This window comes from Saccostrea cucullata, unplaced genomic scaffold (genome assembly GCF_032062105.1).
Source record: "Saccostrea cucullata isolate Sc308-1 unplaced genomic scaffold, CSIRO_AGI_Scuc_v1 ctg11150, whole genome shotgun sequence".
NCBI classification, from domain to species: domain Eukaryota; kingdom Metazoa; phylum Mollusca; class Bivalvia; order Ostreida; family Ostreidae; genus Saccostrea; species Saccostrea cuccullata.
Genome location: NW_026918947.1, coordinates 7,307 through 145,607, shown reverse-complemented (window position 1 = coordinate 145,607; position 138,301 = coordinate 7,307). Strand labels below are relative to the sequence as shown.

Genomic DNA, 138,301 nt, shown 5'->3' with positions numbered 1-138,301 from the left:
GTATCAATTGCAATTAATTGTGTTAACTAATCAAAACGAATTGATCGTATTAGTGAAACACTAGATCATTAAATCTAACGGTAAATTTTAGAGATATGTTTATACATACGCTTAAAAACAAAATTAAATTTTATTTTTTATTCATTTATTTTATAAGATGTATTTTTATCCGAGTAACCGAATATCAGTTTTACTAACCGATACTCGCATCGTTCGACGGTTAACCGGTTAACCGGGTACTCGTTGCCAACACTAATAATAACCCCATTGTAAATTACATATGAAATAAATATAAACTACTAATCGAATAAATATGATTAAAGAATATTTATTTTATTTCTGTTTATCTTAACACATGTGGAATATTCCATGTACGAGTGAATAGTTCTCTAGTGATGACGTATTACGCATCTTATGAACGATAACTCGATATATGAACGATAACTCATGTTCGACTTCTTTTACGCCATAGCATCTAGTCATTACCTTCCCAAAATGGCCGACGTTCTTCAATCGCATTGAGAATTCTGAGATTAAAAAACTTTTTAGCAATATTACATTCGTTTTTTCTCGAAACTAAACATCCGGAAATAAAGTTTTTGTAGTGGTAGAGGTTTTAAAATAAGCGTCCTTAATTGATTTCCGGTTTATTGTTTACATATCGTCTGCTTGGAGATATGGGTAAGCGAGGGAAGGAATTGACACAAGATGTTAAAAACATCATCATTAATTTATATAACAGCGATCATTCCAGTTACAAATATCAGAAATAACAGGCTTGAATAGGAGAACAGTTAGTAATTTTTTAAAGCGTTTTCGTGAGCGGGGGAACACAGAAAACTTACCGCGAAGCGGCAGGCAAAGAAAACTTGATGACAGGGCGAAACGACGACTCGTTCGCATGGTTCGGGGCAATCGTCGGCAAACATTAGAGGATCTCACAAGTAAATTCAACAATTCTGCAGTTGTTAAAATATCCTCTAGGACTGTGAGAAGAAGATTATTTGAAAGTGAATACAAACGACATGTTGTTTCCAAAACGATTACGATCAGAAAAGTGAATCGCTCTCGACGTGTGGGATTTTGTAGACAAAAGTTACATTGGAATGTGCAGAATAATTGGAGTAGAGTGATTTTTAGTGACGAGACAAATATTATAATAGGTGAGGATAAGAAAATCTATGTTTGGAGGAAATCTGATGAACGTTTGATTGGGGAATGTACGGGAATACGTTTGGACAGGGAGAGGCAGGGAGTGATATCCGCGATGTTCTGGGGGTGTATAACATACAATGGTGTGGGCACCCTTACATCTGTTGAAGGAAATATGAACTCTAATGTTTATATTGAAACTCTGAACAATAATCTGTGGCCTGTCGTTGCTAAAAACTTCGGAAATGATGCCTGGATTTTCCAGGAGGATAATGCCCCTTGCCATGTTTCTAGGGTTTGTAATGATTGGAAAACGCAAAACAATATTCCAGTATTACCATGGCCTGCACAGAGCCCAGATATTAATATTATAGAAAATATTTGGAGAGTATTGAAAATTCGGATTAAGAGACGCGTACATGACATTAAAAACAAAGCAGACCTGGAACGCATCGTTCATGAAATCTGGTCCTCTTTACCGCTTCACTATATAAGAAGTTTATATCAAAGTCTACCCAAACGAATTAGTGCAGTTTTGAAAGCCAAGGGACACATCACAAAGTACTAGTCATAAAGGTTAGTTTTATGCTGTTACATATAATTAAATTTAGGTTTTACTTTTTGATATGTACTTAAGTTTACGGAAAACGTCGGCCATTTTGGGAACATACTTATGGCCAACTACTGTATATCTTAAAAAAGATCAGGGGTGGGGGGTTACATGTAACATCCGTCTTTACAGTAACCAATACACACGATCAGATGCATGTCGGAGAGTAAATTTATATATTGATTTACGATGATTATTTGAAAGATTAATTGATCAATTGTATATTGTTTATCGTCCCTCTCGAGAATTTTTCACTCATATGGAGACGCCACCACTTGCCGGTGGAGAGCTGCAAATTTTGTCCTATACTCGGCACTTAGGGCCATTGAGCAGAGAGGGAACTTTTTCGTGCCAGCACCTACTGCGACACATCCGGTCTCATCCGAAGGACCGGTCTCCACGTCCCACAGTTGGATTCAAACCAGCGACGTAAGGATTGGCTCTCGGCCTCGCGGCTGTAGAGAGGACGCTCTAATCACTGCGCCACTCGGGTGACATCATTTGAAAGAAGAGATACTAGTACAACTTTTTCATATTATCTGGATTTTTTATTTTTATATTTACCATTTATAAGTAGTTGAGGCAAATTGCAATTACGAGGGGTGATCAAAAAGTTCGCGAACTAATTAAAAAATTTCCGAAAAAGAAATGATATGGGGTTTCAGTGTTGAAAATGTTTCAAAGTAGTCCTCTCCTATTTTAATGCGCATTTCTGTAAAGCATCAACTGAAAATCCAAGAATTCACTATATTTAATGAACATGAATTTTCAAAATTTAATGTTAACTGATTTGAGATTAGCTTTAAGATAAGGATTTTCCTTTGTTTAAAAATACGGAAATTTTACTTTTACAGCATATAATGTATTTCAAAATAACATATATTAAAAATAACTTTTTTAAATTCGTACTGCTGTCGAATACAATGGCAGTGAGTTTAAAATCCGAGAAGGAAATCCAGGATTTCTCACCAACGAAACTAAAAGCCAGATATTTATAATTTTTTATGAAATAAATTTACTGAAATTTGCGATTTGAAACAGAAATTTTGCGCAATAAATATAAATATAAATATACTTTTATCAGTTTTAAAATTATTTCAGAAGACATGGAAATCAGCATCAGAAATCGATGGATAAGCCGACTTCATGAAGAATCTAATAACAGTAAGCGGTTTATAATAAAATCAGGCCTTCTTTTTCTAGTTTCATGTGTCTTCTCTTTTAGAGTTAATGTTTATTATTAAGCTTTATCCTGAACAAAATGAAAAGAAACCATTTTAAACATGGCCTATATTCTAATAGTTCAAAATCATTTGAATCTATAAACATTTGCGTGTTTGATTGGCTTTAACATTTTCTTCGGTGGAATTAGTTTCGTTTAAATACTTTAAATTAATCTGAAGGTATTATTTCTTGTATTACGTTCTTGATGGTAGGGAAAAAATTCAGAATCAGCATATATTCTAAGTATTTTTGTTTACAGTATTAATATTACTTTTGTAGACAGTAGGAGTTTATATAAAAATGGCTGCCCATATGGTACCTACGTCACTACCGTCTTTCTGCTTGATACCTCGGCTAGCATGGCGGGAGAGGGTCTGGAACAAATGAAAACGGCATTCAAGGATATCATTAACGGTAAACATTACTTCTTGAATGGCAAAAAGCTTCACTAATGCAAAAATTTACAAACAAAATCGTTTTTGTATAGACGGATGATATTTTCGGACATTTTTAATCCTTTCTAGAGTTTTCTAAGCATCCATCAATAACAGAAAATGTGTCTGTGATAACTTTTGGAGATGACGTAAAGATTCTTAAGTACTATTCCAAAGATTACAAATCTATTTCCAGATGTGTAGGTGAGAACAAATCCATAATTCTCAAAATTTTTATATCAAAAGATAATTATAAAGAAAACATTTAATTGCAATTGAAATTCCTTGTTCTGCAGATAGCATAGAATGTGGAGGCGATAGCAAATTAGAAGCAGGATTAACCATGTGTTTGTCAGGTATACAAACAGGTAAAGTGAAATTAGTTCAGCTTGCAATCCGTTATTCATTCTGTAATCAAGAAGTAAATATAAAATGACATTATTTTACAGTTCCTTACTCTAACATCGGATCATTTCACGTGAGAACAAGAATAGTCGTTATCACCGATGGTAAACCGACAGATCTCTGTAACGAAAACGGTCACGAGATTTACCAATCACGTGGTTACGATGAGGTGAGTTTACCCTCAGATTAAAAGAGATGATTTCTTGATAGTTTACCACATGAGTTATTGTAATGAACGAGGCTCATTATATGTCTTAATTTATCTAGACTATACTCCTACTTAAAAAAAAATGTAGCCCTATGTCAAAGTTCATATTCTTGCTTTCGAAATTGAGATAAAAAGGATTCTATTTTCTATTTTATCACCTCTCTGACCTTGTATATTGGATCTCAAAATTAAGAGTTCTTTTCAAATACTGTAAACAACTTTTATTCGCGTGCGAGAAATTTTCGCGAGTTTCGCGAGAACCTTGTCATCGCGAATTTTTCTCGCCGCGAACAGGTCCTTAAAGTCTCTTTTTCTAATAAAACAGTTCCAAAAAAGGCTTGATCGCGAAAATAAATCGTCGCGAACTTCTTTACTCCCGGTAAATTGCGAAATCAAGTCGCCGCGAATAAAAGTTGGTTTACAGTAATAGAGATAAGTGATAAAAAAGTATCATTGCAAAACCTGTGAAACTTAAAAAATGTTGTCCCGAAACAAAAGTTTTTCTTGCACAAAAAATGGAAGATGAACAGACTGAAGGAAAAAAAAAAATTAGAAAAAGCAGGGGATGGGGGTGGAAAGGGGGTGGGCCGTTGGTGAAATTGACAAAAGAGATTGATTGATTGATTGATTTGTTTAACGTCTTTTTCGAGAATTTTTGACTCATATGGAGACGCCACCTTTTGCCATTGAGGGCTACAAACTCTGAACTATACTCAGCACTTACTACCATTGAGCAGTTAGGGATCTTTTACGTGCCTGCATCTTCATGTACTGCGATACGGGACATCAGTTTTACAGTCTAATCTGAAGATCAAAAGAAGTTCCACGTCCCACAGTGAGATTTGAACCTGAGACGTAAGGTTTATCTCCTTACACATAGACTCTAAAGCAGATATTCTAACCACTGCATTACGCGAGGAAGTCATAAAATAAGGTTTACAAACGTTTTTATCAACATGACTTACAATTTTTGCCATTTAGGTTTTTTTCCTTTACTTACAGCTAAAAAATATCTATTTTGCAAGACATTTCAGGAAAGCTGCAGGGGTGTGAAATTCTTGACTTGATAATACTCAGACCAAAGTGAAAAATCACGCTATCATTTTAAGAAACCTGGTCCAAAAAATATTTAACTTTTTTTCTAAGTTTGTTTCAAATTACAGGGCTAATTAAATAAGGTCCTCAGTAACACTGCTTTTCTTTTTTAAAAAATTTTAAACTCCAAAATGTGTTTATAAGGATTTTTTTAAAGGAAGAATTTTTTGCAATTCAAAGTTGATGAATCATAAGAACTTGATTTTTCTTTTTATAATTTTATAAAAGGTTAGCGATGCAGTTATCAATATAGCGAAACAACTGGGAAGAGGTAACCCCATCTTCTGTATTCCAGTTGGAACAGATCCGGACATTGTGAGTATTAAATGAAAATTAATTAGGAAAAATCAGGTATAGGTATTCATGCTTATGCTGTGTTTTGACACAATGCCTATTACACTTTTATGCCAAGAACATATTAATAATTGTTTTCCAAAACTTCTTGTCAATACATTTATTTTATCAAGGTATACTTATAAATCAAAGCATGCATTTACTGTTTCTGTTTAAGCGTTAATTACAAAATATTTGTATTTAGTAAACAATATTAAAATTGTCAAATTAAAAGGTTTTACGTGGGCTGTTCGGAAATTATTGAGATATTGTATATAATGTTCTTTCTAATGAACTTCTTATGGTGAAAATATACTAATACGTTTGACGAACTCTAAGAATTAACAAAAGCAAGAAATATTTCACAGATATTTTATTTCTTCTTTTTAATGGTATATTAAAGTATCAATTAAGGGGGTAACTGACGTAGTCACAAAATCAGGTTTTGAAAATATGTAACAACAACCCCTCATTAATCTACAGTAAGAGCGAAAAAAATTCATTTTTTGCTTATAAGTTTTAATTTTGTTTTGAGTTTATTTTGCGCAAGTTTGCTAGAATTTTGATCGGAAATACGGAATTTAGAGAAGCAAATTACGCTGAAAAGAATGTCAAGGCGGCGCAAGGAGCACATCTAATTTGTGTAGTGCTATGGAGAACTCGTTTCAAGACTTCAATCAACCAATAACAGTGAGAAGAAAACATGTCTAGGGGTTTGCTTTTTTCGTTGGTATATATTTGTTCTAGATTTTTATTTCATTGGTATATATTAGTTCTTACCAACAATTTCAACCAGAGAAACAAACAAAAACTCATCAATGAATTCGGACTAAGCATCGTTGACCCGCGTCGCATTAATCGGTACGGCATGATGCTCAGTCAGAAGTAGCATTACACTGATGTTTATTTTTTAGAAAAGAATTCTTCGAGAAAAAGAAACTGTTTGATTTCTGGAATAGTAAATTTGATAAAAAAGAAAGATTGACATATGCTTGTTTATAATTTCACCAAAACTTTTCTAAATATCCCATAAATTAGAAATTTTGTTACATTACATGTACCTCTAAATAAAATGTTGACGATTTTTTTATGAATTCATCTCTAGCCTTTATGGAGTAGAAGTAAACGCCACAATAATTTCCGAACATAATTACTAAATACAAAGTTTCGTTTTTTCGACATAGTCTTAATATTTGCATTCCTTCTGCTTTCTCCCTTTATGAACCTGCAGTCTTCAATTGCATTTATAGGACTATAGACGCAACTGCTTCTGCTATGAGAGCAACTCCTTTTTCACATTCGCATAGTACAAGCACAACTACACATAATCAAATGACGCGTTCAGAAGTATATATATGAAATGTGCAAAAGGAATAAATATAAGTTTTTAATAATAACCTCAGGAAAAAAGTAAATTCAAATTTATTGAAATTATTGATTTCTATCTTTTAAAAATTTTATTTTGGTCAATGTATTTAATTGTAAAATAAAACTTTTAAAAAATTGATGAAAACTGCAATATTTTAGTTTTTTCTCTTCAAATTTTGTCACATTTTTGCAAAAAACGATAATTTTTCACACTTGGGCGTTTTACATGCAGGAAAAGCAAACTTTCTCTAACCATTTATCTATTTCAAGAACAATTTCAGCTCATAAAAATCGATAAAAAGAACTTTAAAAATGATAGAAAAACATTACATTCTTGAATTATAATCATAATTAAAGCATTCTTGTTAAATTCTTGATTTTTCTCAGAGGGTTTTAATAACGTTGAACGATGACGTCACGGCTGAATCAAAACAAAATAGAATGTGGTGACGGCACAGCTTGTATCCAGATAGCTGTGGTTGAGAGGCAAATCTATATTTGAGAAATATTTGATGATTTATTTGAGAAAAGGTACATTAATCAGGTGTAAGTACTGATTTTATAGCCGTGTGTTTTTAATGGGGACAATGATCCATGTCCTTATGTAAGCCAGAATTTCCTTAGATATTCTTGACATCACAAAGAATGCAAATATAAGTAATAAACAACTTATTTTTTGAACATGGCATTAAATTATTCTGCTGGCATATTTTCTATGATGCGCTAGCACGCATCAAGGAATATGTCAGCAGAGCAATTGCTATTCATAACGCCATGTTCACTGAATAACCTTGTTTATTTCTTAATTGTTTCTCTTGGGTAATTCGTCGGTGTATTTTTCAGTGTTTCTTGGGAACGATGGTTTTGGCATCAGAAGGAGGAAAGATAATCCCTTTCACCGAGGCTGAACAGTTTGGTAAATATGCAGTTAACATGGTAAGCACATACCAATGCTTACAATAAATCCTATACGATCATTAAAACGTGTTAACTTTCGTATCTTTTTTGCCAAGGAGTCGATTCATATTAAAAAAGAATTGTTCAATATATTAATGATTTCTTACAAAGATATCTCTTTTTAAGGACTTGGCATCAAAAGTTTTAAATAGAATTCCGGAAGAAGATCAGTTTTCAAGGGAAACTATTAAATCTGAAATTCGTCGAATCAAAAAAGTTTCTGAAAAAGATTTGGTATGTTATTAAAAAAAAAACACTTCTTAACAATAAAAATGATAAAGATGTTTTATATATCAATATTTTATATATGTATATATTGTAAATATTTAAAATAGAAGATACATTTATTTCTTATAGAAAAATTAAAACTTTTGATAAATTAATAATTAATAAACAAAATAATATCACCATATTAAAAAAGGATGACGTCTGTGAAATAATTGAGAACAGAGATGCCTACAAGTCAGGTGTGGCATTGATAGAAGAAGGGAGATCGAACTTGAAAAGGAATATGAAGAGAGGGATGCGAAAATGCCATGTGTAGGTACACGTGTACGACGAGGTCCCGACTGGAAATGGAAGAACCAAGACGGACACGGAATCGGAACTGTTGTAGGGCACTCAAAGAGAGGTACTGGATTAATTCGTAAAGTATCTGGATATTCATCTTAAGTTTTATCATTTTGTCTGACAAGTTTGATTCCATTTGTAATTGGTCATTTCTTTTACTTATACTTAATTTGACTTCGGGGTTCTCCGTACACCTGATCAATACAAAAAGCTCACGACGGATGTGACCGATCTATAATGGATAAATGGATACCTGTGTGTTATTTTCGTTAATTTCGCAGCTAGGATAAGGCCACCCGTAAAATATCAAATAGTTCAAACTGTAGTAACTTCTCTGAACTACCTACATGTAGATATGACGTCATAATAGAATATGACGTCAAGTCACTGCATACTTGATATGATATGACGGGGAAAGTGTCATAATTTTGACATAGCATGTAGATTTATTTTGGGGCCTTGTTATTTATCTGAATTGTTAGGACTGTTTTTAAGCTCAAATGTGTTGTTTTGATGTTGGATATTTGAAATTTAAACATCTCTATTCCTTTCGCTTGTCCGATATGCACATATTCAAACAAGAGCGAAAAATAATATGTGAAACGCTCCCCTTACACGTCCGTAGACAGAGTTAGAATTTATAAATCGTGTTTATATTGGACTGGCACAAGTGATAAACAAGGACAAATTGAAAATATTCTGTATGAATCTACAAGAGAAGTATGTCGTCTAACTGAAATTTGCTGGGGGATTGTGTGTAGTTTATCCATTTTTGTATGAATCGCGATAAAGAGTGGAAAATACCCCTTCTTATGCTGGTAAGTTGAATTTCTCGTAAAATATTTTCTTAAAGAGTAAAAATCAAACCTGCCCCCAGCAATTTTTATGTACAAGAGATCACTATGAACTGATCTATGTAACAAACTTTGCACAATATTTTTGTTTTTCACTTGTGCCGAAGCGATTTTTGTGCAACATTTAGGAATGTCATAAATCTCCGTCACGTGACCAACACAGTCATGTGACATTACAAAAATGCTTTATTATAATACGTGATCAAATTATTATCTCAAGTTGACTGCAATTTCAAACAAGGATTACATATTTAAATTAAAATCTAGCTCAAAATTAGATGTATATTTTTAAAACAATTTAAAAGCCTTCGGACAGCCTTATCATAACTGCGTTTGTTGTCCATGGCCAAGACAATAGATTATTTCTATAGATTTACTTAATTTAGTTTAACTTTCTTCGATCTTTTTGCATTTCTCTGGTCCTGTTGACACACAGATGATTTACTGGACGATGAGACAGAGAAAATAAAGAGAGGATATATATTTCCTTTCATTCTATATGGACTGTTGATTGATTGTATATTGTTTAACGTCCCTCTCGAGAATTTTTCACTCATATGGAGACGCCCCCACTTGCTGGTGGAGAGCTGCAAATTTTGTCCTATACTCGGCACTCAGGGTCATTGAGCAGGGAGGGATCTTTTACGTGTCAGCACCTACTGCGAAACGGGACCTCGGTTTATATGGTCTCATCCGAAGGACCGGTCTCCATGTCCCACAGTGGGATTCGAACGTATGGATTCGACGTATGGATTAACTCCTTTCTTCGCGACTCTAGAGCAGACGCTCTAACCACTGCGCCACACGGGCGACCATTCTATATGGAATATGATTTAAAAAAAAAAGATCTTTTCAACTATTTAGACATATGAATGGAAGACACTTTAAATTGCAGGGATATCAGTTTGACAGGTATACCTTTGGTCAGAGTAAGACTTAAATTGCAATCAATTCCAGCATCTGCATGCCAAAAAATCCTTAATAATATCTCATCTCCAGAACAACAACGTCATTAAGCTAAGTTGATATTAATGAATATCAATGTAGTGTGCACTTAATTTCAGTAAAGACAAACCCCTTAAAGCTGCGCTTGGATCACAATATGGCTTATTGAGCATGTTTCATATCAAATCGCTAGCCAATCATTTACATGTATTTACTAAATTTGTCTCTACAATTTGTAATATCAATTGATCAATTTTACATTCTTGCAGTTGGTTGGATAAATGTGGAATGGGACACTGGGCTGCATTTGCCCTATAGATATGGAAACAATGGTCTGCAGACGGCATATGATATTGAACCCTGTAATGAACCCAGGATACTAGAAGACCATCCTATCGCCGTTGGTTGTCTTGTTAAAAGAGGTATGATTGGTCTCTATCATTTATGTAGATTTTGCATCTCGTTATTGTTGCGTCCCATGATTTATTTGTCAAAATAACGTATTCTTACATCCCCAAAAACATCTTAACTTGACATTATTCGTTCGAATATTGCACCCAAATGCAAATCAGTTAGTTTTGGTAAAAGCATATTGAACTGGTTTTGAAAAGGTCAGGACTGGAAATGGGATGACCAAGATGGAGGAAAAGGGAACGTTGGAACAGTGTATCGTTTGAAAACACCAACAGAGATTTACGTGAGTAGTACAGTAATGATGATGGTTGATGGTAGTGCTATATCGAATCAATGGTTAGTTTGATCGACTATGTTTCATTTATGCATAGTTTTGAAATATTTAGAGAAATAAGTTTTATACGGCCTTTGACCATCTGGACAATATGATTATAAATAGTTTTATTTATGTTTTGCCCTGAAATTAAAATAATTTGTGATATTCCTACTGGACACGCAAAACAAAACAAAAAATAATAATAAAAAAATAAAATAAATAGATAAAAATTATTTTTAAAAAATGTTCGTAACTCTGATAATTTATTAACAGATTCTGTCAGAAAGTATCTTAAATTGTATCAAATAATAGAATTATTTAATGTTAATTTTTTAAAGCTATTTTTTCATATTAAATTTGATTGACTCATTTTAAACAATATCTTTATGTCACGGTGGCTCATCTGTACGAAAGCCCAGAAGGCTCATTCGAGATTCGAGTTTCAAAATACGAGATTCGAAATTGGAGATTCGAAATTCGAGTTTCGAGATTCAAAATCCAGACTAACCAATCAAAAACGGGTTCAATATTTGATTACATGTACTCCCCTTTATTATGTGTTTACTATCAAGAAATCGTTTAATATAATCATAACAAATGGATTATTTGATTAAATTACAATGCAAGAAAGAGTGTTATATATATTAGAATGAAATATAAATAATTATTGGATTTTTGACCAGCAAGATATACTTCAATTTATATTATAGCTTGTTAAATATTAAATAGATTACTTATATCAAGAGTATATATATTTTTGTATTGTTTACTTTTTTAAAAGGTTGTTGACACAATAATGAGCTCATAAAAATGAGTGACAAGTCTCTAAAGATTAACAATAACCCCACTCCACCTGCCCATTTTTCCAAACACAGTGAAAATGTTACTTTGTAAAACTTGAAAGGCAACATAATATTGATAAACAAAAAGTCGCGCTCGTTTGCTCATAGAGGAAATACATAAAAATTAAGCTTTCAATTACTTATTTTGGTCTAAGGCTTTGATTTCTTGAATTAATTAAAAATTATATATAAAATACAGATTGGCAATATGAAATAAAATAAATGCGGCATTTATCTTATCTGATATCAAATAGTAGACGAGTCTAAATTAGCTGGAGAACTAAAGCGTAATGGTACGTTTTATATTTTAGTCTCTGACAAGAGCGTTATGGTCAAAGAGTAAATTATACTAGTAAAACCTTATAATGCTACAGTTCGATTCAGCAGTTAGTCTCATTGCACAAATGTATCCTTATTAAATGTAATGAAATATATACCCTTAAATTGCTGTGCAGTGTAGATATGATATTTAATATTTCATATCTAAACATTATTAGTTTTCTCCCTCATCAATGAACTAAAAAAAAATTAGTCGACAAAGATATTCCGCAAGTCAACGATAAAACCATATAATATCTTTAATTTAACGTATTTATTGTTTTGTTTAATTAAAAAAAATAAGATTTTGTATTTTTTTCAAAATGTAACCCAAATTTTATTTTTATTTCGTTTTGATAAATAAAATATTTTTTCTTGCGTTGTCATTTTAGCAAATGCCCCATTTGTTATGAATATATTCAACGATTTCGTGATAGTAAAAACATAATAAAGGGGAGTAATCAAATGTTGAACTCGCTTTTGATTGGTTGGTTTGGATATTGAATTTCGAAACTCTAATTTTGAATCTCGCATTTCGAATCTCGTATTTTGAAACTCGAATCTCGAATGAGCCTTCTGGGCTTTCGTACATCTGCTTATGTTTACTTGCCATTCTCTCCAGGTGTTTAAAGTCTTTCTTTAATTTTTTTTTCAGAACCTTAACATGTATACAATTGAAACATAGTCTTTTTAAGCCCTTAGAGCCTAATTAAGTAATGAATTCCACACGTCTTTATTTTCTGTTCATATGCTTTTATTAAAATGTAATATGATTACTGCTTTGGTTTCTTCTTGAATGATCAAAGGGCTTTAATCATACTTAAAAACATTATTATTATTTTAGGTCAGATGGCCAAATGGAAACAAGAGTAATTACAGATATGGATATAAAAACAAATTTGATGTAGAGTTATGGTAAGTTCAATTTATCTTACCGATGGTTTACTTTTAAGCTTGTGAATGAATAGCTATTCAATCAAAGTTTTCCTGGGACATGCAATGGAAATAAAATCCTACATTTTTTTTATAGTGACCCATTTGATCCCAGCATAAAAGAAATGTTAAGAAAACGCTCACTTGACGCCAAAGCAACCGGACCTTATGCCACCAGGGAAAAATCATCAAGTAATTTTTTGTTGTTGTTGTCTTTTAAATTAATGCCTAATAGTAGATTGACACACATACCTGTATATATACACATTGTTTTTTTTTCTTGTTGTTCATGGTAAACTTTTCAACAATCCCTAGGAAGCTTATATAAATGAAGTATGATTTTGGAATAACTCTTTTGAATACAGGGTTAATTACATGTATGTATTATTTGATATAAAAAATTTTATCTCTTATACAAAAAAAAATTTATGGAAACATGAGAGAAACGCAATACAAAAAAGAAATAGTAAAATTAATTATGTTCACATGATTTATTGTAGGGCATGATGAGACGAGAGTTGTCAGTGTGTCTGTGCACTCATATAACGACTCCAGCTCCCAGGGAAATTTTTCACGCATCGTAGAATCAATTCCCATGAGGAGTGAGGGACAATATGAATAACACTTCATTAGTGAATAAGAAAAAGAGGCGGTATTTCAGGAATACGAGTGCCCTTTCTACGTGTAAGAAGTGGGAATGGAAAGGTGAAGACGGGAAGTGGAATGATTTTCCAAAAGAAGCGAATGAGATCATAGACAAAAATTATACAAATGCTTTTGGAACAAGTGTTGTCGTTCGTCTAAATGGTCAATTGTAAGTTTGGGGCTTCATTTTTTTCTAAAATAAAAAATGTTTAAACATTACACAAAAAACCTCTCTTTTTGTGTCAAAATATAAATTGTGTCGTGAATAAATCTTTCGTGATATTGAATTGTCTCTACTAAAGATATAAAAAAAACAAGTAAAACTGGATTGTGATTTCAAATCAGTTTTCATAAATTCTACACTTTTCTTTGTTGGCTACTTTTCTATTGTTTATATTTTCCAAATGCAGAATGATTGAAAACTTAAGATTATAATAAAAATGGCATTATAAGACTTCATAACATTGCATACAATCAAAGGAGTGCATACGTTTTCTTGTTAACATGATTACACTTAGGACTAGGATTAAATGTCAGAGTATCTTTGAGTTTTATTTAAAAATCGAATTTATTTATATTCAAAAGAATTGTAGTATATTGCTTTTTAATTCCATTTTCACCTTTTAGATGCCGAATCCATCTTCAGAAGAAAAGAATGGTGAATACAATAACAAGAGAAGCTACTGATATAAGAGTACGAGAAAATCATGATTATAATTAAAAGTAATACGCTTAGAAACTAACACGGGCTTTACCAATGTCTTTCATAAACTCCTGACAATTTTAAAATTGACAATGTTTTCTAATTTTGTCTACTAACTAGGAATCATCAAATTATGTTATTCTTAGATTGGTTTGTACAGTATTTCTTGTAATTGATTGATTGATTGTGTATTGTTTTATGTTCCAACAGATAATATTCATTGTCACTGATACGTCAACATATGCTGTTAAGGTGAAAGGCTTAATCATTAGAACTTTACTTAAAACATTTCTGTGACGTCATTGAGCCTTTAGCGTTTTTTTCTATCAATGTACCGTACGTCCGATAATAATAATTACCTTTGGTTTTATGAGGTCGGATAGCAATGATAGAAAATCGGATCAATTCTTAAAAAAAGCTTAGGTTTTAAGATTCAGATTGTCCAGAAATAACCCGGTAAAAATGTTAAACAAAAAATGCTATAAAGCCAAACGCAAGGAAATTAAGTTGAGTACACCACAAAATAGCAAATCCATGAAAAGAAAGTTTAAACCTTCCACAACATTAATACTTTCCACTCTTTAAAAGAGTTTTTGATTCAGCACTTTGAATAAACGAATTTAAATCCATTTCTGAAAAAGATTCTGCAATCTCCTTTGATGTTTGTTTCCTGATGGCCACACTTTCAAAACCTGAGAATTTCCATTATCTAAACAAAAATTTCAGCTAGGGTAAAAATCTTTTACCTTTTTTTACTTTCCATTGATGGTTAACATATCACCCATTTATTATGTCAGTATCAATTCAATTTATGCAATCTTAAATAGGGTGTTCCACAAAAAAATCTTTCAACAGAAATTTCCTGCTAAACGAATACTTTGATGAATAAATGAAACAAGATTTACTCACTTTTTTTACCTCTCATTTCAAATTACTTATCAAAAAAGAAAAAAATGTGATCCCTTTCCTATTGTGTTACATAGTACTCCTGTTTTATGTTTTAAATGGCAATGTTATAAGCATATATATCATACTATTCTATATGTAAAATTAATTTTTATATGTTTTTATCAGATGAAAATTATGCATACATTGTATTTAACTTAATAGTCTGGCTCATTGACCAGTAAAGTGGTTTTTGATCATGCAGACGTCTGATAATTCAATGGGTCTTTAGTTTTTGAAGTCTCATCCCAAAGTTGAGATGCTTAGGTCTTAGCATTAACCCAGCCTGGTGAACGGTAATCGAACCCGGGCTAATAGATTCTTTTCTAAGCAAATTTAACCATCTAGTCTAGATTTAGAAAGCAGAGATCAATCCAAATGTATGTTCTTACATATTTTAGCATCCACTCTAAGTGGACAGGCATTTAATTCTATTACTTTGACACGTGATCTGAAGCGGACACTCTAATTGTTCAGACTCTCTATTGCTTTGACACGTGACCTGAAGAAATAATTACAATGCATGATATAAATAACAGTATCAATAATTGTCATTTTATCTCTTCTTCTCTGCGATAATAAATTTTCATTTAATTGTGGCATGAAATAATCTTGGAAAAGGATATTTTGAACGTTTCATTTCTTCTTAAAGTCGGTACTGAACTGAATAGCCAATTTACTATTTCGCTTTCATTGAGTTGATAAAGTTTGATTCTTCTGTATATAACACTTAGTCGCCTTTTACGAATTTTATTTCAAGTTCCTTTCTTGTGGTCAAGTCTGTTTGTACATTCCTTGATAAATTCACTCTATATCTGTAAAAATAATTTTGAAATTGATTTTTTCATGTTCTTATATAAAAGACAAAGAGACAAAGAAATAATCAGAGTTAGCCATTACAGTATTATTATTTCATTGATATTAGAAACTATATGAACTCACAGTTGATTTCTTAATGAGATAACAACAGTTGAACTAGGATTCTTTTTGTAACACTTTAAGATTTTATCATTGATCTTCTTAGGATAATGATTCCAGACACCATTTTGATCTTTCCATAAAAATTGATCACAGTTTAAGGATAAATCTGACATTTCAGTACAATCTGCCTCTAAATCTAACGAAGCCGAATCACTTTCAACAGCATCATTCTTGAAATAGCGCCCCTTTGGTGGCGTCTTTAAAAGAGGACCTGCTTTTGCACTTGTGTCTTCTTCTAGTATCATTTTCTTGTCCACTTTTCCCGTATTAATTTGCTTTATATACATGTATACAAGAATTATTATTATCACAAATTATAATCAAAAATCTTATTCAACATGAAAATAAAAATAAAATTCATAATTTTAAATACTTACCAGATGTTGGTGCGCTGCTATAGATATGTTGCATGTTTTCTGGTAGTTTACATTGAGCTTGTCTCTTTTGCTCTTGTAAAAATCTTTTAACCTCCGATGAAAAAGGATCGCTAAAATTGTTGAAAGATAAGAAATAAGACTTTAAATAAGGAAATATATTTTTGTGAGATGTATGTAATTGTAGAAATTTTGATATTATTTTTAACGTAACAAATTTATTCATTGACTCTTCAGATCGATGATCTAATTTAAGACTAAAGAAATATTTCAGAATATATTTTACATTAATTTTTTGTTAACAATCAATAAATCTTTAACAGAAACAAATTCTAGTGTATTTGTTTACATCCAACTTTCCACTTAATGTATGCTATATATTTATCTACAAATTAATTAACAATAACTAGTCATATGAAGAAATTAATTAAAAAGTTTGGTTTTGTGATCATCAGAATTATGTTCCTTTGCGTTTAATTAGTAAAATATTATGCTTGTTTTATTGTTGAATTATTACCACAAACTCAAGTCAAATTTCCCATCAAAACCATATCTGCAGTCATGTCTATTACCATTTTGCCAATTGATCTTTAAAAAAAAGAACAAAATCACAAAAATGTTATAAATTTTACTTTAAAAAAAATTAATACAAAGATTGAAAACCATAAAAATGTTTATGTAAAAAAAAAAGGAAACGCACATATACGACTCCGTTCGATTTGACTTTATACACCGCACCGAAACTTCCTATTCCACCGTCTAGATTACCAAGTTCCCAATCTGGTCCTAAATTAAATAAATTTGGTAAGTTAAAGGAATTCCAAAGGTGCAAATTTTAAGTCACCAAATTCCATATTCATTTCATAAATCAAAATTGTCACGGATTCCTTTAAAGAATTGTGATACTGAAAGCCTTTTTTGTGCAAGATATCCCATTATTTATATAATCATCAAACCATGCCTCTCTGAGCCAAACAACCAATAGCTATGAGTTCGTTGTGCAATATTCGAGGTTCTTCACAAACAACTACATCATATTTATTTCCCTCGTTATTTGTTGTCCCGTATCTATAGCTGTTTGAAGAGCCTGTATCCCACTGTACAATCAACCATCCAGCTACAATTTCAATATAATATATGTTAATTATTCTAAAAATTATTTTTATTTGCTTAAATACTGTTTTTTAATTTATGTGGTTTTGAATGCTAAATATGAAAAAAAAATGCAAAAATAATAACAATATATTATATTTTGGATCTTTCAAAAATATTTTAATTTGCATTTGTAAAGAGGCTGTGGGATGATTAGCCATTTTCAGACTATTTTGATATCCTTGAAAAGAAGAGCTCCATATAAAGATATATAGAATGATCAAATTTTAAAACTAAAAACTTTTTCTATATGCCAAATATAATTTTGATATATATGTAATTAATTCTATAAACTTATTAAAAAAATTGCTTAATATATTTGTGAATGTAGATAAAAAAAAGATTTGTAATTTTTTGACCTTGAAATATCCATGGTGCATAATCCTAAGCACATTTGTACTATTTTTGTTTTGCTTTGATAACAACTTTTCATATTGGAATCAAACCATGTACCATCTCTGGAATATGCGACTACAGTTCCAGGACTACAATTGTCCTGGTTTTCCCACTTCCAATCTGGACCTCTTTTAACCCTACCACCTAGAGGTATCAGCTGGGAGCTTTTTTCTGGGAAGGTGTCTGGCACATTATCTGAATCGTGACCCCTTATCTGCATACCGTCCATAGATGTAAATAATAATTTCTTCGAACATATATTGCAAATGTCGTCCTGTAGAAAGAATCATTTACTTTAATCTTGAAAATATTCAATTGTCGAAAAAATTTCTCGCACGCGAATAAAAGTTGTACAATTTCTTTGAACATATTTCAAAAATATGTAAAAATAATTATAAATTTCTCAGAGTTTATAATGTTTTCACGAATAAAGTTTTTATTTATAAAATTGACTTGAATAATTCAAATTAGTAAAATATGTAAATAGAAAATTATGTATAAAGTAACTAAGTACCATGTCCTTTTCAGTGAATTCCCTGCCAGGTAGAGCCTGAGTCAGTAAAAGTGAAATCGTTCCTCTGTCAAGTTCATTTAATTCTGTCGTTGAGCATATGATCGACGCTACTCTCTAATTAAAAAAAAATCATGAAAAGAAGAATTTTCAAAAATTTTGATCAGTTCTTTTTTTTAAGCGTACTTTATTCACTTTCACCCAGTAATTCATACAGTGAATTAAGAAGCTGTTCAACACATCGGAAAACATTAAAATCAGATTATCAATAGATGATAGACATTGATTGTAAAAACTGTTTTCCGTTATATTTCTAAAAATAACATGAATATTTTAATTCATCTAATAGAAAAAAGTAAAATAAGCTCTAAAAGGTTACAATTGCTTTGTTTTTCTGTGAAATGAGGATTTATAATTAATAATTTAATAATATTTATTGTCATGACTTTGATCTATATGAATATGATTTCAAATTAAAGATTTCCAACAATGTTTAACCTCATTCCTTATCGTAGCCTGGCTCTTAGCGGCTATTAACAAAATCATAATAAACAGTCATAAAATAAGACCGGTCTTTTCTGGTTCAGTGTTTCTAAAACAAAGTTTTTCGATTTCTAAAACGAGATATGTTATTGACAAACATGTCTTCTATTTATACAAGAATATCAACAATCTTGTTTAATGTAAAATAAAAGCTAATGCTATGATGGATAAAATCATCATATATTAATATAGCATTTGACTTAAGACCGAATGTTTATGACATCTTTTAAACAAATTTAGATCATTAATTATTTTCACACTAGATTGTTTATTAATTAATTATACAGTAAACTTCATTATGATAAGGGGTACACAGAGGAAGTGACTGGTCGTCAGAGGAAGGTTACTTCTCCATGGCATGTGATCCAACCTCTGTTTTCAGAAGTCTGTATTTGCTCTGCCAATGTTTTGCCTTGTTTAATTTATCACTGTTCGTTATCTTCACGCGTCTTTCAATGATCACTCAGTATTTGACAACCTTTTAATTTCGTCGAATTTCCTTTGAAAGACGCGTGATCCTTCATTTGCTGAAATTTTATTTGAAGATCTTTTTTATGAAAGGTTTCAATTTTTTTGAAATTTTTATGGCAACCTGTTTCTAGAAAACAATAAAAACCAAAACAGGCAGACGAACTGATGATTTGATGAATGGACATTGGGAATAATGAACAGAAGGACAATGGCAATTTTGACCAGGTCCTCTCTCTCTCTCAAACAAAACTCTCTCTCTCTAAAAAAGTCAATATCATGTGGATGAAAACTATAAGATGTATTCTTAGTTTCAGTATTCTATAAAAACATTTTCATCATATTAATTTTTATTTTCAACTAATTACATTTCATTCATGTTAAATTTTGATTTATAGTCAAATTTATTTTACCATATTTTCGGAATATTTAGCAAACTGTTTAGCTTCATAGGGATAGATAATCTTTCCTCCTCTTGAAAGGGCAGATATCAATCCTAAGTTTACCTATTGGAGAAAAAAATCCTTCATCGCATCTAGCCTTTTTAGCTAGATTTATCCAACATAGATTTCAAACTATAGCTTTATAAGAAATAAACTCTAAATATTATATCATATACATATAATGTTTTAATATATTATTCAAATCTCCGATCTAAATAGATTTCTTCCTTATAAATAACCCTAAGGCTAGATTTCTCCCGGTAAACATTAAAAAAAAGTGATGTTATATGTTTTATATCCTACGTTAATGACTGTTATTTCATGACTCATGAAATACATGTATATTGTGTATATATATCTTATAAAAACTGAAATTCATTGATTGATTTTCTTTACCAAAGGAACATAAGACTGTTGTACCTCAAGCATTAGAGTTCTTACCATGTCTGGATTTCTGCCGACTGGGATGCAAAAAATTGGATTGACTCTTCCAATGATTTTGGCAATCTGGAGCAAATGATCTTTTACCTTTGTAAAACATTACACAAGTGTTAATATCGCTTCCTAAAAATTGACAATTTCTACTTTAATATTGAAACAAAATAAAGTACAAAAATTAAAAGGGAACACTTCCTTTTGATTGACAGTAAATTTGAATTCGATCACTCTTAGCATAAAAGTTCTTAACAGTACGTTGTTTGCATACCTGATCATGCACATGAAGTGGTAATTTATCATCCCCCATAACGGTAAAATCTGTCGGTTTTCCCGCGGAAATGAGAATTATACGTGGATGAACATGGAACTCTCCCATCATCTTTGAATACCCTTAGAGATTGCATTTTTGAAAAAAAAAGAAATATCCTGTTTGTTAACTAATTAATCTTATGTACTTTTATTCTAAATCTTTTTCACAACATTCAGTTGATTTGTAAAGAGAATACCAAAGCTACCTGCTCCATTTGAAATTGCTCCTAAAGAGAGAAGGAAAGCAGCAGTTAGAGGTGATGGTCCGACATGTTCTACGTCATCTGTTGAAATGATAAATGAATCTTTATAACAAAAACATTTTTAAATATTCTATCATATACATATATATATAAAAAAACATTTACAATTGCATATCTCAATTGTATTATACTAACTTTTCATATTAACAAATTTACGTATCTAATGTTATGTTTTTCTTTGAATTTTGGTCACTTAAAGAGTTGTTATAGCTTTGAAATTAACACCTTGAACTTTAATTTGCAGCCAAAAAAATTAAATGATAAAAAATAAATAATGTATAGAATGAACAAGTATAAGAAATAAATGTTATGATTTATAAACTGTGAATAAAATGAAAAAAAAAAACAAGCACTTCAAGATAATATGTTAAGTGCAAAGGTTGAAACAATTCATTCCTTTCAAATCTGAATAAAATAAATTTCAAGGAATTACAATTTTAAGCAGATTGTACGAGGAAAATGGTCAAATATGTTGCATAAAAAACTCAAACAAAACAAAATAATTAATCATCTTATAAACAAATCGAATATTTAATGGTTGATCAAATTTAAAACTGTAACAGCAATGCCTATAGTGTTTTCATTTTTCAGCTGTTACTTAGTTATTGTCAGTTATTTTTCCTGTATGAGACCATTTGTCACTTTAAACAAAAACTCGGATTTAAAAGGGGTAAGCACAGGAAAAAACTGTATCAGTGTAAATTAATGTGTGAATTTCAAATGAAAGATAATTACCAATACATCGTTTTATTTGATTGTACTGATTAGAATAGTGGTATCTGAATGCTGTTGTCCTTCCGCATATAATTACAGCCACATTTTCATCTATCCCCGGATATTTTGAAAACTCTAAAAAAAAATTAATGTGTTAGAGTGACGTAATAAATATATTATGTTTAAAAAAAAGTGAAAAAAGATAAACAGCAATTCAGATTGTAGAAGACTACTAGTATATATGGAAGATGGATTCGAACCCACGACGTAAGGATCAACTCCTTACTTCGCAACTCTAAAGAAACGCTCTAACTACTGCGTCACGTGGGGTATCACGTTCAATAATAATAACCACAGTCTAGAATAATAGCATGTTAAACCATAGGTCTAGAATAATAGCATGCTATACCATCCACTATTGTACAGAAAGTCTCCTTCATCTGTTTGAAGCCGTCCTCTCCGACATTTGATGATGTGTCCAGTATGAAGATATTACACGGTCCTCTTCCCTGCTGGTATCTTGTTTCTATGACTAAAAATATTGCATTAAAGCTTGAAAACAAAAGACACTAAAATGTATTAAAAATTATAAAAGCATTTACATGTATTATGCCATGTGTTTGATTTTTTCGATACTGCAAAATTATCAATTAAAGTGAACAGAGATTTTCATAGAAAAAATAATTTATCATACATGCAACAGAATAACTTAGCAACTCAGCAACATAAACGCGATGTATAGTGCGAGATACAATCAATGAAAATAATTTTGATGGGTTGATTTATTGATCGACTGTATGTTATTTTACGTCCCATTCGAGATGTTATTACTCATATTGGGGAGGGGAGAGCTTCAAATTTCGACCTTATTCGGTATTCATGGCCTTTGAACAGTGACGGATCTTTGTCGTATCAACATGTCATGGGGCCTCGGTTTTAAAGTTCTCGTTCGAAGGCGAGTGTCACTTCAAAGTGCAGAACGCATTATGAAGAAACAGTTTCTACCTTTTTTTTATCGACTTAGGTCAGTCGTGAAAGAGATTCAATTTAAGGACCTTCCGATCACGGAGCGAGCGCTCTACCGACTGATCTACCGTGACGGTTAATGTTGATAAACCGTGAGATTATTTGATTGTTGGTAAAAGGTAACACCAATTCATTTATTTTTACCACTTCATTATCACTAGGGTCATGTGTTTTTACTTTTACTTAAATATTTACACCTTCGCATGGTATGCATTTTTTCTACAATTGTTTTTATTGTTTGTATGTTTTTTAACGTCCCCTCACATATATGCAGAAGCCACCACTTGCCAGGGAAGAGCTACAAATTTTTTCATATACTCCGGCAGTTATAACCATTGAGCAGTGAGGGATCTTTTTTGCCAGCTTTCGTGACATTAACTGATGTAAGCACATGGCTAAGGAACAGTTTGGATTCAAACCCGTGACATAAGGATCAACTCCTTTCTTCGCGACTCTAGAACGGAGTCGCTATTACATGTACCACTGCGCCACGTGGGTGACAAAATTAATCTTAATTTTTTTATTTTGATAATTACAAATTTAAACGTTTTAATTTATTTGATAGGAATAACTTACTTTTTAATGAATCAAGATGTGCTTGTTGCCTCCAAAATTGCTGGGCATTCTGCAAAGCAAAGTCCTCCATGATGCAAATTATAAAAATGAGCTCGTGGGAGATAATTTATTACTTCATGCCAGCTGTTTTCTTTCCTGTATTTATGCAATATATTCTAAGCATTTCTTCCCTGTCTCATGTTTCCGGTATTTTTCGGAAACAATTTGTAGTGTGTATGTGATGTGTGATTAGTTGGGGGGAGGGGGGGGGGGGTGGTCACCAAAGAATTTCAAATGGAATTTCTTTGGATAGCTTTGAGGATTAAAATAACATAACTTTTACGTAAGGCGACCCTTCACATCAACAGTTTTTTTTCATATTTCCAAGTTAAAAAGGGAAATTGATCGCCTACAAAACATGCATTTAAAAAGTACTTCTATCCTATACTGCGTGCACAATTACACACTTCATTAGAACCTAACAGCAACGGGTAAAATACCTGCTGAGGCAGAATTAAAAAAATAAACTACATTAAATGTTTGCGCTTACGGTTCACCATGATATTTTCCTTTGAATGCTTACTAAATGAAATATATGGAGATAGCGATCAGTATTCAAGCTAAAAAGTCATTTAACCAATACAAATTTATTAGAGCAGAGTAAACACTGATATTTAAAACCTTAAAGGCGGGGCGAGATGTCATAGAAGAGTGGACTTGCCGATCGGTTACACTCACCGTGTGCTCCTTGTCATGATAAAAACTCCAGAAAAATTCGTCGACAATTCAATGTAAAAAATTGCGTATCCAATAGTATGAAAATCGTCCGTCAGCAAATGATAAATTGTATTTGCTGACAAGGTCATTGAATCTACCAAAGAACTTTTGTTGAAAGCTGGTGTTAATTTGATATACACCTTGGTCAACAATATTAATGGTATTCGCCGGATAACAATGCAGGTTATTCTTAAAAAAAGGTAATATTTTCATACAATCTGATTAAAATCAGTTCTTTTGATCCGCATACATAGATCGCTACAAAAGGATCTGAAAAAACCCCATTTAGGGTCATCTCCTGGTGACCTTTGTAATAAAAATATTCATGAAAATTTTGACCAATCAGAGAGGTCATACTTAAGCGACATTCGGAAAAACGAAATTAGAAGTGAAAGCAGCTGCGGAGAGGATCTTATCGTTTCGTACAAAACAAAGAGCTAAAAAACTAAGCAAAAGCAAGTAATTATTGTATTACTGCACAGAAAAGACTGTGGTCCTTCTCTTGACAGGCTACAGAAACTAGGTCATGATTTTTCCATTCGAGTATCATCGGGCCTTTCCCCTCTGTAACTGAATTCCGAGATACTTTCCAATTCTCTAAAGTAAACATTTGATTGGATAATTCAAAGGTCACCAGGAGATGACCCCGAATAGGGTTTCTTCTGATCCTTGTGTAGCGATCTATGTGATCGGATAAAAGGATTTATCTGATTTTAATCAGATTGTATTTTCATATTTTCATTCATAATACAGATGATACATGTAAAATATGTGGCGCTATTGAAGTTAACTGTTTAGTTGAAAAAAAATCGCTCAGACATTATAACTTGCCATGTGCTCGTTTAATGGAACCTTTGGTCTTCTTAGAATTAATTTGCCATAGTTTGTGATCATCAAAACGTAAAAATCATGCAATATTACATATGTAACCTTTGAAATAAAGTTGTATAATTGCATGGTAGACAAAAAAGAGATAATTACCTCATCGTTTCTCTGATTTCTCCTGACTGAAATGCTCTTTATGGAAACTGAGTCTTTTTTTTTTTTTACACATATAACATGTTAAATACAACAATATTATAGTTTAAAGAATTAAAAAAAAAATCCTTTTTTGAGGAAAGAGGGATAAAGAACAATAACTTATATAAGAATTTACATACAATAAAGCTAGGAGAGCAGGGCATTTTACAAATAAACCAGTGAATTTTAATCAAGGGAGTTAGGACGTAACCATGTTCTTTCGACTCTTCACACTTGCCTGGGGCCCTATATTATCGATCAGGTAAACCGAGTTTTAATAAAAAGACTAACATTTGAGGTTTAAATTGTATTTTTTTTGCAGAAATTATAAACTTAGGTATTTCCTTCCGTTGCTATGAAACCGTTTTCCAAAAATGATTAACATTATCACTAAAATACGTTCCCATTCGTCTTATCACGAATTAAAAGTTCTCATGGCAGAATTGAACAACTAACATTGGATGGTTATTTATAAATTTATTTGAAATTCATGAACATTTCACTGTGTTTATTATTTTATTATTAATGATTATGTTCCTTGATCCTAATATCATGATTTTTTAATACCGGTATGTGTAATAAATAACATCAAACAAATAATTGTTTATTATAGATCATTTATACTTTTAGTAAAACTCAAAGCCATAATTATAACGACCCATCATTTATTGAGAACAAATCTGATTGACCAACCGCTTAAAGATTATGATTCGAGACCGACATAAATTCGAATGAGCTTTTTCGTGAATCAATATGAAGGTGAACGAAACATCATTATTTCCTGACGTCACGGCGTCAGGCTGTATAAGGATTGATATTTCCAAGATCCGAAAGTGTGCGATCATATCTAAAGAGCTAGATTTTGTGCAAGCTGATTTGCATTGGAATTCTTTACCTGCATTTTAAAAAGAAACATTTTTCAGAAAACAGAATGATATTACTGATGCAAAATACTGCAGTGTTTACTTCCTTTACTCTTTTTGCATGGAACAGATTATTCCATGTGATTCGCCGTTTCAACATATCCGTGTATCCTGTTTTCTGCATTTCTATACTACTGGATCAGTCCATTTGTATTCTACGAAAGGGGTGAATCGATCTTTTCGCGCCAAATGTCATTAGTAAGCTATATCTTCGAATTCGAGCCTTTTTTTTAATTGTTCTATTGTGTTAATGGGTGTGCTAACTTCCATGAAAACCTCATTCTAATGCCTCAGAAATTATATCTACAAGTTTTATATCATTCTTTAAAACAACATGTATACATCAGTATATGGACATGCAACACTAAAGAAATGATTTTTCTAATTTGTTTTTCGATCCCGCGGTTGGTTCATTCCATAAATGGACTAGTCCGATAATAATAAACAAGCAGTTCAAGTCATATGTCTCTGTTCAGATACACAAAGTAAAAAAGAAAGCAGTAAAAAATCTTGGATTTTACTTTCCACAAAGGTCTAACCCCTGCGAGGTGAAATTCATAATTTCAGGAACTTTTATGAATCGTTCATGAACATTCATGATGTGTTCATGACTGGTTCATGACTGGTTCATAAAGATGGTTCATGAACTTTATTCCCATGAATATATTCATAAAATGTAGTTCATGAACAAATGATGAATATATATGAATATTGGTAATTTTCATTTTAAAGACAGAAAAAATGTAGAGTTCAAGGTATTATGAATGTTCATGAATTTTCATGAAGACTAAAATAATTGACAAAAATGATTGACAGAAAACACTCAATACTCTCATAATACAACTTTTGTATGCAGATGCAATTGTTGAACAAGCCCCTGGTATAATTTATAGTTAATAACATTCTTTCACCATCTGAAAAAATAAATCATGAAATCTCTAAACATTTCGTGTTTTTATTTGATTTTAATTAAACAAACAGTGCATCACCACTGACAGCATTTTTTTTTCAAATTCATTACTTGTGTTTCTTCATAATTTCAATTAAACAGTTATATTCATCATAATATGCTTTAATTAATGTCGTTTTTCATCACACAACTTTGTTCGACCGAATTTTCTCTAACATCAAACTTTAAACAAGTTGTTGGAAAATGAAACATTCTGGAAAATGAACTTTGTGAGCTTCGTAAAAAACGTTTTATATATCTATTAACAACTAAAAAATTATATCACTTGTCTGTACTGTACCGTATTATTCCTGGATCGAAACGCTATTATACATTTCAATTTTGGTGCAGTTAAAATGTCAAAAGTTTCCCTTGTTTCGTGCGTAAATGATAAAGCACAGACTGCATGGTTGTAAAGTATCTATGACATAATCTACATTCGTATTTTGTAGTTTAAATTCTCCTATTTGTCTTCACAGCTCAGAATATTCTGTCTGAAGGCGAGAGATTGTTATTATCATGCCATAATCATGTCATAGGGGGCCGCCATACTTGCTATACGAAACTAAAAGTCAATACATGTATAATTTATGACGTAAAAAATTCGAATTCTTCATTGATAAAACTTATTTTGATATAAAAAAAATTGTATTTTCAGTGAAAAATTATTCAGATAGTGTTTGTAATTTTTTTAAACAGAAATCTTGGAAATTCGAAACTAAGGTATTTCTTAGCTCTACCGTACATTTTTGAATAGGCGCAAACTTGAAAACGCGCGAGACGTTGGAAGTGGGAATTTGTAGAGTGGAAGAATCAGTATTTGTGATCTATTATTTGCATAATCACTGTGCCGTTTTCGTATTGCATAATTTTATTTCGATCGGGTTCAATATTCTGTTTATACTAATTATGGTAGCCATGCGGTTTGCCCACAGGGGCATCTTATCCACTCTGTTCTCTACTTCACATATAAAAATACACAAGGGAAGAATCGAAAGTAGCACACGATTTTTTAAAAAAGTCAAAAAACAACTTACTTGAGAAAGTTACACAAATCTTGAAAGGAACTAGCGCAAATAATGTCCTAGTACTTATCCAGGCTAAAATATTCCAGATATATCCATCGAAAATAGCTTTTATCCAACTAAAACCCCAGCTTTCTGCACAGTGTGAAACTCTACGCCCAAGAAAAGATAACTCACCCGGATGACAATAGGGTAGTACCCGAAGTCTTCCAATGGCACTCATTCCTTTCAGGATTTGTGTAACTTTTCTCAAGTAAGTTGTTTTTTGACTTTTTTAAAAAATCGTGTGCTACTTTCGATTCTTCCCTTGTGTATTTTTATATATGGTAGAGAACAGAGTGGATAAGATCCCCTGTGGTTTCCTTTTTGGCTGTTAATTGATCCTCCCTAAGGAGTAAGTTTTATATTGTTTTATTGAATTTATATCTAACTTGATCATCTGTATTCTAACAGTGTTATGCGTGCATATTTTATCATGTTTAAATTCTGCAACTACAATGTTTTGTAAAACCGCGCATTTCCAGCATGCGATAGGCATAGGCCACTTCAGCTCACATGTTAAAGTTACGCATTTAATTTTGTATGATTGCTTATGATTTTGATATTTTATCAAATTCTTATTATGCTTTTGTAATTTGTAGTTTTTCACCCTCTCACAAGGTGTGTCCAATAAACAGTACAGTTTATGATCTTTGTCAACTTTTTAAGAAAATAACAGAATATGAAGAAGGAAGACTATATATAATTTGCTACTTCATAACTGGTGAGTGACAAAAAATGGAGGCAATCTTGTCAAAATCTAAAAAACTGTCTATTTGTAAAATAACAACTAATTAACATGATTAAAAAATTATGATAAAAATATGTCTCTTTTTTTTAATGCAATTTTTGTCCAACTTTGCTTTGATTTGGATAACCATTAACACATTAATTATAGACTGAGACTCAAAACATTCATAGACTTTGATTGATCTACAAAATGGCTGGTCCAAGAAAATAGGCTTAAATTCCACTCAGAATGTTTTAATTTTGAAAATGTCTCTGATGCAAAATTAAATGAAACTAAATGCAAGAAAATACAAAAAAGTAATGTTTTACAATCATTTACTTTCAGAAAATCTTTCTTTTTGAAGGAAAATGAAGCAGTTCACAAATGTTGATAGCAGAAGACAAGAAACTCTGTTGCACAAAAATCTGAGCTCTTGAAAAAGAAAGAAAAAAGAAATGAAAATTGCATGATATTCAATCAAAGTCCAAATGATGAAATTTATGGAAATTCCACATGGAGAGACAATAAGGATTTTTGAATTACCATCTCTGCTCAAACTGCTTGAAAGCACTGAAAACATGGTGCTGAACAAACTTTTTTCCTAGACTGGAAGTTGTAAACTGTTCAATTTCTGGCAAAAACACAATTTGAAACATGCTTAGGATTAGGATTTCCTTTTGACCAAGTCCTTAAACATTCTGCAAAAGTTGCATTTGAATTTAAATTTTTTGTACTTTTACCATAATAACTGTTTCTCATTTACTATGGTTAATGTGTCAGAATTATCTATTTTAAGTTTTTTAAAAAATTTTGTTGCCATGGTTCAAGAAAACAAACAATTTCTGTGACATCTTTCAAGAATTATAAATCATCTACTGTTACTTTTTTAGCATGACTTCATGCATTTTCATGAATAAAAATGAATAAAAATATTGCATTTTTTGTTTACAAATAAGCAAGAATATTCATGAATGCAATGGTTCATGAATTTTATTCATTCATGAACATTGGCCTAAAAAATTCATCAAATTATTCATGATTAGTTCATGAAGAAATGAACTTATTATTGGAAGTCTTGAAATGATGAATCTTTTATGACTCTTCATGAATTATTCATAAAAAAAATATTCATGAATATTCATCAATTTTCTTTCATGAATAAAAATGCATGATTTGAAAATGTCCAAAAATAAGTTCATAGGATCTTCATGAACATTTCATGAATAAAATATGAAAAATTCAAGGAATTCATGAATTATTCATGATCTCTCGCAGGGGAAGTATTGAATTTACTTATTTCATTCTCAATACAGTATATGATAGTGTCACTTTTTTAAATAAAAAAAAATTTGAACACACATTACTACTGTTTACTTCAGAGGAGAAAATACACTCTTACAAAATGTGCATTTAATTATGTCCATCTTTTAAAATGTTAACAATGCATGATTTGATAACAGATTTTATTATGTACATGTATGTAGTAATAAATAACTTGAAATTTAGTTTTTACATCCAAGGGCAGGTCATTCAATCTAGCTTTAACCCCCCCCCCATGAATAACAACTCTTTATATGCAGTGTAGAGATGATTCTTCAACAAGTTAAATAAAATCAAGATTTCAATTACACAAGGCTCTCAAATTAAATATAAAATTAGGGTATGTTTTAAAGTCACAAAAGTATTATTGCTCAAAAGGTTTATCACTCTGCATGCAGATAAATTGATTGATTTAGTCAGGCAAGCTTTTTAAAAAGCTGTTACTTGTATTATAATATGTTTACATGCGATGCATGAATTCTTTTAGGAATTTTCAAAAACTTGGATGTCCATTGTTTCTCCGGTTGTCAAATTTATCTGTATATTCTTTCCCAACACAACTCTGTAACTACGTAAAAAAATTAATTTGTAAACTCACAAAAATGTAAATTATACAAGCTTGCCTATGAGAAGGCTAGAAGACATTATTTCTCTAAAATTATTATTATAAAGAATATATTTTTAAATGAAATATGTCGGAACACTGACTTGAAACTGTATTTTTTCATTACAACATTGGAATTTGGATTCTCTCTCTCTGCGATATCATAAAGTAATTTTTAAATCATAAATAAAGCTTTGAAATACTTACACGCTGTCATCCATTTCAACAACTACGGTAGAATTCGGATTTCTTTTCCATGATTTCCATATTTTGTCATTTATTTTTTTCGGATATGGATTCCATTTCTCAGTCTTATCTTTCCACATCCACTGGCTTAATGCTATTGGTCCATCTGATTCTAAATCTGTAGAGCATTCATCCTCTACACTGTCATTTTTGAAATATTTTCCTTTAGGGTATTTTAAGGAATTTGAAGAAAGACTTGATAAGTGATTTCTATCCGATTGGCTGCATTCAAATGATGTTGATTTTGAGCCTTCGTATGAACTAGAATCTTCTGACAAGATTGAAATAAAAAACAAATAGGTCGATTACTTTATATTTAAACAGAATATTTGAAATCTATTATTGTATGTTGTTAAAGTAACTTTAAAGATGTTCCTCATTGAAAAAAAAATAGAAAAAAGATTGTTACTGAAATTGTATATTTTTTCTTTCTGTGTTTTTGGCTGCGATGATTTGCTTTCCTCTTGTAAATATTTCTCAGTCTCTTGTGAAAATGGATCACTAAAAATATGTGTCGTCAAGAGTGTGGTAACATTAAAATAATGACCATGAATAACTTTTTTTCCGAAAAAAAATCGAATTATTTTATTTCTTGATAAGTAACATTATATTGTAATGAAAAAATATTCTCTTTTCAAAAATGGATTTCAATTTATTTACCATATCTGTAGATCAAATTTCTCTTTATAACCAAATCTATAATTAGAAACACTTCCATTTGACCACTTGACCTGAAACAGAAGACATAGAAAATCACTTAATATGAAAGTTGGTCTTCTTTTTAAACCAACAAACAAACGTTAGCAAATTTTATTTTAAACGTACATTGACTGTTGCATTACTTCTGACTCTTATAACTGATCCAATGTTTCCTTCTCCGCCATCTTGATTATCCCACTCCCAGTCTGGACCTATTGCAAAGCGTTGAAAAATAAGTATTATATTTGAAAATGACACGAAATAATGACGCAAAGCATGAAAAAATTCAATTATGCATGTAAAACATAAAATTACCTCTTTTAACTAGACAACCTGTTCCAATCGGTTCGTTTTCTTCAAGAACTCTAGGAATATTGCACGGTATGACGTCATACACATTTTTCATGTCATGCCTTGGCCCGTATCTGTAAACATTCTTTCCTCCTACGTCCCATTCTACTCTCAACCAACCCTCTGTAATAAACAAACTAATTTAACCATTTTGTATACAATAGCACATATAATATAAATGCAAGGAGCAAATCAAGCACTCTAACGATACATTTATAAGTATATTTATATAAATGAATAATTAGATCATAAAAAGGAATTTGAATATTGCGTACCTCCTATTTTACATTTTTATTCAACACATGTACACTGCCATTCCTTTGAAACTCAAGCATCTTTTTAATGTCAACTTAAGAGTACTTTTGTGTACAATTAGAATGTTTTTTAAACAAAATACAGTAATTTTGCAAATTACATTGTACCAGTGACAAGGTAAGTAAATTTCCGAGCTCTATTTGTGTAGGAAAAACAGCTGTCAATGATATGACAAAAGCCTGAACTTAAATTTATCGTGGGGAATGGTTGTGCAAATGACATTAAAAAAAAACAAACATACAATATACCACGAAGTGTTTCACTACGACAGTTGATGCGCAACGTGGCTAAATACGCCATATTTGTTTAATGCAATAATATTTACCTCTTGAATATCCTATAACGGTACCAGGACCATGACTATCTTGATTTTTCCACTGCCAATCCGGGCCTCGTTTTACCCTGACTCCTAGATCTGGCATACATGGATCCCTTTTCTCTAAGTCTCCTCCTTCTCTGCCATCACTGTCCTCATCTTCTTCAGACGGTTCTGATGTATATAAGGATTTCTTCGTCCATAGTTCAAATATATCGTCCTGGAGAAAAAAAATAAAATTTTGTGATGAATGACTTAACTTTGACGACAAATTAATTATTCAATTTTTGCTAATTAAAACAGCATTATAAAAAATCAAATTTTGTAATGATACATTTTCTAGCTTTGCTGTTTTTCCCAAACTGATAACACTGTTTTTGTTGAGAAAGAAGACTTCTTGTTGAAAATTCCAAGACAATCTGTACATGCATTAATTAAGTTGGAACATGTTACATGTATGTGAAAAAAATCAATTGTACCTTATCCATTTCGGTGAAATTATTCCCAGGGATTGTCATCGAAATAATTGAAGATAATGCATCCCTATCCGTCACATGATACTGTGACAATGATGATAATAATGCCGCTGTTCTCTGTGTGAAAAATGGATTATATGGTAAAAGAAATCACAAAAAATATTGTTCAAAGTAGTGAAACATATTAACAGATCGAAAATGAAAACTAAATTATATATATAAATGTAAAATCAATCCGATGAAAAGTTTTTTTTTATAAAAGCTTATACATCTATATTTTCTAATTATATAAAACAATCATTTTACCAAACAAAGACGTTATACACATATTTAGGTACGTTACTGTTATAACGAAACTGAAGAGTTTGAAAATCAATGTTAAAAAAGTTTATTTTCAAGATGAACATGTAATGGATATAAATACCACATTCTTTGAATATCTTGAAAATTGCAAGGCTTCATAAGGAAAAACTATCTTTCCTCCTCTGGACTCAGCACACATGAATTCTAACAACAGCTAAAATTAACGAATGTTTGCATTAACGTCTAAAAAAAAGTATCAGAATGGTTAAATTCAGAAGGAAAAAAGAATACTTTTACCATATCTGGATTCTTGCCCAAAGGTATGCAAAAAATTGGATGACGCCTTCCAACTTGACGAGCAAACAGTTGAAGGTTGTTTTTGGCCTAAAATATTAACCGTCTTTCATTAATGCTGAGTATATGTACTACATGATAATTGATGTAACTGAATGTGAATAACTGATTATCAGTCATATCTATTTACGTCCTCAGTTTCCTGAAGATCGGAGTCGTCTGCTTCACTGATTATCTGAAAAGGAGTCGGTCGACCATCAGACATGAGAATAACTCGGGGCCGAATTTGAAACTCTTGCATCCTTGACGTATGACCTAAAAAAGAAAAAAAATTAGCAAATTCATCCCCACTAAAAAACTTTATAGATAAAAAGTATCTCCCGAGAAACATTGTCATAAACTACGTTTCGGCAGACCTATTTCGTGCGATTCATAATTAACCACAAATGCCTAGTTCATAACAGACAATGCTACCACTAGTAGATAATATTTAATTCGTTCTTTTTATATGTGAATGCATTTCTTTCTACTTCTAATAACCGATAAAAGCGAAAGGGAGTCATGTTAAGAAATGATAAAAGCATTACTTGCTCCATTATGAGTTGATTCAAGGCAAAGTATAAATGCCGCCATCAATGGAGATAGCCCGCCATATTCAACATCATCTAATATAGGGCAAATCAAGTGATCTTATTTATTTTTGTAATAAAAAATTACTCAGATAAAAAGAAAACAACAGAAACATGAGCAATAAAACTAAAGCAAATTTTCAAATTATTTATAAAAATACTTTTATTTCTATTTTTATTGACATGTAATTAACAAATGCATTGAAAAAAGAACACAACATCGTATAGATTTACATGTATCTATAAACCAACAGTTACACAAATATGCTTTAAAATGATTGACTGAACTAATTGTTTTACCCAAACATTTAGATACAGCAGAATACTGGTTAGAGAAATAACGTTGGAACCTAGTGTTTTTGCCACATATAATAACAGCAACGTTTTCATCTTCCTCTGGTTGGTTTTCATACCCTAGAAAAGCAAAGCGTCATAGAAATGTTTTGGTAGGTCTGAAACAAAATATGCAAAACATATAATGTGAAATCATCAATCTTAGTGGGAGAAGCAATGTTTGGGGATTTCTTTGGTCGTCTCACCCAGAATATACAGCCCTAAGAAGGTAAATTTAATTAGCAATTAATTCAATGAATCTATCCTATAAAGGTCCCCACGAACAAATAAAACTGCTTGCTCATGAAATTACCTCAGGAATCAAAAGGATTCCACAATTGTACAAGCATTTAACTCTCTCACCTGTTATAATTGTACGAAACGTGTCCTTCATTTCATTGAATCCCTCCTCTCCAAGACTTGATGGCGTGTCGAGTATGAAGATATTGCATGGTCCCTTACCATGTTGGTGTCTCAGTTCACGGTCTTAATCAGAAAAAAAATTAAATTAAAACTTGTCTATTTTAAATTCATATCCCAAATTAAATCTATTTTTTAAAATAAAGGTGTTGCTCGTGTGCACCGATGTTTCTTTAAAGCAAAAAAATATCATTAATTTTGCAAAGATCGTCCAATTAATTTAAATAAAACAATATTTTATGCATATTGACATGTACTCTGATATGTTCACTGCATGTAAATTTCTAGTCAGTCTCAAAGGGAACACTTGTACCTTTCAGCTATGTACATGTATCCTGTATTGTTTCATGTAAGGTGATCCCCCTTAATGATTTGTTTTACGTTTTACTTTATGTCATTCAATTAAATGACATAATTGACGAAACTGCATATCTGTGTTTGGTTATGTTTTACTGCACTATTAGGCTGATATTTCTCATAGAAGGCATAAATCCTTATGTGCTATAGAAGTACATGAAGTGGTTTTAACTCTTCAGTAATTTTGAAATAACTTTTGGAAAAATCTTTCCTGTTATTCGGTCTCTTAATTATACTTAAATAAAATAAAATATAGACATAACCTAAACTAACACAAATACCTCGTAAAGTGCAAAAACTCAATAGAAATAATACAAATCGAGATGAGAGCAAACACGGGTATAGTGATCCCGATTGTAGCTACAGGTTTTACAAATCTTATGAGACAAATAGAAAGTTTAAAAAATAATTTAGAAAATACCCTTGACAACAAATTCTCAAAGACTGGTTTGAATCTCCTTTTGCTTTTTTTCTTAAAAAAAAAGCAAATTATAATTAATTGACTTTAATTTGTCAAGGAATACAAAGTATACATGAGTATATATATACATGTAATATATAATATTACACGATGAAATGTTTGTGTTACAGTTCTATAAATATCTGGTGAGAAATTTAAGAAGATATCATTGTTTTGAAAGCTATACTTTCATTATTAAGTAAATCCTTTAGTAACGAATTTGTTCCAAAACCAAAATATCACAAGGAAGAACTTACTTATTTTAGCATCGATCAGTCCTTGCTCCCTCCAGTATTTTAATGCTCTCTCGAAGCCTAAGTTCATCCTTTCAAGCATAACACAGTCATGTATAGTTTATCTATTGTAAAGAAAATATAAAATGTTATCTTTATTTACTTTTTCAAAACTCTTTTTAGAATACTTTCATACTAAACTACCTCAATGACGTCTCTCCATTAGTATCTGATAGAAAGTCACGTATGTTTCTCTTCCTCTTTTAATTGGTGACTTCCTACAATGTTGCTGGGTTTTTAAACTCTTAAACCTACCAATGGAAAAAGAGATGGCAAACAATGTAATCAACCTTTGTATTAGTTTGCAATAAAATATAAACTGTTGATTTTAAACAAATTCTTTGTACATCAGGTGAAAAAACTCATGAAATATGTATTTGATATTTCACAAACATCTAAAGTCAACTGCGTGGCGCAGTGGTTAGGGCGTCTGCTTTAGCTTCGCGAAGTAAGGCGTTCATCCACAGAATTCCACAGTGGGACGTGGAGACCAGTCCTTCGGATAAGCTTAAGACTCTATAAACCGAGGTCCCGTGTCGCTGCAGGTGTTGGCAGGAAATGCCGGCATATCTGAGTGAAAAATTCTAAACAACTTACAAACAAACAAAGACATTCCCGTGGTCCATAAAGCTCTCAGTAAGTATAAACAAAATTAAAAATAAATAAAAAACAACCCTCAATGGAGTTTTAGAAAAGAACGTGATTTGCTATCGAGGATTTAATGCAATCAACAATTTCCCTGATCTAAAATAAGTCAATAATTATTATCTGGGTCATGATTTATGGTCATATTTGAATCATGAGACATGTTTAAAATTATTTACTAGCAGATGCTCGGAGATTTGCATTCCTATTGTGTTTGAACAGAAAAAATGTAGTCACTCTCTTTTCGACGTATCATATATAAATCAAATTATGCCCCCGGTATTACTGTAATAAAACAGGAAATGAAGTTGTTTATTCATGTTTGATTATTTTGACATTGTGATTTCAAATTTCTTTAATGAAAGTAGATCGAATTAAAGATGGGTGGAAATGATAGACTTGTTAGACCTTCCTTATTTTGATAACTAAAGTTATGTTTAGTTTTAATCCGATTTAAACTATCGTATGAAATATATAATTATGTATATATCAATTTAATTACACATAATTTAAATTTGATCAATTAAATATACACATAACATCCAAGCTTGATTTATCACAAGTCTTTATAATGTACTCAGGACTCCATTATGAGCATGGATTGCCCACTGAGCTGAATCGGCATGCATATGGTTTCATTTGCACCAGTTTTGCATAAAGACCAGATGTATGCTTTATAATGGAGTAAGGTAGTTCACCTCTTTTTTTGTTGTGTTTCTTCGGTTAACTAAGTTAAGAATGCCTTTCTCATCAACTGTTGTTAAATTTCTTGAACATTAAATATAAATGTCAAAATGAGATAATATTCCTTTTAAATCTTTCTGAGAGTGTATAGTTTTATAAAATTATCAATATATGCTTTTACAAAGCTTTCTTTATGCTTTATATAGCTGTATAGGAAATATAGTTTACGATAACCTTGCGGTATTTTGAAGATTGGAATTTGATATTTTAAAAGAAATCCTGCTTGTATGATTGTATGATTGTATATTTCAACATTTGATACCAGAATACATGTTATTATCTTTACACCGTTCGACAAGACTTAATCCACAGAAAATTTAAAAAAAATCATAATGCAAGTCTTTTGTAATTGTTCCGTTTTATTATTATTTATTTTAATGCAATTTTAGTGTTTATTTCTTGACAACCAAATAATGCATGCATAACTTTCAAACGTCATTCTTCACAAGTTTTACTTCCATTTTTTCCCTTGTAATCAAGTTAATCTGCATATTCTTTGCAAAAACCACTCTGTACCTATAAAACAAACGACGAAGAAGATATAAATATGTAAGATCTGAAAATATATTTTAAAGCTGAAAACGATTCGTAAAAAAATGTTTCCGCCATTTTTGTTCGGATTCTCGCTATATCTGCAGACCCCTATATAAAGGACAGGACTTAAACACCTTTCAGTGTAATCAGTCGACATCGGTGTAGACGGAATTATGTTATACAGCTCACGGAAGCGACAATAATAAAGTAATTACTTCGTCTAATCCTGGAAAGTAAGACACCAAAGAAACTTACAAGTAGAGTTATACAGGTCAGTGCAGTATACAAACAAACACAGATACATGTAACTGCAATAAATGTAAACAAAGGTAATGCAAGATAACCAGCACGAACATGGGTCGCCAATCTACACCGATACCAGTGACAATAAAGCAGTTAGGTGATACGAATCTGAAGAGTATACTCTTGTGTGTGTTGATGTATCGTAGATAATGATATCGAAAATGGCGTATACCTATTTACGAGTCGTGTTCAGCTTTAACTGAACGGAAATTTATTATCCAAAACTAATACAGGTAATACAAAGCAAACATTCTATCATAAGGATGAACATAAAAATCATCATTTAATGTGATGACAACGGTTGAGGTTGGGTTTCTCTTAAAATTCTTCATCAATTTTTCATTTATTCTCCTTGAATAATGATTCCATATGCCATTGTTATCCTTCCATAACCAGTGATCACAATAAAGAGATGGGACTGTGACGTCAGAATAATCTAGGTCCAAATCTGATTCATCGTCAGTTTCAACCCTGTCATTTTTGAAATATGTCCCTTTTGAAGTTTTAAGAAACGTTTCCACATTAGTTTCACTTTCAATTTTTAATATCTCTTTCCCTGATCTTTGAGTATCTGCTAAAATAATATATCAAACTGCATAAATGGTACATCATTTGCATTCGATAACTTTTTGGGTAGGAGTAAAGAAGTATAAATAATAACTGAATTTGGTTTCAATATACCTGTTGGAATTTCAGTATAAATATTTTGCATAGTCTCTGGCAGTTTTGAGGAAGCGCATCTTTGTTGATCCTCTAAAAATCTGTTTGCGTCTGCTGAGAAAGGCTCGCTAAAAAATTGTAAAATTATCATATTTTTATTTTAAGGCAAATGTGTCTTAAACACGGATAACATCAAGATATTATAGTCAATCTTGTAATAAACTGCTAAATGTTCGTTTACATTTACATGATTATTAATTTATTTATAATCGACCCTAAATTGGCTATTTAGCTTATCAAATTAGATAGAGGCAATTTACATAATACTCCAAATCTACGTGTAGATACATGTACAAAATCTCTCTATATCGAAAAAATATAAATACGTATACAATTTGGCTCAATAAACTATTTGGAGATTACGAAGAGTATTCAAGCTGAAAAGTCCATTAAACAATACAAAATGGGAACAGAGTAAACACACATTCCAAAACATCAAAGGTGAGATCGGGTACCATGGAGGAGTGAGCAGTGCTTACACCTGCCATGTGCTCCTTGTCTTGATTGAGAAGAAACGGAAACATTAAGTGCGTAAATCATGGCCAAACAATAAGTATGAATAATGTATGTCAGCATTTGATTTAATGATAAACTGTGGTTGCTGACAAGGTCATTGTATCGACCCCGAAAGATACAACTTACGAAATGATCTTACGAAATGATGACTTAAAACAAGACTGTTGGTATTCTTGTTTTTACATCTTGTTTGTCGACAACTTGCTTCTGTTTGTAAATTTTTCATACGTAGAGCATGCTCTTGCGTATCGAATCAATTTAGAAATATAAACCCTGTATTATAATACAATTTTTATATGTATATAAATAATTACTATATAGAAAGGTCAAATTCACCACCAAATCCAAATCGATAGTTATTTTTAGAACCATTCTGCCAACGAACCTATTTTTTGTAATTGAAAAGAATTTTTTTTTAAATTCATATTGACAAAAAAGCGTAATAGTTCTATAGATCTGGAAAACCTAGGTGCCGATGATTAGCAAGATGGATTTACCTCAACAATTCCATTAGGGGATGCCTTATACACCGAACCTACAGTGCAGGGAAATAATTTTGTTACAGCATCAATGCTGATTTTGGTGCTTCCTATGCTTGCTGATTTTGATGCTTCCTTTGCTTGCTGAATTTGATGCTAGTTATCCTTATCCTGATCCTGGTTTGATCTTTATCCTGATGCTGGTTTGAAACAAGGTCAATGCTAGTAATGCTACCGGAAGTAGGATTATCCTGCCGGAAGTGGATAATTCAAAAACAGCATCGCTATTTTAAGCCATTAAAAATAATTTTTGGAGTAATTTTTATTTGTAATTTGTATTAAATGACTTTCCTTTATCTGTTTTCATTTTGGTCAATGCTAGTTTTATCCTTTGCTTGCTGATGCTGATCCAAGTAATGCTGTTTTTTTAAATGCTGATGCTGATACTAGTTCTATCCTGATCCTACTTATGCTGATCCTGATGCTGGTTTATGTAACAAAATTAGTTCCCTGCACTGTATACTTCCTTGACCGCCATCTTGATCACCATATTTCCAGTCCGGACCTACATATATTTTTAGAAGAATTTTATACGTAAATTTGAAAGTCATTTTTTATGTAAATTATGTCTCTATTATTTTCCATCAGAAATATGCTCATTCAGATGATAACTGTATGTGCATATCCTTTTTTATTCATATATGATATATTCTGGTGAGCTTGAGATAAAAGATATATTTGTTTAAACATGTTTAACATTTTAAAACCAGTTAATAAAGCACATACCTCTATATACCAAGCACCCAGTGGCTATAAGCTCATTCTCTAATATCCTAGGTACATCGCATACGATGACGTCATATTTATATTCCTGTTCAATGGATGATCCATATCTACACTTATCCACAGAATCTCCATCCCAGTGGACAATCAACCATCCAACTATTGGTTTCAAGGAGTACAAGAGATACATACATAATTATTATTATAACAGTAACTTGATCCTTCGGGCTGATATGGGGCCATTCGTGCAGATATGAAATATGATATATATCTTAATATGAAATATTCTCTATTTACTAAATACTTAAGAAAATATGTATAATGGGAAAAAAGGCACATATAAAAGAAAAGAAAAGAAATGCAAATATTATTGCTAAACTTGAGTTAATTCAATATTTTGCATGACATAATCATATTAAAAAATGATTTTTGGTAACTTGAGATCGTAACATTTGAAGAAGAAATTCAATCGTAATCATGTACAGTGCTAAATACGTAGTGAGAATTTTTAAATATAAGTTTAAATTTGAAAAAAAACCTTTAGCATACATAATTTAAGAGGACTTTAAGCAGAATATTTTTTATTTTACAAATTATCCAAAGAATTGAAATATTATCAAACTTCTTTGTGGAACTGCCTATACATGTATTGTATTTTTGCGTATGCAAACATATGTACAAAACATCTGCATCACACTATGTTTAAACTGACTATAAATTTAAATATCACTCTAAGGGATGAAGATAAAACCCAGGACACTTTGTGAACTTACCATCTTTAGAATGCTCAATCACAGTCCCAATGATATGTCTCTCCATAGTACCCAAATGACCGCCCGGACTCCTTCTCACTCTACTGCCAAGCGGGGGCATACGAGGGTCCCACTCTATGAGTGAATTCATATCTTTTTTGCTGTTGATAGACTCTTCTTCACTCTGATCCATTGGTTTAAATAGGGACATTTTTGTACAAATTTCAAAAATATCCTCCTATACAAAACGAAGATATCGCAAGAATGTTTTGATAAAACAAATGTTGGATGATTCATCACATATTTGTATGACTTGGAAAAGAAAAGAAGCACAGAATAATTATAATCACAACTTCCTCCATATGGTTCACTAAGGTGAAGTCGGTTGGCCTTCCAGCCGAAATTACAATGAACCGGGGATGCACATAAAATCTTCCCATCACCCTCGTATGTCCTTAAAATCAGTAAATAGATATCAATGGTCTACGAATCTGTTAATACGAAGTAATAATCTGAAAGGTGCAAAATAAACTAGTACTAACCTGCTCTTTTAAGAACACCTCCTAAAGATAGGATAAAGGCCGCGGTAAGGGGACACGGTCCGCCATATTCAACGTCATCTAAAAAGAATTAAGGTTTTCCATTGAATGAAAGTTACCAGGTATATTTGGAGAGAAAAAAGCAAGAGTATTCACTGTTTTCTCAAATTTTTATAATCTTTATTATAGTTTTTCGGGTCTTTTTATATATATAAGGAAAATAAAAAAGAACATTTATAAACTCCTTCCTCGGAAAAATCACATTTGAACAAATGTGCCAAAATATAGGATAAAAAATGTCTCTAAACACTGTGTTTAATGTAAAGTTATGTGTAAATGACACCATTATTTTATTTCTTTGTTTTCCCTTGAAAGCAAAAAGGCCAACTGCCTGGGCTTTGTATTTCTGTTCATACCTATACAATGTTTTATCTGGTCATAATTATTAGAATAGTAGTGTATAAATGTTGTTGCCCTTCCACATATCACCACAGCTACATTTTCATCCATTTCAGAGTATCTGGCATATTCTGAAATATAAATAATTCGGGCACATAATTTGATCTGAGGTTATGTCAGATAAATCTATGAATCTTGTATATTTTTAAAGCATTTTTGTTTTCCTTTCCAAAGAAATGAATATTTGTTTTGGTTTTAGGTAGAAATTTAGAGACAGAAATGTAAAACTACCATCCATGATAGTACAAAATGTATCTTTCATCTGTATAGGGCCATCTTGTCCCATATTTGACGATGTATCTAATATAAAAACATTGCATGGTCCTCTTCCTTGATTATGTCTTCGTTCACTATCTAAAAAATAGTCATAAAGATGCTAATTATGTCAAGTTATGTTAGAAGTTAGATTTATCGATTATAGTTATAAAATGGTACCGAGCTATGTGCAGTGCTGCTGACAAATGTATACGTATTACGTATTAAATTGAGAAAAGTAAAATTTAAAATTAAAAGTGAATAAACATTCAGAAACACGATTATAAGTATTCATATAGCATTGAATTAAAAATGATAAAATTTATTTTTCGTCGCCTCTGACTCGGCCTGTTGAAACCAATGTTCTTTAGCGTTCTGCAAGGCACAATCCAGAGACTCTACATAATCACTAGAACAATCAGAGAAAACATTCTTTTATTTTAATATATTGTGTTCATGCATTATGTTTCAAACTACTAAGTATACAATACTTAGAATTTATAATGCAGCAATATAATTGTATTTTAAAATTCACACTTACAGAAATGACATCCTCTCTGTTTACATAACATTTCTATTTAATTGCAAGAATTATTTCCCTGTCGCTCGTTTGTGTGAATTATCTTCCTGCTTTTTAATATTGCTTCAGAGATTTATTTGGAATATTTATAATTATAAGCCATACAATTAACAGTGTTATACAACTAATGAAAACCTAGCCCAATAACATAAAATTAAAGAATCGGTCTGAGAAGTCACTTCGTTTTGTACATTGTCAAATTGAAAAAATGTGTCTAGAGGATTCATAATGCTTTATTGTTTCTAGCAAAGAATTACCTTTGCTCCCTTTTTGTGCATACGAAATGATGTATTGTTTGTATAAAATGAAATAACGTGTTATATATGCTTGAAAAAAGTCAGCTCGCAGCTGTATTATATGTTTAAAATATGTTTTGGTTATCACTGACCAGGATCAAGGGAAATTCCAAATACAGAAAGTGAAGTAGAATGGAAAACGTACAATTTCAACTACATATTCAGAAAAAAATTATATGAAGTTCAGAAGTATTGATCAGATATGTCCTCTATGAATCATTTCCTCCCCCAAATATTTAGAAAGGTTGAATGCATCTTGGGATCTGGGTTTTTCTATTGGTTATTTCTCTTGATTATATTCAATCATATTTGAACCTTAGTCTTTTTCCGCTAACTGCATTTTCCAAGAAGGTGTAAGTTACATGTATGTACCTAGGTACATGTACGACCTTCATAAATCTTGATACTTTTTCTATTATTTACTTGCTCTTTGGATTTCAAGGAATCAAGACATTCCTTCATTAAGATATCACAAATGAATGATATGAATGTGAAGCCTCCTTTTTCTGATGTATTTTGTTTTCATTACATATGTTGTGCCCGTTTGCAAAATCTTTTGAAAACTATATGTGCCATATTTGAAAGAAATTGTGTAAACTTGTTAATAATTAAGGTTGTTAAATTTGACAATTTATTGTAAAAGTTAAAGTTCTGAAAGTACATGTATTTGTCCTGATTTACCGTAGAGGCGACGTGAATATTTGTTGACTACCAATGGCACCTTCTTCTGTGTACTTTTGGCAAAACCGATATGGCATGTACTCCAGTACTTCAGTACTTCATTTTCAAACTTTAAAGTGCTTAGACCAATCGGTATTATGTAAGCTTATATTTTATATTTTTTTGTTTATGTATTTGTATGTATAACATTTTTGAAAGATTAGGAATATATATATATTTGTTATTGTCTTTTGTTTTTATTTGTAAAGCTTAAGGTAGGACACAATAGATAGGCCAATTTTTTCCTCAAATTCAATTTTTCTGAAACTTTGATATTTTGTTCTAGGATACAAAATCTCTCTTTATACATGAAATTATAGAAATTCAACCACACATTTTTAGCCCATATAGTCTGAATATGGCCTATCAGACCCCTATAAGAAGAGTGTGAAATCATACATTCGACTTGAAAATGAACCTTATTTTAGAATTATTAATTGATCTATTGCAATTTTGTGTAATAAAGATAACCTTTTTTGTTACTTTAAATCAGTAAGTCATATTGGAAAATTTGAGTAAAACATTAAGTAAAAATGTAACATATACATAGCGTCCGAATTGAAAATTCACATGTAAATATCCGACAGATTAAGTTTTCTTAAGAGAAAATGCATAATTCAATTTTTATAAAAAAAAAATTAAGAGAATAATTTAAATGGGTCCTAGAATAAAGTGTATAAAAATAAAGAAAATTGAACAAGTGGTTTCAGATATTTTGGCGATTAAAAAAGATTTCAATGGCAATAAAAAACTAAAACTAAAAAAACTAAAAGGTTCAGCAGATGACTTCACAATATTTGGCCTTTGACCTCTTGATATGACCTTGACCTTTGTAGTACATGTACATCAAGAATGGAAACTCCTTAAACTTGTAACCAAATATCAGCCCTCTACTATTTACTGAACAAAAGTTACACTGAATTTTATAACAGACTCTTGCATATTTGTTTTTTTTAACCTAGATAGCTTAAACACATTCCAAAATGTAAGCTCCCAAGTGATCAATATATTGGATACTCTGATTTTCTCAGAAATCATGACGCAAACATGCCAAAAGATATAATTTTTCTTACTGGGATCATTCATTGATGTCAATATAGTTATATTATTCTTTTTTCTCCTGGCCAGTACTTTTTCAGAGATGAGTTAAAATAGAATCCAAGGGTGTTTTGTCCTACCTTAAGACTCGTTTGTTTTTAAAGATTTTGTTCTTTAACCCATTCAGTATTGAGTCAACTCTTTCGATTTCATAGACTTGTATTAAGCTATTCAAACAGTATGATAATGTAATGCCCTGTCTGTCTTTAATACTTTAAGTTTTCATCATGAAGGTCACTGCAATAAAGTTTTAAAAATCTGCTGCTAGAAAGTTCATTTTCCTTTTCAAAATTTTCCCCTTATTTTTAGTGTTTGCTATTCCTTGTCTTTGTTGTCAATTTCTTGACAAGACGGATGTTATTATTTTATTTTCAGAAAAACCTTTTAAGCAAACAAACATAAGAAAGTGACTTCGTTATTCATTCTTTATTAATTTAATGTCTGTCGTTTCTCTGTTCTCAAGGTTGATTTGAATTCTCTTGGCCATAACCACCCTGAAACTAAAAGGAATATACATACAAATTTTATTATGCATATATTATTGTTTGTTATATAAAAAAAAAACAATTGTCAAGACGACTAAAATGTTGAATGCTAAGTGAATCACATTTAGAATTGAAATTTTTTTCTGAATACTTTCTTTACGTTTACAAATGATGAACTGATCTGAACAGTCTTACTTTGTTCCATTTAAGGAAACAATTACAGTTGACTTTGACTGTCTTTTAAAACATTCATTAATTCTTTGATTTATTTTCCTTGGATACGGAATCCATTTTCCGCTGAATTCTCTCCACATCCATTGGTCAGTTAATACGGCTGTCTCATTTAATCCGTCCACCTCTAAGTCTGACAGAGAATCAGGAACTTTGTCATTTTTAAAATAATGACCTTTGATAGTCTTTAAATGAAATGAAGAAGTTAAGCTGTCCTCAAAGCTTGGTCTGTCACTATTCTTTCCCATTTTTAGAAAACCTGAAAAATTTATTTGTAAAAGATAATTGTGTATTTAAATAATTAAATCAATACTAATTAGGCCTATTATATATTTGATTTTACTTTTTGGTTCGGTTGGATGGTTATCAGAAGCGGCAGTTGTCATTTGTAATTCATGCGGTTGAATTCCATCTGATGAAAAAGAGTCACTATGAAAATATGAAATCAAAATCAGTCAGTCAAAGTTTGGTAAATGAATAAACAATACTTTCTGTACTATGCTTTCTGGACAATTAACTTCAATATGCAAGGAACAAATTACAAAACATGTTTTATGTGTACTTCCACATATCATAAGAGATCCATTTTAAACTTAACATTTTCTGAAAAAAAATTCTTACGAAATATTTAGATCAAACTTCCCGAGGTGACCAAATCTGTAGTCGCCTTTTTCGCCGTTTGGCCATCGCACCTTTTAAAGAACGAAGACAACATTCTGTTTTGTTTTGAACTTTGGTTTCAGAGTAAAGTGGAATTTTTGTCGATATAGAGATAGACTCACATAAACCCTTCCTGATTTTCTGACTCTGTAAACGGATCCAATACTACCCTCACCGCCATCTTGATCTCCCCATTCCCAGTCAGGACCTAGGAAGAAGAACAATTTCATGATACTAAAAAAACCTTACGTAAAGAACAGAAGTGTATCAGTCAACTATGTACAAAACTTCTTTACAAACTTTAGTTATAAGTACAAAATAATTCAAATACTATTAAATGGCCAGCCATACAGCAGTATTGATAAATTTAGATTCTACTATATATATATTTGTTTTTTAATTTTTTTTTTTTTGATTATTGATAAAGGTTCTGTAAGCAGTTAGTTCACAACTACTACCCCAGCTCCAACATGGTTTGATTGATTGATATTGTTTAACGCCGAGTTAACAATATTTCATACATATATTTTTATGTAGCTCCAATATAAGCTCCAATGTGAGAAAAATGATGCGAAAATGCATTTCTTGGCTGTAAAAATTCGTTGATTTCATTCAGGGGTATAGAATAAAATTGCGTTAACTTTAAAAATACCAACTTTATAGAGAATCCCCAAATATCAGTCAAACCGAAACATATGAGAATGTGCAAAATGACATAATGTAACGAAAATTCTGTGAAAGAATTTTGTTTATTCGAATAAAAGGAGTTAGAGATTAAAAATGGACAGGCAATATTAATCATGAAATGACAAGGCCATGATTTGATAATTGATTATACTGACAGGAAAAAAAATGCAAAATATCACTTTATATTAAAGATTCATGTTAATTTCGATTCTGTGAAAAGAGCCGTCCAAACTTCCTTAAAATATTTTAAAAATTACAAAGGAAGGCATACTATTTATGAGAAATCTAAAATTTCAATCTGATCGAAACCTTCAAGTAGAAAAGCCCAAGGCAACAATGTAGTTATAAATGATTATTCAAAAGTCATGAAAATTTTATTATGCCCAGAGAAGTTGCAAATAAGGCATGGCTTTCCTTATAAGCGGTAAGAGTGGGCACTGACAGCGGTAAGAGTGGGAGTTATGGAATCTGGATAGGGACATGCAGTTCACAATCAAACCATTGAGCATCGACATAAAGGTCAATTGCGCAATAACGATGTAGCGGTGGTGCGATGGCGATGATGCTATGGCGCAATAATGCGATCACGATGGTGCGATAGCACTATGGAGCGAAAGTATATATCGCTTCACCGTAATCGCACCATATCAAAATATTCATCGCACTATCGTGTCATCGCTATCGCACCATCGCGTCATCGCCTCATAGAACTATCGCATTATCATCGCATTGTCGCGCCATCGCATCATCGTAATCGCGCTATCGCTCCAACGCCTCATCGCTATCCAACCATAGCTTCATCGTCATCGCATTATCGCATTATCGTACTATCGACCCAAGCCTCGATGGAGCGATGATGCGATAGTGAACACCATACTGAGTTGACTATATGCATGTACCATAATGCATTTTTTCCTATAATTGTTAAAACATCTTGAACAGGAAATATATGACACAGTTTTTGGAAATCGGAAACACTGTAAAGGGTGTACTTTTTGAATTCATATTGCTTTACCTCTGGTGACTAAACATCCGGGTGCAATTAGTTCAGTATCAAGGATCCTAAGTTCAGTGCAGACAATGACATCATATACATTTCTAGCAACATCATAATGATAGTAATTCTTTTCACCTGCATCCCACTCAACCATTAATCGACCTTCAATAAAAAGTCACATACAAGCACATCTTTTAATGAATGTTCATGTAATAAAACACAAAGAGTAATTGTTTTCTGCTTGGCATGCAGATGATTAAAACTCGTTTTGGTTTAAATTTATAAAGGTTTCATAAAGGGATGTGCTTGATTCTTCCCCAACGATAAAATTTATGATTCCTATATATAGCTACCATCCAAAGAATGCCCAATGACTGTGCCAGGACCATTGCTATCTTGGTTCCCCCAGTGCCAATGTGGTCCTCTTTTAACCCTTGTACCCAGACAAGGTAAAAGGGGATTTCTCTCGTGATAAAAAGCATCTTCATTTTCATCTTCTTCAATCTCAGCGACGATCTCCTCTACTGAGACGAAGGCAGACCTTTTCTTGCAAATATCTACGATATCCTCCTGGAAACCATAGATTATTCTGTAATCTTTTAATCATATCTTTTAAATTTGCAATTCTATACAAAGATAAAATTATTCAAGCATTGTTTCTGATTAATTGATTGATTGTATGTTGCTTTACGTCCGATTAGAGATTTTTTCACTCATGCAGAGGCATGCGGTTTCTGCTTTCAAAGTTGTTTTATTTTAAAACAATTCGGCTTGAACACATGATATGAAGAATCTTTTAAACTGTTATATTTTATATCGTCCTGGAAATCAGAGATTATTCTTTATTTTTTTTAATCATACCATTCAAATTTGCAAATCAGTACAAAAGATAAAATTATTGAAGCCATGTTTCGGATTAATTGATTGATTGTATACATGAAGTTTGACGTCCCATTCGAGATTTTTTCACCCATGCAGAGGCATGAAGTTTCTGCTTTCAATTTTTTTTAAAAATACAAATTCGGGTTGAACACATGATATGAAGAATCGTTTAAACTGTTATATTTTATTTGGTTTGGATAAGAATTATTATTGATATTGATTTCAAGACTTCCTCGACAGCACGTCGATTAACCCAAATGGACTAAAATGGAACCCAAATGAACCCAATGGAAACAGAAATGGGCCCAAATGGAATATTACTAATTTAAAATAATAATAATAAAAAAAAAAATGAACTTACAGTTACGAGTGTTGTTTTCAAATAATTATTGATTTCTAATATTGCATTTTGAGACATGAATTATTTTCGATAGTATGCTATAGATATATCAGCAAAATTAAGGGGGAGACATGGCCTCTTGACCCCCCCCCCCCCAACACAACACAACTACTCCGTTCCTACGACCAAGAAAACTATATACTTCAGTTTTGTATTCAATTATGTGCAAAATTTATTACAAATAGAAAAAAAATCGTATTTTTAAAATACAATTTAAGAAAAAAAATAATATCAAAATATCCCCTTTTGTAAAGTTCATTATTTTAATTAATAAGTAGCAACTATAGAATACGATAATATAATATATATCATATTCCATTTGGGTCCATTTGATTTTCCATTTGGGTCCATTTTGGGTTCCAATTGGGCCCATTTGGGTCGTCGGTAATCTTATTTCCAGTTACCTTATCCAGTTCAGATAACATCATGTCTGGTGAAGAGGAAGTCAAGAGAGTGAGTATAGTTTCTCTATCCTCATCTCCATCCTTCAAAGATGTTGATATTAATGCCGCAGTTCTCTGAAAATCGAGTTTCAAATTAAGATAAAAATGTATACACTATTTCATTTACTTCTTATGAACACAGCGTTATCATTGCAATCAATAAACTAGTTAAGACCAGATTTTAAATAGATTTTTGTATAAATGATTCCATAGGAAATATAGACACATCAACCAAAGAAAGAACATAGAATACGTACTTTAAATCCTTTAATTGATGACCAATAGAATGATGTATTTCCTTATTCATTAATGCAGTTAATCAAGCTTACGAGGGATATTTATTTCTGCAATGTCGCGAAAAATTTAATTGAAATTTCATTTTAAAGATAGAAAATTATTACCATATTCTTGGTATATTTTCCGAGTTGTCCAGCCTCATGGGGATAAATGACTTTTCCTCCTTTTGAACAAGCAGATATAAACTCTAAAAAGGACTGTAACAATGCTTCAAATGAATAATCTATGCAAGTCCTTTATTGTTTTAAACCTGATGCTTTTTTTCAAATAAAGTTTTTAGTATGTAAAATTATTTATCTTATATATGCTTCAAATGAATAATGTATGCAAGTCCTTTATCGTTTTAAACCTGATGCTTTTTTCAAGTTTTTAGTATGTAAAATTATCTATCTTATGTTTACTCCTTGGCATCGTTAATATCGGGCATATGACTATAATCTGATTCGTTTATGCTTTAATCTGATAAGATCACCCAATTCTTTGAATTAATATGATGATCCATAAAAGATCAAGTAATACACTTCTTACGAAAAAGGTGAATTTCAACGTCAAATACGTACAGCTACAGATGTAGATGTTCAGTTTGGTTTTAGAACTCTTACTGCAAATGCTATTTAACAATTTTATACAATTTATAAAACACTACTTTTGAAAGCCCTTAAATTAAAATTATTATATCAATTTCACATATTATAGGTAAAATTTTGAATAAATACCAAATCTGGTTTATTTCCAACAGGTATACAAAATATTGGATGAACTCTTCCAACGTCTTTGGTTAGCTGGTGCAAGTTACCTTTCTCCTGTAATACAACGTATTTTTACAAAGTTTAGAATACTCTGAATACTAGGTATTTTAAACAGAACTATTTTACATGTCTTTTACAAATTTTACATTTTACCTCATTTCGCTCGTAGATAAATGAATCATCTTCATCATTCATACATGTAAAATCTGTAGGCCTTCCGTCCGAAAATAAAATGATTCTTGGGCGTACGTGAAAATTACCAATTCTTGCCGTATGACCTGAAAGAAATATTTTCAATGAGTCAAATATATATAATTGATTCAAAAATGCTACTTTCAGAAAAAAACAAGGTCATACTCAAATACTTCTGTAAACCTAGTTTCCGCTGTATAAGTTATAAAATATTTGGAAAAAAATTATACATACAGTATACAAGATAGTATTTTCACATGAGACCCGGTGCTTGTGAAAAAGGGGTTTCATATATCGTATGTCGAAACAATTACCCACCCGAGAGCTTGAAATAAAAGATACAACTTCTCTTTCATATGCAGCACCTTCAACTCCTGTGTAAGGGGTTTATATTTCTCAGTTGATTCCATACGAAAGAACATACTCTGAGCTAGTATAATATCTAAAGTGAAGGTAAATTATTCTTGACAAACAAGTTGATGAAACAGGAATATCAGCAGCCTTATTTAAAGTTATTATTTCGTAAGTTTTAAAGTCAATAAAATGACCCATGTCTGCAAATACAATTTATCTTAGAATAATCGGTGGATGACATTTTTCATACTAATAGTTAAGTCATAATTTACACAGAGAATGTCGACGGATTTTTCCGCTACTAGTATTTCCCGATCATGTCAGGGAGCACACGATGGGTGTGACCGGTCAGCAGAAGCTCACTCCTCCATGGCAACTGAACCCACCTGTGATGTTATAGAGGTCCTTGTTTGCTATGCTCCAATTTGATAATGTTTAATGAACTTTTGAGTTGAATACACATCTTTATTTTCATACAGTGGTAAGTGGATGGATAATTCAATTCATGTTCCTGATTTAAGAAGTAAAATTATGTTGTATTTTTAACTGTTTTATGTTTTTTTCTTAGCAAAACTTTGTAATTTATTGGTTAAATAAATGACCATACCAATTCTTTAACATTTTGTTGTGTTTTCCCGTGTCAAACTCTAGCAGTAATACAGAAATGATTCATGTTCCTGGTTTTTGAAGAAAAGTTAACAAAGTTCATAGTTTTTATGTTTTGATAATAATGTATGAAGTTCTATTTTGGAAACCATTAACGACTATAATCTTCACTGTACTTATGAATTCGGTTTCCTAAAATAGTAAACCCTCAGCACTTTCCAAATTATATTACCGTATATCAGGTTTTTTCCGCGTCATGTTTTTTCCGCGAATCAGAACTAAGTATATTAAATTTACGTGAATCAAATTTTCACTATTTCAAAGTCCCATTGATTATATTAATAACAATTGTTTAAGCCTTTAAGCTTGAGTTACTTCTTACGGGTATGTTCACCTAGCTTCGTCAATTGGTAACCCACCTCTGATATCATGAAGGTCCATGTTTGCTCTTCTCCAATTTGAAATTGTTTAATGAACTTTTGAGTTAAATACAGTACTATTCGTTATCTAAATACTTTTTCCTATTAGCTAAGTGAATAAAAAATTCAATTTATATTTCTGATTTCAGAAGTAAACAAAGTTGGATGTTGATATACGGTATATGAAATTATACTTTTTATAAACATATTCTTAAAATAAGCACAAGGAGAAACATTGTATTGCTATGAAAATGCTTACTATTCTCAGTATTTTCGATACTGTGATTATCGAAAACAAATAAACATCAACAAAATTTACCTGCACCATTTTTCGTGGCCCCAAACGACAAGAAAAATGCAGCGACAAGAGGGGACAATCCTCCAAATTCTAATCCATCTAAGAATGAATATTATTCTAATTTATCAGTCATGTGATAAAAGAAAAGCTACATCAAAATTCCCATGTATCATTAATTCATGTCAGCATGTTCACTTAAAGATTTTGATTATCAACATTTGTTAGAAATATGCTATAGGCAATTGACGGTACATATTTTTATAAAAAGATAACCCCGTAACTCATAAATCCCTCTCGTGTATTATACGGTTTGTTTTTCTTAAGAAAAAAATGGTCAACTGCCTGTGAATGGCTGTTTTCAAAGAAATTATGTAAGAAAAGAAAAAGACTTTTCACAGAGGTAAGAAAATAAAAAAACTTTAAAAAATATGTTTTATCTAAGGGTCTACTAAATACCTAAAGAACGTTTGATATCCATGTATCTATTAGAATAGTAATAATGATATCTTGTGTTTCGTCCACAAGAGATGACAGCCACATTCTCGTCGATATCGAGATGGTTTGCATATTCTAGAACAAAACAAATACACAGATTCAATCCATTTATTAAGGAGTACAGAGAGCCGGGCTCATTTATAGAGAAGACTTTTTTCATAAATCAGACATGCAAATGAAATGAGCGCTCAGAAATATAAAAAAATTAATTTCATACCGTCAAGGATTTGACTAAATATGCTCTTCATTTGACTAAATCCTTCCTCGCCTATGCTAGAAGAGGTATCCAGGATGAAGACATTACATGGCCCCCTTCCTTGCTGATATCGTGAAGCACAATCTTAAATGACAGTACAAAAATAGCTATACATGTAGTCAAATAAAGTTAGATTTTGATTGGACTATTCGTTTTAGATTGCCTAAAAGGTATACCCCATGAAAAAGTCATTAAGGATGTCAACTGTACATGTAATATTGCGTTGAATGTGAAAAACAGTTATAACAGATTATATTTTTAACCAAAAAATGCATAAATGATCTTTATTGTTTAAAGATTAAAAATTACAGGTATTTTGATTGATTGATTAATTGTATGTTGTTTGACGTCAAATGATATTCTTGAGTTTATTTGTGATGCACTAGAAGGGTTAACTGAAATTTCTCCCTTCCGACCTTTAAAGGCAAACTAATGTATATAAGTAAGGGAACTTGTTTTGACTGAAATACTTTCTTTTAATGTTTATCTTATAAATGTATCTATTAAAGCTTATTTATAAACAAATACAAAATTGCATTTCTAACTTTATCTTTTTGCACAGATAGAGCTTATTAATTACAAAACGCATTTGTATTTCATTGGACAAAATGGATATAAAATCATTGAAAACAAATTTAAAAAAAATAATGATATTTATAAACTTACTTTTCTCTGCATCCACACTTGCTTGTGCAAGCCATGCTTCCTGTGCTTTTTTGAATCCAAACTCCATTCAGTTACATAATATGTAAGTCCTTTTTAGAATGTTAGAAAAAATTATCTTATCAATTTGTTTTATACAAGACAACTGCTAATCATAATTAAAATAAAAACCTAACAAATGAAATTTAAAAAAAGAAAATCAAATTTCGATAACATTATTTACCCCTTTTTAATCTGAACTCTTCTTAGACCTAAAATAATTGAGAAAGCATCATTTGACTATTTTTGACAATGTTCTTCCTTATTTTTTATTTCCTCCTATTACATCAATGTTGGATAAATGTGTTCGGTAAAATTGCAGGATATTGCTTATTATATATGTATAATTATACACTTCTCCCATAAAATCAGATTTTCATGAATATATCATTATTTATCATTAAAGGACACTTATAATAAACGGATAAAATTACTTGTTTATGCATATGATCGGCTATACAGATGTTAATTTGCAAAATGAGATGTTACTTTTTATTGACTGTTGAATGCTTAAAATAATGTCTTGTTTGTACTTATTCTAAAATTTGCATTTGCAGTTGCAAAAAAAGCTGTTGTGTAGTTTCATTAATTATGCTGTAAATAACGCCCCTTGTTTGCAAATACTACCACATCAATTTGTATTCCCTAGAAAATGCAGAAACTTGTGAAAAATATTTTCACATACTCAGTACTTATTTTATCGCATAACTGGACACATCAAAATGCTATGATATGCGGAAGTGTTTACACCTGCTCAACAAAGCTTGTTTGGAAATTTTGTCTATGCATAATCAGTGCTTAGTGTCGCTTAATTTAACATGTGGTGATGAAATGGGAATTCACTGAACGAGGACAATCTCATATTTATTTCATCTAATTTTGTTCTTTGTAATTTTGACAATATTTTCTCCATTTAAACTGTTAGATTTCACCAGGACTATGTTTTTGTCATTAATTACCCTTACTCATATTCTTTACAATATTTATCAGTTTTATCAGTGTTCGTTTAAACTTTTCAACCCTTTTATTTCCAAAACAGAGTAAGTATCATATCTGTCAATCTACAGGCAAATATTAAAACCGTTTACAGTGGTTTATCATCACTGCTTAATAACCCTGATACAGCGTTTTGTTTGGTATGTGGTGGCTCTTTGGGAGAAAAATTATCTAGAGAGCATTTCAATAACAGAAAATTAAAAATTATTTAAACACATGTATGTTGAATATATTGATCTTCTTTCAATCTCAAATGTCGTTTTACACTGTCTTTACACTGCAAACACTTTTAGTTTAATATGTTAATCAAGTACAATATTTTTCTTATCCTTTAAGGTAGAACCTACGTCGGAAAAGTCTTTGTCACAAGATTTTCAAACTTTTCAAATTGATAAATTAGTACTTGCTTATCAATCAGTTAAAAGCTTAATATATGTTTCCTTGTTTTAAAATCTAGTACACCCTGTGAAACTTTGTATTGTAATGTTATTTTTAGGCACACAAAAATACCTCTTCAAATATTGTCGTTTATAGACTTATTAACTGAAAAATATTAAGCAATATTTCTCAAGAATAATTTTTCTTTTATTCAATTGACATAAAAAATAAGTCCACATTTAACAAAAAAAATTGGGAAATGAACTTCATCTTTTTAGTAAATTTTCCACCCTACACTTGTAAATATTTTTCAGAAGTCTTTGTCACAATCTTTAATATTTAATTTTAATCTGTAATCTTCAATCTTTAATATGATGAAGAACATGCCCAAATGATTACAAAAAGTGATAAAAATATATACCTTTCGCCTCTAACTAATGAAAGATAGGATATTTACCGATGCTAATATTCTTGACCTTTTTGCACGTACACAAATTTTAAAAAATTATTATTTTTGATTATTAAATGACTGTATTTATTATTTTTTTAATCAAACATCAAATGTCAAATAATTATGAAAAGGAATGCACTCATTTAATTATAGTCTTTACACAAAAAATGTACACACGACAGTTTTGATTTACATACATTTAAATAAAGTACAATATTTTACTTTTCTTATTTTTGCCCTTAAAATGTCATTGCAGTTATTAAAATTATAGTTTTTATCACAAGATAGATTTGTCAACTTAATTAAAGTCAAGATCTAGTAAATGAAAGGTGCCTACAATACGTTTCTTCAATTCCAGAAATATATTGTCATTAAGCATTATAACCAAAAAAAAAATTAATATATAAATTGAATATTATTTCATGATTTTAAATTAATTTTAATTTCATCAGTTTTTTCCTTTCCATTGAAGCTGTAAATTACAAGAGAAAGTGAAACTGAATCTTGTTCGTTATACTTTCCTCTCTAAAAGCACTCTGTATCTGCAAAAAAAGAGAATATTTTTGATTAATTTTCTGTTTAAATCTTTAAAGAAATCATTCAATGAACGCTGGATCAAATTATCCAGAGTCCATTGTTTTTGTAAATATAGTCTTGATAGTGAAGTTCAATTAGATTAATGAATCAAAAAGTCAATACTTTATTATTTGTTCAACTATAAATTTTCATCTTACAAATGTCCTTTAAGTGAGATCACAACTGTGGACTTAGGATTTCTTTTGTAACATTTCATAATTTTATCATTAATTTTCCTGGGATAATGATTCCAGTTTCCATCTTGATCTTTCCATAACCAGTGATCACAATCATCGGACAGTGCTTCGTCATTGGGACAATCTGCATCTATATCTGATTCATCCATCGAGTCATTCTTAAAATATTTGCCTTTTGGTGTTTTAAGTAACAGAACTTCGCAAGCCTTTTCTTAGTCTTCAGTCTTCCTCTGTTTTTCGTACTTACTGAATTCTGAGCTTAAAATTGAAAATGACATTCAAAATCAGAAATCTACAATTTGAGTGATGCCAAAAATGTACATGTAAAATAAGAATCAAATTGTTTTTAGACATATACCTTCAGAGGAAGAATTGCAATAAACGTACTGCAATGTATTCGGAAGTTTAGAGGCAGCACATGTTCTTTGTTCTTGTAAATATCTGCGTACCTCCAGTGAGAAAGGGTCACTTAAAAAGAAATATAAGAGTAATAAAATACATTTCAGCATACCAGAAAGGTTTAATATCTGGTACTTTAAATGGGCTTGGACACAGATTTGAAGTTAATATATATTTTTTTTTCAATATAATATCATGACTAAATGTATCGTTTTTTATGGTGCTAGAGTATTTTTGAAGTCAAAATATTATAAAGGCGTGTTTTGAAACTTTTCTCTGAAAATTATATTATCTATAAGTTTTGGGATATGTTTGATTGTTCAAAATTCTCACATTTGCTGGAAGAAAAATTCATTTTAAATATACTTACATACAGTAAAAATTTTGTTGTGTATGAATGAAATCGAAGGAATTGTATCCAAAGCTATTTATGGTGATGTAAATCTCAGTTTTATAAACAATAAGAATTAAATGGATTGTTACATACATGCTTATACACTGTAGGTGTATATATATATCATATATTTTCAAACATATTTTATAATCCTTGAATGTTTAATAGCCATATTAACCATAAAGTTAATTCAAACTCCCCCTCTGCTCCGTATTTATAGCTGCCTCTACTGCCGTTGGACCAGTTAACCTGTTGCAATAAGATAAAACGCTTTTTTCAGTTGTTTGAAAATGAAGTCGAAATGAAACATATGAAGAGCACGATTTTACAAGCTCAAAAGTCCACTAAACAATACAAAAATCGAAGCAGAGCAAACACGGACCTCTATAACATCAGAGGTTGGACCAGGTGCTGTGGGGGAGTAGGCTTTCCCTGTTGACGGTCACATCCACCGTGTGCTCCTTGTTATGATCGAAAATTAAGGAAACGATGCAAAATTTCAAACTAATAAAAATGTGAATTTCTTACTTGAACAACTCCATTTGGATTTACTTTATACACTGCACCAATTTTTCCGATTCCACCATCTTGATCGTCGGAATACCAGCCTATACAATAACTTATCATAGATAATTATGTTTTTCAAGATATTCTAATAAGACTAATCTTGTCATGAATATAGAAAATTTACGGAGAAAAGAAAGTGTTCTTGGTTATGTTTTTATCAATCCTTGTCAAGTAAACTCAAAGAACAATATACACAATAGATTCATAACATTATCTTACTCTGTACATCAATTATTGCTATTTCAAAATATCGAAATAGACATTTAAAACTACCTACATTTTTGAAAGTATAAGTAGTTAAATTAAAATTCATCCGAAAACTGATCAGGAATTACTTAAAGGTGTGTTTTGTAAAAAAAAAAAAAAATCCATAAATATTATTTGCGACTTAATTTAAAAAAAAAATGTTCTCTTTAATTATCCAAATTGTTATACGGATGTAACAAATTACTGGCCATCGGGAACTGAGTTGGCTTCCGTTGTACAATCAATTGACAATGATATATTTTTTGGCTGACAGAATATTGAATGGCTACAGAGATAATAACACCTCCTATTGTACATGTACTTTGAACACATCCAAAATTTGCAGTTTAAAAATTTATCATTGAGAGAGTTCAAAATATTTTTTTCATGTTAACTACCCTTAATGCTATTTTAACTGTGTACTAACGTTTCCAGTGCATTATATATACACCTAAAAGCAGAACACATGAAGCTGGTAAATAGTTTTCCCGATTTTTGACTTTTTAAATATTCTGCGATGACCCAATATTTGTGAAATTAGTGGATACCCTTCTTCCACGAAAATACTTTCTCTACAAATTAATATGCAATCAGTTCCAAGTACTTTTCCTTTGGTTTGCATTGTAGCAAAATGTAGTGAAATTACATGTACGTCCCAACTAACCAGTAAAATTAAAGCAATCCACAAAAATTGTTCCCAAGGACATTTGATGCATCCACAGTATTTGAATTTCAACCTGTGAATTTTATTGGGTTTCTTTTTTTATGGGGGAGGGGGGATTAGAAAATCTAGAGAAGAACCTATCGATTTATGATTTGCATACTGTCTTGTATAATTAACCATAAATCAAATTAAAGTCATTTACGTACATGCATGATATCTTGAAGCTCGTTTTAAAATTTATATACCTCTTTGTACCAAACATCCGACAGCAATAAGCTCATTATTTAGAATCCGTGGTTCTGTGCAAACAACAACATCATATTTATCCTTCAGAACAGTATTTGTTCCATATCTGTATCCATCTGCGGTGCCTGCATCCCAGCGCACTATCAACCATCCAGCTTTTGTTATAAAAATGCAAGCATTTAATTTCTTCCCCAGTGAAATATTAAACAACATACTTTGATTAACTATGAAATATATTTCTAAGTTATGGAAAATTTAAATAAGCATTCCTGTATATCGATTATAATTATTTAAATCAAAATTTCTCAAAAAGAAATTGCATAATTTATAGACATGAACATATAATGATGATGTTACAACAAATCGTTTCTTTACACGGAGACGAGTTGAATTTTAACCTGCAAGTAAATAAATTATCTTTAAACATGACCAAAAACATGCACAGACCGCAACTCTTTGATTTGCATCAAACTCATACAGGAAGAATATGATTATAATACAATTTACATTAATTTCCAGTTTGATTGATAATTCTGATAAAGCTTGTGTGTGACACTGAAGGTAGTCAACTTTTCATAAGACTTTCAGTGGCGGATTTAAGGGGGGGGCGCACCCGGCGCGCGCCCCCCTAAAATTGTCAAAGTTAGTGTAAATCAAATATGTCTACTTGGTAGAACTCATTTTTATCCTTCAAAATCTCTAGAATCCAGGAGCTTCCGGGGGCTTCGCCCCCTGGGCCCCCACCAGGGCTTTGGTAGACCTCATTTTAACCCTTCAAAATCTCTAGAATCCAGGAGCTTCCGGGGGCTTCGCCCCCTGGGCCCCCACCAGGGCTTTGCCCTGGACCCACTGGGGGCCTCACGGCGGCCCCCAGACCCCTTGGCTTATTTTGGCGCCCCCCCCCCTAACTCCAAATCCTGGATCCGCGCCTGACTTTTTATTTATTCATGAAAAATATATTTTGAAATATACACTTTTCCCTATATATAATCATTAACAAGAGTACTATGGGTCATAACACTAAACAAGTCTCTATGGTCTCGCTTTTTTAAAAATCCTTTCCCTTATTTTCCCGTGTTTGTTAATTTAATCACCTTTAGAATAATTTTAAATAAAACGAATATACAGCTCAACGCACTTTTTATACCCACATGGTTTTTCGCACAAATTAAGGTCACATTGTTATAATGTAAATTGTGTAACGTAACAATAAAATATATTTTAAAAGTGATTTATAACTTAATTTTGATCTTATTCCATTATTTTAAATACAATTCACACATAACAGTCGGTAGGATTTTTATATGTTCTTGGATAATAGATTTGGCACTTCCCAAATGATTTTTTCATGGTTTCTCGTCAAATGCAGCCGTCTCTGTATCCGTTCATTTTAAAACATACTTTTTACCTTGCCTAAATACAGAAACCGTAATCATAAAAGTAAAAGAATTTTATTTTCAATAGTAATAATTGACTTATTTTTCGGCGCTGCATTTCCACAAAACCGAGACAAGTACGGAAAATGTGCAAAGTACTTTGAAAAATACTCATCTAAAAGAAGTCAATTTGAACATTTCAACTAAATAGTATCAAAGAAAACTCGATTAATTAATTTGTAAATACCTATGGTAGAATCATACACATGTTACATCATACAACTTATGATCACATTACCTTTTAAAACATCGAGTTTTAAAACTTGAGATGATGATTTTAGAGAAAATGCACCTTTAACATGAAATATTTGAAAATATAAGGATTATGTCTCGCACTGGGGCTCGATAATTCTAAGTTTTATTGCAAGAAAAATGTGATCTAAATTTGTGCGAAAAACCATATGAGTTCAAAAAGTTCTTTGAGCTGTATAAATTGTTCGATATTATAAATATCAATATGAAAAAGTAGATCCATCTTCTCTAGCCAAAGGTTTATGATACGCTACTCTTCTCGTGAACCCTTGGCATACGGTGTTTAAAAACATTGGGAATTTTTTTCTCAAGTTGTGATTGGAGTTGATCACAATGATCGACCAATCAGCAATTGTTTTTTTTTTTTGGTAAATGACGATATCTGCGTTCGAGACATCTTGACCCTTTAATCTCGGTAATGAAAAACGCAAGTAAACAACAATCCGTAGGATAACATGTCACTCTTTGAATAGCTACATGTATGGTGTCATCCAACATCTTCAAAATATGGGATTAAACATCTATATTGAAGTTTGCACTTTAAATAAGAAAAACACATAATTCAATACTTGCTTCTTATTCATTCTTTAAAAACCCTGATTAATTTTTTTTAAATACGCTTTTTTGTTTCTGGCGATGACGCAATATGTGCGTACCAGGTAGATTCGAGATCACGTGACGAAAACAAATCCCTTTATTTTGACTGCACCGTATGCCAAGGGTTTATGAGGAGAGAATAGCTTATCAGAAACCCTTGGCTATCGAAGATGAAATAGATCTTAAATTTTACCCTGTACTTCTGGAGACAATCATCCAAAGTAATTAGCTAACAAACGGACAGCCCTACAAACTGATGGACTGGAAGACAAAGTACAATCGACACATGATCACAAAAGCTCATTTCATCCTTTGGTTTAAATGGCTAAAAGGTTCAGCTTACCATCTTTTGAAGGCGCTATAACTGTACCAGGGCCATGCCGATCTTGGTTTTTCCACATCCAGTCTGGACCTCTTTTCACCCTACTTCCTAATGGAGGCATATTCGGATCCAGGTTTGGGGCATGCATTTCCATCTCATGATTGTCATTCTCTGCTTGGATCTCATCCATTGATATAAAGACCGATTTTAATGAACAGATATCGAATATATCTTCCTATAACAAATTAATATAAGGCTTTCTTTTGAGAATCTTAAACCTCAAGTTAGTTGTAAGAGTAACATAGGTAAAGAATAAAGAGGTTAGAATGATTCCCACAAATTTTCAAATGAACTGTATAACAAAGTAAAGACAAATATGTAAATTTTGTTAAAACCTTATCCATTTTAGTGAACTCCCTTTCAGGCATAACTTGAGACATCAGATCTTCAATTGCCCTCTTATCTAAGTTATCTAAAGTTGTTGAAAATGTAATTAATGCGGCAGCATTCTGAAATAGATAAGAATGATATTGCACTTAAAATATTTATCCAAGTAGAAACATCTAACTTTGTATTGTTAGTAGTGGCTTTTGCCATCAGATTGCTATTCTTAAAATCATTAAACGAAACAATCACTCAATAATCACATCATACATGTATATAAATATACATATAAATATTGAAGTTCGTTTTACCATATTTTCCGTGAGTTTTGCAAACTGTTTTGCCTGATGTGAAAGAATAATCTTTCCCCCTCTGGAATGAGCAGACATAAATTCTAAATTCGCCTGTCGAAATTCAAATATATATATATTTCAAATTTTGTACTTAAAAGATACACCAACAGTACGACATTTAACTCTGGACATGACATAGTCCAGACATTTTACTACCATTTCTCATTGTGATATAAAATTTTTTTATATCACTTATTGGGATTTCTTAGCAGTATCCCAGGGTCTTATGTTGAGCTCACAAACATGTCAACCTCTAAAGATATGGAGTTCTAAAACTCAGAATCCCATGGGAGAATGGTGGGATTTTCAGTCCCACCAACTGTCCCACCATTCTCCTATGGGAGAAAAAAATGTCAGTTGGGATATTTTCTCCCATTGGGATTTTTTCTCCCACAAATTTGATCAAATGGGATAAATCCCATGCATATTGACAATCAAACAATATCTCCAATACATTGTGAAACATGAAATATATCCGATACATTATGACAATGACAAATTTCTCATCATAATATATAGAAAATGTACCAAATATAACAATGTATATGAGAAAATAATTCATTGTCAATATCCGTTGGATTTTATCCCATTTGAACAAATTCATGGGAGAAAAAATCCTCTTGAAGAAAATATCCCATCTGACATTTTTTCTCCCATGGGAGAAGCGTGGGATAGTTGATGGGATTTTTCCCATGGGATTCTGAGTTTTAGGACTTCATATCTTAAGAAGTGGAAGTGTTTGTGAGTTCAACATACGATCCTGGAATACTGTTAAGAAATCCCACCAAGTGATATAAAAATATTTTAGATATCATAATTAGAAATGGTAGTAAAAAGTCTGGACTATGTCGTGTCCAGAGTTAAATGTCGTACTGTTCACTGCATCTTAATGCTAAAAAAAAGTATCACAAAAACTTCCTGTAGCATACATGTATTTTCCAGATCAATAAATTAAAACAGTCCAGATGTTTTGATTATATTCTTTATTTTAATTACATTCTTATTAAATCAAAAAATCTTCTCTAACTGGAATCATTTCAAATGTTCTATCATGATCATTGATTTGTTTTAAGATTGAAATTAATTGTATGAAAAATTGTACTAAACAATGATACCATGTCTGGATTATGACCAACGGGAATACAATAAATTGGATGAACCCGTCCGATATTTCGTGCCGTCTGATGCAAATGGTCTCTCACCTGGATGTATAATGCCAAATTATCTGTATCTGCATTTAAATAACTTAGCAAAATCATTAGTGATTAAATCATAATCCGCTTAAGTGTACATATTTAATTGGACACCGTGACACACAAGGGAAAAATTGACAAATGTAGAATTTGTGCATGACCTGTGTTAATTTTTGTTCAATTTCAAAAAGTATTAGGTTTCAGAAAATTACAGGTTTCAGAACCTAAAAATTCTATCTTTTTGGAGAAAAACAAAAGTAAAAATAATTTCAGTATGCCCCATAACGAAAATACTTCTTCCTCCCTATTGTACGCGTGCGCAGAAAAGTTGAAAAAGTTTCCATAGTTACCATGGTCTCATGTATCCAGGAATGAATGTAAGTAGACCAAAAATTTCGATACATTTTTTTAAAAAACGTTGTTAGAACATATTTCTCACCTCTGCATGCTCAAGTTGAATGTTGGTTACAAGTTTTAGCTAAAAATAAAAGTGGCGCGACCCTGACATACACGAAAACAACGAAACGATAGATACAACCTTTGTTTCTCCGGCACTTATATTGCGCATTTTTTTCTTGCAGTTTAAATGTCATATCCCAGTTCTATACTCATAATTTTCATAAGTCTTTCTCTGTAAGCTACAGATATTGTAAAAGAAACATGATTTTGACTCATTGTGTTACTTTCAGAAATTAAATAAAATCTGATCTGTTAATTGGGAAATAAGATGAATCCATTGATATTTTAGTCAAATTTATTTTAAAAATGTATAATTAAAATAAAACCTCAGCGGATCTTCGTATAAACCTGTCGCCTGTATCAATCATGGATGTAAAATCCGTAGGTCTACCAGCAGAAATAACAATGAGACGTGGATGTATATGAAAATGTCCCATCATTTTGGAATAACCTAAGCATGTATAATTAAGAATACATTTAAATATACCTTTATTTATACTGTTCTCTACGGAAGCCCAATAGTGCAAACCAAAATATAAATAAAGAAAAACGAAATTATTAAATAAAGAAAAACAAAAATAGTAAATAAAGAAAAACGAAATTATTGAATAAAAAAAACGAAATTGATATATAAAGAAAAACGAAATTATTAAATAAAGAAAAACGAAATGATTTATTTAATAATTTCGTTTTTCTTTATTTGATAGTTTTGTTTTTCTTTATTTGATAATTTTGTTTTTCTTTATTCAATAATTTCGTTTTTTCTTTATATATTAATTTAGTTTTTCTTTATCTAATAATTTCGTTTTTCTTTATTTATTTTTGGTTTGCACTATTGGGCTTCCGTAGTTCTCTTCAACACTAATCAAAAGAAAATAAAGAATTTGCAGTGTCGTTAATATTTCTTTGAAGTATAAAAAACATCTCCTTTATTTTTAATTTGTTTCAGTTAGAAAATCATTTAAATTTTAAAATTTTCAGAATAAAAAGAACCTAATTGTTATCATAAATTATGGAATATAAAACATACCTGCGCCGTTAAGAATAGCGCCTTCTGATAAAATAAAAGCTGCTGTAAGAGGACAGGGACCGCCATATTCAACATCATCTGAAAAAATGTTGATAATATTAAGCCTATAAAATTCATTTTTTTATAGATGATTTGCAAAAATTAACTTTAAACAAAAGCTCATGATTATCTCAACTAACATACCAAGGATCGAAATTATATCGGCTTTACGATAAAATGTCTAAAGACAGAAAAAAAAATCAGTCAAAAGAAGATGGTTGATTATTTTCTTTTATTTCGGGAATAAGTCAAGAAGTCTTATGGTAGTAGTTATGTAATGAATTAAAGGAAATCATGACCAAATGACATATTGTTAAAAAAATATTCTAGATGAATTTATTTGAGATTTACCGATGCAGCACTTCAATCTATTGTATTTATTGGAGTAGTGATGCTTAAATGTCGTTGTTCTACCGCAAATCACCACAGCTACATTTTCATCCATCCTTGATTTCGCATATTCTGAAATATCAATTTATATTTAAAAGAAATTTCTTATGTACATGTAGGCGACACATGTAGCATAACATATTTGATTGAAAGGAAATTGCTTATTTAGACTGGTGAGGTTTTCTAGTTTAAAAATTCCTGTTAATTTGTGAAAAAGGTTTTTGTTGTTCACCCAGATACCTGGCTTTTTTGTCTTAATTGATTAATCAAGAACTTGCTCTGAGAACAATCATTTTAAACTGATGCACGCTATTGACAGAAACGTTGATGATACAGAATTTTCTAGAACTTCATTTACTGTCAGAATTTCGTAAATTCTATGGTTGCTATAATGACATGATTAACAAATATAACATTGCATTAGATCGTATTTTTTAGACGTGTTTGACCTTTGATTTTTATAATATATGTGACTTCATAATGTTTCTTCATTTGTTGAACAATACATTTAGCTCACAACGAGTGTGATCGGTCAGAAGCGGGTGTTAATCCTTAGTACATTGTATCCACATGATACCAACTATTCCGAATATTTCTAAAGGGCTGCGTCTTATACCCTGTTCAAATTTTTTTTTATTGTTTGTAGATTCTTTTACATTGATCACTGTACATTTTTCATTGTCCATGCTTTGTCAAGAATCCACTTTTCATCAATCACCATAGGTGTAACAGGGTGGTTTTGAAGTTCACTCGTGTGATTGTCTCTCATGTTTATAGAACTAAAGTTCTTTTGTTCCAAAACATTGTATAAGGGACTATTGAATAAAAAAAAGAGCGAAATCATATCCTAAGTACCATCCATGATGGTGCAAAATGTCTCCTTCATTTGAATGAACCCTTCTTCTCCCACATTAGAGGACGTGTCTAGTATAAATATATTGCATGCCCCTCTCCCTTGTTGATACCTTCGTTCACGATCTACAACAAATAATTTCAGATAAACAAATGATTTCATTTAACGAATTCATCTTCTTCGTAAAGAAATAGGAAGAAGGATATGTTCATTTGATGTTTTTTAAACTTACTTTTTACCGCATCGATTAATGATTGCTGTCGCCAAAATTGCTGTGCATTCTCCAAGGCAAAATCCATGATGTAAAGGCATACACATTGAAACTCACGAGAAACACTTAAATATGTAATCTAATGACTTCTTCCCTATTCCTATCGTTTCCCATATACATACATTAAAGATGGCTTTCGATTGAGAGTCAACACATATACAAGGACGGATAATATGTTTTTCCGAAAGAACTTTAATATCATTTTTATCCTAATTTCCTGTTCCTCCATATTTTTGGAGGGAGGTTTAATGTCATTTTACTTTACATAATCTTACTAACCTATTTTTTAAAAAATCAATAATGCTATAGTATACTTGGATTTTTTTTTTATTCTCTTCGAGAATTGTCACCCGTCTTAGGACACCACAACTTGCTGTTTGTTAAGGACACCAACAGCCTTTGAGCAGTGGGGATAGTTATCGTGCCGTTGTCCATACAAAAGAAAAACCTAAGTTTAAATAATCTCATTGGGAAGACAGGCTTTCATGTCTAAGATTCGAAAATAGGATATAAGAATCAGCTCTATAGTTTGGGAAATGCGATGGAAACCAAAAACGAAATTGACCAATTCATCAACGAACAGAAAACAATATGTTCTCTTGAAATCGAAAATTTCACCAGATTCATACGTGAATCTTCTTCAAGAAACAACCGGAACGAAAGTAGACGTGGTCGTGGTGGAACCAGGAACTTTCCAAGGGGACGAGGTCGTTACTATCGACCTTACTAACTCTTGTGTGTTTCTTGAACTTTAGTATAATCAGCATCAACAATTGTTTTATTTTGATGCAATTAAACCGTTGATATACTAGTATACAATACTTTGTGGAGTTATCTTTCTTTACTTATGCACTGGTAAGAAATGTCTGTAAACGACGGAACGCCTACAGGGCGTAACACAGTAATAGTTTTGTTTATAAATCGCATTAGATTCAATCAGTCATTCATTCTGTTGTACGCAACATGGCTCGACGTCTTAATAAGCTCGCCAATTTAGCAAAAAGACAAAAAAAGAGCAGGAAATTCTTCCTCTCGGAAAAAGCGCCAAGTATTGGCCAAAATAAGTAAAGCTCAAAGCTACGTACTTAACCTCTCCAATCATTCACTTACAGAGAGTGAAACATTATTATTATCAAAGGGATTAAAATATATCCCGACTTCTAAAACAAAAAACGTCAAAAACAAAGTCATGAAAGATTTTCTAGAATTTGCAAGAAAACTGAAATGCAAATATCATTTTAGCACGGATGAAAATGAACGTTTACATCCCTTTCGAGAAAATACGGGTTATAAACCTAGCTATACATGCCAAGCACTCGAAAACTATATAGATCTTACACAATTAGAGGTGTCATCAATTCAGATCAAATCAGATGTTTCTAACATATCACCTTCCGAACGGAGGGCACTTTATAACCTACGGAACAATAAAGACATCGTTATCAAAAAAGCAGACAAAAGTAACACTGTTGTGATAATGAATAAACAACAATACACTGAAGAGGGTCTGCGCCAATTATCGACACAGTATTATACTGAAATAGAAAAACCTAATTTGTCTATTATCTATAAAATTATAGAGAACAAACTAAATGAAATGTTTCAAAAAAGAAAATTAGACAAACAAACATTCTCATATCTTACAAAAACAAACGAACAGAATGTACGACCAGGGCGACTCTGTGTGTTGCCTAAAGTACATAAAATGAGAGAAAATGACAATAAATTTCCAAAATGTAGACCCATCATATCACAAATAGGGTCATCAACGGAAAGAATAAGTCATTACGTGGATTATTTCCTACTACCTATTGTTCAATCTCAAAAAAACATATATCAAAGATACTAAAGATTTCATCAACAAAATTGAAAGTATCAAACCGCCAAAAAACTGTTTACTCGTTACTTACGATGTAACATCAATGTATACAAATATGACCTTCAATGAACTTTCTACGGCGGTAGAAGAAGCGCTATTGAATTTCGACTGCAACATGCACTTAGACATTCCTTGTCCTGAGACAGCTGACTTGATGTTTTTACTAAAGTGCATTCTAGAAAACACATTATTTGAATTCAATGGCAGATATTACAAACAAACAATCGGGTGTCCAATGGGAAGCCCCAGTAGTCCAGAAATATCGGACATCAGAATGTATCAAATAACTGAAATGTTAGTAAACAACTCGGAATACAAACAGAAAATCTGTTTTCATGGGCGATTCCGTGATGACGGATTCATGATTTATGATGGCTCGGAAAACGAAATCAAACGGTTTTTCGAAACAGCAAATGAATGCCATCCCTTACTGAAATTTACCCATGAATTATCTGTAGAATCAATACCATTTCTGGACACATGTGTATACAAAGGAACCCGATTCCAAGAATATCATATTCTTGATGTGAAGTCATATATAAAACCAACAAATGCATTCCAATATTTGCACCGCCACAGCGCTCACCCCAAATCAGTATTTAAAGGTTTTGTTAAGGGGGAATGTATAAGACATGTTCGCAATACAAGTGAAAAGACACAATTATATAAAGAACTTGCTGAGTTCAGATCACATCTTTTAAAAAGAGAGTACAAGAAAATTGAGATTGACCCAATTATTAATGACTCCTTGGCTTTAAACAGAGTCACAACACTACAAGAAACCAAGAAAACGAAGGAAATACCTAATGTTCTAATTACAAAGTATGATCCAAGAATCAAAGGTCTGAAATCCAAATTATTAAAATACTGGTCATTAATCTTGAAAGATGAAACATGTAAACAAATTTTTCAAACAAAACCAATGATTGCATATGCTAAGCATAAAAGTATTGGTGATTTGCTAACAAATGCTATTTTGCCACAATAAAAATTATGGCAGGATCCCTGATGAAGGTGGGGCCGTGATTTAGATTTTTAATACATCAATACTATATAAAACCACCGAAACACACTGCTGAAAAAACAATTATGTCAATAAGCAATAGCTTATTCAAAACGATGTCAAAATGAAAGAGAAATAAGAAAAATCACAGCACTGTGTCGGGTCCTATAAATTTAGAATTGCGTGGCTGATGGGTGTTGCCTATATGCACTATATTTGCATAACAGCATTATCAAAAGTTATTAAGTACATCAAAAAGGTCGTATATACAAGTAACATCTTAAATACGACAATATATATATATATATATATATATATATATATATATATATATATATATATATATATATATATATATATATATATATATATATATAAAAAACAACATTCGAGGTACAACTTTACTAGATCAAAATTTTCATAATATTAACTACACAGTAAATGAAATCTTTCATAGTGACAAAGTTATCTCTAATAGTTTATTTAAAATTTCAATGTTATCACTATATTAGATTAAAGTGTTAAAGTGTCAAAGTTATCACTATAGTAAAATAAAGTTTTCATAATGTTAAAGTTAACACTTTATTTAACTATGGTATCTTTTTGTAAAGAACCGTATTAAAGGTACGTACAGTAACAAAAACAAAAATTAGATGTATGGATTTGTGACTGATTTTGATTAGAGATGACATATAAATAACAAGCGTTCTGAACGTACTGCATTAGCAATATATGTCCCCAACCGGGTTCCCCTTTTTTTTTAGGATGTCATTTTCTAATATGCAAATGTTATGACCAAGGTAAAACTGCTTGATGTTAACAATTTTGAGGTTTTGTTTGCCTTTAAGCTAAAAAATAATCCACATAAAGACGAAAATTCAACTCATTTTTTTTTTTCGTCTTTTTCTCACTTCGTTTTTACCATGTTGACCTTTGGAATTTAGCGCAGCACGAGTCCGATCTTACAGTATTATGAAAAATTAAAAATGCCATAAATCTGTCAAAAATCAATGAAGTGAAACGACATCCAAACTTGATCTGTAACTGATAGATACACACACATACCAAAATTCAGCTCAATATCTGCAAGTGTTTAGAAAAAAAATGCGGAAAACCAAGTAGGACAGACTGACAGACAGATATGAGGACAGAAGGAGGGAGAGAGACAGAGTAAACCTATAGTCCCCTCCGGATTCACCGGTAGAGGGACTAATAAATTCTTTAAATATAAAAAATCGTAATTTGGTGCTGAGATACGGAACTTTGTTTCACTACATGTACATGTATTTATATAATTCTATTCACAATTTTTTAAACTTTTTGACAAAGTCGTATAAAATTTATCCACTTTCCCTGGAAAACATTATTCAGGTTACTAATTGAAATATAACTATAAGAAATATTAATGGTTTAGGAAAAAAGTTTGTTATTTATCCTCAAATTAGTCCCCTATCTTTTTGGTTAAAAAATTATATGGTAAATCAACCGAGACATCCTTTCACACATTGGTTTGCCGTCTCAAAGAGACTCTGGTGGCTATAACGTCCATTAAATTAAACTTCATCAAAAACTTCTGTTAACAAAATTATTTGTATATTAATACTCTACATTATACATTTATTGACCAAATTCGAGGGCAACATGCGTTTTGTTGGACCCAAGAACTAAATTGCCTGCCTGAGACCGTGAGGTCGAAGGCAGACCGTTTGGTTCGAGGGTCCAAAAACGCATTTTGCCCGAGGACTCCGTCAATAAATGTTTTTTATACCTTTCATTTAATTTTATTTTTTGGCATACATGTCTTTTGTACTGTCTTACGTGATGTAACATCAGGTCCGTCACTGTTAAAATCCAACGAATGAAAATGAGATTAAGCTCCGACGTAAGCGGTCCAACATCTCACCGGTCGGTCCAACATCTCGCTCAGCGGTCCAACATCGATTTTTGTTATGCCCGCTGGGCAAAACATTAGAAATACTAGACTTTTTAAAGTAAAGATTTGTATAGGAACAAATTTTTAAAAGGCAAATCAATTTATCATGATTCAGTTTAATTATCTTTGACACATTTATTCCGTCAGTTCCATTTCCATGACACTTCATTTATCTCCTTCGAATGAACGTTGATCTGTTTGTTTTTTGACATCACCACTCTGAACCTAATTGTAAGGGGTAAACGGAGGAACATAAGGTATTCAACAAAGACACAAAAGTTATTCTTCTGTAAAAATAACAAGATTTTGCCAAGAATGACGAAAAACCTTACGTTTCACCCGCCATTTTTATCAGAACTGTGGATTGTTGATTTCTGTCATAATTCCTATTAATTGCATCGTTAACCTGGTAAGAATATTGGTTCCATTTTCCCGAAGCATCTTTCCACATCCAAATCCGCCTTAAACCATCAAGAGTGCTACTGTATCTTGAATCTTTCCTGAATGCACAGGGTTGTGTCACATGATCAGCTGAGTTTTGAAAATTGGTGATGAAAAATTGTATTGTTCTCGCCAATAAACGTATGAAAGAACAATAGCAGAGGGGAGTGCAATCATTAAGATAAATTATGATGTAGCAAAGAACACTGGTATTCGTTGTTTTAATTAGGACATAATTTTTTATGATCAAAATCACAACTTACTTCTAAAAGATTTGTTTCCATCTGCATAGGGATTGCTGAACAATAAAAAGATATAAGAAAGAAAATACAATGCTTAATCACATGAAAATATTATAAAATGGTTGCCTATTTGCCAAATAGAAACGTACCAAAGTTGTACATCGTACTTTCCTTTATAACCAAACCTGTAGTTACTTCTTACTGAATTGGGCCATCTTACCTAATATGAGAAATATGTAATATGAAAAGTATTTATAAATAATAGGATTCATGTGCATATTTGACGAGAATTATTCCAAACCAAATAATTTGACAAATTCTTTGTAAAATTTTATCGACGATCCTAAATTAGAATGAAAGTCGAATAAATTTTCTTTGTTTGTTTGCTTCCCTTTATTCAAGTAATTTTAACTTGTATAGGGTCGTTAACGATTCCCAGTGGAAACATATGAGTTTCTTGACATAGAGCAATGAGGGATTCTTCTTGTGCAAACAACTACGACGACACGGTCGGGAACTCTGTTTATACAATCGGTCTCATCGGAGGGACTAGTCGTTACGTCCTGTGCAGTTTAACCAATTTGGTAAGGATCTTATATTTGTATTTGCCTCGCGACTCGAAAGCAAAACGCTCAAAGAATAGCTCAAAACCTTTATATTATCTATGTTAAACATATGATCGGCAAGGTAGTTTAGTAAGAACATAAGAATTGTTGACTGCTATTTACATAAATAGTTGAGTTGTTTGTCACTCTATACACCATACCAACGGTCCCAGGCCCCCCATCTTGATTCCCCCATTTCCAGTCGGGCCCTATTTATAAAACAAATATTTTATTATTATCAGCATAACATCATGAATAAAATTCCAGAAACAACAACATTTACAAAATGTGTGGATTACCACGCTGAACAAGACATCCTGGAGCAATTTTTTCGTTGCTGCATAAAATTCTTGGTTCATCGCAAACCTCTACGTCGGAGAATAAGTCACCATATCGATAATTAAATGTCAGGCCATGATCCCAGCAAACGTACAACCAACCAGCTAAATTAGTTTAAAAGTTGTATATTCATAAGGGTTTTTCCTGTAACTGATAAACTATTCGAAGAAAGTAACCGTTTTATCACTCTTCGATATTAATTTGATTCTCTAAGTAAATGTTCACTTTTGCGACAAATTGATTAAGTTAAACTACACAAGTAAACTGGATGTTAAGGTAGGACAAAACACCCGTGGATTCTATTTTAATCCATTTCTTAAAAAGACCGGAGAAAAGAAGAATAATATTACTATATTGACAACAATGAATAATCCCTGTAAGAAAAATAATAAGTTTTGGCATGTTTGCATCATATTTTGTGAAAAAATCAGAGAATCCTATATATTGGTCACTTGGGGGCTTACATTTTGGAATGTTTTTATGCTAACTAAGCGTAATAAACAAGCATGTGACAGTCTGTTATAAAATGCAGTGTAACTTTTGTTCCATACATAGTAGAGGAATGATATTTGGACACATATATTAGGGGTCTCCATTCTTTATGTACTACTAAGGTCAAGGTCATATCAAAAGGTCAAAGGTCAAAAATTGTGACATCATCTACTGAATCTTTTAGTTTTTTTGCCATTGAAATTTTTTTGATCGCAAAAATATCTGAAACCGCCGGTTCAATTTTTTATTATTTTTACACATTTTATTCTAAGACCCATTTGAATCATTCTGTTGATTTTTTGTAAAAATTGAATTATACATTTTCTCTTAAGAAAACTTAAACTGTCGGATATTTACATGTAAATTTTCAATTCCGACGCTAAGTATGTTCTATTTTTACTTAATATTTTACTAAAATTTTCCAGTATCAAGTTGACTTACTAACTTTAAGCAACAAAAAGGTTATCTTTATTAAAAGTATTACACAAATTTGCAATAGATCAATTGATAATTTAAAAATAAGGCTCATTCTCAAGTCTAATGTCTGATTTTACAATCTTCTTACAGGGGTCTGATAGGCCATATTTCGGACTATGTGGGCAAAAAATGTGTGGTTGAATTTCTTTCATATCATACATAAAGAGAGATTTTGTATCCTAGAACAAAATATCAAAGTTTCATGAAAATTGAATTTGAGGAAAAATTTGGCCTATCTATTGTGTCCTACCTTAACCTTAAAAAATTACTTGCGCATTTGATTTTCATGCCCCAATAATTAAAGATTTTAGGTATACACTGTATAGTTTTACCCTGTTTGTCCGGCTATCTGTCTTTTTGTCTGTTTATGTATTTGTGCGTCCGCAAAAACGGAAACCTTGTCTAGAACTTTTGAGTGGGTGGGACATATGGCTTACATATCACAGGTGTATTTCTTGTTACAGGACCTTTCTTTTTAGTACCATTAAATTATACCTATTGACCTTTACCTTGGAGTTTGACCCACATTTACCAAAAAATTATTAAACCATAGTCATAACTTTTGAATAGTTGATGCTAAGGCTTAAATACCTCACATGTGTAGTCAATGCGACAAGACCTTTTATTGCGTTACAAATATTTGACCTTGACTTAGAGTTTAGCCCACTTTTAAAAACCTTAACCTTGGCCATAACCTATGAACAGCAAGGGGCTTCATATTTTACAGGTGGATTCCTTGTGACAAGACCTTCCTTTGGATACAAAAAATTTTGATCTTTTCACCTTTACCGTAGAGTTTGACCTACTTAAGAAAAAATCTTTAACTTTGAAAATAACTTTTGGACTGTTAATAATAGGGCTTTGATATTAAACAGGTGCATTCCGTGTGAAAAGAACTTCCATTGGGTACCAATAATATTGACCTTGGAGTTTAACTTGCATTTGAGAAATTTCAATGCCAATAATTGTAATATGAACGATCTAGTCTCTAAACAAAAACAAGAAATGGTTATTCACTTAAATCTTATCATAGTTGTGTTTGAAGTTGAATTGTCAAAATGAGCTTCTGTTACCTGTATAAACTCAACCAACAAAATCCCAAGCTCAGTCACCAAAAGTTTCCATGGGATTGCCAGAGAGATTTTTATGAGTTAGAGTGTGACAAAGGATGACTTTCAAATGTGTGTTTTACATACATGTCAAACTACATGTATGACTCGTACTAGAACTTAACCCCTATGTTACATGTCAATTGAAATTTTCAAAATAATATTACGATAAAACATACAAATTACCTTTTGGCTCTGTTACCAATTTTCTTACGTTTTATCATAATTACCGTTTAACACTGAATGTCCAGTTACAGTGCCCGGTCCCATTGCGTCTTGGTTCTTCCAAATCCAAGTAGTACCCCTCTTAACTCGGGTTCCCAAGGGAGGCATACTGGGGTCTAGCTCCTGGTAATGTTCCCCTTCATCAACATCGTCATCGGGGGCATTTTCTATTCTGTGTGATGAGAAAGTTCCTCTACGACGATATATTTCTAAGATTTGATCCTGTAATGCTAAGACATTATAATGATCAAAACGAAGAGAATGTATGAATACTGTAGACCGCTTGTTTTCGTGTCAACTTATTTTTTCAAAATGGAAATTTGGTATTTATTACCGAGTCAAATTTTCCCTTATTTGGTACCTATTGTTTATTGTCTTTTTTAATCATACGAAATTCAATGTATTAAAGAATAACTTTATGTAAACAGACAGTCTGGCTAATGAAGCAAAATTAAATTTCTCGCAAAAAAGTTATTTACAGTATAAACGATTACATTCCATTAGTTTAATAAATTGGAGATAATTTCTTTAGGATACTTTTATATAAATCACCAGAGATTTCTTTAAATGCAAGGAATCAAATATGATTTTTCTAAAAATGACAATATTTGCCCTTCTTTTTATTCCATCTTTCCTTACCATGTCGGTATCATCGAAGTTTGTAATTGTCTTTCTTCTAGATAAGATATGCAGAGCCATTTCTTCTGTCATATTTTGTACGTCTGGGCAAATGAGCGTTAGAAATGCCACTTCATTCTAAAATGAAAATATTTCTGTAACAGATTTCACAGTTTATACTAAAGTCAGTTTGAAATTTAAGTCAATAAGTCAATAAAACTTAACAAATTTGCAGACATGTCCAGTAATATCTTTAAGTCTATTTACCACATATGTACTGTAGCGTCCAAAGAGCCGGGCTTCGTGTGGATAAATTACCTTTCCACCAATTGATCTTGCAGACAAAGCTTCTAAAAATGTCTAAACAAAAATTCAAAAAATATGTATCATGTTCTTCTAATTAACATTTTCTTTCAAATATCATGCATCCTTTTCAATAATGAAAAAATATATTAAGCATAGTTTACCATATCTGGCTTTCTGCCAACTGGAATACAAAATATTGGATGGTGATGACCAAGTCTATTTCCAACCTGCAAGGCTTGGCTTTTTGCCTAGAATTTGACACATATTATTGATTTTGTAAAAAAAAAAATCACTATACTTTAGCTGACTAAAGGTACTATTTAACTCCTGAAAAATTTAATGTAAAATTTCATATTTAGTTTTGTAAAGTTGTTATTGAGCCTCACAATTTCTGTTTCAAACAGTTCTGAATCATCTATATCTCCATTCAACCTCATGTCTGTAGGTCGTCCATCAGATATAAGTACAATCCGGGGTCTTAAGTGAAAGGTGTGAATTATCCTGGTGTGACCTTAATTACATGGGAAAGGACTGATTATTCCGTTCCTTTTGTAAAAAAATAATGAAAAATTTAATATACCCAGAACCTCATACATTGACTCATTAAATTGGATACTCACTAGCACCGTCCTGGATGGCGCCCAAAGACAAAAGAAGTCCCGCAGCTAAGGGCGATAAGCCTTCACATTCAACTCCATCTTTAACATGATTTTAATTAAAAATCAATTGATATTATATATGTTGAAAGTTTTCGTTAAATACTAACCTATCAATACTTTTACTTCAAAGGAAAACAAGCGTATACACAAACACAAAATACATATAAGTTGTAAAGGTAATATTGAAGAAAACTGATTGACCAGAGTAAAGGTCAAAATTTAAAGCAGTATATGGTGACGTCTCTATTTGAGTGAAAAATTGTCGTATTAGCACTCGGCACATTGAGGTTAAAGTTGCGGGTCCTTTGGATGAGACCTTCAAAAACGAGGCCCAATGTCAGGACAGGCGCTAGCACAATAGAGATTCCTCACTGCTCATTGGTCTTGAGTGCCGAGTAAAGGTCAAAATTTGAAGCACTTCACCAGCATATGGTGACGTCTCTATTTGAGTGAAAAAAGAACTTTATTCGGTAATAACCAATATTTGCCCCCCAAATCAAACTTTGATGGAGATATATTTAATTAAAATCTTAAACAGGGGAGTATATGCTGACTTCAAAGCACTGAATATTTTCATAAGCAATGACGTCATATGTACGTAATGACGTCACAAACATGACGTAAATTTCAGTTTTTTTATGAATTTTACAGAAAAATGTAAATATTTCGTCGATATTTTGAGTAAAAGTCACGGAGCGCATGTGTGTTCAGGATCACTATTTTGATATAATGTGTAGAATGATAATATCAATGAAATATGTCAATATTGTTCCTGAACAAACTTGCGCTCTATAGATTTTAAAGCTAAAATTGCTGAAATTTTGTCCATTTTGTCCTCTTTCTGAAAAAGGATATAAAATCGGACTAGTTTGTGACGTCATTAAAACAAATATTGTGAATACACTGCTTTGAAACTATAATATTTTCTGTTAATTTATATTTCTCATACAATTTATTGAATTCAGCACATTTCAGGAAGTTTTCATAATTTGACTTTTGTGGGGGCAAATATATGCAATATACCGCATATAGTTCTTTCGTATTGGACGTAAGGCAACATACAATGCATGGAGGACATTTAACGATCGGGATGTCAGAGACGAGGGATATCATTTCTCATGATCATTGCTCACATTACCTCCATAGCTAGTCTTTTTTTCAGATTGATTAAATGTTGTTTAGCAAACATATTCTACTATAACAACTTCCTTTCCACTATGATAAACATGTTTATAACTGATGTATTAAAATTTAACTTAGAAATCACTTTGGAGTTGGAAAAGAGCATTCTTTCTCATAATATTAAACATTTTAGATAAAATGATAGCAGACAAGCATAATCCAAGGATATTTAAAGACGTTTTAAGAATTTTTGAAGTGCATAAAGACATTGAACATTTCAACCAGCATTTTATAGGAAACAAATTTTCAGGAATTTTAAAATATTTTTCATGTTGGTTGTACTTTTGTGGCCTACATTATATATATTTGCTATTGTTAATTAATTATTATTATTGCTATATCTATTTTTAGAGTGTTACAATGAAGATTCACAATATTATATTTAAGAATAATTATGATACACTGCAGATACAGATACAATTTACAATCATTATACATATCTATATGGATTACTTGCCCATGCAATGAATTAGTTCATGATACTGATTGGTGTAATAATTCTGAAACTTTGTCATCTGACCGCAAACAATTACTGCCACGTTTTCATCTATATCTGGATAATGGGAATACTCTGCAAAATAAACGACCAACAATACTTATTTTATTTTCAAACATTACACAAGAAAACAAAATGCAATATAATCTTAACCAGTTAAACATTTCAACGTTAAACTAAATGGGAAAATCTATCCTACCCTCAATGATTGTTTTGAAAACATCTTTAAGTTCCTGGAAACCTTGTCCCCGAATGCTTTCAGACGTATCCAGAATAAAAATAACACAAGGTCCAACTCCGTGCTGGTGCCTTAGCTCTCGATCTTGAATATATATCTATCTTATATGAACATCCTCAATAATTTTTTTTTCATCGCATATTTCAAAATATTATTAACCGCGTATTTCAAGCATATTCTTTTACTACTTCCAAAACAAAACTGCATGTACAAGTCATGCATGAAGCGCAATGGACCGAATTCTTGTTGCCGCCTACATGTTATATGGCGGTTTCGATGGTCTCATTTTCAGGCCAAGTACGGGTATTAACAACGGTTTTTGGAAACGTGTTATTGGTGAAGTAGTAAAAAAATAAAGGGAACACATGATCAGTAAAATTTTGAAATGACAGAATGATAAAATAAAACTCAAGGCACTTACTAATTTGTGAATCTTGTTTAGCTTGCGCAAGCCAATGTTCTTCTTCAATCATGCGTCCAGCACGAAAAGCCATCATCAATACTCTCCAATTTGTAAATAACTATTCTACAGGTATCAGTCTCCGATTATATGGCACTTGTATGTACATGTATATTTTATGTAGTGCATGATGTCCATTGTGTTCCTGGTTGAAAGGAAGTGCTTATGTAAATTGAATATCTGAAGGAAGTATCAACATAGTCACGAACTCTAAAATAGACTTAACTTGAATTATTTGCATGTTGAATGTTTGCTTACCTTTTTAAGGCCGTAACAACAATTGACGTAAGTGAGGCAAGTGCAAAAGATAACGCACGGTAATGTTCCTGACGTATTGCTTAATTATTGACCTATGCAACCTTTCAGTTGATTAGTAAAATGAAATTAAAAAATGTATATTAAAAAAATAAAGGTCTTCTTCCAATATCATGTCAGCCAACCTTTAACTATTGCTTAGTCTAATCGCTGTTTAAATGACACTGGTAATAACGAACAGTATTCAATATCAAAGTCCATAAAACAATACAAAATAGAAGTAGAACAAACACAGGCCTCCAAATCATCAGAAGTGGGATCAGGTACCATGGAAGAGTGAGCATCCCCTGCTGACCGATCACATCCGCCGTTTGCTCCTTGTCAATATCGGGAAATAACGGAAAAATCCGTCGTCAATTCAGTTTATAAATAATGGACTAACAATCTGTATGAAAAATTTCAGTCAGCATTTTACTCAATGATAAGACTAACAATCTGACCTGATTTCTGCCTATGGGGCGTGAAATAATTTCACTGCAGATATGCGACAAGTTTTTTTTTTCTCATGACCTGATTTCAGCATTATCGAATATGTGATATGGGATATATCACCAAACAAAGATCAAAGAAAATCACCGCAGATATGCGACAAATTTATTTGCTGAACTAACGAAATTATGATATTAAACGAGACTGCTGATATTCTTGTTTCATCAACTTTTTTGCCTATAATTTACCTCGTTTTAGAAATTGCTCATACGTAGAGCATGCTCTCGCATATGATGAATCAACTGAGAGATATAAACTCAGTATGCAGGTGATGGAGGTTTATTGCTGCATAAATAAGGGAAGTTGACGGTGGAAAAGTAAAAGTCATCCCGTTTGTGATAGAACTTGGTTGTTAGATAACCATTAATGTCTTTTTCAAGTAAATTATCCAAGTCTGAAACAGTTGTGTCAGACTCTGTGGTTTCTTTTACCTCAAGCTCACCAGGAATGGAAATTACCATTGTTAATTGACAATGCGTCGTCGATATATCTAAATGTCGAGTTGAAGGCCACAACAAGTATTTTCTTCTTTCCTCGCATAAGATTTTGCATTAATTTTGTTTCATATGAAAACAAAAATAGGTCTGCTAATTGGTACCCATGGGAATTCGATAGATTGTTGGAAGACCTGGTCTCCAAAAACCAAATAGATATTGTCAATCAGAAAATCAAGCATCTTTTTGATGTGTATTTCAGAGTACTTGTTTGTGCAATCAGAATGTGTTTAAGCAAATATTTTTGCAAATGACCAATGATCTGGTAAGTAAAGTTTTATTTTCATTGAAAAAGCAGCTATTAATGATATAAAAAGCCTGTCATTTTCTCTGGTCACATGACATGTGCTTGTAACGTAGTGTTGTAGCAACCGCTAACGATAAAACGCCGCGTAATGATAGAGATATCCTTTTGTGGTGAGATACAAGATTTATTCATATGAATAATTGAATCAACAGTTGGCATACATGTACTAAGTCGATGATGCTCAAATGTCGCTTTACTAAAAAAAATATCATTAAGCGGTTGGATTGAGAATGTCATTTTTTAAGATTGTACTTCTTGGTGCTTTCGAGAAATGTGTACGACTTTTCGATGGACTATAGCTACACAATCGTTCATAATCCATTGATACGGTTTATGAATCTATGGTCGAATTTTCATCTTCTGTAATTGTTTTTTTAAAATAGTTTTTTTTTAATAAGATGAAAATAGCACTTTAGAATATAATCGACTACACAGTTAAACTTTGTATACAAATAGATACTTTAACGGAGAGAATGAACACTCCAATTCGGGAATAATTGTATCATTAAAGAGCATCTTTAGTGTATATGGTGAGAGATGTTTATAATTTTTGGCAAAAAATGTGTTGAAATGCAGGAAATTACGACCAACCCTCATCGCTTACAATCTTTAAACAGTGAAGGATCTTTTTCTTAACAGCACCTAATGCAACACAGGACCTCCATTTATATGGTCTCATCGGAAAGACTATCCTCCTCGTCACATCGATTACAACTCACGACATAAGGATCAACTCTGTACGCAATTCTAGAGCAAACACTACAACTACTGCGTCACAATAGAGACAAATGTAAAAAAAAGATTGAAAAGTTTCTGCATACACATGTACCTATTGGTAACTCATAAATAGTGTAGTTGTGTATTTTTTAGTCATAAAAATTATTTATTTGGCAAAGTTTTTTTTTTTTAATACTTAATAATGAAATTTGCCATTGTAGGAAAACAAAGAGGATAATACAGAACTTTTCGGCTTATATTCTATTGTGTTTTGTCACTTCTATTTCAAAATATCTCAGATCTAAAGATCAAACCCATCTCAAAACAACATGTGTTTGTGAAACACTGATGCCCCCTTAATGGCAACATAGCAAAGATTAAACATTTCTTAAAGGCAATTTCAATGTATTGGTACAAAACGTAGGGTATTCTCACTGGAAATACAATTGTGAAATATGAAAGTAGGCATAGATTTAAGTTTTTTCATAAGTACGGAAATCTCCGAGATCAAGGTTACAAGGTCAAGGTAACTGGTATCCAATGAAAGGTCTTGCCACAAAAATACAAATGTCAAGTATGGAAGCCCTAGTCCTAACCATTAAAAAGGCTAAGGTGAAAATTTTTTAAAAATAGGTCAAACTCCAAGTTCAAGGGTTCAAAGGTCTTACAAGCAAATGACTTGTCTCAAGGTTGAAATATGTAAAGTATGAAAGACCAACCCTTACCCTTTAAAAGTTATGTCCAAGTTTTGCTTTTTAAAAGTAGTTCAAAATTCAAGGTCAAGGTAAGAGGTCTCATAAGAATTACATATGTGAAGTTTGGAAGCCCTTTTCCTTACCGTTCAAAGGTTATGGCCAAGGTTAGAGTTATTTCATAATTACAGAAATCTCTAAGGTCATGGTCAAATGGTCAAGGTTGTTGTTATCCAATGAAAGGTCTTTCCACAGAAAATACGTATGTGAATTTTAAATGCCATGTTTTCTATTGTTCAAAAGATATGGTCATAGTAAAAGTTTGGAATTTTTGTGTAAAAGTGGTTCAAACTCTGAGGTCAATGTCAAAAGGAAAATTTGGTGGAACCCAATACTTTCTTGTTACAAGAAATACACTAGTCTGTGAAATATGAAAGTCATAGACCTAATAAATCAAAAATTATTGACAAGGTTAAAGTTTTTGCGGACAAACAAACAGACAGAGAGACAGACGGACAGCTAAACAGACAGACGGACGGACACGTTAAAAACTATATACCCCGAAACTTTGTTTACAGGGGCATAAAAATCTCGAGGGGAACAAACAAAACATCATGTGTATTATTGCATGGTTAATAAATACGTTCACGTAACATTTTTTTTAATATCAAAGACACAATCAAAAAGTTAACACAATTGTTAAAAAGCAGATTTACAAGGCTGATGTTAAAAATTATAAAGGAAAAATGTTGAAATCCATATCCACATAATTTGATACACGCACGCAGCTGTTTTAATTAACCCGAGGCTAACCATCAATAATTTCCTCATTTTACGTAATAGTGATATGAAATACATCATGTTAATGCCTGTCAAGTGCAACAAAAAATATAAAAATGCAAAATATATGCATACATGTAACTACAATCTGCCAAATTTTTCTTTCAATTGTCCTCACACAGAATGATCAAATTACGACATCTTTTCTTTGCTGTGGCGATTTTAGGACTTTTGTGTGTGGTTTGTTTGGACGGGCGAGTTCGTGAAGGTTAATTTCTTTATCATTTGATAAAATTTATAATGAATCCAGTGTCTCTTAATCGCTATTTAGACAATATATGTGCATACAGTTTTTAATAATGCCTTAAAGTTATTCACGACAGTCGTCGATTTACTTAGAAAAAAGAGAACTTTTTTTTACTGGCAAATGTGTGCTTGTTTACAATTTTTCCATGTATTTTGGATATTGTCGAATTATAATTTCGACACAGGATGAATCTCTACCACTCAGGTAACTGAAAGGTAGGTACAAGCTTTTAAAACGCCGAAATATGGCTGAACTTATACCGACTCGGCCTAAAAGAGTACATCTACACTATTATATGATATATATTAATCAATCAAATAAACATAGAAGTAAGCCATCTTTAAATCTCTAATTTATTATTGAATTAAAAATACAGGTTGTTCAACAATAATGTGCGACCCCAGGGAACACTGTAAGTACGGCAGGGTATGGCGAGATAAGTGTCCAACGTGTATATGTAAACGAAAACGTAAGTCTTTTTTAAAATTTCTTTAGAGCGTTTTAATTTTTAGCTTAATAAACCTGTTTAAAAGGAAAGAAAATATATTTCTAAAAAATCAATAAAATATCTAAAAATAAAATTTTCTCAAAAATCCATGTTGAGTGATAAATCATGGTAAATGTTTTTTTTACTTTACATCTGATATCCTCTCACACACATTTCATGATTTATCTTACATTTAAAAAGAATTTATCATGATAACGCATCTTTATTTCTTTTTTTTTTTGACAGTCGCTATTCAGAGGACAATTTCTTCTGTTTATTGATAAAAAATAATAAGATATGATATTTAATGTTCATTGAAATAAATAATTTAATTATTGAATTATTTTATCACAACAACAGAATCCATTGAGAAAATGCATATGAATTACAAATGATACTTCCAAAATTAAATTTTTGGAAATTTGTGAAAATTTCAATTTTAGTATTACTTAAATGAACTCTTACTCAGGAACTAAAATGAAAGGACACTTCTTTGTCTAAACAATTACCAAAAAAAAAACAAAAAACGTTTACATAGAATTTAATTAGCCTGCTGATATATTATGTGGCACATTTGACTCTATACATGGGGCAATGCATGATGCTTATTAATAATGACAATGTATATACATATGTATATAAGTGTTCTTTTATTTCATTTCAGCTGTACGATAACTCAGTGATCTGGGGTACTCGATGCTCTGATACAATGAAGATCGCGTAAAATAAAGATTAATATATTCCTCTTCTTGTTCTTATTAATCCTTACTAAAGCTTTAAGGTCCTTCCACCCTGTATGTTTTTTCCCTATATAATCATGCCGAAACCTAAAAAATAAAAAAAAATCCTCATTATTATGCAACATAACTATGATGAAATATAATGTGGATATAATTTGGATACCGCCACATGATTATGATTAAGATACACCGAAACTTAAATAATGCACGAAGAAGCCTTGATTATTCTTTTGGTGAATTTTTTTTGTGGAATTATATATTAGGAATTGTATTCTAATAATGATTCTATTATGGATTCTTTCTTAAAGAAACCGTTACATTAGAGATTAAAAGGGCTTCTTTAGCATCACTGACGAAAAACAAAATAGACTATTAAAGACATCGTTGATCAAATTTATGTTAAAGCATCCACAGGTAGTGTAGTTCATGTTTATTCAAATCATGACCCCTGGGGGTAGGGTGGAGCCATAATGGACGATAAAAGTTTAGTATAGGAATACATAGGAACAATCGTCAAATGTCTTCTCAAGAAAACCAAAACCATGATTGTTCATAATATGTTAAAGCATCCACAGGTAGTGTAGATTCAAGTTTGTTCAAAATTATGACCCCTGGGTAGGGTAAAGCCACAATGGACGATCAAAGTTTAACATATGAATATATAGGAACAATCTTCAAGAACAGCAAAGTCATGGTTTGTCAATTTTATTTGGAAGCATCCTCAGATAGTTTACATGTATATTCAAGTTTGTTTAAATTGTACCCCCTCCCCCTCACCCCTTCTGCTTTTTAAGAGTAGGTCGGGACCACTCATGCATTCAAGCTTTGTAATACTGAACTTTTTTTGCTTTTTCCTTAGCCACAGTACTCAGGTGAGTGATGTGGCCCGTGGGCCTCTTGTTAATTATGCCCTCCTCTTTTATATCAGCAAAGACACTCTGTCTGTCTGATGTTGCAAATAGTATAATACACATTTCGAACCTATTGGTGATAAGTTGATAAAAATGTTTACATAGTCTTCTATATGAGTCCATGACCATGTAATGAAGTACGAGGGACGTTCAATAAATAATGTCATTAGCTCGATGGCATACAATATAGTAGTCATATGACATAAAACTTGACTTTCTCTCATTATTGAATCTTTAATGAATTGATAACAGTTTGTGTGACCACTTTTCATCGCATTATTTTATCGTGGGAAGCTGGAAAACAAGGGCTATTCGAGACATTGCATTAAAAATGAATGGTCAAGAGTCAGTAAACTAGAGTAAAATTAAACGCTTCATTAAAGCAGCTGTAGAACTTCTTAATATCCCAAAAATTGATAACTGAAATATGTGAAATTTACAGCAACCAATGCCTGTTTTATAGACAGGTGAAAATGTAGATTTCAATAAACAAAAATTATATAATGGGCATCAAAAATGGGTACCGTCCTTGGCAACAATGACTTACAACAACCAATGTAAATATGCAAAATTTCAAGAAATTATCACTGATTATGTTTTATTGACTTTAAGACACATAGGAAAATTGATAAAAATCATTTTGGGGATAGTTCATACTGTTTTAAAGAAACATTTTATGGTAGAAAAGTTTAACACTCAAAGGTCACCCTATATTTTGAAAAATAAGTGAAAACGACAGCTTGTAGGAATATCCAAACAATTATTTTAAAAAATCAAAAATTGTACTTATCTACGTTTGTATGAAATTCTAACAGATAATGAAACTTGAATCCATTTTGCTGTAAGCCCTCAAAACAAATTTAAAATAAGTTGCACGTGACAAAACTGCAAAGGCCTAAGAAGAGCAAAGAATTGCAGGAGCATAAAACAGTTTTATATGCTATTTTATTAAATATTAGCGGTCTTGTTCTTCAAATTCATATTCGGGGAGGAAGTTCAATTTCTGGAGGAGTCTAGAAAACAATTTTTTTGCAAAAAAATTGAAAGGTTTATGAGAGGAAAGAAACAGAATGAGGAATTCACTACATTAAATGTCTTCATGACAGCGCCCAAACCCACAGGCCATGAAGAGTAAAGGAGTTTTGGGGATAAACGGAAAGTTAATGTTTTGTCACACCAACAAAATTTTCCAGATCTTTCAAACTTTGATTTGTTTCATTTCCTAAACTTAGAAAATCATCTATCAGAAAAAAGAAAAACAAGTACAGCAAATCATAGGATCTGCCATATTCCAGTATATGAAGGGTCTTACTCAAAAATGTGTTCAAAAAACAATTAGAAATTGAATGAAAATGTCACGGATATGCGTTTGAATTGAAAGAGAATATTTTAGTTAAATCATTCTGACTAAGTCATAGAAAAGCGTTTATTGTTTCTTTCCGAGCCCCAATGACATTATTTATTGAACGTCCCTCGTACTTCTGGATTTCTAAGGTAAGTATAAGTAACATGTTTTGAAAATGGCCAGGAAAAACACCTTTATTAAGCATATTTTGAAATGATTCCAATAAAAAATTTATATGTTATGAAGTTCGATATTACAACTAGTGACGTTCTATTAAAAAAAACCCAATGTGTTTTCAAAAACATCGTCTAACACAGAACTTTACCAGAAGCTAGAAAGATTTTGAATAACTTAAAATACTTCACTCTATGTGCTATTCAATTATTTGTCTGATTTATTTTTTGCCAGCATCATCAATAACTCACTTGTAAATTAGTACGTAGTTTCAGCTAAGACTTGAAATACATACACATATCAATCATTTAAAAGGTTCTCGGGAAATCCCTAGACAAATAGCTATAAAATGTATTTTTTAAATTATTTAAGGAATGAAGCTTATTTCAACTTATGTTATCCGATATAACATAACTTGGGGCAGTTTACGCTTAATAAACCGCGAAGCGGTTTATAAGAAAGCGTAAACTGCCCCAAGTTTTGTTATATCGGATAACATAAGTTGAAATAAGCTTCATTCCTTATAATTTAATTTCAGTGTAGACAATGAGACAATATTTCCTCCGGAAAAGGGCTTCAAATTGAGCATTATTTTAAAATAACGTCAAGCGGAGTAATACGTTTTTGACGTAACTCATTGTGACGTAGGCAAGTTATGTTATACGAAATGGATAAAACCGTTCAACCAATCAAATGACGTGTTACAACTAAAATTAAATTATTTATAATTTTCGTTTATCCCTACATAGAATGAGTGCCCTCCGGTATTTTATCACAATTATAACAGTTTTAATGATTTTATACGTGGCTTGTGTGGATGGACGTGTATGGATTCTAAGTAAGTAAATTAATGTATGGAGATACAGAACAGTATTCAGTCTCCAAAGTCTATTGAACAGTAGACAATTGGAGCAGAGCGAACACTGACCTCTAAAAATATCAGAGATTGGAGGGGCAATGGAGGAGTGAGCGTCCCCTGCCGACCGGTAACATCCGAAGTGTGTTCATTGTTATCATTGGGATATGACGGAAAAAATTCTTCGACAATATTATGTGTATATAATGAAATAACAGTCGGTATGAAACACGGTATTAACGCAGTATAAAGTCAGCATTAGACTTAATGATAAATTGTATTGGCTGACAAGTCATTGTATCGACCAAAGAAATTACAAAATGATGACTTTAAAGGAGACTTCTGATAATTTTGTTTCATCAGCTTGTTTGTTAATAATGCATCTCGTTTCACAAATTGTACATATGTACATACATGGAAAGCATGCTCTTGAGTGTTGAATAAACCGAGAGATATATATACCCCGTATGGAGGTGATGAAGGTACATGTATACTACGGCAAAAGAAATGGAAGTTGACGATTGAAAATTTAAAGTCATCGCGTTTATCATAACGCTTGGTTGATAGATTACCATTAACGTCTTTTTCAAGTTAGATATCCAAATGTAAAACAAATGTGTCAGACTCTGTGATATCTTTTATCTCAAGCTCATAGGGATACATCGTATCGACATAAGAATGGAAATAACTGTTGTTAATTCTATGTCTATGGTTAAATAGTCCCATCACATTGACATTGTTACACGTACACGGTGGATTGGAAAGGTTCTCAACACCATCGGCATTGTCATTGCATACATAAAGAAAGGCCGTCCCTCGTTTTCCTATCTAAAATTCTGGTTGTCTATGGAGTGGTGTACTCAGTGATGGAAATAAACATATCAAATATGTTGTGGACATTGAATATAGACCGAGGCAAAAACGTCATGTATTGTAATTTTTTCAGAAGAGTTTGGATGGAGGTGTACATATTAATTTAAATATAGAAACATTATTTCGATAGGTGTCCGGGTGCAAATGTATTTTTTTTATTTTTCAAGACAAAAGAATGCATGAATCCTGATTTTGTTTTCTTTGCCTCAGTCCTTCCACGCCAGGAAACATGCACTGTACATAAAAAATTCACATATTTTTGTATTTTCCCAATGTTTGACTATAATTAAAACACGTGCAAAAATAAGAAAGATTTAAATCACGTGCTTAGTTTTTTGGAAAATCTTTACTGACATTTTGAAGTCTTAATTTGTTTAGCAGCATATGATTTTACTAGTATTTAATTTATTTATCACAGAGGAAAGTCCCTTGTGTCCTATGGTTTTTTGCGGTGACACTGGTGAAACTGAAATAGAGCAAAACGGTTGTCCAAGATGCTGCTTAGGTAACGAGAATCGTACTTTTTAAAATAAAATACTCAGTATGAAACAAAAGAAATATTCTTTAAAGAAGAATAATTTATTTATAACTTTTCTTAAATTCAACCATTAAAGTTTTATAATAGGAGCATTGAAACTAGAATTATATGGGTTATAATTAATATAAACATGCAGGTTTCAATTTTATTCCAGGATAAATCAGAAGATCTGACTACTGTCGATGTTACAATGGAATATTGACTTCTCATCAAATAAAGAGTTAAATATTCCTTTCTTCTGTTTCTTTGGATCAATAGAATGCATGTATATCTACAGATTGTATCCTTTTGGCGATAAATGTTTATTTCACAACTAAAAATAATAATTATAGTTTACAAAAGTTAGCAATAGTGACAATTAACTTTTATAAATCAAAGTACATGAAAATAAAGTTTAAAAAATCAATATTGCGTTATAATGATCATTTCATTACAATTAAGGTAGGACAAAACACCCGTGGATTCTATTTTAACCAATTTCTTAAAAAGTACCGGAGAAAAGAAGAATAATAATTTATTACTATACTGACAACAATGAATGATCTCTGTAAGAAAAATAATAAGTTTTGGCATGTTTGCGTCATATTTTGTGAAAAAATCAGAGAATCCTATATATTGGTCACTTATATACTGAAAAGGTCAAGGTCATATCAAGAGGTCAAAGGTCAAAGGTCAAATATTGTGACGTCATCTACTGAATCTTTTAGTTTTTTGCCATTGAAATTTTTTTAATCGCAAAAATATCTGAAACCATCGGTTCAATTTTCTTCATAAAGGTGAGGTTTGATTGGCGAATGATTACATATTTGAATGTGCCGCTTCATGTCTATCAAACTGCCACCTAGTGACGGGAAAAAATATTAAATTTTATTTTATTATTGACTAATCAAAACTTACCTTTATATTCAGTGCGGATAAAGCGGAAGTAAGGCAGCATAGCGAAATTCTTAGCCACTTGGTGGTATAAAAACATCTTTTTCTTCGAAGGAACGGCATTGGAGCGGAACGAAACGGTACATATATTGATAGTAAGTTATATGTGAACGATTTATCGCGTCAAGTCTTCTGAGAAAGGCCCACAATACCCCAAACCCGAATTTGCCTCAAAAAGAGTGTCCTACCCTTCTTTTTTTTATACATGCACATACTATATATTTACATTAACTTCCAGTGCCCGTGGAGCAAATGCTCCTAAAAAAGCAATTCTTTTTAAAATCGTATTGGACAATTACAGAAGTAAAACGGTTTTTTTGGCCACTTTAAGAAGGCGTTGTGTATGAAAATGTTGTACACTTATCATTACAATATATAACACTTGTCATTATGATATATGAGTTTCGAATTTGAAAAAGGTGAAAAGGCCATTGAGTTTTTGCTACTTCTCATTTTTTAGGCAAAAGTTATGAAACCTTTTATGAGTATTTCATAAAATGAAGTTTTTCCACGAGATTTTCCTAGGAGTTTGAAATTTTGAATCAATAACAAGAAGCAATTTTTCAATGAATATCGTTTATTTATAGAAAAGGGTACAGTATGGAGGTTATTGAGACTTTAAAATAATGTTCTTTAGAATATGAAAATTTGGCTTTAACAAGAGTTGAGAAGATGAATATAAAAAATCATTGAATAATATGGCATGACATGAAGGAGGGCCATCCTTTGACGTCAATAATTTTACACAATTCTAAGTTTAATGCAAAAAAGCCGCAAGATAACTAATTTCTGGGTTTTAGTACCGTCTGAGGCCGTCGCCCACTTCAAGTTTTAAGATAAATTATGAAAAGGTTTTAAAAAATCGCCTCTCTCAAAATCCTTGTTGGCGATGCAAGCAAATATGTTTTACTCAAAGAAAATTCCACTGAAAATTGAAAATTCCCCTGCAACTTTTTAAGAAGATACGAGAAAATGCAGTTGATTACGTCACAATTAGTATTTAAGAGGTCATATGAGAAAAACAAATTTTGTATTCCCACTGCATGGACATCCCATGATCCAGAAAGGGTCAATTTCTATTTTGTACATCATTTTTATTTTTTGAAAAATACAGAGCACTACGTTTTCCCTCCGTTTTCTTTGATTCGTCGAAAATTAATACTTTCATTTCTTTAAAAATCATATCAGTACGGATGCACGAAGAGTTTAAAGGATCCGGTTTTGTGTAGTTTGAAAAAAAAATTAGATTAAATAAAGAGGATTAAAAATGCATGTGATGTAAATATTTACATGCAATATTTTCTTAAAGTATTTCCATAGCAAAATACAGTTATTTTTCTTAGAAAATTTAACATTTCTTTCGGCGCAAAACATTTTTAAGTATGATATAAATGAATGGTACTTATGGGACCATGTTTAAATTGTGACGCAAAACATTTTTCATTTATGGTTTGTTTCTGTGTTTTGTTTGGAGTTATATAGCATGGTCCAGTGATTCTCCATTAAAGGCCCTCTGATTAATACAGAAAATTTGAAATACTTTGCCAGTTATTGAATCCACGAATTTGAAACAGAGACCTACTACAATGACATATTTCTAAATCCCTGTAAATCATACGAAATAGATTTGGAATTAATATACACGTTTTTTTTATTTCCCATAGAAAGGGTGGTCGACGGTGATGCACTATAGGAAAAAACGTGCAATAAATATTTGATGTGGAAAGTGTCGTGCGTTTTTATAAATCAAACACGTCTGATAATTGCAAAAGGTTTACAATTCTCAGAAGTAAATAAGAAGACAATGAGTTGTTGCTGTTTAATTATCTTTATCTTCTCTTTGTATCTGTCAAATCTCCTGACGATAGGTATCGATTTGAACTAAATTGATGATATCATCGAATATTTGAACCATTTCAAAGGTACAGAAAGTTCAGTAAAGATTTACATAAAAATAGAAATAAACTTCTTTCCAGTCCACCGATTGTCGTATAGATCTTTCAGGGTTATATTCATCATGGGAAATCGGACAAAACCCAGTTTGGAGAACATCGTATCGGGTACAGCTACTGCGTAGATGAATGTGTACAGAACTATGCACGTGCAGTTGTTTATTTCGTAAACCGAATTTCGTAAACAAAACTAGTGCGTCATCATAATCTTCATTAAATGTACCTGGAGTTACTTCACAAAAAGTTATTCAATCCAATCTTCTTGGTTTTAAATTACAGTTTGGTCAATGTTGTTTGATAAAATGTTAGCAAGATTTGTTTAATTTAAAAAGCTGAAAATTTCGAAACTGTTCATCGCCGTAAGTAATCGTAGCTTCTTTTTAAAAGATTTTCCGCAATTAATCTTTTGACATGGATATAAGCACGCAATCGGATTTTACTGAAAATACAGCTGAACTGGAGAAACCAACTACAAAACGATTTCTATCGAATGGGATCCAAAGCAGCTACGACATACCGGTATACGGTCTCGATAATGGTGACTTTTATTCGATTCATATTCCTGCCATAACTTGCATCTCTCTCAGTTTTATATCAGTTTTAGCCGTCATTGTTGCATCTTTCAAAACAAAAAGCATCAAGACATTTTTTTCATGGACAAAAAGCGAACGATTAGTCGTGTATCTGGCTTTGTGTGATGGACTTCTCAATATCTCGCATGCTTTGGATCATACTCAAATGATTGTGACCAAAAACCATGTTTACCCAAAAGAATTGTGTACTTTTTATGCTTTTATGTTGATTGAGTTTGTAACTGCCCAAAACCTCATGGTTAGCGCTGTTGCATTTAATGTCTTCGTTTTAATTTATTTTTCGAAGGATCTGGATTTTGGTAAGTATGATTGGCACCTTCTTCTGTACACTTTTGGAATTCCTTGCGTTGGAGGAACTTTAGCCGCAATCTTTGACAAGCTGGGACCTAATGGTTATTCGTAAGTTTTTACTTGCAATATTGTTTTAATTGGAGTATCTTTTCTTCAACTTTTAATTTTGAAGCAAATTGTATTAAAAAAACGTAAATCTTAAAGCATTTCATCTTTTAAAAACAAAGTTTTTAACTTGAGTTTGAATCATAACATGAACAATAGCTAATAAAATTACATATATGTACATGTACTTTTAATGCATGCAAGATTATTGTCTTAGTTTTCATTGGCTGAAAGGAGGTTGCGTGATATTTCACCTTTTGTGATATCGACACCAAAGCGCGTCCGCGGAATATGATATCGCACGACACACCATTCGGTTGGACAAAATTATTTACAGAGCGATGTCATAATATAAGAAACATGATTTTACTATTGTGACAGTCGAGTCAATTTAGTTAGGACTATGTGAAATCATTCCCTTCGAGTGATCAAATAAAATTATTATGGACTTCATTGAACGGTCAATATGCGGTAATGAGGACTCATGACAAGTGATAAGGACCTCAGACAAAGAAAATGGAAGCGACAAAGCCTGAGCCTGTGCCTTCGGTCCATACCACTTGCCTTGAGTCTTTATAACCACATATCGACCTACACTGAAGTCCATAATTATATAATATTGTTTACCATAAACACAACTTATTCAAATTTACAATTATGAAAGTTCTTTATTGGTATTTTTTTCTCATTATGGTTATACACATGTAAGTTATCTCTTTACCTGCAATATATTGATATATATACTTTTTCGCTTCAGTCAGATATAAAATCCAACCTACTATTGATATCTACTTTTAATTTACATTACTCACTAGGTGCTATCTAGACAAAGTTAAAGGAGGGGTAACCATTTTCTTCTATACCACCGCCCCGTTATTAGCTGTCCTGATAACAAACATCATCCTCTACGGCCTGACGTGGAAGCGGATCAGAAGCGAGTCACGGCGCCTACAAAACACGCTGGGACAGGAGGTCGCTACCACTCGTTCTGCAATTAAAGCGGGAAAAACTATGTTGCTTTTTGTCACTGCCTTCTTCATTCAATGGTGGCCCCTGTCTCTCTACGGAATATGGCAATTGATTGCTCCAGTTCCTTTGGCTGTGTTCCAGTTTGTGATCACGTTTTCAAACGTTGGAGGGGTTTTGAATGGAATCGTTTATATTATTATCAGGAGACGAAGGACTAAAATGAAGCAAAAGAAAACAATGAAGAAAAAAGAATTTCAAAGCATTGCAACTATTTGTGACGGAGTAAAGGATTCAAGTACTTAAACCTGTGTGGATGTAATTAAAATAATGGATCAGGAAATTTTGAAATTTGCAATCTTTATGTTTTTACTTCGCTACTGTAGCCGTTCTACAATGTTGTACAATTATATTAATCGTGTTCAATTTGCGTGCATCTTATTGAGCAGCGGTAAAATTGACTAAATCAGCTCTTGAATTGTAATTGTTATTTTAGATACATTGTACCATGATTTTTTTTATTCAATCATGGCAATCGACCTTATCTGATTTGTTTGCAAAATATCACAGAATTTATTTCTGAAAAAGTACTACGTTTAAAAGAAACACCAATCTGTTTAAATACAAACGGTAGTCCACGTGTTGAACTGCTTAGTAATTCTGCTATAGAGTAATTGCATTTATCACTTCGTAGCGGGGCCGAATCCCACTGCAGGACATGGATATCGGTTTTTCTGATAAGATCGTTTACGGTATGTAGCGGGTTTCTTGCATGAAAATTCTTGCGAGAAAACAAATCCTAAAATTTTAATAAACTTAATATTCCTTCGAATTACAAGCATATTATCTGTAATTCTCATCAAATTTGCCTACGTGGTTTTAATGCTATATTTACTGAAAACTCGATATTACTTTTCGTTAGTTATTTTTACGCTTTACTTTCAAAATATATTTTTTTAAGATTAACGTTTTTACACCAATTTTAGGGAGGAAGTTTCTTTTTAAAAAGTCGGATGCCTTCTTGAATACGTAGACGAACTAGTTAAGCTTTCAAAATAACAAGAAAAGATAATACAAGAACTATTGAGATTAATATAATAAAAAAATCAACATGCATTCTCGCAATTTGTTTATAAAGGAACGTACGACTAAGAAAGAATTTTACAAGATATTTTCATGCTAGCACTGGGGACTGACTTTTTACACAGTGATAGTTAGGCCATTATTTACTCATTAAATTGTCCAAGGATTTTTTTTTTTCGTTCTGTATACAAACAATTTCTTGCAAAAAATTTTGCTTCGTTTTACATTCGCCAAGTCACAGTTTTGTTTCAGAAATTAACCTGTATATTTCGAATTCGCCCTTTTTAAATTTTCCCAAACGAGGCTGGGGCGAAAAGGGCGTAAATTTCCCTGTATACAATATTTCCCGATCAGAACAAGGAGAATCTGACGGGTGTGACCAGTCCGCAAGATATGCTCACTCTTCCATGGTACCTGATCTCTCCTCTGTTGTTTTGGAGGTCCGTGTTTGGTCATCTCCTATTTAATGATATATAATGGACTTTTGAGCTCGAATTAATAAGGTTCTTTATCTGCAAATATTTCATCTAACTCAGAAGTACATATATACTGCAAGGTAGATGTTTGAACTTATTACAGAAACTATGCCGTATCTGTTACTCTGTTATCTGTCAAATTTATTTTTATCAAACACACCAGCTTTAAATCACGTGCATATAACGTAGTATAAATATAATGATTGAAATACACATACATAAATAAACAGCGTTAAGGAAGGCCATCGGCAAATAACTGTGAAATATCTAAATATTTATTTGTAAACATTAGTAATTTTGTGATATTTCCTTTTATTACTGCATTAAATGAGTACCTTTGAATATTTTATAAAATTCTGCCCGGTCGGGAGGGGATACTCACTCCGTCATGGCACCTGATCCCACCTCTGATATTTTGAAGGTTCAATTCTGCTCCACTTCTATTTTGTGATATTTAAAATGGACTTTAGATTTCGAATACTGTTCGTTATCTCCACACATTTCATCTAACACGGGGTATACTGCAAGGTAGATGATTGAACTTATTACAGAAACTATGCCGTTTGCCACTCAATTATCTGCAAAATTTATTTTTATCTTACACTATCAATAAATCACGTGTATATTACGTAGTATAATTATGATAGTATAAATATTATGATTGGAATACACATACATTTAAATGAATAGCGTTATGGAAGATCATTGGCAAATAACTGTGAAATATATAAATATTTATTTATAAACAATAGTTATTTTGTCACATTTCATTTTGTCCCTGCTTAAAATGAGTACCTCCAATATCTTATCATTTCAGCAGTTTGTATAATTTTATGCGTGGCTTATTTGGACGCACGTACCTTGTACTTTCCAGGTAAGTATCTTAATCTTTAAATATGCAGTTAAGGTATCCGACCCATAAAAGGACATAAAGGGAAAAATATTTCTAACCTTAAATATCCATCCTATATATACTCTGAAACTAATTCAAAGCAGTTTAGAGTAGAAAAGGATTTACAATGAGAAGTTTTCAAAAATATAATTACCTGAGCTGTAATTAACTAATCAAAAATGCATTGAGGCCTATGGAAACAAGCAAATTTTTTAAAATAAAGATTTAAATTATAAAATATCAAAATATGCTATGGTGGAAAGATGTATAATTACATGTATTAAGAATAAAAAAAAAAGATTAAAAAAAATTCGCCAATAGATTTTTTAAAATGAATTTTATTGATTAAAAGCAAAGGGGGGTAATCCTTCAAGAACGGGTCAAGGTAAAAAAAATTAGGACACTTTCCGTTCTTACATACCGAGACTAAAATCTAAAGAGTATGTCTACATATACCGAGTATTCAGCCAGTATATATATCTGTAATGCATTTAGATTCATTGAATCTGAGGCTAATATGGATCGGATACGTACCTTAAAAAAGATTTTTTAAACCAAACCGGTGGCTTGAAATGTTTTATTATTCATATACTTGTAAATATACATGCAAACATACTTCCCTTATAATTTTACTTTAACTGGACAGAAAAAAAAAACTTTACACCGATTTTTAACATACTAGTATTATGATAAACTTATTGCGGGGTGTTGGGTTGTACCTGTAGCCTAACAAACACATCAACTATGAAATAATGTTATATATGTAGCTATAGGTAATATTTAAACAGGACTGCTGATCAAAGTATGGACGGTTCTAAGTCTGAAATAATACCGCATATTTGAGTTCATCTCACAATATGCGCCGTTATCAAAGCTCTATCCTTTTATTATATGTCATCATTCATCTCCTTTTTGTGGAAAAACTAATAAATGTGATAAGCCGGAATTTATTTATCCATCCATACAGTGTCGGTACTTAGGCACTAGGTTTACGGGTTATCTCCCCTTTTCTATCCATCAATGAAAGTGAAAGGTGGGTGATGAAAGTATCCGATTTATGTTTTTGTATTATGAAATATTTTATAATAATTTCCAGTTTTTAAAGTTAAGTTTCAGTCAAAGAAGTAAAACAGATTATCTTATTAACATTGATATTGCTCGATGGCAAGTATTTTATTGGATTGAAACAGATCGATTTGCCACCCGTCCATGCTTTAAACACTGGCACATGGTACAAGATTACAATGTGGTAATGATAACCAACTTCATCAGCAGATTTTGAATGAATAAAAACTTACTTAGTGAAATAATATATAATCAAAATGAGCTAATGTAAAAATAGGTATGAACTTCAACTTTATTCGGTCCATGTTATTCCAAGGTCATTTGCCAATAAACATCCGTACACATGGTGGCCTATATTTAGTTACTTAGATCCCTTAGCCTATCTTTAGGGGATTTAAAAATGGGAATATCCATAATTATAATTCTTACAGTATAAGTATGCTTTTCAAGTTTTGTAACTGGGTATGGTGCATATATCAGTTTATTTAAAATATTGAGTGATTTTTTAAAAAATAAATAAATAGATGTTCAAGGATATGGTTACCCTTAGGCTAGCTGTGCCATACCAGTCTACCTTTTGTCCTAAAAACAGTGAATAAAAAAAAACAGATTGAGAAGTAATAAAAGTTTGACAAATCTTTAGAAATGTTTAATATTTAGCTAGATTCACAAAGGGACAGAACTCTAATTAAAGTATTTAAATTTCAATCAAGGCCATTCAACTTTAACAAGGGTCCAAAGAGAGGCATGAAAGATATGCAATTGCGACAAAGGCAGTAATCAATTGTGAAATAAAATAGTTTGAAGTAAAATACATAACAAGTTTTGGTGCTTTTGAATGTAACATTACAATAATGCATTTTATGATATGAATGAAACATCAAGTAAGATGTGTATTTGTTTATACATATTTACAGTTGTACACATGCTATATGACAAAACTCAAGGTAAGTAAATATGAATGATGACTAAAAAAGTAAATAGATTTTAAGTCAAAAAATTCAGTTGGATGGAAGCATTACAATCAACAATTCAGGCTGTAAAATCTGGGAGGCATACCCGGCATAGGTAACATGCACCAGAGTTGAATTGTACATTGTCTGTCAAATCCACATATTAATAATATATTAGGACCAGCAGCATCCTCACCTATTCGGATATCACTTCTCTTAAGGGGCTTGATAGGGAGGACAACTTCAGATTCAACAAGAACAATAACAATGTGGGCATAGTAATTTAAGACCTCAATGGTTCATTAGTAACAGTTGATATAAATAGGATTCCCCAAATTTTATTTTAATTAACTACATGTAATATCTAGCAAGGCTAGCTACTATTTTGCTGGTTAATATATATCAAAGGGTTCAGATTAAGTAAGATGGGGCGAAGGGCATGTTTTGCATATATTCTGTGTTGTCATTTTGGTCAATGGTGTAGTTAAAATTATACATAAAGGAAATAAAAGAAGGCCATGCTGTTCGTTCCTTGGAAGCCGTCTCCAGTGTACATGAGCATAATCATGAATTTCTCTAACAGCGCCTTTACCTTAATTGAGAAGGTTTGATGATAACACAATATAAACACATACATTTAAAGGGGCTGGGTGGTTGTGGCCATTTTTAGGCTATTTGGATCTCCTTTAGAAGAAGACCTCAATAAAGATATAATTGATCAAATTTTAAAGCTAAAATTTATGAAATTTTTCTTTTGCCAAATGATAGTTGACACCTTAAGATATCATATCCCAAAATTTAAATTATATCTGGTGGTTAATAATTGTTGACCGGCTTGACCCCCTAGCCTCCTTAATGTCTTCTCACCCCTTAACAGCATAAAGGCCTTATATCCTATAAAGTTGTGTTTAGTAAATGAAAAGTTTTGTACCATCTTAAGTTAACATGAAAAATCAGGTAAACTTATTTTACTAATTTATTATATATAGATTATTTCACAAATGTTGATTATTTATGTATACAGAGATTAATTTCAGCATGGGCTTTTGTTTCCTCACAATGTTCTAAAAACATGGGTCTAGTCACTTGTTTAATATTTATACAAGAAGAGAACTTTGGGTATTGAAATACAATTCTACAAATAAAAGACTATAAAAAGAAGTTAAATAATAATAATTTGTAGGCTAATTGAAGCACTGTGAAATAAATAAATTGTCAAGAGTATTAGGAAATTAACATAATTAACATGATAATTTACATTTATTCCTTTGAGTTATCTTTCTCATTGGGGAAAGTGAACCTTAAAATAGGAATTGCAACTCAAATTTCCTGAACTTTTACCAATTTTACTCGTTATTCAATTTGGCATTGGGAATGAGGGACAATTTACAGAGTTCTTCAGGTGCTACAGTCAGTGCATATGCAGGCTCATTTGAACACAGCTCACAGTGCTGGTACTTTCTATGTATTTTCCTAATATGGCATATGCTGTAGTATGAATGGTCATGCAACAATAATAAATAAATCAATAAATAAATAAAATAGAATGGGTTATAATGAGACTTATGAGGTTCAAATTGGGGCTTTTTGTCAGTGTTGGTTTCTGTTGTGTCTCTAAGTTGTTAAGATTTGCTATTTCACACAGATAAAAGTTGCTTTAGTTAAAATTCTATATTCACAGTTTTTAAACTTGCAAAGGGTAAATTGTTTAGGTAACTAGTTTCTTTATCACTAATAAGCACTAAAGGCGAGATTACCTACATGTAACTACCTAACAGCGGGGGGGGGGGGGGGGGGGGGGGGGGTGTTAACACATATTGTTCCACAGGCTAGGTTACAATCCAAACCATTTCCTACAATATTTTCTTTTTAATAGTATTTGCTTACTGTTGGAAATTAAGACACATATGCATATCTCAGGGGGTATTTTCCCATTGAAAATATCAGTTCAAACCCAGGTGCCATTTGCATGTAATATGATAGGTGTTTATCTCTCATCTGAGCAGTTACATGTAGCATAATTATTTTATGTTACTTTACACATTGACCTCATATGGGATTAAGATGCATTATTCGGTGCATATATATGTACATGCAGTTTACATCCATGCATTAGCTAGTGGGTACAAATACAGGTTAGCTAGGGGATACAAATACAAATCCACATGTGTGTAGGAGTTACAAGATTCATAGTATTAAGATTAGATAAAATTCTCCAGCATTTTAGGGTATTCGATATAGGATAAGTTTCCACTGACTAAGCATATTAATTTTTATGCTCTCCATCATATATCCATTTCCTACAGCCTTAAAATATTTTGAAGTCTATTATATAAATAACCTATTCCAAAACATATTTTTGCGGGGGGGGGGGGGGGGGGCTTAAGGTGTGAAAAGATCAAGCATTTTTGATAGAGCATCAGCTGGGAAGGGGTTTAGAATAAAGGATTTAGTCATATGTGCCTTCAATGTCTGCTGCAGTCCAACTACATTTACAAATAAGCAGTAAATACAAAGTCCTCCATTGTGTGTCTTGGTTTGAAAGGTACTTATTATATACAAGATTTAATCAATTTTAAATGATCCTTTGAAGAGTTCGCTTTCAAAATAAGTGGTACATGTATAACATCATTCCCTCAGAACTGGCAAGATACATTACCAAATATCACAAAACATGTTCTGCAGTTTACAAATTGGGCATGTGAACACTTTAAAATTATTGTCAACAATACAGGAATAGCATAATCATGCTGAAAGGGAAAGGGGGGTTAAAGAGTAAAGGTGCTCATTCAACTTGTTTCTAATCTCTGCATGAAAGTATCTTATCGCCTAAAAAATTAATAAATAAGAAATAAAACTCAAATTTATAAACAAATAAATAAAAAGGGGGGAGGGGGAATCTAAATAAAACGTATTTTCTACATAATTTTCTTACATAAGTTCAGGTAGTAGTTCTTTCTTGCCAGCTGGATATTAAGAATGGAATCTGAGACCCAAAGCAATATACTAGTAACTTGGGAAGATATAAATTCAGGAGGGGGGGGGGGGCGTTAGGCCCAATTAATTGGGAGACCAGAATTATTTTAATGCAGGATAGTTCTACAGTGGGTTGGCAATGAGAGAGAGTGATGTTCACGATGGATGGGTTGCTGAGGGTTTTGAGTAGGCTAGGAGTCCATGGTGGGTGGTTAAATTGAAGTTGCCTACCCCCACCAGGTGGCGGTGGGCACCTACGGTGCCCATGTGGCGAAATCGTCACCTTCAATTTAACCATTGAACTGTTGATTTTGTTGACTTTTTGTGGTTGATGTTGATATATGTGATGGTTGATGTTGATATATGTGATGTTGACTTTGAAAATTATATCTTATACAATTTAAAGCTAAAGCAAAATAATATAATTATAAAAGATAATTTGTGTTGAAATGTGTCCGTAGCACGAATGAGGTCAACCCAGCGTGCTACTTTTCCCGTCAGGGAGGGCACAACTTATGTTGATGTTGGGGGTATGCCATTTTGCCGGCTGCCCCACTGTTGTGTAGACCACTGTGGACAATACCTGCCAACTCGAATAAAACATTAAACTTAAATACGTAGCATTTGTTTATTATATACATAGGTCTTTGATAATACCGCATATTTGAGTTCATCTCACAATATGCGCCGTTATCAAAGCTCTATCCTTTTATTATATGTCATCATTCATCTCCTTTTTGTGGAAAAACTAATAAATGTGATAAGCCGGAATTTATTTATCCATCCATACAGTGTCGGTACTTAGGCACTAGGTTTACGGGTTATCTCCCCTTTTCTATCCATCAATGAAAGTGAAAGGTGGGTGATGAAAGTATCCGATTTATGTTTTTGTATTATGAAATACCCTCCCACCTCAACCCTTGAGCTAGGTGTTAAGTATATACCCTTTCTCCTTTTGTTTGTTTAAATAATTTTTCATTGTTTTACATGGTTTGGCTATACCAAATTTATTAGAGTTATGCAAATGTTATTGAGAATCTTTTTCTGCTGTGGGTTTTTGTTTTTGTCTTTTCAGATATAAGAGATTTCGTTGAAGGAGACTAACGATGCTGATCTGAATTGCCTGCTATTTCCGTATTCTGGGACCTTTGGAATGATCTCTGGCCGAATATGACAAGGGTCAACTTGGCAAATTATCCATTCGAGGAGTTCGGGGAAAGACAGTCAACTATACTTCACAGTGGTCGTATTGGCGAAATCGTCACCTTCAATTTAACCATTGAACTGTTGATTTTGTTGACTTTTTGTGGTTGATGTTGATATATGTGATGGTTGATGTTGATATATGTGATGTTGACTTTGAAAATTATATCTTATACAATTTAAAGCTAAAGCAAAATAATATAATTATAAAAGATAATTTGTGTTGAAATGTGTCCGTAGCACGAATGAGGTCAACCCAGCGTGCTACTTTTCCCGTCAGGGAGGGCACAACTTATGTTGATGTTGGGGGTATGCCATTTTGCCGGCTGCCCCACTGTTGTGTAGACCACTGTGGACAATACCTGCCAACTCGAATAAAACATTAAACTTAAATACGTAGCATTTGTTTATTATATACATAGGTCTTTGATAACAATTTATTATTTGACTTAACATAATACTTCAAATGCAAAAGAAAACAACTTTATAAAAAGTCGCCAATTTGTAGCCAATAGTTATATTTTAGGCGACATTTCGGAGTTTAAGGTACCATGGCGAGTGAATAAGACGCTAAAAATATTTATACCATCGTCTTCAACCTTCTTCAAATAATTTATTTTCTCCATCAATGAGTCTACTCTGCCTTGTTTTTTGCAAATATCAAAACTAAATGTTTGTTGTTAATGAGCATTTATTGTAATGCCAAACAAATTAAACAAATATGTACAAAAGTTACATATGACCATATTTGAATATATCCTTTATAAGGATATTAATATACATAAGGAAAAAGTACAAATATGACTAGAAGAATTTGCAAAAAAAGATGGAAGAACAAACACCCAAATTCTTAAAAGCATGTGAAACACACGAAAAATAATAAAGTACTATATCTTAACATTGTTAACATATCAGGGACCTTATTCACAAAGCATCCGTTAGATAACGGGTCCGTTAACTTTACGGAGACTCTAACGGTTGTGACCGTAAAAAACTAACGTGGTATTCACAAAAGTCTCCGTTAACGTTCACTTTACGGGTGCGGTAATAACGGGTCCGTAAAGACAAATTCTATGTATCTGCAACTCTCATTGGTCGAATAAATCGATTGTTTTGTCACAGTGTTGTTTATCTAAATATAATCTTAAAATGTATAATTGACAAGAAAATAAAAAAAAAACAAAAGTTATTTGTTTCTTATTCATTCCTCCTTTTGGAAATAATAACGCCTTTTTGAATAGAAAGGCGTAATAACGCCTTTTAGAAAGGCGTTATAACGCCTATTTCGCGTTATTACGCCTTTTCAAAAGGCGTTATAACGCCTTTTAATTTTTTTTTCTCTTTAGAGTGATCCTAATAGGATTTCGTAGAGATATACTTGTTTTTTACGCGAAATTTCATTAAAGAGACACCGTGACGCACAAAGCGGAAATTTGACAAAGTAAACGTAGAATTTTGGCATGACCCTAGTAAACTTAGTTCAATTCCTAAAAGTACTTAGGTTTATTTTTATGGACAAATAATGTCAGTATGCCCCATAACGAAAATATTTATTTACTTCTTCCTCCCTCTTGTACGCGTGCGTAGAAAAGTTGAATAAGTACCATAGTTACCATGGTCTCAAGTACCCAGGAATGAATGAAGGCTAGGAATAGACCAAAACCTTTGATGCAATCTTTTTTAAAAGTTGTTAAAACATATTTCTCACCTTTGCATGCTCCAGTTTATTGTTGTTTACAAGTTTGAGCTAAAAATAAAAGTGGCGTGACCTTGACATACGCGAAAACAATGAAACGGTAGATACAACCTCTGTTTTCTGGCACTTATATTGCGCGGTCTTTTCTTGCTTTACGGTGCAGTTTAATTGCCATATTTTAACTATATACTCATAATATTGAAAAGTATTTCTCTGTATGCGTGTTTCGAGTAAGGAACGTTTGTACACCACACTGACTCCATATGAAGGCATCGTGCGCCGAGCCAGGGAATTTAACGAGCAAATTTGTAAATTTTTTTCTGACTGTCTTGTCCCTTGTACGTTTAGCGCATGGAAACCCTTGCGACATACATACACGTCCTCGCGTGATGGTGGAGCCTTAATTGGAATAAATGACCGGTCCACACATCCGATTACATTTGGAAATCCAAATTTCTCCATAAAACCTTCTTTAACAGTTTGAAGTTTTCGGCAATCCGTCGGGAATTGAATAATTTGTCCAGCAAAACTTGCCAGTGCATTAGAAACATTCTTTACTGCTCTGGAAACGCTGGGTTGACTGAGTCCTAAAATGTCCCCAATCACTTGCTGGAAAGAACCAGTCGCATAATACCTCACAGCAGCAAAAGTTTGTTCTTCAGGTGTAAGGGCATGAGATCTTTTTGTCTCATGTGACACATCCTTTCTTACAATGTCAATGACATCCATCAAACAGTGTCTTGTCATTCGATAGCGGGAAAGAATTTCCGCGTCGTCATACGCATCCAATGGATTTAGCCTATCTCTAAAGATTCTATTCTTCCGAATTTTGTTTTCTTCTAGAATTGCTTGTAATAACGCCATTAAAGAACAATATGACGTACTTTGTACATGTTTAATGACGTCATAATAACCTTTGAGGAACAAGTTTTTGGCAACAACCGAGTGATTATAATTATAGTTATCTATATCCTTTCCATTTTTTTTTAAACTGAGAAACATTACAAATGCATGTACAGTTGAGTTTTGGTACGTGTATCTGAAATATCTAGAATACCATGGATATATTGAAGCAATTTAGAAGTCCAATTAGTTTATTCCTCAAATCCTGGATATATCGAATCTTCGGTTATATCGAAGTATTTCTCTGGTCCACAGAGTTCGAGATAATGAAATTTGACTGTATTTTTATTCTGTTGCTTCATATAATTGCTAATAGCAATTCAATTCTTATCAACCATCATAGGAATAGTCAATGGATTTATTTTCATCGTTGGACTCATGAATGCAATTTACTAGATTTATTGCTATTATTATTATTCCTTCGACGTTCAAATGAAATGGTGACTTTTCGTCAAATAAAGATGTTATAATCAAAAATTGTTTTTATTTTTTTTTAAATATAATTATATTTTTTTTTTGTCAGGTACTTGTAATCGAAATACACAAATGCAATAAGTTACTTGAAACTAGCTTTATATTAGAGGTTTACACCTTAGAATGATGGAGTATTTAGACTTAATGTACATTCACAACCCTTCCTATGGTTGCATACAATAAACACAAGAACATAGGTAATGGATTGATATGAGATCAATTCAAATTCAAATAAAAACAGATAGATCGATGTGTATTACCAAATTGACAAGGGCCATTAACACCACGAAAACATTCTCTATAAGTTGTGATACGTATTACTAAGCAATTGATAACAAACTTCATTGAAAGTGTTTGGTTCGAATGCATTTAAGACATTCAGGTTGTTGAGATGCCACTGTTTTAATACAATTTTTAAAAACTGGAAAAATTTGCAAAAAGACACAGAACAAATCGGATCATTTTTGCGCTGTCGGATCCTAGTACATATATATACATGTAATTATAAGCTTTGGCTAATTGATGTTTGATTTTGAAACTACAGTAACATTGTGTTTAAATGCAACACAAATCCTTATAAGTAGGGATTATTGCGGTTCAAGGCAAAGATTATTGCATTTAATAGCTAAAATTATTGCGTTTACCTTAACAAAAAATACTATACTAAACTAAAGTGAAAACTTTGACACTATGACAACTTTGATTTAATACAATGAACACTTTGACACTTTGATTTGCTATAGTGAACACTTTGACACTTTGATCTACTACAGTGAACTTTTTGAGACTTTGATTTATTATAGTGATAACTATGAAAATGGATAACTATTATAATAGTGATTACTATGAAAACTTTTCTTGACTATGGTAAAAACTTTGATTTACTATTGTAGTGAACACTTTGAAAACTTTGATTTACTATTAATAATACTGATAACTATGACACAAAAGTAAACACTTAGAAAACTTTGATTTACCATAGTGATAACTTTTACACTCTACACAATTTACTATAATTGTAAACTAATAGTTAACTATAGTAAACTATTGTTAACAATAGTAAACTATAGTTAACTTTTTTTGTAAGAGTAATCACATAAATATAGCGTTTAACCGCAAAATTATTGCGTTTAATCACAAACATTATTCCATTTAAACGCAAAAATATTATTGCGTTTAATCGCGAAAACCATTGCATCTACATGTAATCGCAAAGTTATTGCGTTTAAACACAAAGTGTTTTACGTTAAATTCGACCGCGCATGGCTTTGCGCAGATTTTTAATATCATGCAGTCATTTTTTATACACCTTTCCCAAATATTGTGATTTTCATATAAAATTAACATTATCAGAGAAGCCAAACACTAAGATTTTAGTTTATAAAATTTAATAAAGGAAACAACTTCAACAAATACAAAAATACACGTAATATGAATTTACGAGGGCTGTTCGAAAATTATATAGACATTGTGTATATTTTGCTTTCTAATGAACGTCTTTCTGTGCAAATTTGCATATACGTTTGACATACATTAAGAATTAATAAAAGCGAAAAATATTTTACAAATATTAAATATTTTCTGTACAATGGTATATAAATGCGTCATCAGTAAGGGTACCCGGAGCAGTCTCGAAATCAGATATTGAAAATATGTAACACCAACGTTCTAACTCTTCGAGGACCCATAATAAGAGCGAAAATAATTCTGTTTATGTGTATAATTTTTCAGCTTTAATTCAAATTCATGTCGTGCAACTTTGATAGAATTTTGATCAGAAATACGGAGATCATAAAAAAATTAAGCGCGGTAGAGAAATCTGCTAAGAACGAAAAAAATGGATTTTGACGTCAAGGGCAGAGCAGCGAACATACCTAAAATTTTGTGTAGCGCAATGTAGAACTTTTTTCCAGACACAACGACCTGCTAAAATAATAACTACAAGAAAAAAAAATAATGTGTAAGGGTTTGTTATTTCATTGGTATACATTTTTTTTTTTACAATTAATTCAACCAGAGTAAAATCAAAAGCTCCGGACGACCATCACTTATTACGTACGGTATTAATATCGTTATAGTATCAATATCGTTGACCCTCGTTGCATAAATCGACACTGCATGATTTTAAGTCATCTTTTCCCACAAATAAAAATATTACACTCGGGTAGCAACAGCATACATTTTTAAGGAATAGTTTAAGAAATAAGACTGTTTCATTTTTGTACTGTTATATGTAATAACAAAGAAGGAAAAAGATTAAACGCTTCCCGATCGTTTTACATGCAAAACCATCCCTGGCTGACGTGTCGTTAAAATGACATAGTGATGCTGCTCCGGGTCGATAGACATATGCATGTTTATTATTTCACCAAAACTTTTCTTATTATCATAGGAATTGGAAATTTTGCATAAGTGTTTTATTCGTTCTTTATAAAATGTTGATGAATTTTCCTGATATTATCTCCGTCCTTTATGGAGTAAATGTAATTGTCTCAATAATTTCCGAACAGCCCTCGTACTTGCTCCTTGGCAGAATGGGCCATGGCTGCATTAATTAATAAACTATTAATTGCTGAACCCTGGGATCATATGTTCAACTAATCAACAGCCAGTTGATGACAAAATGTTAAATGATTCATAAGCTGAAAGTTTCTAACTGATAATGTTCACTCAAAAAATGATACCACAGTTCCTATGGCGATACTGTTGCGACTGAAAAACTTCGATTCTAGTATATTATTTCAGCTCAGGAGTCAAAGGTTTAAGACACTAGTCTTTTTTTTAAATTACCAAATAACAGAAACAATTTCCTAATAATTGTAGAAAGTTAATTATTTCAGATGTTCTTCAAATAAGATAACCACAGTGGCTTTGGGATTTCTTTTGTAGCACTTCATGAGTTTGTTATTAATTTTCTTTTGATAATTATTCCAGATTCCAGTTCGATCTTTCCATAACCAGTGATTACAATTCAGCGACATTGTCTCAAAATCAGGACAATCTTTCCTCTACATCTGAATTATTTTCATCATTTATGGAGTCATTCTTTAAATATCACCCTTTCTATGTTTTTATTTAAAAGATCCTATATTGGAATCTTTGTGATCTTGGGTGTTTTTCTCTTATTCATATCCGTTTTGTCTGCTTAGAAATTTAATTGTTATTAATTATATGAAATCACCCACAGAAAAGCAATAAATGCAAATTATTGTTCATTAGTCTGTTACCTTCAGATATAACATCGTCAAGTTCAAGTTCAAGTTCATTTATTCACTCGAAACCATTTAAAATACGAGGATGATAAAAAAATCGCGAACTAATTGAGTAACTTCCATAAAAGAAACAGTATTTGGTTTCAGTGTTGGTCATATAGTCCTCTCTAATTCTAACGCACATCTGTCACCTTTCTGCTCATGTGCGAATCATGTGCTAATAGGAGGGCACGTGACCTCCCCCATAGCCTTCTGTCACAAAACCTGAAGGATTTTTCTGAGTTTTTTTTTAAATTTCTTTCCACGCAAGTTAATTTTTATAAGGAGAATAGTTCATTTGTCAGATATGGTCAAATCTCGGCAACAGCATGGGTGGATAAGAATATCCTTCCCAAAATATGAGCATGGCCACCATTAAAACCCAAATCTTCTGTCTTGAGAGAGATTTATTCAAGGTAGATAGAGAATGGGTGCCTCCACCCCAGATAGCATGACTATGTTGGGCCAACATTTGTTAAAGGTTGTATGGTTGGCGTTGGGGGAACAACGTTGGGCCAACGTTGAACCAATGTTACCAAGTCAACCTTCTCGAACATGACGGAATTCCTATGTTGGCCCAACGTTGGACCAATGTTTATAATACACCCTTAAAGAAAGTGTATTTACAAGTTGGTAGTAGTATGTTGGCCCAACGTTGGCCCATTGTTTATAATACATCCTTAAAGAAAGTGCCTTATCAAGTTGGTAGTATTATGTTGGCCCAACGTTGGCCCATTGTTTGTAATACACCCTTAAAGAACGTGTCCTATCAAGTTGGTAGTAGTATGTTGGCCCAACGTTGGCACAATGTTTGTAATACACCCTTAAAGAACGTGTCCTATCAAGTTGGTAGTAGTATGTTGGCCCAACGTGGGCACAATGTTTGTAATACATCCTTAAAGAAAGTGCCTTATCAAATTGGTAGTAATATGTAGGCCCAACGTTGGCCAGTTGTTTGTAATACACCCTTAAAGAACGTGTCCTATCAAGTTGGTAGTATTATGTTGGCCCATTATTTGTAATACACCCTTAAAGAACGTGTCCTATCAAGTTGGTAGTAGTATGTTGGCCCAACGTTGGCCCATTGTTTGTAATACACCCTTAAAGAAAGTGCCTTATCAAGTTGTTAGTAGTATGTTGGCCCAACGTTGGCCCATTGTTTGTAATACACCCTTAAAGAACGTGTCCTATCAAGTTGGTAGTAGTATGTTGGCCCAACGTTGGCATAATGTTTGTAATACACACAAGTGTTATTTTGTTTAGGTCTTTCAAAGATGGGATATTTATATTGGGCCAACGTTGGCCCAGTTATTATACTTCCGACTAATTGATGGTGTTTATTTTATAATTAGCTGCTGAGCTTTACGTTGGGACAAGGTTGGCACATTCTTAAATAATTAAAAGGACTTTCTATGTCCATGCTTATCATTGGATGACTGCTTTTGTTTTGATACATTGTATGATATTTTCAACATTTTTAACTTTGCACTTAAGTGATCAAGCACCAAAGAGTGTTTTATTCTATTTTTTGAATTGTGTATATGCTTATATTATTTATTTGTAATAACCCAGATAGCGGAACACCGTTGGCCCAATCTTACATTATTGTTCTATTATCTATGTTGGGTTACCTTGATTGGGCCAACAATGGCCCAACATGGAATATTGATAGCTTGTTATGTATAAATAGTGCGCTAATGTTGGGCTAACTGTTGGCATATAAAACTATAATCATGAGAGAAAATATTTGTTTAGGGATTGGCAGCGGCCCTACGTTGGCTCAATATACCATGAATCTGACTGAGGATCATGGGTAGACAACAACCGGGCTACTTGTAATATCCGCGCCATTTTTAATCTGACACGAGCGAGCGTAATGAGACTGATACCTTGCATATCTGCATCCACTTTGTAAGTATTAATAATATTTTTGCCTCGGCACAGCTGAATTAACGTTTAGTTTTTAAACGATATCATGTACAGATCTATGTAAATCAGACACGGGGAAGTGCAGAGGCCAGGTGTTGTTTGGTCAACACTGTACAGATAGCATGCTAACATTGGGCCAACGTTGGGCCATTGTAATCGGTTACATCGGGCCAATGTTGTAAAATGGCATTGACCCACTTTAAGTTTGCTCATCGGCCCAATGTTGGCCCGATATATATGTTGGGCCAACTTTGGCCCAATGTAGAGTGTTATTTCTACAGATATTGGCCCAACGTTGCGCCAACATTGGCCCAATGAATGCGACATTGTTGGCGAAACGTCAACAAGAACATTGGGCCGATGTTGGCAAATGACGTTAGCCCAATGTCATTTTGCTCCTTGGCCCAATGTTGGCCCGATATTTGGACCAACATTAATTGGGCCAATGTGTATAAACATTTAATTGTTACAAATCTGTATATTAACAAATCTGATCGTCTCTACAATCAGAAATAAATCTACAACCAATCCTTCTTGAAAAATCAATCTAGCTAAAATAAATTTAAAATTCTTATAATTTATCAAAATAAAATAAATTATCAGTGATTAAATCTTTTGTTTCTATACAAGAAAAATAAATGAAAGTATAAAAATGTGTTTTGATACAGTTAAAACAATAAATAATTTGCTCCTTATTTAAATTGAAATTTGTGTCTATAGTAGAATACATTTCCGAAGTCTAACTTAATTTACTTATATACACTTAACGTCGAGTACATGATCAAACATTTTGAAAATGATGAACTTGCTGAAGTTAAAACAAAATTTATTCAGTCCTAAAAATAAATTGGGTTCTTTCATTTAAAATTTGTTCATTGTAACGACAAATTTTCAATACATGTATTTTATATGGGGCAACATTGAATCAAAATTGTTGTGATGATGATTATCAAGCGTATAAATATCATGCATAAATGCCTTCATCACGCAAGCTAATCACTTAATCACACCATGAAACAAAAAAGACGGTTGTTCCTTAATTGACAGCTTAAACATATAGTGATATACTTGTAAATTTAATCGTATGTTTACTCTTTACTGAGAAAAGCAACAAATGTATTAAGTACCAAATATTACAATTTTAGTGTTACTGGGGATTCTAAAAAGACATGGAGAACACAATCAAAGAATGGCTAAGGTATGCCAAGGACAGGGATGGGAGAGGAAGAAACGGACAGAGAAGAAAAGAAGGGGCAGGAGGAGACTCGGGAAGAGGAAATGGAGACTTAGGAGAGGGATCAGATGGAAAGTGGCAGTGCCTAACTTTTTTTCTGTAATATAGTGTGACATACCTGTAGTTCTACCCTTTTTTGTGTCTGTTTGTCGGTTATAAACACGATGCAGATGCCAGAAACATTTTTTGTGTAAGTAAACAAAATGACGGGATTCATTTTAGTATTATTTTAAGAACAGGAGGGCTTTGTTTATTTGTTAGACGTGCTTATTGATACCTGTAATTTACTGAACTTGTGCATAATTTACATCAGAGAGGGAGTATACAGTCATGTAACCCTACATGTATCGCTTGAAGTGAGCATCGACTTTTAATTCTTTATTAATGTTTTCTTCATGCACTGAGCAATAAAATTATAGTCTGTTATAACTTAATTTTATATTTTGATTTCTTTTTCCTCGGTTATTTAATTAATGTAGAGCTACTTACAATGCAATACTTGTTGATGGCAATTCTATGAGATATTGAGAATATGTATTAAACTATTAATCTAGCATATATAGCATACAAGATAGTATTAAAGGGCTTTTACCATTAAACTGTACTACAAAACTAGTATAACCTTATTGTATATATTTGTTTGTCAATTTTGAGGACAAATGACCAACCAATGAAGAGCAAATGAGTTGTCATGATGGAGAGCCAATAAGATCCAAACCAACGTTGGCCCAAAAATGATGTTTTCCTAATATTGAAAGAATAAGTGGCCCAACAATGGCTCAATGATATCCGTTCGTTGGTCCAACAATAAGCCAACAAGTTGGTCTGATTAAGGGCCGATGGGCAAATTATCGTTGGCCCAACATTAATTGCTTACAATGGCCCAACTGTACAAAAATGACGTTTACCCAACATTGAAAAATTCATTGGCCCAACAGTGGGCCAATATTAACTGTTACATTGGCCCAACAATAAACCAACAAGTTGGTTTGATTAAGGGCCGATGAGCAAATTACCGTTGGCCCAACATTAGTCGCTTACAATGGCCCAATTGTACAAAAATGACGTTTGCCCAATATTGAAATAATACACTGGCCCAACAGTGGCCCAATATTATCTGTTACATTGGCCCAACAATAAGCCAACAAGTTGGTTTGATTAAGGGCTGATGAGCAAATTACCGATGGCCCAATGTTGAATTCAAACAGTGGCCCAACATAAGGAGCGTTGTTGGCCCAACAAAGGTCCAATAACATCCTGCTATCTGGGTCTGTATCATATCTTATATGTTTAAAATCTAAAGTAAACTACTTATAGGTAATTAATAATTAAATTATTGTTTTTAAGATATTTAACTATTTTTCAAACTGTAAATTGTATATCTTTGATAAAAAAAAGCTTAATTAAAAACACGTGTCTTTTCAAACTTGCCTTCACTGGGCAGCAGAACAAATATCATTTTTAACCATCTGCCTACCTTCACTAAAACGATCAATCCAATCTTTGATTAATTAAATTTATAGGAGGTGTTTTGTCTTGATAAACTGTGTACACTTTTTTATACGCAACTGCAAAGGAATTTCCAAGATATACTATAAATTTTACAGTCGGTCGTTCAACGAGTACTATGGAGACAACCATTTTTTGTCACAAGTGATCTACATAGTGACGTCATTTTCACAATGTGACGTCAGAAACAATTGCAAGGAGCAAAACTTTATTCAGCATATGCTATATATATGAAACTTGTGTATGGCTATATGTATACCAAATCCTTTTCTAATCTAAATTGTGGTTTTGTAGATATATAGTTAGTTCACGAACTTTTTGATCACCCCTTGTATATGGTACATGAGGACTATGAAAAATATGTACAAGATATAAATTCAGGTCAGATGTACAAGCATATTATATACATAATCAGAAAATAAAATCAAAGTACTCAGAAGTACAGAGAGCCGGGCTCATTTACAGAGTAGAATGAATTTCTTACATGAATCATACGTTTATATTCTGATGAAAAAAATTATTCTAAAACTATCAATATAAATGATAAGACACTGACAGTGAGTTTTTCGATCCTAATACCACGGTCCGATTTTGTCAGAATCAGAATTTATCTGGTACTGCAGCTGAATGTAAACAAACAGACCAGTCTGGTTCCCTCTCCTGCTTTACCTCGTATGTGTAGAAAACTACGATAACACTGATTATCAAAAATCCTTACGCTAATGAACTATGTTCTTTGACTTAGAACTGAAGTTTTCAAAGTCATTACTACTAATGTTTTATAAAGATAAACTTCGTTTTATTTTTGTTGCTTTATTAAGCGTTTGTATCATCTCAAAAGCGGTTGAGAAGAAGAACTATATTTTTACTCGTAGCTTTAAAATGACGACTATGGGGTTGACTTCCTGCCTTGAACAGGATGACATAAGCCGGCAATTGCTCTTTGAGCAGTAAGCCCGGCCAATGAGTTATAGAAAGAAAAAAAAACATATGATACAATTGCAATTATGGAACAAATGTGGGGGATCACGGAGGACAGACTATATAATCTATTTTTAATATAAACATACAGAGTTTTTTTTCAATACCTTAGCATCTTGTTTCAGTTGATAAAATCTAAGTATGTTTGGTCCTGTAATGTAGTATTCATTAATATACTTTCTCCTTGTGTTTGACAATGCAGTACATTCAAGTATAAAATGGAATTCGTCGGTAGCATGCTTAGCATTACAAAGTGTATATAATTTTTCATTTAGTGGTATACATGCCCATTTTCCTAGCTCAACTGGAAGACGGTGATTTAAAGTACAAAATTTGACAAGTATTTTTCTAAATTTTAATGGCAAAATACATAAATAATTTTCACACTCAAAATTTGTTATAAGGGGGACCTAAGTCCGAAAAGTCTTTGTGTGAAACTTTCAAATCTTTGACATTTCCTTCCTTGACCCTTGCATTTAATTTTAGACATTGAAAACAATACCTTTATTTGCTTAATTTTACACAGGAGCACGTACAAAAGACAGTGTGAAATTCTAAAAATAGATGATTTTCAGACATTTTCAACCCCCAAAAATGCGCTAAACAAAACCAAAAATATCAATTCACATTCAAAATCAACATCTATTTAAACTATTTGAATTGTATCTTTAAAATGAAGGCAAATTCACTGTAATTCATCTTGCATGAAAACTTATAATGGAGCACTATGTAAGTATCACCTCATTTTTCTTGTCGTATTGTTAACAATTCCGTTGTGCATAATAGATAATATCTTAAAAAGTTTTTGTGTGAAAACGTTGTAATTCATAATTTTTTTAAAGAAATGGTTGTCTCTTTATTCTAATAAAGAAAAAAAGTATACCTTTATGATAAATTAAACGAGAAATATGGTGTTTTCTGTAATTTTCGTACTCTTGTGTTAGAAATATTGACCTTTCTGCACTAAGACAAAGGTAAGTAACACTGACGAACATCTGAATATAAAATCATTTTGCGGAAAAGAAGTATTCTGTTTTGAGTAGTAACAATTTACACTGTCAGATTTAATCTCTTCCTTTATGTTCCAATCATTCTGCCCCCCCCCCCTTTTCCCTTCAACAACCTAATTAGAACTTATGACTTTATAATTGAATCTACATGTACTAATCAATAAGCAAATATAGGTACAAGTACATTTCTTAATTTTTTTTTCTAAGTCTTTTCGAGAAAATACAATTAATGTTAAACATCAATTTAAACATATTTTCTTGATTGAAGCCGCTTTCTTTGCTGAATTTGATCTTAGATGTATCATTTGCTCATATATCAGCGTATTATCGAGGCATTTTTTCACAATTGAAATTGCTATGAATTATCAACCAAAGGAAGAGAATTCTAATATTAATAAACTCCTTAAATCAAATAAAACTGTTTTAATGATGTATAAATTTTCTTTTTGTAAATTGTGTACGTTATTGACTATTGATAATGTTAATCCTATATCGCAGTTGCAAACGTCAACAGGTATTTAAAAACTTCGCTATTGTGACGTCAAATAACCCTGCATTGACGAAGAACGACACAGGTCCCCCATTAAAAGTTTATACACAATACCTTCAGATGAACTATTAATATCAGAGTGCCAAATGTGTATAAATTGATCCTGAATTCTTTGTTTAACAGCAGTAGTAACCCAATCTTGATTAAGATTATTACAAAATGTTTAATTCCACATATGAGACACTCCACATGAATCAAAAATACAATGAACACAGTCAATCCAAGGGTTCTTAGTTATTTCTGATTGTGAATTAGCAATTAAAAATTGATATCATATACAAAAGTTTTCTTTCCTGGGCTATTCATTAATTTACACCAGTATTAGATCTAGGCCATATAATGGGAAGCGTCCTGTTTCACCATAAACCATTTAATTCGGAGTACTATTTTTCAAGTACAAAATATGTTTCAAAAATTTTAATGGACACGTTCAATAATATCTAGGTTTTCAAAACCCCAGATTTCACAACCATAGAGTAACACTGGTATAACAATTGTATCGAACAAATCAAGTTGACATGCTACAGGGAGGTTAAATTGTCTAATTTATCTGAATACACCATACATTGTTTTTAAGTCATTAATTATATCATCATAGGAATGGCGCAAGGAAATTCGAATTTTGGAAGTAACACAACTCTTCTGGTCTTATCAATATATTTGTGGACCCGATAAAAAAGGATCTCTAAAGTTAGAGTAATCGCGTTTATCATAAAGTATAGTTGTCAATTAATTGACATCTATGTCTTTTTTCTGGTAAAATGAGCAGATGTTCCAGAAACTTTGGTATTTTTAATACAAGTCAAAGGTTTTCATGATAGAAATAGGAATAAATATTTTTTTGGAGAATAACGTGTTGAAATTTGTAGGTTAGATAAAAGGTTTTGGAAAAAAAGAACCCTGCTTTTTATGAAAATTTAAAAAGAATTACACATGAATACGAAAACAGTTCAGCTTATGACGGACAAAATTAGTATTTTTAGGAAATTCCAATATACTGTTAGAAGAGTAGAACTCCAAGAACTATATATACATAGGTATTGTTAATTAGAAACTCGAGCATATTTTAAGTAGAAATTTGGAATTAATTATATTTATAAAACGAATCAATTTTTATAAAAGTTTGAAAAAGACCGATATCATACTTTACAAATGCAAATTCCATTTATATAGAGTTAAAACCCTTCTGTTTCTATATTTATTTAATTGAATATTTTTCCGAAAAAATAACAAAACATGTTTTTTGGATGATAAAGGCCACAGCTTTAATAATTGTTTCAATGACAAATGTCAGACAAGCATTTAACAATCATTGGGTGCCACACACCTAAATCGGTAACGGGCGTTATGGCACCTCGCCTTCTAGGGTAATCCATAGCAAGGCGTAACAATATGTATAAATCGACTCCTAGGGTACCCCTTAGCGAGTCAGCTTATGTAATTGCCTCCTAGGGGATTCCTTAGCGAGGCACCTGTTATACCGAACAGGTAAGCCCACTATACCGAGTAGGGCAAAAATAACCACCCGTTATACCGAACAGGTAAGCCCACTATACCGAGTAGGGCAAAAATAACCACCCGTTATACCGAACGGGGTACGAGGTTACTGTTATACCAAACAGATCCCTCACACAAGCTTCTAGTGCACTCCATAGCAAGCTTGTATTGGCTCCTAGGGTAGCCTTAGCGAGCCACCACATGCTCTACAAATCACGTAAAATAGATAATCATACATAACAATAATTAATATAATGATGACAAATGTCTCTGCTTGTCTGACATATCCGTAAAGCTGCGACAGCAACATATCGTCAGTCCTCAGTCCCATTGCCTGTAGATCACAATCTTGCGCAGATTAACATGAAACATCCATAGTTAATTGTAACCTGAAAAATACAAATAAACAGCAGAAACAACAGCATCTCAAATTCTTAACATGTTTAAGGTAGCAATCTATCAACAACTAAGATTTAATTTCTCATTATGTGGGTGTGGTGGGTGGGAAACAATTATCAAAAGTGCAGAAACGCTGGGAAAGCTATCGAGCGAGAGGAGAAAAAGCGCCACGTGCGCCCCTCTTTTATACTCGCGGCAATCGGGGAAAGTGTCAAAAGGCCTACCCCCTTCAAATCAATTAAATGCGTTTAAATAGCGATTGCTTTAAACGACCTTAATTGAATATTCTTCACAAAACATGTTTTTTGGATGATAAAGGCCACAGCTTTAATAATTGTTTCAATGACAAATGTCAGACAAGCATTTAACAATCATTGGGTGCCACACACCTAAATCGGTAACGGGCGTTATGGCACCTCGCCTTCTAGGGTAATCCATAGCAAGGCGTAACAATATGTATAAATCGACTCCTAGGGTACCCCTTAGCGAGTCAGCTGGGATATGTAATTGCCTCCTAGGGGATTCCTTAGCGAGGCTTATACAAAGTGCCGAAAAATAACCACCCGCGGTAAGCCCACTATACCGAGGGGCAAAAATAACCACCCGTTATACCGAACGGGGTTTACTGTTATACCAAACAGATCCCTCACACAAGCTTCTAGTGCACTCCATAGCAAGCTTGTATTGGCTCCTAGGGTAGCCTTAGCGAGACCACATGCTCTACAAATCACGTAAAATAGATAATCATACATAACAATAATTAATATAATGATGACAAATGTCTCTGCTTGTCTGACATATCCGCCACGAGATGTCATACATCTACCCAACAAATAAAATTTAAGATGAGATAAAGCTTCTATAGCTGATTGAAAAGTGTTTGTTATAAGTCAGACATATGACAGCGCGGTGAAGCCCCTCCTTAAATATGATTAATAACTGTTTATACAACGTAAAATCAAATAGTAATATAATAGTTATGCATTAATTGGACTGCTCAACATTCATTAAATCTTGGATTTTTTAATTGAAAAAAATAAATTTAATGAAAAATTTTGTTAATTATGTATTTTAAATGCACAATTTATTTTAAATGCATATAATATGGTAAATACAGTTTTATCATATCTATTCTGATATACTTTAGCAATGCGCTTGATTTCCAGCGTCAATAATTGGATTTTGTCATGTGATACCGCTTTTAAGGCAGGACACGTTGCACCTCCAATTCTAAAAGAATGTGATTTGTAACCTTTTAATTTTCGAAAGGGTTTTTCTCATACTGTGTGCTTATTTATTGCTATGCACGAATAATGAACTCTCAACACGTGGTCTCACTGCAAGAAATTTCTTCAAGTTATTAAATGGGCAAATGTTTCTTTGATGAATAGATGAAAAAATATTGATACCTTTTCCTGTTTGATTGACCAGAAATAGCGCAAGTAACGACATTGACGTACACAATTTTATATCCTTAAAAGTTAAGGGTACATGGGCACAATTCTCCCAGGTATACGCTAATTCCCCTTCCCATAAATAAGCCGTAAAAGGCGAAGGTAAAAACTGATCTAAACAAGAATGTTTCATATTCCGAATAACACACTTGATTTAGAACGCCACAGATTTTAGCGTGGACTCCTCCGAAATAGGTGCTCTTTTGTCTTTTGTTCTATTTAATCTTCGCAACCCTTCTAAAGATTTCCTAACTATGAATAAATCTGCCGTGGTCCATTGTCCGTTTATGTACATAGCTAATACCCGGTGAAACTGTTGAAGCTTCCCTTGCCTGAATGATATGCTATATAAAACAGAATATAGTTTGAAGGGGCATTTTCATTTTTGCCCTTAAAATTCTTTAATTGTTAAAATTGTTTGCTGAATCAAATTTCTTTTGAAAATATTTGGTGTCGGCTGACTTTTCCTTGTGAAATTAATATTTGTAATAATTTAACGCCCAAGACGTGCTGTTTAAATGAAATGTTCAACTGCAAAAAACGATTTTGCGCAACATGATCAAAATTTGATTTTGATGTCATCGAATAATATGTACCAATTGATTATCGGATCTAACAAAACTTTTTTGTTGCCAGCAAAAAATACTGAAACAAGCAAGGAAAAAAATACAATTATATCTTTGTTTCAAAAGCTGAGTAAATCCTAATTATATTAGTCATAAAAAGTTTGAGAACAAAAGAATTTCTTTTGCCTAAAATATCTCCCCTTCATTGTCATTTTGGATTTGTGTACACTGTACCAAGAATGAAACACACTTTCATAAAAACTGAATTTAAATGTCAAACAGAGAATCACCTAGAAATGCTTTACTACGTAATATATAAACACTATCTAAACTTAGCATTTTGATTTTAACCGTAGTTCAATTAAATTGATGACAACTACATAATTATAAAGGCACATATTTTTAAAAAATAGGTTTCACTATTAAAGATATCCTCTTTGTTGGAATTTGCAATTTTTTTTTCTGTATCTCTATCTTTGTATATAAACATATATATCTAAATATTTACATGATATATACTTATAGTGAATTAATTATTTAATAGACTCAACTGACAAATACATTTCAAAAAAATATATATATACGTGTTGCTATGTCTGATTTTTGAAACACATTTTAAACGAATATTTTTTTTTCAAATTTTTAACCTTTGTTTCTTGAAGAGGAACTTGTAATACTTATAATTAGTTTTGTCATCCGCACAGTGATTGGATTCTGCTCTGAGTCGCGCAGTAAGGAGCTGATCCTTACATTATGGGTTTGAATTCCACTGTGGGACTAGGTCTTTCAGATAAAACATCAATGTCCATTATTGCAGTAGTTACTAACACTAAAAATACCCTTCTGTAATTATGTAAAATAGTGCGAGATAAAAAAATATTAAATGCGGTGTAAAACAACATACAATTAGTCACAAAATTAGTTTCACCAATATTTGATCAAGCTTATTTTATAATGTGACCAGAACAAAAATTATACATATCATAAGTAATGGGGGAAATTTCATTAATATATAACATAGTGATTTAAAAGAAAGTTTATCCCAATAGCGATGTGCTGAAATGTATTTGGTTATTCAATTTTAAAAAAGATGACAGTTCAAGCAGGATGTTGTCAACTTTGTGTTGTTCTTAAAATTTTATGGTTTGCTACAATGTACAAAATATTCAATGATTTGTCAAAAAATCATTACATTCAAATCAATTTTATTTTATTTTACTTTTATCATATAATGCGGTAGCTTTCAATCTCTATCTAAATTAGTTTTTAAAAGAAAAACTATCTTATTTAATTGTTTGTTATTTCTCATTTTGTGTAAATATTTACAACTCTGCTTTTGGGCGTAGAGGTTAGCAGGTAAAATTGTAGGAAACACTAAATATATAGTAGATGTAGAGCTATGGAATTCAAAAAATTACTCCCCAATCCCTCCTTTCCTTTTCAACTCTATATACCCAAGCTATAGCTGTCTGTGATCAGCTGTTACAATAATAGTTCATATATATTTTAATCAGAAAATGGGGGGGATATAACCTTCAAATGTCAACACATCAATGGGAATAACTTTTTGTTTTGTTTTTTAACAGGCGAGAAGTGTTGACTTTAATTACTGCGCTTGAAAAGCTTACTCAGTTGTTGATTGTAAATAAAAATTTGCTTGAAAAAGAACTGAATTGTGGTATATTGCTTTTGTCAGCAAAAAAATCTAAATGATGTCACCTGTTAACTTACACAAACTAAAACAAACAAATGTGTTACATGTAAGTATATATATTAATTAATCAATAAGATATAAATAACTTTCTTTATGATCAGAAGTATAACCAAATACTTTTCATCACATCGCTATAGGGATAAACAAGGAAAGCACTTGTTTTAGGGTGGGGACATTACTTATCATATGTATTAATTTTGTTATGAGTCACATTTATAAAACAAACTTGATCAAATATTGGTGAAACTAATTATAGGTATAAATCAAAACAGCTCCCTTTTCACAAAACAAGGGTAAAATAATTTTATTTAAAGTAAATTGTGTGTCATCGTTTAAAATGCACAATGTGTACTTTAAAATGAAAAAAAAAAACAACACAAGTTGTTGAGCTCATTTCAATAAATATCTTACTTTTTAAGGTTTTCAATTCCGGTATTTATATTTATTTTAAGTCTAGTAATTAATCCTGGTCAATTATTAAACTTCAACAGATCCAATGGCTGATATGTATTTAGCAGTCGAGTCTTAACACTCTATTCTGTAGCATGTCCTCTACTTTAACCATACTCGTAGATTATTTCATATACCTCACGCGGCGCCAAGTCAAAAGAAATTCTTGAACCTCTAGCATGCTGGAATACTTTAACCAGAAAAGGAAGATACTGTTCAAGGTGACCTTCAAATTCCAACAAAGGGGCTATTTTGCACTTTAATAGTAAAATTTGAAAAATGTGCCTTTCTCATTAAATTGCTGTCATCAGTTCTGCAGTGCAGTGCTCTTTCTCTGTTTGAATGATATTAAAGCTGTCAACACCTCTTGCTAGGTTTGCCTGTTTTGGGATAGGTGAATAAGGTCAAACAGTCTTGCTAAGTTTAGATAGTGTTTATATAAAGCATTTCTAAGTGATTCTCTGTTTGACATTTAAAGGTTGTTAGTTTTTTATTGCATGGACTTCTTTTGTTTCTTGTTTCATTCTTGGTACAGTGTACACAAATCCAAAACGACAATGTAGGGGAGATATTGTATACAAAAGAAATTGTTTTGTTCTCAAACTTCCTGTATTGTTATAATACAGACTCCACTCCATGACTCCACGACTCCACTCCACTCAGCTTTTTACCCCAAGCCGATATCTTTAGTATAGCCCTTATTGAACCAAATCTCTGGCCATACACCGTAGGTCCATGCACCGCTAAAATAAATTCCCAAACCATTTCCTCGACGCGCCGAGCTATCTGTAAAAAATTCTAAATCTATGTTAGTTACTCAAAACATTTCTTTGAATACCACAAAGCCGTTAAATTTGTCAAAAAATTCCAGCCATCTCTCTCTCTCTCTCTCTCTCTCTCTCTCTCTCTCTCTTTAGATATCCTATAAGAGATTGCATGGTTTTCAAGTTGGTTTTCTTTTCTTCAATATGCCTTCAATTATCGTAAAATCGTTGACGGAGTAGAAAAAAACTTTGGTAGGGTATGAGAGGTAAAGTAAATCTTTTCTTGGGCAAAAATAATTTGACATAGGTCGTGATTAAAATGGGCCAGCCATCCTTCCTTTATCAATTTCTTTTTTGATATTGATCTCTAGCAACATCTGCATGTTTATAAAAAGAGGGCAAATTAGGGGCTTCTGTTTTTTCTATGTACAATAAAACCAAATTGAAAACCATTTATAAGTTCTTTTGTTCCAAATTCGGATAATTTGTAAGAGAATTTTTTTAAGCTGCAGTGTTTATAGAGGAATTTGTTAATTTAAACGTTTTGACCTTTATTGGTTGCAGCGGTGCTGTTTGAGGCTTTTGAGGTACGAAAAGTATCATTTTTTGCATAACTTGATTTTGGGTGCTTTCCTTTACAAAGAGAACCTAAATGCGCATATTTGCAATTGGCTGTAATGCAACGGCCCTGGCTGTAATGCAACGGCCTCTATTGTAACTGAAGCAACACCAGTTTGGTGTACAAGTATTTTACATAAGGAATAAATTTAATAATTTCGGTAATGCTTGACGAACTCTAAACTGCTCGTCGTAATTTCTGTTTCCTCGCTGCATCGCGATTGACAAACATATATTAAACCAATTCAGACTGGGTGCCTTTGAATATATATGTGCATAAATAACAGAAAAACATCAGTCCATCTATCGATTTGTTATCTTGATTCAAAAATTTTGGGCTTAGCCTGTGACTCCCCCTATCATTTTAGACAAAATTACTACCCGCAGTGAACTGCTGCAGTTCAGCGCTTCCCTTTGTTACATGAACACATTTTTTTTGTTTTAAAGCGGTTGGAATAAATGGGCACCTTTATCGTCCCCAGCGCAAACCTCCATGTTTGGCATCGCCCCGAAATTAACTGCCGGTGACAGGGCAGCTTTAGAAAAACTAATTGCCTACCCTTATAGTTAGTAGTGAGCGGCACATGCTCCTCCGCCATTCCCGTGGAGGCATAAATCCTCCCAGGCCTGTAAATCGCAACCCGCTCGATCTCAGGGTCTGCTCTACACACAGTTAATTCAAATGAAAATTTCAATGGATGGCAATTTTTTTTTGCTGAACCGTTCTCGGAGGCTTTATACTTCAAAACAATTATCAAAAGTGCAGAAACGCTGGGAAAGCTATCGAGCGAGAGGAGAAAAAGCGCCACGTGCGCCCCTCTTTTATACTCGCGGCAATCGGGGAAAGTGTCAAAAGGCCTACCCCCTGTGTTTTTCGGAAATCAATTAAATGCGTTTAAATAGCGATTGCTTTAAACGACCTTATTTTCTATGTGATAATCGTATAATTTTAATCGATACAACTTCTTAAAAGAATCTATCCTTACAATTTTATTTCACAGTTTAAAATTTATTATTTAATTTTTATGCCAGAATCAACAATAGTTAAGTGACAAATTTTCTCGTTTCCAACTATCGTTGTTGTCCTGGCAAACCCAACAAACTAGACAGTTGATTGATTGATTGTATATTGTTTAACGTCCCTCTCGAGAACTTTTCACTCATATGGAGACGTCACCGTATGCTGATGAAGGGCTTCAAATTTTGAACTTTACTCGGCACTCGGGGCCATTGAGCAGTGAGGGATCTTTATCGTGCCAACGCCTGCCGCTGACACGGGGCCTCGGTTTTTAAGGTTTTTCCGAAGGACCCGCAACTTTCACTTCAAAGTGCCGAGCGCATGGCGAAGGAACAGTTGCTACCCATTTTTTATCGACTTAGGTCAGTCGTGGCCGAGATACGAACTTACCACCTCCCGATCACGGAGCGAGCACTCTACCGACTGAACTACCGTGAAGGTCAAACTAGACAGTGATTCCTTAAATATGCTGTTTATACAACGTAAAATCAAATAGTAATATAATAGTTATGCATTAATTGGACTGCTCAACATTCATTAAATCTTGGATTTTTTAATTGAAAAAATTAGATTTAATGAAAAATTTTGTTAATTTTGTATTTTAAATGCACAATTTATTTTAAATGCATATATTTACCAAACAGTTAACTCAAATTCTCCTTCGAAACCATATTTGTATCTGTCTGTATTTCCATCTGACCAGATAACCTTTCAGAAATATACTATGTGCTATTTTGGTAATCTGCAAAGTTTGAAATAAACCAAGAGTTAAAAGGAAATCATTGACCAAGCATAAGACATAAGTACATTATGATAGGAGTAAGATTTACTCTATATACTGCACCACTATATCCTCTTCCAGCATTGTCATCACCAAAATCCCAATCTGGACTTCGCAAACATTGCAAGACTTTATTACTTTGAATTTATTATGAATCCCATTTTCCACCCCGTCTCTCCTGCAAAATTAGACCTTTTCACTAACTATAGTAACTGAAAATAACATTAAAATCGGATTTTTTTTTTCAATTTTGTATATCATTTGATTTTTTTCCGAAAATTTTCTCCGAAATTTGATATAATTATAAGTTTATAATTTACATGTAACTATTTGTGATAAGGAAAGCAAACTTGACGAAATTCACACATGTACAATGTATATCATGGAGAGTGAAACTTGTTCATTAATCAAATTAAAACTGTGCTTCAGTGATGATTTTTATAATTTTCATAAAACTAATTGTACATGAATTTTTTTCTCATCATTCATTAAATTATTTTGATCCTTTATTTTTCAATTTAAAAACAAACATTTCTTCAACTTACTTGATTTAATCAAGATTTGCAGTTAATTTCAATTTTAATATTAATCAAACACTGTTAAAAATGGACAGAGATTTAGTTCTGAGCATTGTGTCTGATATTTCAGTCTTAATTTTCAAAATATTTCTTTTTCTATTAAAATTTAATAAAAATGAATAAAGAGTATTTAGATCAAATAAGAAAATAAGATTTCTACATGCTTCATTGTTATAGACTTGTTTAATTAAGTAGACCTGGGAATGCGACAGTGAAATTTTTTTAAATTACATTTTAACCGATTAATTGGCTATTCTGTGTCCGACTGCCATACCCAGTTTACCCTTTTCTACTCTTTAGCTTTCCATTTTAAATATTGCTGGATAAACTTTATTCAAAATTATGATTATTTTTAGAAGTATATATACATCAAAGAAAATAATTATGTAATATTTTTTTCAAAATCATTTTAACAGATATATTTCAAAAAAACTACGTATACATGCATGTACCAGGGATGGGGTAATCGTAATCAGTAATCGTAATCAGCTGTAATCGATTACAGTTTGTCAAGTAATCATAAGTAATCAGTAATCACCCATTCTTCTGATTACAAGTAATCGTAATTTAATCAATTACACTAAAAAAAGTCTTGTAATCATGGTTACTTTTTGATTACTTTATGATTACAATTATTAGAACAAAGTTCATAAATTCATGATTTTTTATGGTATTTAGTGATTTTTTTTCAGTGTACATTTTTTTTATAAGCCAAAATCATTATAAAATTATAAGGTATATTTAGTTAGGTATCTTCTTCTAATGCTTTCAGAAATGCTTCTAACCAGGTCCATTGTCCAGGCAATGAGTAAATTTTATCATTTCTTAGTTAGATTAAGTAGTCATTTCAAAATACTTTAGCAGCTTAGGAATTCACCATTTTTGACTAGATATATGTATATACCAAAAGAAAATTACAACAGGATCATTTTAAATTTTTTTTTTTTTTTTGGTTTCAATTAATTAACATGTGTGTAATGCAACATTTTGTTTTCCTGATAAATCTTTATAAACTTGTAATAACATTTTGTTTTCCTGATAAATCTTTATAAACTTGTAATTTTTTTATATATCAAATGTTCCTTTATTGAGATGTGTATTCTAAAAATCACTTTGTTTGATTTACAGTGTACATAAAAAGATTATGTGAATTAATTAGTGATAAAACACAGGTATATATAAGTTAGGTCAGCTTGGGTAATAACAATTATTGAACTATCCATGCTTGTCCAGTCAGTGTGTTAATTCTAGTAAAACATCTAATAATTGGCAGCTAAAATGAGAAGTTCATTACTAATCAAGAAGGTCAATTACTTGTGTAACCGTTCCTGTATTGAATCCTTTTATCCCTAACTATAATTATGTCCATTTTGATTTTTAAATAATAATACATGTAATAAATTCTTTTTTTTTCTATTTCTCTCAACAATAACACATGATATCTACTTGTATTAAAAGTAAAAATCAGTTCATAAAGGATAAATCTAATGCATCTATATAAAGACAGGTACCACCAAACTTTGTCTGAAATCTATCTTAAAAATGGGTCTATGACAGGTGACCGAAAGACAGCTCACCGAACAACAACTCGCTGACACTTTTTTCACCGACACTATAAAACTCGCTGATACGACAAGTCACCGAAAGGTCATCGACAGACACGTCATCGACCGAACATATAAAACATCGAAAGTTAACAAATAATTAGAAAAAATTGTGTATGTGAATAAACGCTTTTATTCGTTTTAAAATCTTTTTTTCATTACATCAAAAACTTCACCTAATATTGCCGACCTATGACCTTGCTCGGATTCACGAGAAACAATCTGTATGTGCTAGACCAACAATGATGGATATACAAAAAAAGACAAAGAAAAACATGTTTTTTATGCATCTTTGATTATGTTTATTATATCGGAATACTTAACACGACATCTAACAATTATTATGAAAACATTGTCCGTGAATTTCTACTCAACGATACTATTGTCGGTGAATTGTCCATTCGGCGATTTTCACTTTTGTCGGTGACCTGTCTAATTCGAAAAAATTGTGTATAAAAACCGCTATAAAAATATTAATGATATTAAAAGAAAGAAGAATAAAAAAACATGCCGCTGTCCATGAACATGAAGGAAAAGTAATCAGATGTAATTGATTACTTTAAAAAATGTCTGTAATCAGCTTGTAATCGATTACTTTTCAAATCAAAAGTAATTGTAATTTAATCGATTACAAAGTAATCGACCCCATCCCTGGCATGTATATCACATTTACAAGATATGCATAATTACTGATAACAACAATTTGACTTTGAAACAAAATGATTGAATTTACTCATGAAAATACACTGTCTTACAAAAAAAAATTCAGTCCATTTAATAAACAAATTAGTATACGCTACTTCAAAGGGATTTCTAAGATATACCATAGATTTTACAGTCGTTTGTTGAACAAGTACGACTGCATGAGAAAACCATTTTTCGTCACAAGTGACCTACACAGTGATGTCATTTCACATTGTGACGTCACAAACAAGAAACAAAACTTTATTCAGCATATGCAATTTATAGAACTTGTGCTATGCGTATACCATTTTTTTTTAAACTTAATTGTGGTTAAGTAGATATAGAGATAGTTCGAGAACTTTTTGATCACCCCTCGTAGGTTGTGACTAAGGGTGATGATAATTATATATCTGAAAGGACTTAAGATATTCGGAATGGAGGGATATAAGGTTACTGAAATAAACTCACTTATCCGAAACCAGGCTCGTATAAGTGGTGTTGTACATGTATATAAAGGCCTAACAATCAGTATAAAAATCGTCAGTAAGTATTTAAACAATCAGCTTACTTTTTAGTGAATGCAGGTTCCAAAAGGGCCATGCTGATCCTGGATTTTCCACGTATACAGTGTGGACCTCTTTTGACTCTCCACCCTGTTCTTTGATCTCCCCCACCGATATCAAAAGTGATTTATTAGAACAGACGTCCATTATATCGTTCTTAAATGATTGATTTACAAGGTTTATTTCTTTTTCTACCTTCCGTGATCGGGAGGTCGTGAGTTCGTATCTCGGCCGCGACTGACCTAGTCGTTAAAATGGGCAGCAACTGTTCCTTCGCCATGCGCTCGGCACTTTGAAGTTGAAGTTGCGGGTCCTTCGGATGAGACCTTAAAAACCGAGGCCCCGTGTCAGCGGCAGGCGTTGGCACGATAAAGATCCCTCACTGCTCAATGGCCCTGAGTGCCGAGTAAAGGTCAAAATTTGAAGCCCTTCACCGGTGACGTCTCCATATGAGTGAAAAATTCTCGAGAAGGACGTTAAACAATATACAATCAATCAATCAATCTTTTTCTACCTTCCATTTGAGGTATTTTAGACAATTTTCGAAAGATAGGAACTCAAATAAGTTTTCTATTTCAATCGTCGCCCGCGTGGCGCAATGGTTAGAGCGTCTGTTCTACAGTCGCGTCAAGTAAGGAATCAATCCTTACGTCGCGGGTTCGAATCCCACTGTGGGACATGGAGACCGGTCCTTCGGATGAGTCCATATAAACCGAGGTCCCGTGTCGCAGTAGGTGCTGGCACGAAAAAGACCCCTCCCTGCTCAATGCCCCTGAGTGCCGAGTAAAGGACAAAATTTGCAGCTCTCCACCGGCAAGTGGTGGCGTCTCCATATGAGTGAAAAATTCTCGAGAGGGACGTTAAACAATATATAATCAATCAATCAATCTATTTCAATCAAACAGGGTAAATAACACTGATTCAAGGACTCTTATATTAACATAAAATGTATGTTTTAATTCAAATCTTGCTATATTAATCTTATCCATGTTTGAGAATTCGCGGTAGGTCATAGCGTTTGACAATGTGTTAATTAAAGTCTCTCTGTTCAGACCCTCAAAAGATGATGAGAAATTTCATGATGCAGCAACATTCTTAATTGAAAACAAGTCTTTAATGTTTTCCTTTCCAATTTTTCAATATGAACAATTCACAGGAAAATAAATTTTAATAATTTCCTGTATTTTTCAAAATCAAATGATTTTTAAACGAATTTTCCTGTTCTTTAAATGGATTTTAAAATAGTTGTGAAATTATCTAAGTTATATAGTTTGTTCTTAATAAAACATGATAGTAGTATAATATTTTATAAAGTCATAATGACCTAAAGAACTAATGTGAAAGGAGCCGTTTTGTGGCGCTCTATAAATTTTCACAGCTGCCCGATTCGTTTCTAACATCGTAAAAATTGAATTATATTATCAAGGGTTTGAATCGGTTGAACCCAAAGGTGAAACTAAAACATTTTTCATATATTTATGAAACTAGGAATATACATGTATATTTTGTATAATAATCTATGGATAAAGGAGCTGAAGCAATCGTTTACTATAGTAAATCAAAGTTTTTACTATAGTAAATCAAAATCTTTTACTATGAATTACTGATAGATATATTTTATTTTTTTAACTTTCTACGAATACTCTTCTGATATAAAAATGAACTATTTCTTGCATGTATATTTACATTTTTTATATTAAAAAAATTACGTCATTTATTCAATGATTTGTTCAATAACAGCCCTCTGTGTTTATTCCTGACAAAAAATTACGAAAAATAGACTAGGCACATTAAGTTAACCTTTTTGCCCCCTCTCGAAATATGATTTAGAGTTTGGGAGTCTTATTTTTTGAGGGATAGATCAAAGGTGATCCTTTATATAGGTAGGCACAATGAATATCTGATGGGAGAACGTGCTGTTATTTAAATATAAGAGCTGAAGAGGCCCCCGTTATATAACTTATAACTACTAATAAGAACAGAAAAGTATTTCTTAGAAATAAAACATCTAAATTCTAAGAAGTAAAGAAAAAGAAAATGAGTCGCTGCTTTTTAATTATCATTATCTCCTCTTTGAGTTAGCTAAACCCTCTGACGATAGCTATCGATTTGAAATAAACTCTATGATATTATCGGATATTTGAAACATTTCAATGCTACAGAAAATTCATTAAAGATTCACATATAAATAAACTTCTTACCGGTCTACGGGTCGTCGAATAGATCTTCCAAGTTTATTCTCACTTTAGTAAACCGGACAGAACACGTTTTAAAGAACAACATATAGGATACAGCTACTGCGTAAATGAATGTGTACAAAACTATAAAAAGTTACGTATTTTGTTAACGGAATTTCATAACTACAAGCGCGTCATCATAATCTACATTTAATCTACTTTGATTTAATTCACAATAAGTAATTCAATCTAATCTACTCGGTTTTAAAGAACACTTAGGTCAATGTTGCTGTAAAAAATGTTAACAAGTTTTTGCATAATTTTAAAAAGTTTACAATTTCGAAATTTTTCACCACCATCAACCATCTTAAATTTGAAGATTTATCACAATTTATCTTTTGAAATGGAAATGAGCACACAATCTGATTTTACTGAAAATACATCTGAACTGAAGGTGCCATCTACAAATCGATTTCCATCTAATGGGATCCAAAGCAGCTACGACTTACCTGTATACGGTCTTGAAAATGGCGACTTTTATTCGCTCCATATTCCTGCAATAACTTGCATCTTTCTCAGCTTTGTATCAGTTTTAGCCGTCATTGTTGCATCTTTTAAAACAAGAAGCATGACATTTTTTTCGTGGACCAAGAGCGAACGATTAGTTGTATATCTGGCTCTTTGCGATGGACTTTTCAACATCTCGCATGCTTTGGACCATACTCAAATGATTGTGACCAAAAATCATGTTTACCCGAAGGAATTGTGTACTTTCTATGCTTTTATGTTGATGGAGTTTGTCACTGCCCAAAACCTCATGGTTAGCGCTGTTGCACTTAATGTCTTCATTTTGATTTATTTTTCGAAGGATCTGAATTTTGGTAAATATGATTGGCGCCTTCTTGTGTACACTTTCGGTATTCCTTGCGTTGGAGGAACTTTAGCTGCAATCTTTGACAAGCTTGGACCTAATGGTTACTCGTAAGTTTTCTTTGCAATGTTATTGATTTGAAGAACTTGGTTTATTTTCTTTTTATTTAAAGCAAAATCAAAAAAAGTTTGGGTATTTAAACATTTTTTTTTAGTTTTGCGTTTAAACTGTAGTGAATTTCCTAGTATTCAATAGCTAAAACAAGTAATATACTGATACATGTTGTATTATTGCTTATATGGCCAATTATCAAATACAGTTATTAAGTATCAGTTAAGTTTATTATAGTATTTTAATTACATTATTCTTATTATATCAATAATTTGGTTCTTGACTTGCAAGATATATAACTGCAGAACTGTAGCTCTCTGCTTAAGAAAATTCGGACAGATAAAGCAGAGAGCTACAGATCCAAGCGTTGTAAAAACCTTCGATTTACGCCGACGGTTTTTTGTCGCTCACTTCCGCCAGTTCGGGTATTGTTTCTTGTATTTTATACTTCGCTCAGCTTTAAACATGGTGTATAATAATTAATCATACATTTAACTTCAATTCCTGTTAATTTGCTTACCTTTCAACGCTGATAAATACCTGTTTGTGGTTACGGACGTCGAAATGGAACTCTGTAATACCGACATTACAAAACTATTTACAGGAATTTTTCGGACCGTTAAAAGGTAAATAAAATATCAAAAATAGGAGTTAAATATATGATTAATTACAGGATACCATTCTAAAAGCCAGAGAAAGCTTAAACCATGTAAACTACACGAAATAAATACCTAAAAGAAGCGACAAAAAACCGTCGGCGTAAATCGAAGGCTTTTACAACGCTTCGATCTGTAGCTCTCTGCTTTATCTGTCCGAATTTTCTCTAGCAGAGAGCTACGGTTCTGCAGCTACAAGATATATAGAATTCTTCCACTTAAAGAGTACGCAGGGCTCTCCATCATTTCAAATTTTACTGTGTTGCATCGTTTACGGGGAGCCTTAAAATTTCGTGTATTTTTGTGATCAAATTCGCAAGTAAGCCACTATTCATTATGGTACCAGGTCCGTTCGCCCTATTTACCTTTTCGTATGAGTCCCTTCGCACAGGGTCCGTTCTAAATCTTTTTATGTCAACAATAATGTTGGATTTTGAGTCAATTCTTTCTTTTTTTTATTTTGTAGTATAGAATAATTGAATAATTATTCTTTCCAACGATACTTAATACTTATCGACTTTATTTCCGATTTTGATATTAGATAAATACTTAATTGGTTTAATTGCTGTCAATTTAGCAATAACTGTAAGAGAACACTTTCTTTGTTAGTTTGTTAGGGTTTATATAAGTACATACGTACGGAAGTGAAATCTACTATTCTTAATTTAATAAAACCTTACTAAACATTACTTATACTTGTAATTTAAAACTAATGCATATCACTCGGTAAGTTTACTTTTTTTTTTTACTTTTACTTTTTTTTCCCTCAACTGCATATTCTGAATGTTAAAGAATAATAAATTTTATGCCAACCAAGTACTTATGAATTATAAACAGCCAGAGTCCGAGCTTGTTTGCGAAAAATAGACACAATACCCATATTGTGTGAAAAGGTCATTTTATTCACAAAAGTACATTTCTCATAATATTGAATAAGCTTTTAGAAAAATACATCATATGATATGATTGCATAAAAGACATAGATTCGCAAAGGTGGGGATAAATATGTTGCCACAGAACAACAACATCTAGAGTTTCTGACAGAAAATGTGGGAGGTAAGTGGCCTGGGCGGGATTTAAATCATCCTTGCAGTAATCAGCCAAATCAAGGAATGCCGCAAACGATTCAGACCCCTGGAAAAACTCAGGCGACACATCTTCAAGAATCAATCTTTACGAGGTATGCAGAATGAATTGATGCAGAGTTAACTGCGGTTGACAGCTAAAATTTACTCGCAATGAGTCATGTTTCATTTCCGGTAATAAAACTACGCGTAAACTCTAGATGCTTGAGTTGAATAACAATATGACAAATACATAATTAAATACTTATATCTAATCTTGTTATGAATTTTTTTATTTTCCCATAAAACCAATTATAATTTAAACAAGGATTCATAAAATTCATGAAAATCAAAGGAAATTATGAAAACTAACCGACTAACATAATGTGCACAAACGGACCTTGTGCGAACGAGTTTTAGCGCGAACTTACTCAGGTCGAACGAGAAAGAGAGCGAAGGGCGTCAAGGGCGAACGCGTTTTAGGGTGAAGAAACATACAGCCATTTATAATTACATTATAAGTTTTACAAAAGAATACATACAAACACTTAAAAAAAAACCTACTAATTCGTTAGATAACTGGTATGGTCGCACATATTTAAAGTAAAAACACGTGCTCTGAAAAGCAAAGGAAATTGTGGTCGATACTGTCGAACTGCTCCCTAATTTTTAAAGTAATTTTCCCGTGATTTTGTCAGTTTTCATGATTGAATAAAAAAAAGGAACTTTCGAATAGTGCCTTGAAAAATTTAAACAATTTTTTTTACATCAGTTAGAGTGGACCTTCAGATATCCGGTCGACAAATATTCGGATGCTTCAGTATCCGGACGATTTTTCAATGGAATGGAATTTTAAATGTTGTTTTGTCTTGTTTAACTGGTAATTCAGATATCCGGACCTTCACATATCCGGACAAATTGACTAGGAACCAAAGCTTTCGGATAAATGATGTTCCACTATAAATGATTTCGGTACGATAATAAGTTTGACTTACAGTGCCAACATAATTCTAGAGACGTGGCTCTGTAGGAAAGACATATTTAATTTTTTTTAAATAATACAAAGTATTTTAAATGCAGCTATCAATATTAACCCGTTGCATAGAGGTGTGAAAACAAATGATTTGTCTTTGTTCTCTCACGCTCTCAAGTCCGGAGAGGGTCCGGGAGATAATTGATTATGCAAGGCAAAGTTCTAATGAAGAGTTAAGGGTGGACACAATGGATAGGCCATTTTTTCCCCTCAAATTCAATCTTTTTTCTCAATTCAATTTTTCTGAAACTTTGTTCTAGGATACAAAATCTCTTTTTATACTAGTATATAAAATGAAAGAAATTCAACCACACATTTTTTGCGCACATAGTTTGAATTATGGCCTATCGGACCAAGTAAGAAGATTGCGAAATCAGACATTCGAATTAAGAATGAGACTTATTTTAAAATTTTCAAATGATCTTTTGCAAATTTGTATAATACTGTTTATAGAGGTAACCTTTTTGTTACTTAAACTCAGGAAGTCATATTGATACTGGAAAATTTGAGTAAAATATTACGTAAAAGTAGAACATACGTAGCCTCGGAACTAAAAATTCACATGTAAATATCTTACACTTTAGGTTATCTCGTGAAAAATGTATGACTCAATTTTTAAAAAAAATTAACAGAATAATTCAAATGGGCTCCAGAATTTAATGTGTTAAAAAAAAAGAATATTGAACCAGTGGTTTGAAATATTTTGGCGATTAATATAAATTCAATGGCCAAAAAATTAAATATTCAGTAGATGACGTCACATTATTTGACCTTTGACCTCTTAATGTAACCTTGACCTTTAAAGTTCATTACAAATAGACACTCCTTATATATGTGTCCAGATATCTACCCTTTACCATTTATGGAACAAAACTTATATTGTATTCGATAGCAGACTTTTATTTATTCGTTTATAGCATTTAGAGTATGCGTAAACACATTCTAAAATGTATTTCCCAAGTGGCCAATATGTAGGATTCTCTAATTTTTCCATAAAATGTGCCGAAAACATACCACAACTTATTATTTTTCTTACAGGGATCATTCATTGTTGTCAGTATCGCAATATTCATTTTTTTTTCTCCTGTACTTTTTAAGAAATGAATTAAATTAGAATTCATCGGTGTTTTTTACTACCTTAAGTGGTCTGCTTTAAAAATTGTAAGACGGTAGGATTGTTTGATTAAATTTTCAGTTAGTGATAATTTATATGTTTGGGTTTTCTAATTATCACACATCTTTAACTGTGTCGCAAATTTTTTTTTCTATGTTTTACTTTACTGTGTCGGAGAAAATTTTACCGTGTCGGGCCAAACACAGTAAAACAGGTCATGGAGAACCCCGTGTACGTGTCATTTATCTAGAAAATTAGTTGCTTAATCAAATATAAAATTCATCTTAGCTATTTATCACTCGCTATAGGTGCTATCTTGACATAGTGAAAGGAGGAGTAACCATTTTCTTCTACACCACCGCCCCGTTATTAGCTGTTCTGATAACAAACATCATCCTCTATGGTCTGACGTGGAAGCGGATCAGAAGCGAGTCACGGCGCCTACAAAACACGCTGGGACAGGAGGTCGCTACCAAACGAGCTGCAATTAAAGCTGGAAAAACCATGATGCTTTTTGTCACTGTCTTCTTCATTCAATGGTGGTCCCTGTCTCTCTACGGAATATGGCAATTGATTGCTCCAGTTCCTTTGGCGTTGTTCCAGCTTATGACTACGTTTTCAAACCTTGGAGGGGTTTTGAACGGAATTGTTTATATCATTATCAGAAGACGGAGGGCTAAAGCTAAGCCAACGAAAACGACAAAGATGAAAAAATTTCAAGGCATTGCGACTAATTGTGACGGAGTGAAGGATTCAACTACTTAAATCTGCGTTGGCTGGGGAATTTTTGAAATGTTATTAACTCCCTGACAGTTTTATATCTAATTGATGTTGCATGAAATATGCTTTTGTTTTGGGAATTTTTTTAATCAAAGATGTTATACAAAATAAAAAGACTGTAATGGATATCAAAAATCAAATTCAATAGAACTTTATCTTCCAAAAAAAAAATACCTTGTTTGGTTTGAATCAGGGAGACATAATCCATACTTGTATCTTGGAGAATTTTACATTGTGGCAATAAATGTATTGTTGCTTAAAAAGAGCTTCAGTATAACTTACTTAAATGTAGCTAACTTTGCATGTTGAGAATGAATTTTCAATATTCCAAATCAGTCTGATATTTATAGAAAGTTAAATATCCAGGAGTGCTCAAAAAATTATATATTTAGCAGGAAGACTGGGGCCCTATTCATAAAGGAACTACCCAAAAGAAAAGACCAAAATTGCATTCTGCTA

General features: G+C 32.1%; 9 protein-coding genes, 3 long non-coding RNA genes and 1 pseudogene across 15 annotated transcripts; 5 read left to right on the top strand and 8 right to left on the bottom strand.

Annotated features, from left to right (window-relative positions):
- The first annotated feature begins 2,868 nt into the window (after window positions 1–2,868).
- LOC134276140 (uncharacterized) lies at window positions 2,869–14,599 on the top strand (annotated as a pseudogene).
- A 2,010-nt stretch (window positions 14,600–16,609) lies between these two features.
- LOC134276133 (uncharacterized) lies at window positions 16,610–24,349 on the bottom strand. The gene is made up of 13 exons (XM_062758409.1): window positions 23,466–24,349; window positions 22,273–22,395; window positions 21,885–21,998; window positions 21,093–21,170; window positions 20,846–20,967; window positions 20,581–20,667; window positions 20,110–20,202; window positions 18,689–18,802; window positions 18,232–18,448; window positions 17,588–17,743; window positions 17,327–17,412; window positions 17,144–17,214; window positions 16,610–16,739 (listed from the first exon to the last, which is right to left on the bottom strand). Exons 1-13 carry the CDS (start codon window positions 23,533–23,535, stop codon window positions 16,610–16,612), a joined length of 1,461 nt encoding a protein of 486 aa, XP_062614393.1. The 5' UTR covers window positions 23,536–24,349.
- Window positions 24,350–30,655: 6,306 nt separating this feature from the next.
- LOC134276185 (uncharacterized) lies at window positions 30,656–36,738 on the bottom strand. 2 transcript variants are annotated; one of them, XM_062758473.1, is made up of 16 exons: window positions 36,468–36,738; window positions 36,288–36,388; window positions 35,157–35,279; window positions 34,761–34,874; window positions 34,419–34,496; window positions 34,022–34,146; window positions 33,835–33,921; window positions 33,659–33,751; window positions 33,238–33,351; window positions 32,768–32,978; window positions 32,092–32,250; window positions 31,903–31,988; window positions 31,738–31,808; window positions 31,487–31,578; window positions 31,039–31,348; window positions 30,656–30,795 (listed from the first exon to the last, which is right to left on the bottom strand). In XM_062758473.1, the coding sequence occupies exons 2-16, from the start codon at window positions 36,364–36,366 to the stop codon at window positions 30,711–30,713; spliced, it is 1,827 nt and encodes a 608-aa protein (XP_062614457.1). In that variant the 5' UTR covers window positions 36,367–36,388; window positions 36,468–36,738; the 3' UTR covers window positions 30,656–30,710. The 2 variants fall into 2 exon arrangements, with proteins under 2 accessions (XP_062614457.1, XP_062614449.1); XM_062758465.1 differs by lacking the exon at window positions 36,468–36,738 and having other exon boundaries at window positions 36,288–36,461.
- A 1,372-nt stretch (window positions 36,739–38,110) lies between these two features.
- Window positions 38,111–43,624, bottom strand: LOC134276121 (uncharacterized). Its single transcript, XM_062758397.1, has 12 exons — window positions 43,594–43,624; window positions 43,029–43,151; window positions 42,755–42,868; window positions 42,342–42,419; window positions 42,150–42,253; window positions 41,821–42,037; window positions 41,051–41,206; window positions 40,788–40,829; window positions 40,283–40,320; window positions 40,100–40,170; window positions 39,231–39,337; window positions 38,111–39,123 (listed from the first exon to the last, which is right to left on the bottom strand). The coding sequence occupies exons 1-12, from the start codon at window positions 43,622–43,624 to the stop codon at window positions 38,774–38,776; spliced, it is 1,431 nt and encodes a 476-aa protein (XP_062614381.1). The 3' UTR covers window positions 38,111–38,773.
- Window positions 43,625–46,156: 2,532 nt separating this feature from the next.
- On the bottom strand, window positions 46,157–55,049 carry LOC134276159 (uncharacterized). 3 transcript variants are annotated; one of them, XM_062758432.1, is made up of 15 exons: window positions 54,864–55,047; window positions 54,159–54,281; window positions 53,903–54,016; window positions 53,468–53,545; window positions 51,731–51,855; window positions 51,545–51,631; window positions 50,933–51,025; window positions 50,493–50,606; window positions 49,160–49,376; window positions 48,825–48,968; window positions 47,245–47,330; window positions 47,084–47,154; window positions 46,806–46,891; window positions 46,427–46,721; window positions 46,157–46,246 (listed from the first exon to the last, which is right to left on the bottom strand). In XM_062758432.1, exons 1-15 carry the CDS (start codon window positions 54,928–54,930, stop codon window positions 46,162–46,164), a joined length of 1,785 nt encoding a protein of 594 aa, XP_062614416.1. In that variant the 5' UTR covers window positions 54,931–55,047; the 3' UTR covers window positions 46,157–46,161. The 3 variants fall into 3 exon arrangements, 2 of the variants coding, with proteins under 2 accessions (XP_062614416.1, XP_062614423.1); XM_062758439.1 differs by lacking the exon at window positions 53,468–53,545 and having other exon boundaries at window positions 54,864–55,049; XR_009993986.1 differs by lacking the exon at window positions 46,157–46,246 and having other exon boundaries at window positions 46,610–46,721; window positions 46,806–46,874; window positions 54,864–55,046.
- Window positions 55,050–57,242: 2,193 nt separating this feature from the next.
- Window positions 57,243–67,760, bottom strand: LOC134276174 (uncharacterized). The gene is made up of 15 exons (XM_062758454.1): window positions 67,554–67,760; window positions 67,324–67,446; window positions 66,430–66,540; window positions 66,040–66,117; window positions 65,336–65,460; window positions 64,473–64,559; window positions 63,316–63,408; window positions 63,016–63,129; window positions 62,642–62,855; window positions 60,013–60,168; window positions 58,819–58,898; window positions 58,469–58,539; window positions 57,856–57,965; window positions 57,459–57,755; window positions 57,243–57,266 (listed from the first exon to the last, which is right to left on the bottom strand). The coding sequence occupies exons 1-14, from the start codon at window positions 67,618–67,620 to the stop codon at window positions 57,628–57,630; spliced, it is 1,557 nt and encodes a 518-aa protein (XP_062614438.1). The 5' UTR covers window positions 67,621–67,760; the 3' UTR covers window positions 57,243–57,266; window positions 57,459–57,627.
- Window positions 67,761–72,547: 4,787 nt separating this feature from the next.
- Window positions 72,548–73,144, bottom strand: LOC134276084 (uncharacterized). The gene is made up of 3 exons (XR_009993975.1): window positions 73,112–73,144; window positions 72,740–72,907; window positions 72,548–72,632 (listed from the first exon to the last, which is right to left on the bottom strand). It is a non-coding gene; the product is annotated as an uncharacterized LOC134276084 (long non-coding RNA).
- Window positions 73,145–73,184: 40 nt separating this feature from the next.
- LOC134276111 (uncharacterized) lies at window positions 73,185–80,656 on the bottom strand. The gene is made up of 12 exons (XM_062758389.1): window positions 80,258–80,656; window positions 79,798–79,920; window positions 79,560–79,673; window positions 77,882–77,959; window positions 77,648–77,772; window positions 77,423–77,509; window positions 77,223–77,315; window positions 76,977–77,093; window positions 76,343–76,559; window positions 73,995–74,138; window positions 73,819–73,904; window positions 73,185–73,310 (listed from the first exon to the last, which is right to left on the bottom strand). Exons 1-12 carry the CDS (start codon window positions 80,331–80,333, stop codon window positions 73,185–73,187), a joined length of 1,386 nt encoding a protein of 461 aa, XP_062614373.1. The 5' UTR covers window positions 80,334–80,656.
- A 3,572-nt stretch (window positions 80,657–84,228) lies between these two features.
- On the top strand, window positions 84,229–85,627 carry LOC134276077 (uncharacterized). The gene is made up of 3 exons (XR_009993974.1): window positions 84,229–84,358; window positions 84,774–84,866; window positions 85,549–85,627. It is a non-coding gene; the product is annotated as an uncharacterized LOC134276077 (long non-coding RNA).
- Window positions 85,628–88,781: 3,154 nt separating this feature from the next.
- LOC134276070 (uncharacterized) lies at window positions 88,782–90,552 on the top strand. Its single transcript, XR_009993973.1, has 3 exons — window positions 88,782–88,892; window positions 90,202–90,288; window positions 90,476–90,552. It is a non-coding gene; the product is annotated as an uncharacterized LOC134276070 (long non-coding RNA).
- Window positions 90,553–93,535: 2,983 nt separating this feature from the next.
- LOC134276060 (uncharacterized) lies at window positions 93,536–95,491 on the top strand. The gene is made up of 2 exons (XM_062758344.1): window positions 93,536–94,198; window positions 95,011–95,491. Exons 1-2 carry the CDS (start codon window positions 93,618–93,620, stop codon window positions 95,465–95,467), a joined length of 1,038 nt encoding a protein of 345 aa, XP_062614328.1. The 5' UTR covers window positions 93,536–93,617; the 3' UTR covers window positions 95,468–95,491.
- A 6,588-nt stretch (window positions 95,492–102,079) lies between these two features.
- LOC134276102 (putative nuclease HARBI1) lies at window positions 102,080–106,369 on the bottom strand. The gene is made up of 2 exons (XM_062758382.1): window positions 105,882–106,369; window positions 102,080–102,116 (listed from the first exon to the last, which is right to left on the bottom strand). Exons 1-2 carry the CDS (start codon window positions 106,367–106,369, stop codon window positions 102,080–102,082), a joined length of 525 nt encoding a protein of 174 aa, XP_062614366.1.
- A 26,247-nt stretch (window positions 106,370–132,616) lies between these two features.
- LOC134276089 (uncharacterized) lies at window positions 132,617–137,827 on the top strand. Its single transcript, XM_062758375.1, has 2 exons — window positions 132,617–133,194; window positions 137,371–137,827. The coding sequence occupies exons 1-2, from the start codon at window positions 132,617–132,619 to the stop codon at window positions 137,825–137,827; spliced, it is 1,035 nt and encodes a 344-aa protein (XP_062614359.1).
- Window positions 137,828–138,301: the final 474 nt, after the last annotated feature.

Bases quoted from the DNA above. Each gene is read 5' to 3' on its own strand.
- LOC134276185 (XM_062758473.1), bottom strand. From the start codon at position 36,366: ATGCTTGAAAGGATGAACTTAGGCTTCGAGAGAGCATTAAAATACTGG. The intron at 33,922-34,021 runs GTAAATAGATAT...TTAATATTTTAG, and splicing joins ATCTTCAGGAAACTGAGGAC to GCCAAAAACAACCTTCAACT. The intron at 31,579-31,737 runs GTAAATAAATTG...ACATATTTTTAG, and splicing joins AAATTTGATCTACAGATATG to TGATCCATTTTCACAAGAGA.
- LOC134276121 (XM_062758397.1), bottom strand. From the start codon at position 43,624: ATGTTATGTAAACAGAGAGGATGTCATTTCT. The intron at 42,038-42,149 runs GTGATTATAATT...CGTTTTGTATAG, and splicing joins TGAACCATATGGAGGAAGTT to GAGGATATTTTTGAAATTTG. The intron at 40,171-40,282 runs GTAAATCCATCT...TACAAAAAATAG, and splicing joins CCCCTAATGGAATTGTTGAG to GTTCGTTGGCAGAATGGTTC.
- LOC134276159 (XM_062758432.1), bottom strand. From the start codon at position 54,930: ATGGAGTTTGGATTCAAAAAAGCACAGGAAGCATGGCTTGCACAAGCA. The intron at 54,282-54,863 runs GTAAGTTTATAA...CTGTCATTTAAG, and splicing joins AAGTGTGGATGCAGAGAAAA to ATTGTGCTTCACGATATCAG. The intron at 49,377-50,492 runs GTAACTGGAAAT...TATGGTTTCCAG, and splicing joins TGTTATCTGAACTGGATAAG to GAGGATATCGTAGATATTTG.
- LOC134276089 (XM_062758375.1), top strand. From the start codon at position 132,617: ATGGAAATGAGCACACAATCTGATTTTACTGAAAATACATCTGAACTG. The intron at 133,195-137,370 runs GTAAGTTTTCTT...CACTCGCTATAG, and splicing joins CTTGGACCTAATGGTTACTC to GTGCTATCTTGACATAGTGA.
- LOC134276174 (XM_062758454.1), bottom strand. From the start codon at position 67,620: ATGGATTTTGCCTTGGAGAATGCACAGCAATTTTGGCGACAGCAATCA. The intron at 66,541-67,323 runs GTACTTAGGATA...TTGATATTTCAG, and splicing joins ATTTTGCACCATCATGGATG to AATATGCGAAATCAAGGATG. The intron at 57,966-58,468 runs GTTAATATGGCT...TTTCTTTTTAAG, and splicing joins GAGTTTGAATTAACTTTATG to TGACCCTTTCTCACTGGAGG.
- LOC134276111 (XM_062758389.1), bottom strand. From the start codon at position 80,333: ATGATGGCTTTTCGTGCTGGACGCATGATTGAAGAAGAACATTGGCTT. The intron at 79,674-79,797 runs GTAGGATAGATT...TTTATTTTGCAG, and splicing joins TTTCAAAACAATCATTGAGG to AGTATTCCCATTATCCAGAT. The intron at 76,560-76,976 runs GTAAGGAAAGAT...TTAGCATTACAG, and splicing joins ACTTCGATGATACCGACATG to GATCAAATCTTAGAAATATA.
- LOC134276133 (XM_062758409.1), bottom strand. From the start codon at position 23,535: ATGGAGGACTTTGCTTTGCAGAATGCCCAGCAATTTTGGAGGCAACAA. The intron at 18,803-20,109 runs GTAAAATAAATT...TTTTTTAATTAG, and splicing joins CTAAATATTCCGAAAATATG to AGAGTAGCGTCGATCATATG. The intron at 16,740-17,143 runs GTAATAATTCAA...CAACAATTTTAG, and splicing joins AAATTTGACTTGAGTTTGTG to CGATCCTTTTTCATCGGAGG.
- LOC134276060 (XM_062758344.1), top strand. From the start codon at position 93,618: ATGGATATAAGCACGCAATCGGATTTTACTGAAAATACAGCTGAACTG. The intron at 94,199-95,010 runs GTAAGTTTTTAC...ATTACTCACTAG, and splicing joins CTGGGACCTAATGGTTATTC to GTGCTATCTAGACAAAGTTA.
- LOC134276102 (XM_062758382.1), bottom strand. From the start codon at position 106,369: ATGGCGTTATTACAAGCAATTCTAGAAGAAAACAAAATTCGGAAGAAT. The intron at 102,117-105,881 runs GTATGTATGTCG...TTGTAAATGTAG, and splicing joins CCACCATCACGCGAGGACGT to TTGGACTGCAGCAGACATTG.